At 40.6% G+C, this 144,179-nt stretch overlaps 1 protein-coding gene across 1 annotated transcript; it reads right to left on the bottom strand.

Moving 5' to 3' along the window:
- Nucleotides 1-24,247: 24,247 nt before the first annotated feature.
- Nucleotides 24,248-137,168, bottom strand: RGS7BP (regulator of G protein signaling 7 binding protein; the record flags this gene model as incomplete). The annotated part of the gene is made up of 6 exons (XM_080698744.1): nt 24,248-24,339; nt 35,037-35,107; nt 38,977-39,124; nt 55,344-55,474; nt 135,964-136,130; nt 137,004-137,168. 6 exons carry the CDS (start codon nt 137,166-137,168, stop codon nt 24,248-24,250), a joined length of 774 nt encoding a protein of 257 aa, XP_080554870.1.
- Nucleotides 137,169-144,179: the final 7,011 nt, after the last annotated feature.

Raw genomic sequence — 144,179 nt, 5'->3', positions numbered from 1 at the left:
AATAAAAATAAATTATAGAAGATTTTCTCCAAGTGCTCACAAGGCAGGCAAGCTTTAAACAAGAAGACTGTATCCTCTTTGTGTGAATTTTCACAGCGTCGGCTCAGCTTGCTTCGGGACCCTTCGTGTCATGTAACTTCCCCTGCCTCTTCCCTCCACGACATTTCCCTCCTTCTTCTCCTTTCCATTCTGCATTCTGGTCATGCCTGGCAGCATCCTGGAAAGACTGAGAACTGTATTTGGAGAGCCGCTCACACCAAATTTGTGCCTATTCATGCATGCGCCATTAGATTTCATGCTTATGCCAAAAGAGTGAAGCTGCAGGTGCTCATAGGAAAGCACGTGAATGTACTTCACAGCATTCTCAACTAGCACAACGTCGAAGTTGCTAAGGCTATCTAGAGTCAAAGTAAACATGAGGGAGTGGGGAGCCTCTCTTGCTGTTTTCTTACCAGTAGACTGAAACAGATCAATTCACCAAAAAGCAATTTATCAGAGACCGGTTTGCTGAGAAACCAGCTTGCTGAGCACCAGTTTGCCAAAAAGTGATTTATGGACTAGCAATTAGTGATTGAGCAATTTATCTTTAATAGATAAATAGATAAATAGATAATAGCTTTTGCTTTAGCAAAAGCTCTATTTGCTGAATCATCAACAACACTAAAAAATCTTTCTATTAACTATTACAGCCAAATGTCATGTATACCTATCAACTGAACATGCAAACACAATGTGGCTATTGATTTATTTGTTGTGGTACTAGGGATTGACCCAGGAACTTGCCACGCCTGAACTATACTCTCGGCCCTATTTTAGCTTTTATTTTGAAATAGGGTCTTGCTAAGTTGCTGCACATCTGGCTAAATTGCTGAGGCTGACTCCAAACCTGTGACCCTCCTGTCTCAGCCTCCCAGGTACTGAGGTTCTGGCATGTGCATCATGCCTGTCTTGCTATTTTTTCAATAATTAATGTAATCTTTCTATAAGCAGCCTTCTCCCCTCCTGCTTTATTGGGTGGTACAGGCCAGGGCAACTTCTAGTAAGGATTTATCATTATGAGTGTGTGTGTGTGTGTGTGTGTGTGTGTGTGTGTGTGTGTGTTGTGCGTGCATGTGTGTGTGTGTGTGTTTTAGACCCTGTCTTTTTGGTACATGTTCAGTGCTTTACAGATCTTTACCCTCCAGCTTTTTCCTGGAGAAGATGACTCTGGGGTCCCAGCCATCTTCTCCCCCATCTGGGGGAGAGAGAGGGCTCTGATACGTGAGTGAAACTTGTATTCCTTTTGGTTTCCAAGGAAGCAACATCTTCTGTCCATCTTGTCACTGTTCTCCCTGATGGCTCCTGTTGTTGACATCGCTGGAGGCATCAGGGTCTAGTTTTTTTTTTTTTTTTTTGAACGGTCTCATCTCTTGACTTAGATTCACTTGAGCTACTGGATTTTTCCCCCCTGAGATTTGCCTGTGAATGCCATTTGGCTCTCACCCTGGGTCACGGTCCTGTAGACATGGCTTCCACTGTAGAATGATCCAGAAAAACTTATCTGAGAGTGCCATCAACTGTTTTGTGTTCTGTTGCAGTCCATGGTAAGCAACTGTCCATGCCATCAGGGGCCGAGGAAGACTCAGCCACCCCCAGCACCATGGGATGCCGCGGCCCTTCCATCTGACTCTAAAGCCCAGGGGGTGGTTGTCATGGCTGCGCCACCTGGACCTGCACTTGAGTGAAGATTGCAGCCGTCTCTTCAGCCTCTCTGGCTTATTATGCTTTTCTGTGATCTCAGCCCAGAAATCTGAGGGCAGACTGCAAATGAATTCAAGTTTTATTTTCTCAAACTCTGTCCTCTTTCTTCCTCCATAATCTCCTAGAGGCTGAAAGGAACAGTTGCCACTTCTTCCTCCCCTCCTTCCTGAGGGGCCTTTCTCACTATCTCCTGTCTCTCCACCCTTCTTTGGGGCTATAATGACAGAATGACTTCCTGCCTGAGAACTTAATTTACTGGAAAGAAGAAAGAAAAAAATAACTGATCAGGTTGATATTTTCAAAATGTTATTCTCATTAAGTTTCTCTTTTTAATCTTCTCTCTCCTCACCTCTGTTGGATCTGTGGGGCTGACTGCCTGTTCCAAGGAGCAACCGGGAGTCACGGCTAGACTTTGGGAGATTACACTGGGGAAGAGCAGCCAGGAGAGAGGAACAGGAGCCCCAGTCAAGCGGAGGAGGATCCTAGGCAAATTCATTAGCCATGGGCTTCATGGGCTGAAGCAGCAGTGTGACAGGAGGAAGGAACCTGTGGGGGAGAGCAGAGCTGACAGGATATATCTGGAGGTGCCATCTTGGTAATGAGGCTGTGGAAGACATCTGAGAGGAGCTTTCTCCCGAAAGCTGGTGCCAAAAATAAATTGTTGGAACTAGAGAGATGAAGAAATGTCCGGGTGGGTGAAGATTAGAAAAATAAGTCATTTGAGTAAATTTGTGTAGCTACTTTAAAAGTTTATAGCAATCCGCTTCACACTATTCAATGTCTGGTGTGCTTTTTAGAATATCAATTCTCAAATATTTTTAATTTCAGGTACTGGATGGGTCATATACATCAGTGATTTTTTTTTTTTTTTAATGAGGGGGTTAGTTTCTTTATTTTGAAGTATTTTCCGCCCAGTCTCTTGGCTTTCGTAAGGCATTTAATGAATGTCTCTGCTTTCTGGAGTGAGACAAAATGAGGCAGAGTCTCAGTGGGGTGCACAGAATCACGTCTGGGGCCATTGTTCCATATTTGTGTGACACCATCTACTCCAGCATTGGTGCACGCACCCAGATCCCCTTCTAACTCAGCCCCTCAGAGGCTCCACTTGTTTTGCCGTTCCCAGGGGCATGTTAATCTTCATACCACTGAGGTAGTTTCCAGAGCAATCGAATGAGAGTTCGCTCTTCGTGTATCCTACTTTCAACACCGATGAAGTTCTTTAGTTGCTGAAATGTGAAGGAACTTGGTTTGCTTTGTGTCCTATTAGAAAACAGGTCCTTCCCTTCCACTCCCAATTTTTCATCTTCTGTACTTTGTTGACATCTCTCAAGAAACCGCCCCAGAGGAGAATATTAAAGCCAAGGAAGTTTGAAGCAAGCAAAGACAGCTGGGAAAATGAAGTTGAAGTGAGCTAAGTTGTTGGGTCTGGAATCAGCAAGGAATCCAAAGATTATATGTTATCTAGGAAACATCAGGAAAGACCTTTTCTGCCCCTTGAACAAAGCACAAAGCTGAGTTACAATTTCATAAATATTGATTGTATAGTATTGAGGTGAACGGTGGTGTGTTGGGCTGTACTTGGCAGAGTTTCTACAGAACTGTTGGACCACCCAGGAAACCAACGTACGGGTCTCTCATCACCAACTGTCTTGCTTAGCTTGGGCCAGGGGAGGGTTTCCCAGGACATGGGATTTTCAGGGCTAAACTGATTATGTTCCTGGCAAATCAGAATGAGTTGTTCACCCTACTTATCAGACAACCTCAACTCTATATTATATGATTTAAAAAAAATTTTAGCATGATACCTGGGATTAAATTTAGGGTGTCTCTACCACTGAACTACACCTCCCAGACCCCCCCCCCCTTTTCCATACTAGTGATGGAACCCAGGGGAATTCTACTTCCAAGCTACACCTCCAGCCCTAATATTTATTCTTTATTTTGAAACACGGTCTTACTAAGTTGTGGAGGGCCTCACTAAGTAGCTGAGGCTGTCTCCTGTCTCAGCCTCCCAAATACTGGGATTACAAGTGTGTGCCACCATGCTTGCATTCCCAGTCCTTTCATTTTATTTTTAAAATTATTATTATTATTGTTATTATTATTATTATTATTATTATTATTATTATTTTGCTGTACTGGGGATGGAACCCAGGGGCATTCTACCTCCAAGCTATACCCCCAGCCCTATTTTTTATTCTTTTATTTTGAGACAGGGTCTCAGTTGTAAAGGGCTTCCTTCACTAAGTAGCTGAGGCTGGCCACGAACCCAGATTCTCCTGTCTCAGCCTCCCAAATGCTGGGATTATAAGCGTGTATCACCACACTAGAAAAATTTTATTGTTTTGAACAGAGCCTTGCTAAGTTGCTGAGACTGGACTCAAACTTATGATTCTCTGTCTCAGCCTCAGAGAGGACAAGCACTGGTATTACAGGTACATACCATCACACCTGACTCGTATTTTATGATTTTAATCCCAAAACTTTGGTGGAGAATAATAATTTGTGGTATTTAAGGTAAATTATTGACCTGTAAATCTTTGCTTTTTTGCTATCAGAGCTGCGTGGGAAAGAATTTGGGCCTTTGGGAAACTGATTCTATGGATTTACTAGCTGAGTGGCCTTGAGTTAGCTATAATTAGCCTTTGAACCATCTAACATAAAATAAAAACAATCATCATACAGATTTGTTGTGAAGATTAAATGAAGTCATGTGAGTGATTTTTTTTCAGTACTGGAGACTGAACCCAGTACCAACATTTTATTGAACCTAGTATCTACATCCCCAACCCTCCTTTCTATTCTTTATTTTGAAATAGGGCCATACTAAGTTGTGAAGGGCATCACTAGGTAGCTGAGGCTGGCCATTAAACGGCCTATCTCAGCCTCTCAAGTGCTGAGATTACAAGCGTGGGCCACCTCACCCAGCCGAGTGATTTATTTTTTTAAAGTACTATGCTTTAGAGTACTTTGCAGAGATGAGATATTATTTCTTAGATATATTCCTGTAGTGATAAAAATAATAATAGAAAACAAAATTCACTTTTCAGTTTCTCATGATAAAGCTTTCTCTCAATATGTTTTTGTTTTATAATTTAGCAGAATTAAAAATAAATGAAGATACAATGGAGCACAAAATATTATTATACTGCCATCTTTGGGATATATTTTGAACTACACTTCTGTGTAGTTAAAATGTTTTATCAAAGGCAATGAGGTTATGTTTTAAATGTATCGGCACTGTTGATTACAGCTACTGCTATAAAGTCTGAAGTTCCACTAGAAGGCTCCTAGACCAATAATTCATAAGGACCAAGTCAACAGTGACACCTGTCTCAGAGTCTGGCTACAGATGAGGCTGGTTTCTGGAAGGATTAGCTGTTACACCTGGAAGGGACATTAGAAGTCACTTCTTGCAGCTGGCTTCCTGTCTGCTGCCTCTGAGGAGAATTCAACCTGGGGAATTAGCAACAGAAAGGGTAGCAGATTTCAGCTCTGGGAGCTGCCCAGGAAGAGAGGATAAGCAATCTGGCACAGAAGAGAGACAACAGATATCCAGGCTCTACGTGTATGTATCATCTGTGCCTCCTTATGTGAATGAGTGAGCAAATGAGTGAACAGATGAAACTCTTGTGTCAGGGTCCATTGCTTCCTGATCCTGGGGCTTTGTCAGGGTTGAAGAAAGAAATGTGCAAATCTGCCTAGAGTCTCCCAGCCTGGGAGGATGAGTGCCGGCCGGTATCCTCTACCCAATAATGTACAATGGCTGGAGTGGTGGTATTTAGAAGACTGTGCTGGAGAAACCCACTTTTAAACATTACCTGGCTTCCTTGGGCTGCAAAAGCTGTCGCTCCTGAGTAATCGAAGCGATTATCTTACTGAAGGAGTCAAGGAAGAGAATCAAAGCGGTACTGCGCTGGGAGTGTGTGGGCTGGGAAGGAGAAGAGGAAAGGCGAGACACAAAAGTCAAAAGTTGTGCTTTTGTTTAGCTACTTCATTCTTTTGTGCTGCTTCAGTGGCATTTAGAGCTTGTCAAAGACTTTTTGCTTGGCCAAACTTCTGAACTTTCTCCTAGGCCTATCTGTGAACATCCTTACAAAAATCTAGTTTATAGCAAAGAGTGCTGCTAAGCATGTCTAAGGAGAACCCGCCATCCCTGATATCTGATCACTCTCAATAATTTGATCAAGCTCTTCATCCTCTGTCCTGCCCTCCCTGCCCCCACATGTGTGATCACCTGGCCTATTGGTTTACTCAGACTTCTCCTTACCCCTAAGGTCTCCTCTTAGTTTTCTACCCACTGACCCCCACTCCACTACTTAGTTGAAAATTCCTACTTGATCTTTCTGTATGAGGGAGTGAGCCCAATCTCTTTGCCCCACTGAAAATATCCCATTGCAGAAGTCCTCACACTCATTTCAGTCATCCTGAATAGAGTCTGACCTATCATGCTTTAACAAATATCTTGGATTAATTAATTAATTAACTAATCACAGTGCTGGGGATTGAACCCAGGGGCATTCTACCTCTGAGCTATACCCCCAGCCCTATTTTTATTTTTTATTTAGAAACAGGGTCTCATTAATTTTTGGAGGGCCTCACTAAGTGTCTGAAGCTGGCCAAGAACCTGTGATCCCCCCATCTTAGTATCTTAAGTACAAAGATTAGAGGCATGTGCTACTACACCCAGCTACAATTTGTCCTTTAACAAAATATAGAGGATGTGGCTGCCCTTTCCTTCACACACACACACACACACACACACACACACACACACACACACACACACTTCCCCTTCTTCCCAACCCTTACACAGTTCTCTTCTTACTGCCACCTTTCTTCTGGATACACCAGTTTGGCCCACAGGACAAGGCCTCAGATTATCTTCTCTTCAAACTCTGATAAGATTATCTTATCTTTAAACTCTGCTTGCTTAGGCTTTGACTTTAGGTCCATGGCTGTGTTCCCTGCTCAGGGCTTGAATGTTCTGCAGGGGGAGGAGAATCACCATCCTGCCAAAGAGGGTCCAATCATAACTTTTTCAGAACACCAGTTTGCTCTGGGAACTTATTGCCAGATTTAGACATATTTCAAAGCTTTGGCTCTAAGAAGGAATGTGTATTTTTTTTTCTATCAATATAACTCGAACCCTATGACTATGTCTAGAGACACTTAAATTCATTTCTGGCCTGATTTACATTGCAAAGAATCTTCCTTCCACCTGGGGAATGCCTCTGACAATCTAAACAATACCTTTGCTTACAGGATAAACTACAGATCACCCTGTAAGCAAACCCCATTTTTCTCCCAAGAGAAAAAGCCCTTGAGTTATAATAAGCACTAGGTGGTTCCATTCTGTACTGCAGAAGAGGGCTCAGCAAGCCTTCAGGTATGACATTAAATCGCTGTGCTATGGCTTAATGCCATAGGTCCAGAGTAGACAGTTGCTTCCAAAAGTCTTCCTCGGGAATAGTTTTCTCTCAAATCTACTAAAATATTAATTGTCAGCCAAAAAAGACTGACAATGATTTCAAATATGTGGAGCAATAGAGATACTAATACATTGCTGTTTAGAGTGTAAGATGGTATAACTACTGGGTTAATCAAATGTACATCGAATTTACAGCCCAATGTTTCCACTTTTAGATATACAATCAAGAGAAGTGAGCACGTATGTCCACAAAAAGACTCCTACTTGAATGTTCACAATAAATTTTTTCATAAATGTAAACAGCTGGAAGCCAATATCAAATATCCATCAAGGGATAAACAAATCGTGATATATTTGTATAATGGATTTCTCAACATTAACAAAAGAACAAACTATTAATACAGCAAACAACATGGATCATTCTCAAAAACATTATACAAAGTAAAAAATATCACATTAAAGAGTTCAGACTGTATGACCCCCATTTACACAGAGCTAAACAGTAGGCAAAACTAATCTATGAACATAGAAATCACATTGGTTACCTTTCTGGGAGGAGATATTGACTTTAAAGGAACATGAGCATTATAGGGTGGCCACCAGAGAAGACCACTTAGACTTAGTTTAAGCCAAATTGAAAGTCTTTATTAGCCAGCCAGCAACTACACTGCAGGTGTTTAGTCCTGAGTGCAGCCCCAAGCCGTTTCTCAGGGATCTTTTTATATGTCAAAATCACAAGCTCAGGAGGGAAGAGTTTAGGTTCCCACAGAATGGACAATCATCAGGTTTTTTTTTTTCCATTGGGTGTGCAAGTCAAGTGGAAAGTATAAAAGCCAGGAACAGCATTGTGCAGGAGTCAACAAACCGTGTCTGTCCCTTCTATTGTCCACCTTTTGATCGTTTGAAGTACAGAAAGTTCCTAACAGCCTTTGTTGCTCTGCAGGCGTAAGCCAAGCAGGAGTTACAGAAGCCAAACAGGCAGTTATGCATGACTAGCAAGGTTCCTGGTGATAAACATTAGTGCCTTGGGGTTACCTATGGTAGCATCATGGTGTCACTGAAGCTAAGGCCTAGACTCACTTTATCACATAAAGAGAAATTTATAGGGTGCTATCAATGTGTTTTTATTTTCTTCTCGTGATGATCCCACTTTAATATACACAAATATTCAAAATTAGTAATACATAGAAGGGTTTCATATTTTTACTTCATGTAAATTATGGCTCAGGAAGGTACTATTAAAATCTCCTTTCCTCTACCTCCACCTTTCCAATTAGAATTCCTTTTGGGTTTACCAGCTCTTCTTATTATATCATCCCAGTGGGGTTAGGTTAACCTGGAGTATCTTAGCTTTAGGAAGCGGGCGGGAGGGAAGAAAAATCCAAAGGCAGCCGCCTCCACTTTGTAACTTTATTCAGGAGTCAAGTGGTGGCAACCGCTTCAAATGTCACAGAAGAACATCTCCACCTACTTCTTGCCTGTGCCCGGATGGATGTGGCTGGAGAAAAAAACACAGCTGTGCTAATTTAGTCTCACATTACATGCATTCCCACAAATCTCAAGTGGGCCCTCTGCGAGTCCTTGGGATTCTATTATGTTTCATGAGTAAATTTACTTTTCTACATCCTACATTTATTTCATAACTTAACCCTCTCTCTTTTCAATTCAGTAGCACCCTCTCAGCCCAGACATTGTTTCTTATTTCATTAAGAAAAGAGAGGAATACTGGCTCATCTTTCCACCATGCAGTTGAGCTGGCTACCTGCTTCACTGCTTGTACAATTGGCCTTTGCTCCTGTTTTAAAGCAACGGTGATTCTTGGCTCTGGATGTGCAGGTATAAAATTTCAAAAATGCTGATGCCCAAATCCCACCTCCAGAGGTTCTGAATTAATTAGTGTGGGTGGCACATCTTTTTCCCTTTATTTTTATTCATTTAAAAAAATTTATTTGAAAGGAATCTCATATGCAAGTGGAAGTGAGAACCAGGGATTTAGAATGTCTGAGCTTCTGAGGGCAATTCCCCACTTACAGAGAGGGTTCTGTTCCCTCTCACCTTCTCAAAACCTTGTTCCTTCAGTGATCGCTCCCTTCTTTCCTCCATCATCAAAATTTTTCTCATTACCAGGTAAGTCCTATCAGCATAAACATACTCTGATGTTTTCATAACACCCTTCCTTGACTCCACCTTTCCATTAGACTTTCTTCCTTACAGCTAAACTCCTTCAGTAGTCATCTGTACTGGCTGTCTCTATCCTATAACTTCCAATTACCTCATTAGCCTGCTTTTGTCTCTATCATTCAATGTTGAATTCATTAACATCCTACATGTTGGCAAACTCAAGGATTCTCTCTGAAGTTTTGACATATTCCACATCTCAGTCACATTTAACACACTTGGTTTTTTTTTTGAACACCCGATCACTAGGCTAGGACACCACTATCATCTTCCTTCCTTGCTAGTGCTTTTTCTCAGATTTCTTTGCTAACTTCTCTTTAAACTCCAGATGATCCCCTTGGCCCAGTCCCTGTTCCTAATCTTCCCCAAGCTACACTGTTCTCAGGGTAATCTCATATAGTTTTATATGTGTCTTGAACTTCTCTCTCTTTTCTAAGTGCTAGGTTTTATTCCATTGCAAAAGAAAGAGAGAGAGAGAAGAGGAAGAAGAAGAAGAAGAAGAAGAAGAAGAAGAAGAAGAAGAAGAAGAAGAAGAAGAAGAAGAAAAAGAAGAAGAAGAAGGAGGAGGAGGAGGAGGAGGAGGAGGAGGAGGAGAAGGAGGAGACGGAGAAGTAGAAGGAGAAGGAGGAGGAGGAGGAGGAGGAGGAAGAGGAGGAGAAGGAAAAGTAGAAGGAGAAGAAGAAGGAGGAGGAGGAGTAGGAAGAGGAGGAGGAGGAGGAGGAGGAGGAGAAAGGATCACATTCAAACAAATTCTTATCTTGGTTACTAGAATGTTCCTAGGAAGCTGACTCTAAGAACAGGATTATTCAGCAAACAGATGGCAGTGAGGTCGCCAGCCTTGACAGTTAAGTGGAACACTGAACCCTGACATACTGTAGTTGACCTTCTTTTTTTTTTTTTTTTTTTTTGAGGTACTGGGGGTGGAACCCAGAGGCTTTCTACCTTCAGGCTATGCTTCCAGACCTATTTTATATTTTTATTTGGAAACAGAGTTGCTGAGAGCCTCACTAAGTAGCTGAGGCTGGTTTTGAACCTGTACAATCCTCCTCTCTCAGTCTCCCAAACACAGGGATTACAAGTGTGTGCTGCCACGCCCGGCTAACCTTCTTCTTTGGTGAATTTGAACAGGATGTAAGGAAGGGGATACACTGGCTTTGGCATGGGAGGGAGGACTAACAATTAGGAAGTTTATGGAGTGAGATAGACATTGATGAAGGAAAATAACAGTTTCTTGGCAACCTATCAATAATTAAAAGCAAAGTGTGAGTCAGTGGGCCTCTAGGGAAGAACCTAAATAGAGCCCCATTTTCTGTAGCTGGAGGGCAGACATATATCTAAAGACTAGACTGCCAGAGTTTCAGGTCACACTGAATTCACAGTACCAGAGTTAGAGTCCCAGCACAGATAGAGATTTGGAAAGGGAACTTCTGAGTACTTTCACTTGAGCACCTTGAATCTCCAGATTCTCCTAAACCCTCTGGGCCTGCACACATGGTCCTCTCTATCTCAGGAAATATACAGCTTCTTATCCCCCTTTTGAAGGCAATATAGACACTTCAAATGAGATTGTGAGGAGGTAGAAAGGAAATAGGCAGATAGGGAAAAGGCCTCGGTAGAAAAAAGTTAATTTCCTGAGTTTCCTGAGGGGCGACAAATGCCTGAAACTCCAAAGGCTCAGAGATAAGAAGGCCAGAGCTTCACAAAGCCATCTGTTTACTAATCAACAAACCCACCGAGCAAGTCTGGCATTCCTGAAAGGAGACCCTTCAAAGGACTTGCAAAAACCCTATGCAAATTCTCCTTGGAATCCCAAAGTCACCCTAACCAAAAGTGGACTTGCAAGTGGTCAGGCAAGGCCTGACCGGATGACAATTTGGGGACTTTCCTGCTCGGGACCCCCCCCCGCCCCTTTTGGGGAGCTGTTCTCTCTCTCGCAGGTTGTGTTGGCCCTGAGAGAAGGCAGAGTGCATCTGAGGGAACGTGGCTTGGGCGACTCTCGTGTAGTGACCTGAAGGCCTCTGCTGGACATCGTTGCTGACCAGTCCCCTAGGGGTGACCTGCACCTCTTTTCTGGCAGGTTGCGTGGACTCTGGGAGAAAGTAGTTTGCAACTGATGGGCACTTGGCTCGGGCGACACTCGGGTAGTGACCAAGTTCCGACCGCCCCTATGGGGTGTTCGGCCACTTTTCTCTATTCCCTTCTGGCAGATTGCGTGGACTCCGGAAGAAAGCAGCCTGCACCAGAAGGCAATTCGGCTTGGGCTACTCTCAAGTATTGTCCTGAAGGCAGCTGCTGGACCCAGAGTTCCAGCCCCTTTGGGGGTGTTCAGCCACTCTTCCCCCATTCCCTGCTGCTTCCAATAAACCTTTTACTCCCCTTCCTGAGGTCTGCGGGTGTCATTCTTCGCTCACCATAGACAAGAACTCGCCGGGTTTCCTCTCCAGAAACCCCCGTTTCAATTGGAGACTTAGAAGAGAAGACTGGTCTTCCTCGGGGTGTGTCTCTATTTCCTTTATAGATGCCAGACCAATAACTAGGTTCAGATCTAAAATGAGCATCTACTAGGCTTATGGGAGGAGACGATGACTTTTACACCAAAGAGTTAACTCTTTGTACTAGCAGAAAACAGAAAAGCATGACCAGCAGTGGATACTACAAGGCATAAATCAAGGAGTAATGAAATATAAAGCTGAATATGGAAACACTCTTCCATGACACACAATTTAGCACTTTTACAAGGGTCCTTGAAGATGATTTTGATATGCTATGATTAGACATTTGGAAGCTTGAAAAATTGGCAGACCACTTTAAATACAGTTAGAATACCAGCTCTATAAGGGAGGAGAATAGAGGAAAGAATTAAAAGACTGGGAGAAATGAGCATGCTGGAAAGGCCCTATTATGTCATTGAAAAACCCATCCTAACTCTGTTTCTTGGGAGGACCCAGAGTGAGGAAGCAACAGCATCAGTAAGAAGCTCAGCAGTGTTTGTCCTCTGCAGTCCAGGGCTTATCGGGCTCCTAAGAGCAGTGGGGATGGTAGGATCCTGGTTGTTAGCACTGACCTGGTGGAGGTGCCTAAGCACTGGAAGCAAGGTGGGCATAATGACTACAATGGGTGGCACTATTACCACGGCAGCAGGGAGGCAGGTCTGCAGGATCTTTGGAGGTAGCTAATAATGGTTATTGTGCTATTCCCATTTATTTTTCAATGTTTAAATATATAGCCAGGATTAAAAAAAATATTTCGGCTGGGCATGGTAGTGCATGCTTGTAATCCCAGTACTTGGGAGGCTGAGACAGGAGGATCATACAGGTTCGAAGCCAGCCTAAGCTACTTAGTGAGGCTCTCAGTAACTTAGTGAGACCCTGTTTCCAAATAAAATAGAAAATAGGTCTGGGAGTGTAGCCCAAAGGTAGAAAGCCTCTGGGTTCCATCCGCAGCACCACACACACACACACACACACACACACACACACACGCGCGCACACACACACACGCACACATACACAAATATCTATATATCTATATATTAGCCGGGTGTGGTGGTGCATGCTTGTAATTCTGTGAGGCTGAGATTGGAGGATCACAGGTTCATGGCCAGACTCGGCTACTTAGTGAGGCCCTTTGCAACTTAGCAAGGCCCTGTTTCGAATAAAAAAAAAAAAATAGTGCTGGGGATGGTGCTCAAAGGTAGAATGCCCCTGGGTTTAGTCCCCAGTACCACAAAAATAAAACAACAACAACAACAACAACAACAAGAAAATGGATAAATGGAAGGCTGCCATCACAATCTCTTACCCAGTTTCCAGACCTGAGCCTGTTCCCAGACCCAGAACTTCTGCAATAAATGAGAAATAACATGGTCCCTGCTAGACTTAACAAGTTTGCATAGTAGTGATCTTCCCTACCCTCAAGTCCATTATCAAAGGGTCCTATGGCCATTTTTTTAGGCAACCATGCAGTGGAAAAAGAGGAATTCCTAGATCTTTTAAGGGCTTTGTTTATGGGGTCTAAATTGCAACTGATAATCCAGGGACTCAACAACTTAGAGGGAGAACATATAGAATCCTGTCTCAGAACTGACTCTCAGTGTCCAACATATCAGAGGAAGAACATAGAGAATCCTGGCCCAGAACTGACTCTCAGTGTGTCATCTGCATTTGTGAATCATCCTGGTAACTATTTCTCCACTTCCCACATATATAATTGGAATGAACATACTTAGAGGTAGGCAATACCAGCACACTGATTCTTGGCCTGTAGAGGAAGAGCTAGTATAGTAGAAAAGACTAAGTAGAAGTTCCTGAACCTTTCTATGCTCCTCACCAAGATAATAAAAATCATTATTACAAATCAGGGTTATGGAAGAGATGTAGAGGTAGCTGTTTCTTATCATATCCACACTTAAAATCTGGACAGATCATGGTAGATACCCCAATAGGGCTGCTATCCCAATGTGGTACCTACCAGAACAAGTTAACATACCTTCAGGTATATATGCATGTGGTGAGACTTTAACACAATTTCAAAATCTCTCCTAACTGTAATTATAATAAAAATACAAGAAGTTTGAAGAGGACCAGGATTCTAGAAATACTGTAGGTTCTCAATAAGAATTAATACCTTTGAGCTGGCGATGTAGCTCAGTGAGAGAGTGGTTACCTATCAGGTGCAAGGCCCTGGTTTCAGTACTCAACTATGCTAAAAAAAAAAGTAACTTTTATTTATTTATTTTTACCAACAACTCAAATGTCCATAAAAGTTTTCGGCAACTTATTTTCTGGAAGGAGGTAGGAAGAAGCCTCTAAAAGTTTAGGCAGAATTTTATCAACCAGGAAATGCACATGTTCTCTTCCAAATTATGACATGGTGCTATGGGCTTTATCTAGCAATGAGAACAGAACTCTAAGTTCCACTGTATAATTTTACTCAGCAGCTTCGTACCTGGATACAGTCTAACTCCATGTCCTCAGGTGACCTTTTGGAAACTCACTTCTGTAGTAGATTTTACATGTCTACGACACTCTGTGTTCTCATTGCATAATATTTTAAAAAATCATTGAGTGGTTGAGTGCCGGAGGTAAAGCATATAATTCTATATCCTCAGATGATCTTTTGGAACCAGGCTTCTCTACTTCTAGATAATTTCATCATGCCTCTTGGCAACATTGTTCCAGCCTACTGATCAGAGTCTGCCCTTCCTTCTTCCCTTCCTTCCGTCCTTTCTTCCTTCCTTCCCTTTACTGAGGATTAAACACAAGGGCATTCTACCACTAAGAGCTCTATTTTATTATTATTTTCATTTTGAAACAAGGTCTTGCTATGTTACTACACTCTGCCTTTGAGCCTGTGATCCTCCTGTGTCAGCCTCCCATGTACTGGGTTCACAAGTGAGTGCCACTGCCCCTGGCTTCAAGTATTCTTTCTAGAACATCATGTTTGTCTGCTAAGTCAATGGAATTACATTAACTGGATTTGGTGAGCATGAAGTGCACTGAATGGCTTGGTAAAATGCATGAACTCCAAAGGATGGGAGATAAACCTGGCAAAGATTAAGAAATCTGCTATAAGCCAGGCGTGGTGGCGCATGCTTGTAATCCCAGCATTCAGGAGGCTGAGACTGGAGGATCACGGTTCGTGGACAGTCTCAGCTACTTAGTGAGGCCCTCTGCAACTTGGTAAGACCCTGTTTCAAAATAAAGGATAAAAAATAGGGCAGAGGGTGTAGCTTGGAGGTCAAATGCCCCTGGGTTCCATCCCCAGACTCTCCCCCCAAAAAAAGAAATCTGCTATAAGTAAAGGTTTTAGGTACCTAGTGGTCTGTGGGAGGCTGGGAAATCCTCTCCAAAGTGAAAATAAGTTGGTGCCATTTGAACCTCTAATGAGTACGAAGGAAAGCTGAAGCTTGGCCAGGCTTTTCAGGTTGGGGGGGCAGCATTTCCCACAGAGCTCTCACCCATGTGTCAGGTGCTGTCAAGAGGGCAGGCTCTAGGTGGGTCCTGCAGTGAGAAGGGCCTCTGCAGCAGGCGTAGACTGCAGCATAAGCAGCTCTGTCCCTCGAGTCCTTCAGCTAGCACAGCCGTGGGATGAGAGGCATCTGAGTATTATATGATGCTTTGGAGACTGGTGAACTCCAAAAAGAGAGTCACTAGCAGCACATAGTCCTAATCTTTTTAAAGATATTTTATTGGTGCAGTGTAACTCTACATGATAGTGGGATTCATAGTGATATGTTTGTATATGCACATAAAATTATTTGGTTTGATTCCTTCCCCAGACCTCCCATTTCCTTTATCCTTTCATGTGTGGACAGATACCTAGGCTGGTTCCAAAACTTGGCGATTATGAATTGTGCTGCTATAAACATGGGTATGCGTGTAGCACTATAGTATTTTTATTTGAATTCTTTTGGAAAGATACCAGGGAGCGGTATAACTGGGTCACATTGTAGTTCCATTCCTAATCTTATAAGAAATCTCCATACTGATCTCCATAATCAGACTCTTAAGCTTCTAAAGCAAGACCATGTTATCTGTAACAAAGGATTAGATACCACTCCAAACTCAGCTCCTGTTAGAGATGAAGCTAGAGTGAACCAAAAAGCATTAGTTGTGGTCAATAGCATAACGATGCCCCAAAAAGGTTTAGATTCTGATCTTTGCAACCGTAAATATATTATTTTATATGGCAAAGTAACTTGCAAATAGGATTGTGCTAAGGATCACAAAATAGGGAATTATCCTGGATTATCTGGGTGAGTCTAAATTAACAACAAAGGTCCTTATAAGAGAGAGACAGAGGGTCAGAGTCAAGGAAAGAGAAATGATGATGGAATCAAGGAGAGGAGAGAGATAGAGAATATTAAATATTTGCTCTGCTGACTTGAAGATGGAAGAAGGGACTATGAATTAAGGCTTTTCGAAGCTGTAAAAGAAGGAAATAGACTCAGCTTTAGAGCCTCCAGAGGAACTCAGGCCTGCTGACCTCTTGATTTTAGACTACTAACACTGATTTCTTATCTCCAGAATGGTAAATTGAGAAATCAGTGTTGTTGTGTTGTTCTAAGCCACTGAAAATGTGGTAGTTTGTTACAGCACCTGTAGTAAATGCATGCAGGCTTTCCTCACCCAACTTGCTGAGTGTCTACCCTGTTGGCAAACAGATATCAGCACTGTGCTTTGATACATGGAGAACAACCTGCCACTTGGTGGCCACTTGATGAGGAAGAGCCTATGAATATGAAGTCATATCTGAATATGGCTTGCCTTTACTGTCTTCAGGGCTTCAGCCAACACCACCATCCAAAGTGTCTGATCTACTGACCTGGGATCCTGTATAGCATTGCCTTGGACAAGGGGCCCCACTTTAGAGCAGACAATAAAATGACTGTGTGAGGCGGGCGTGGTGGTGCACACCTTTAATCCCTGTGCTTGGGAGGTGGAGACAGGAGGATTGCGCTGGTTCGGAGCCAGCCTCGCTGGCTTAAGCGACCCTGTTTCCACATAAAAAAGTTAAAAAATAGGTCTGGGAGTATAGCCCGTGGGAGTGTATCCCGGAGGTAGAAGGGCTTCCAGGAATCCCAGTACCACCAAAAAATAAAATAAAATTAAATTAAAAAAAAGACTGATCTATTCTTCTGCCATATATTCAACCTGCAGAAGCCCCATCCTGAGGCCCTGACTGTAGTGAGCGCCATTCTTCAGGATCCACTCCTTAAATCAATTCTTACTCTATGGTTCTGTGGTTGTAACAGAGAGAATACATGGATCCCTAAACCAAGGGGTGAAAGTAGGAGAGGTCTTTTTTGATCTGTTGAGAAATCTGTGCTTCCTATTTTGACAATTGCAGAACCTATGGGTTTAAAGGTCCTGGGTCTTAGAGAGGAGAAAATGAGAGTGAGACCCAGTGAACTTTAAGCATAGCTTCTACCTGGCCATTTTAGATTCCTCAGGCCAGTAGACTAGTAGGCAAATAAAAGAGCTCCCATTACCCACAGGAGTAACTGGTCCTGATAATCATGAAGGGCTACTGCAGCTCTGCTGTTCTCCAACACAGTATCATTAGTGCGTTTTTTTCCCTTTTTTTAAAGAGTTTTAGTTCTAAGCAATTAATTAGACGTTTATTTGGTTGAACCTACCATGATGTTGGTATTATTATACTTTGCTTATTCTGAAGAAACTGAAGTTTGAGATGCTAATTAATTTAGTGAATCTTCTGTACAGAGATTCACCTTTCTCATGTCTTAAGCAACACAGAAGTGATGTGACCAAGTGATTGGTTTCCATAGGTAACACAAGGGATGGGTGGTCCAGGCCTGAAAAGATCTTCTGTTAGCCTCATGTGGTCCCATTTCTATGCCTATTGCTTCAGCTATCACATTATTGCTTTCATTGCAACTCAGAGGGGGAAAGGAAGAGCATGGATATAGTGGCACATGCCTGTAATCCTAGTCCTTGAGAGGCTGAGTGAGACAGGAGGGCTGTGGGTTTGAAGCCAACCTCAACAACTTAGTGAGACCCTGTTTCAAATTTCTAAAAAAGGGCAGGGGGGATTTTGGGGTCATAGCTTGTAGGTAGAATGCCTCTGTGTACAATCTTTGGTACCAAAAAAGCATGCTTCTTATTTAAAGGATGGTACCTGAAAGTTATTATTCATATCCTAAAGGTTAAAGTTCAGTTTTATAGCCATACTCACAGGGAGCCCAGGAAATGAAGTCTTTATTATTATTATTATTATTATTATTATTATTAGTAGTAGTAGTAGTAATAGTAGTAGTAGTAGTACTGGAGATGAAAACCAGGGCATTCTACTTTCAAGTTACACAGCCAGCCCTATTTTTTTATTCTTTATTTTGAAACAGGGTCTCACTAAGTTGCGGAGGGTCTCATTAAATAGCTGAGGCTGGCCGCGAACCCTGATCCTCCTGTCTCAGCCTCCCGAATGCTGGGATTACAAGTGTGCACCACCATGCCCGGCAGAAATTGAGTCTTTAAATGGCCAGTGCACTCCTGAAATTTGGGGTATCTCTTACTAGGGAAAAAAAGAGACAATGGATATTGGGACATCTGGCCACAGTCATGTGCTTGGTTGCAGTACATTTGAAATTCAGACTGTGTTCACTCCCAGCTGTGCACAGCACAGCACTTGACAGCCTGCTGAACCCAGTAGTTTGTGATTTGAAAAGATTCTTGGGACACAGTCCCATAAGAATTTAATTTCTGGATGTCTTTCCAGGAGTGTGTGTGTGTGTGTGTGTGTGTGTGTGTGTGTGTGTACATCCTTTATTAGAAAATACAATTACTTAACTCTTATGCATTTTGTTTACTTTCTGTAGCTCTCAGATGAGCTAAAATTAAAGGCATGCTATTATTAGTGGAAAATTTTCGAAGCCTTTTTTAAAGCCTCTATGGACTTCACTTAATAGTTTTCTTTTTTCTTTCATCCTTTCTCTTTCCTTCCTTTTTTCTTTTCCTCCCTGTCTTCCTGTCTCTTTTCTCTTCCAGCTTCAGAAGCCCTGGTGGCATCTGGCATTTCTTCTTATCCTGATGCTCAAACGTTAACAAGAGTTAAGCTAAGCAAGTGGGAGGAGGAGGACAAGGGATTAGTCACAATGTCAGCCACTTGTACATATTTTTAAAACTTTTATTATTAGTTTTTATTACACAAGTAATACATATTCGTTGTAGAAAAAATTAGAAAACACAGAAAAGCAAAAAGAAAAAAATAATCACCCATAATCCCACTACCCATTGATAACTGCTATTAACATTTTATTGTATGTCTTTCTAGCTTTCTTATGCATATATATGTACATACATAGATATATTATATATACTTTTCTTTTTTACAAATATTATATCATAGTATACATACTGTTTGATAACATGTTTTTCCTTTAATATTATATTGTGAACATCATTGTTTATTCCCTGAAAAATTATACAGATACTACATGCTCACTGTGGAAAAACTAGAAATTACAGATATGCAAAAAAGAAAATATAAATGCTCCAAATCTCACCTCCCAGAGATAAATACTATTTTCTATTTGGCAAGTATCCTTTCAGACTCAAGTGCACTAACATATATGTATGTTTTTCAAAATTGGGTCATATTCTAGATATTCTTCTATAACTTCCTATTTTTTCATTTAACAGTAAAGCTTGTACATTTCAATAAATACACATGGTGCTTATTAATTGGTGCACAGTATTTTATCGAAAAGACATACCACATTTAACTAACCATCTAATGCAGGCTTATTTACATTTTTCTGCTCTCTGAATAATGCTGCTATAAACATCCTTTCTTGCATAACTTTTTTGAATAATGAATAAATACATAGTACCTTATTTTATGAACTTTTAAAGGAGAATTTCCATAACATGGAATTACTGAGCATGCAGGAAAAATAATATAATGCCAAATATTTTCCAGAAAGTTTTGAATCAATTTATATTCCTGATGACTATAAGAGAATATTTATTTCCAAACTTCTTTGTTGTTCGTGGGAAGTTTAGTGATTTATACTCTCTGCCTTTTTGAGATATAAAATAGAGTTTATCATATGAATTTGCATTTTTATTACTAGTATACTCACATACTCTTATATTATTATTAGTGGTTTAGCTTAGGTTCATTGCCACTTTGTATCCTTAGTTTAGTTTTCTACCAGAAAGTTTGATTTTTTTGAGTCATAAAATATCATTTATGTCATTCCATCATCACTCACTCATTCAGTAAACATGCTTTCAGTATTTCCTTTGTGTCTAGCACTATGTAGGTGCTGAGGAAACAACAGTAAGAAAATAGACATGATGGCTGCCTTCTCTACTTATAGTTAACTGGATAATTAAAAACACAGGGTTTATAAATTATAACAATCACAGACAATTAAAAAACATTGGGGTCATATATCATGGAAATTTCCCCAGAGTAGTATATTTAAGCTCTTTACATATATTAGAGATATAGACTCCTTGTTGTATATATTACAGATATTATTTTCTCTTAATTTGGCTTATTTTTAAAATAAAGTTTGCATTTTAATTGGTCCAATCTATCCATCTTTTCTTTAGAGTTCCTTTGTTTAGCATTATGCTTAGAAAGTTTTATCATTCCCCCACATTAAAATTACATACTCATTCATATTTTCTGATACTCCTTTCATATATTTACTTATGTGACTTAACATTTAAAATCTTTATTTCATCTAGATTTTATTCTGGTGAAAATTATAAGGTATTGATCTAATATTCCCAATAGAACTTATTTAACAATTCAAAATTTTCTACATTTTGAAGTGTCATCTTTATAATGTTCTCATTTTTTATGTTCTTGGATCAACTATGAACTGTATATTTAATTCTAATTGATTTTGCTGAGGCCGATCCTACCTGAAAGTGGAGTGTGTTCCGTAGGTGATATTCTAGAACTCAAGGAGGGTTGAACATTGCTGACGTATGGGGTTGTGGGGTAGGATGATATTCTTCATTCTTTCAACATTGAGATTTTCAGAGCCTGAGATTCCAGACGGGATCATTGTTAACCTGGCACATTTGTTCACTTTCTAGAATAAATTACACTCCTTACTCGTTTTCCCTCTCGCTTGCTTTGAGGCTTAGTTTTCAGTAGGTGGCAGTATTGCCAAACACTAATTGTCTCAACCGCTTTCACTGGACCAGCAGTATGGTCAGGGAGGATTTTAGAATTTCCCCCATGGGCTTTATTTCATTAGAGGAGGCACCAGGCTGTGCTACTTGTAAAGCTTTCTTTGTCTCCCTGAATAATGGCACAATCACAAGTTTGCAGCAAGTCCACACCTACATGCACAGAAGACATTAGTGGACAGATTTTAAAGTGACAGTTTGGCCTTGTGGGCCGTTCACACATTTGATTCAAAGGTGCCTTTGGGCCCAGTCCCTGACTGATCAAAAGCCCAGGAATGAGGCTTTAAATAATATGATTTTGATGTAAGTCAGGTGATCTTTTTTTTTCATTATACTTGATGACATTTTTCAGGTTCTCACAAGAAACATGTATTACCTTTGTAACATGGGATTTTAAAAATAAGGTGATCAAATGAGTGTGTACCATAAAACATTGACATCCTTTTCTGTTTTGAGCATGTGGTACACATGAGTAAAAAGGTCCAATGTTCTATTCTTATCTCTAGATAAGCTCTGTGCTTCTGTCAATCTCTAAGCAAACTACTAGCAGGAAGCTGAGACAGTAGAACTTTTATCTCATGGGGCCACACCTGAGAAAGTCCTTTGGTAGGTGAGAGCAGAGAGGGGCAGCTCCTAGAGGATGTGCTGGCATATCTAATGGGAGACAGTGAACTACCTATTGCAGCTGTGAGCCAATGTAGGTTATCAGAGCTTTGAGTACTAAAGGTAATTTTAAGACTTGCTACTGAAAGAACATCTATAAATCTTGGAGTGTGTCTACGGGAACTATAAAACTGATCGAAGGCTGGAAAACAGGCACTATGAATAAAAGATAAGGTGGCTGAATATATTACCTTAGATATGGAAAGTCTGGCTAGGTAATCAGACAAATTCCCATCTCCATGAATAGCTACTACAGCCTTCCCAGACATGGAGGTGAGACCTGAATTTATTAACAGTCTTCAGTTGTACAAAGGACAATTGCACAGAAGGTTAAGTGTTGCTTTTACACGGAGACTAAGGCGAGAGTGAGCACAAATTAACCAAGCAGAAGTGATTCGGGTCAGGCATTTAGAAGAACGTGCTGAACACCAAGGCTGGGCTTGTCAGTAAATAACTGTGCATGGATTAGTAAGACCAAGGTTGAAGCTAAAGGTTCCGTATAGTCAAAGGGTGGGAGAGAGCAAAAACAGGAGCTGAGATCATGCCAATCTGGGCTACTTCATAATTTTGAAAACAATTTCTCTTAAATGAAATTACCTCAGAGGATGAAAACCAGGTTCAGAAAAGAATATTAAGCTTGAATGAACCTTGATTTATAAAAAAAAAAAACTCAAGATGGGCAGAACAAGTAAATCTGGGAGTGGTTTCTTGCTTTGTTAGGAAGTTTAGTCTTTAAATAACATAGCCCCACAACTGTTTTTCAAATATTTGATTTAAAAGTTTGTAATTTTTCTCATAGAACTTGTCAGTGGCACTTTTTTTTTGTGAAGCCTGACAGGCATATCTGCAACCCAGCATCAATTACCGGTCCATTGGAACACAACTCTGGATGCCAAAGATAAGGCCAGTAAATAGCTGGTGTGATCGAAATAGAGACCTGTGTGGCCTTTCAACCCTTTAATCCTCTCATTTTCAAGATAAGGAGCTAGAGGACAACTCCAAGTCCTACATAATTTACACATCAGATATTAGGTTGAACCAAATGAAACTACCATTTTTGTAGGTTTAAACAGTCAAATATCAGCAATTCCACTAAATTCAACCTAAAGTAATTGTTATTCACTCTTCATCTTCATGAAAGCTAAGGGCTTTAATATGTCTAGTTTCTAGGCCAAGATATTAGTGGGCATATAAATGCCTGAGCAGGGCAGGGATTAAAGACATGTCTTGAAGAGAGAAACTGGCCGGCCTCTAGCTCACCGTCCTTGTACTGGACACTGGTATCTCCTGTCCGACTTGATGATTTTTCAGACTATGTAAAACAGGAAAAAGAAGTGCAAAGACTTGATCTTTCAACACCTGGGAAATTCTGTCTGGGAAATGGGTCAAAGGAAGAACTGGGGACTATTTGTACACAATTTGTACCATGTTATAAGTTTAGTGGAGGAAGGTCACATCAAAGCTGTGAGCCGGAAAACAAAGCAAGTGGCTTCCTCCTTTCTAAAAATAGAGTATTGCTTCATGTGTCCTGCTTTCAAGGTTCTAAGCTTAAGACAAGACACCAAGTACACATTGGAAAAGTCATATCTGCATAGTCATCTAAAATGAGACAAGCTTAGCTTAACTAAAAAAGTTGTATTAATAATGTAAAATGTTAAATATTTTTATGATCTGAGCTAATTCCAGCATGCCCTATAAGATTTAATACTATGCGGATGTGCAGACACCATGCTTCAGATTTCGATTAGAAAAAAAATGTGATAATATTCAATTTTACATTTGAGGGTAATTGTATATGTTACTACACCATTTCCTAGCTGGATAACTTCATTCTCCAAGAAGCTGAAAAAGACACCATGGGATAGAAAGGAAATTAGGTGCCCATAAGCATTGTACGAAGATATCAGGATTAATATATATTTACAAAATGTTAAGTATTTTTCATATATGGTTTTTGTTGCATTATAAATTAAGATATTTTTATGTTGAAGCTTTTAAATTCTGACAGAATGGAAGACTAGATGTGAATGAGTGCAGAGAAAGCAATAGGTGAGGTGGTAAATGTTTAATTATAATATTACTTTTAATGATACTGATCGATTGGATTTTTGAACAGTTTTGTAGTTTTAAATAGATTTCTATGTTTAGAGCTTCTTTCATTTATGTTAAATTGTTAACATGAGATCAGCAAGAGTTATATATATATATTATTGTATGTGAAATAAATTTTCTCTGTATAATACATTTTAAAAACCTTTAAATAATTAAAAAAATCATAATTCTTGCATCTGTCATGGCATGGTTTAGAGCAGACATGCACAATGTCAGCTTAAAAAATCCTTTTAAAAACAGCCTGCTTTTTAAATCTGTTCTGTTTTTTCTTAAAGGCAGCTGCTTTCACGTGTAAAATCATTTAAAAGGGCAGGGAGAGGCGGAGAAAAGTAATCAGGAAGAATAGAAAACAGAGTTAAACACCAATCACTGTGGTTCAGCTGTCTGGAGGTCCTCAAGTTTGGTTGTTTTTCTCAGGTGTTCCCTGTGGTGAGCTTCCAGGAGGAACTGCCTAGCTCGAGACAAGACAACACAGCCCAAAGAACCTTCGCTTCCGTCTTCTGACCAGGGGATATGGAGTTAGATTCAGAAGGCTGCTGTCATCTGTGATGAGACAGAATGCACATAGCTGAGTGAGCTCTAGACAAAACAACCTGCTTTTTATAAAACGGCATTAAACACACACCATCCTTTTTATTGGTGGTGCCAGGGATTGAACCAGGGGTGTTCTACCAGTGAACTACATTCCCAGCCATTTGATTACTTTTTATTTTTGAAACAGGGTCCCCCTAAGTTACCGCGCACAATTCTTGAACCTGCAGTCTTCCTGTCTCAGCCTCCCAAGTACCGGGATTAGAGGCACACACCACCATGCCTGCATGGCCCCTCGGAGGGTTTTAATCTGCAAAGACTAGAAAGGGACTAGGCTGATTCATTTGAAGTGTTCAGTTACGATGTCTGTTTTCACTTTGGCTTGGACTTGCTGACTCAAGTACCATCTAAATAGACAAAACAGTGCACTGTTCCCAAGACCACTGTCAACTTCAGTGAGTGCTTCTCGTTTACATATGAATATGACAGGAGAGCTTTTGGGGGAGCAGAGGAAAAACCCGGGCAAGTGGATGACACAGTTTATGTAAGAGGACCAGAAAGCCAGTATTTATTTTTTATTGTTTATTTTTTGCGGGTCTGGGGATGGAACCCAGAGGCATTTGACCTCCAAGCTACACCGTCTACCCTATTTTTTTTTATTCTTTATTTTGAAACAGGGTCTCACTAAGTTATGGAGTGCCTCACTAAATAGCTGAGGCTGTCCGCGAATCACAATCCTCTGGTCTCAGCCTCCCAAATGCTGGAATTACAAGTTTGCGCCACCATGCCCGGCCAGGATTTATTTTTGTCCTTGACAGATTCCTAAGCATCTAGGCTCAGTAATCAAGAAAAACCCTCATCACCCAATTCTGTTGAGGTAAGGCCTGTCTTCATTATATTCAATGATGCGAGACCCTCAACAACTTAGAGAGACCCTGTTTCCAAATTTAAAAAGTAAAAAGGGCTGGGAGGTAGTCAGAGGTAGAATTCCCCTGATTCAATCCCCAGTACCAAAAAAAAAAAAAAAAAAAAAAAAAATCTCTCTCTTAGAACTCAGATTCTGTTAACATGGAGAATAACAGGACTATTCCTGTTCTTTCTACAATGAGAAATAATTTATACTGGACATCAACATTTTGAGAGCTAAAAATAGGACATCCTTTCTTCTATAGTTAACTTATCCCCAGAGAGTTAAGACATTGCAAGTGATGTCAGATACTATGCGTGAGCCTCATTTTTCAGGAGAATTCTCTCAGACATGGCCATGATATATTTGGAACAGGAAGAAATCATAACTCACTTTCTCAACATTTCTGGGACATTTACTTCTTTAACCACCCAATGATCAATGAATTTATCCTAACTGAATGTGGCAAGGATGTAGCCGACTGTGAAGGGTGATTACCTCCCTGAACCTCAAGTTGACTTGCAATTCAAAGTCTCCCTGGAACAGAGTTATCAAAACTTGGGAGATATTTATAAGGAAGAAAGGTTATTGTGTTTCTATTTTTTATATTTATTTATTTATTTGGGTACTGGGGGTTAAACCCAAGGACGTTCAACCTTCAAGTTACATTCCCAGCCCTTTTATTTTTTTGTTTTGAAGCAGGGTCTTGCTAGGTTGCCGAGAGTCTTGTTTAATTTTTGAGGCTGTCATTGTAGCTGTAATTCTCCTGTATCTGCCTCCTAAGTACTGGGATTTACAGCCATGTATCAGTGCATAGGACCATGTTTCTATTTTTTTTAATACTTGAAAGATCTATCTTCTAAGTTTCTATATCCTTTTGTTTTTTCTTAAATACTTAACAGATTTGAGGAGAGACTTAGTCTTTTTGTGTTATAAATTGCAATTCTGATGTGTACTATCACCATCCTATGAGGAAAGGCCTATACAGTGTTTACTCACAAATGAAAGCATGTGTGGATATAGTACTGTGGTCAAATGTTTAGTCTCTATTTCTTTTTATGTATTAAAAGCACACAGGTATTATGCGTAGGTATGAGATTTTTATAGACTGGATCTTAAATCTGTTCATTTATCACAGTGAATCCAAAAACCTTTCAGTAGCTTTTTATGGTATTGAAATTCTCCTTGCTTAGCTTTGGTTATAGATGTATATACATGTATTAGGCACACATACATAGACACATATACATATGTACACAAATATATACACATATACATATATGTACACAATGTATACACACATATACATATATACAGGATATATATGTTGCATATTTATCTCACAAGTTGACAGAAGTGTTTTAGTTTTAAATTTTGAAACAGAATTTTGCTAATTTACCAAGGACTCACTAAGTTGTTGAAGCCGGTTTCAAACCTCTGATCTTCCTGTCTCAGCCTCTCAAGTACATTTGTGACACCTTTGCCTAAACCAGAACTTGTCTAATCATCACCTAGAGCTGAGGTGAACAGAAGCTCAAACATTATTGGCAAAAACTTAGAAGAGCTTTCTACTCCGCAGGAAGCAGACACCTGCAGCAGATGCTGAAGTTCACCCAGTCTGGAATGGTCCACAGTGAACTCAGCTCCAGGGAAGACGTCCCCTAGACTGACTGAAGTCCTCTTTCTAAAGTGAAGAGCTGCCAAAAGAATATGAACAAATTGAACATTTCCCCACTTAGTCTCGTTTTCTGGGTGAATCCATGTGAGCTTGTTGGGAAATCTTTGTATTTTATTGCAAATGTTTGTTCAAATATGGCTTTAGCATCTTTTCACAGAAGTGTAGTCTCAGAAAACTATACTTTAAAGATAAAAATGAAAAGTGTAAAAGGAGAAGAAGGAAAGCATTTGAGAAAGTTAAAAAAGGTAGAGTAGGAAATTAAACCATCAGTAATTTAAAAACTTGCCCATTTGATGTTTAAATCTTAGATGCTACACAAGCCAGGACATGGAAACCATGACACCATGATACCAATTCTCTACTGCTCGAATTCCATTTGCCGATAAAAGACTTTCTATATAAATGTATGTTGAGAAAAGAAGGAAATGAAAATAACGTTTTAAAAAATAAGATGAAAGCCAGGCATGGTGGTGCATGCTTGTAATTCCAGTACCCGAGAAGTTGTGACAGGAGTATCGCAGGTTTGTGGTCAGCCTCAAACACTTAGCAGGACCCTCTCCAACTTAGTGAGACCCTGTTAAAAAAAATAATATATATGTACACACACACACACACACACACACACTCACACACACACACATATATATATATATATATATATATATATATATATATATATATATATATATATGGCTGGGGGTGTAGCTCAGAGGTAAAATGCCCCTGAGTTCATTTCGCAGTAACACACACACACACACACACACACACGCATGCATGCATACACACACGAGTTAAAAGTGTGTTTTCAGATATAATCAAGAGAAATACTTATAATAGAACTGCAAACTGCAGTTGCAAGTTTGTATTCCAGGAGAGGGAAAAGGAGAGAGAGGAGAGAGAGGGAGAGGAAGGGGGAGGGGGAGAGAGAGAGAGAGGAAGAGAGGGGGAGGAGGAGGAGCAGGAGGAGAAGGAGGAGGAGGAGGAGGAGGAGGAGGAGCAGGAGGAGGAGGAGCAGGAGGAGCAGGAGGAGCAGGAGGAGCAGGAGGAGCAGGAGGATAGGGATTACACTTCAGTGAAGTCAGCGGTTCTCAAACTTTAGCTATATCAGTATAATTTAAGGCTTATTACATCGTGGATTGTTGGCCCCGCCCCTAGAATTTCTGGACTAGAGGTCTAGAATAAAGCCAGAGCATCCGCATTTCTTATAAGTTCCAAGACATACTGATGCTGCCAGTCCTGGGACCGCACTTTGAGAAGCACTAAGTTAACTGAAGCGCAAGGTCTGGTGTCCTAACAGTCCCTGGTATTCTAAATTAACTGAAGCGCAAGGCCCTATATATTCCTGGCTTCAAGGATCTTTTCTTGAGTCACTATGAGGCTTCATTTAAAATGCCATAGAGAGATTCAAATGCAGTGCGGCAAGCATTTTCGAGGGAGAGGGCAAAGGGAAACTGTACCCATTTCAAGGAGAGAAAGGTCCCTGTAAGATTCCTAGAGGCCTTGGAGATCACTCTGCGCTGTAAGGGATGAGAACATGGATGCTCATGGACAAAGGGGTGCAGTTGATTAAAGGCAGCCTGATTAGGATCCAAGTAAACCGTCCAGTCGAGCTGGAACAAAAGGTTTAAGGAGGGGATGGTACAAAAACAGAACCACTTGGAATCCTGTAAGTATTCCCACACCTTCTCTTGCTCCCTGCCTTTATACATGCCGTTTTTTTTTTTCTTTTTCAGAAAAGTTCTACCTCCTTAAACGAATGGTAATTTCCCTTTCAAGATTAGCTTAGCCAGGTGTGGTGGCGCACGCTTGTAATCCCCGCGCTTGGGAGGTGGAGACAGGAGGATCGCGCAGGTTCGAAGCCAGCCCCGCGCGTGCGCTGGCTTAGGAGACCCTGTTTCCAAATAAAAATGTAAAAATAGGTCTGGGAGTGTAGCCCGGAGGTAGAAGGGCTTCCAGGAACCCCAGTACCACCACCAAAAAAAAAAAAAAAAAAAAAAAAAAAATTAGCTTAAACATTTTTTCTCTCCCACAAAGTCTTTTCTGACTGCTCCATGCTTCTGCATTTCCTACCCCCTCCACAAACAACTGCTCCACCCTTGGCACATTAGCTGTATCCAACCCTGTTTCTCCTCCACTCTGCAAGCAATTCCTCATGAAAGCCTTCATACATTTACCCTTGCTGCCCGGCTCCATCTCCCGCCCATTCCCCAGCCCTCCCTTCCACACTTCATGCCCCAAATTCCACATAAGCTACCTTTGCCAATGATACTAGTGATGGCTTGGACGCTCAGTCCATGGACACTTTCATTTCCCCTCTAGCTTAATCACCTTGCGCTCTGAGCCATCACTTCCTTGCTACCTTCTTTGATTTATTTCATAATGTTCTTCTGGTTTACTTCTCAAGTCCCTTAGTATACTCTTCTTCTCTTCTTTCTGACCTGGTTTGCCAAGGCTCTTTGCACAGTCCCAACGGGTGGTCTCTATTGTTTGCAAGGCTTCAGTTACCACCCTGCTGAAGATGCTTAGGTCTGTTTTCAGTCCTCCAAGATCATACATCTCAGCTCAGCACTACTAGCCACTGAGCATTGCTCTCAAAGGTTCTCCAGGTCCCTACTTCAATTGTTCTCTATCTCTACTGCTTCTCTTCTGTTCTAACTTGATGATGGACATGGACACCATCATTCACTCATTTTTGGAATCTGGGTTTAAACCTTGTGCCTGCCTTTTCGTGTACTACATCTTACCGATTATCTCCTCCTCTCAAATTCCCTGATTTAAGGTCAGATCGTAGGCATTTCTCTCATGAAATACTGTACCTATCTGCTAACTTCCAACAGCTCCAGAATAAAACCTAACCCTCTTAATGTAGCTTAAAGGGGTCTTAAAGATACAGCCCACCTACTTCTCTCACCTTTCTCTTAATCCGCCATCGAACCACTTTCCCAGCTACTGAAGTGCTGGAGTTTGTAGAAATGCCCTGCTCTTTCAGCTCTATTTATACCTGCACACATCCAGAATCATCTGCCAAGACTGTCTTTCCCCATCTTTTTCTTTGGGTAACTCCTACTCATCCCAAAAAATGTCAGCACAGATACCTTCCAAAAAGCAAGCTCGAATAAATCCCCCTATCAATGCAAATCTGAGCTGGTCAAGAATCCAACATGACTTTGTAATGACCCGTGTTTAATTATTATGGCATTATTATATTCTAAGTGCTAATCTCTGTTTTTACCATAATATATATGCTTGTGTTTGAGGTAGTTGTTTCCAGAATTCACATGCTTTTGCTGAAGGCTCTGTGAGTAGAAGCACATGTTATTTGGAAAAGATTCTCAGGTGATTCTCATCCAGCTCCACCCTGTTTGAGAACAGTCCTGCGGGAAGGACAACCTCCTACCCTAACCCTGGTCACTGCCAGGATAGAGGCTACATAGCTGCCCAGTGTTTTTTTAGCTGGTATCTGGGAACTCTTCTGTCTGACATGGCCAGTTGGTTCTGGGTATGGAGGACTGAATTGGAGTGGACTGAGGGGTGGGAGGTTATGAGTTAGGAAGAACTGTTCATAGTCTTCATAGTTCCAATTTAGCCTAAAGAGGCACTACCAGCAGGAGAGCATCCATTCTAGAACAGATTCAACCCCTGACTTACCTACTTTCAGACTGATTCTAATGCTGGGTATCAACAGTGGAATCCTATGTACAGAGTAAATATACTAGTGTATATGCATCCTACAGTATTCATTAAATCAGGATTTTAGGAAAGGTGACACTGTCTTTCAGGCTTAATTTGTTTCCATGGGTTTGCTTTGTTTCATAACAGCATGCATTTAGAAGGTGCTTGTCCTTCACTTTCCAGTCTCCTTTTAGCCTTTGTCAGTAACCTCATGGGCTCACCACAGGTGGTTCCATTTGTAATCCATTTGACACAGCAAGACCATCATAATTAATGAAGCTCCCTACTGCACTGCCAGTGACCCAGAATGTAGGACAGGCAGTGGGAAGAACTGCGGGCTGGGTGCCAGGAGACCCAGCTCTCGCCCGGAGCAGCCATGGTACTGCGGCAGAACAAGGGGTGGCTCATCTTCTTTTGTGTGCCTTTTTGTCTCCGGTCTTAAACTGGAAGGACACGGAAGAAAAGCCCTTGTCTCAAAAGAAGGCATCATCACTAACCACGAAAAGTCCTGTCCTTGGCCACCCTCCATTTTTCCACTGAAAATTCAATTAAAAGTAAATTTTTGTTGAGTCAAGTTTTGATTGTGTAGGAAGGGCCAAGATATGATTAAGTTTTTAAATGCCGAACCAAACAACAGGATCATTTCGGAATTGAGGACTAAGATGGAGCCTGGAGCAGAGGAGAGTCTGGCTGGCAGTTGTTCACATGGTCAGGTATATAGGTTGAGAAATGAGGATCGGGAATGGCATCTTCCCCCCATCCCCTCCACACTTCTCTTTTCCTGTTTCAAACAGATTTATAAATGGAATAAAAAAGAGAAAGCAAACAAGAAGCCAGAAAGAAAACAGATGGCTTTCTATAATGGTTTTTAACCAGTTAAAAATCATGTTTTGACAATAATGTTCTGCAGAACTGGAATCATTTTTCCATATTGTCCCCACCCCGCTTTCTGCACATACTGACCTCAACCTGCATAATAAGTTACTTGAATGGGGAAGCCTCTGTGACCTATCTTGGCCTATGCAGTAAGAGAGAAGAATCTGGATGATTTGTTCATTAAAATTGTATCATATACATCTCTCAAAAAATGTTTCCAGAGGGACCCCAAGATACTTGTTTTTCTGTTTTCAGGCCCTCTCTAGACCCTGCTCTCGCACCCGCTTCCCAGGTTGCCAGCTAACAGTGACAGTGTGCTCTGAGTCCCTGCTAAGCAGGTAGTGAGCTGAGCTCAATCTACACATTTCTTTCCCAAATGAAGACTAAAGTTCCAACAAGCCTGTACTGCAACTTTATAAATATATATTTAGAATGTTAGTGCAAGCCAGACATGGTGGTGCATGCTTATAATCCCAGTGGTTGGGAGGCTCAGACAGGAGGATCACAGGTTCAAAGCCAGCCTCGGCAATTTAACAAGACCCTCCACAACTTAGTGAGACCCCGTTTCCAAAAAAGAAATAAAATTGGCTTGGGGGTATAAGTTGGAGGTAGAATGCCTCTGAGTTCAATCCCCAGTACCAAAACAAAACCAAAACAACAACAACAAAATACCTTACGGCACCACTTTCTTTTCAACAGATCCTTTCCTCACCGAGCTTTGTCCTTTTCATTTTCCAGGTGGATCCAGGGTTCAGGTCCCAGTATCGTTTGTGTGGATGGGTATTCCTTTTCCACTTACTCTTTCACTCGCAATATTCATATCTATTGTTATTCTTATATTTTCAAAATGTGTTAAATTCTAATTATTTTTGTTGATAAAATTAATACAAATTTATAGAGACTAAACGCACTGTACTTTTTGTGATTATAAAAATAACCTAAGTCAAATAAAATTTCTGTTTTCTCCACGAATGCGCAGATCACAAATTGTTGGATGAGTTACTAGTATGTATGAAGGGAATGTTTAAGATGGTTTGATTAAAAATGTTGATTACTTGGCATACATGAAATTTAGACTGGGAGACCATGGGCGGTCTTCCTCCTGTACAACTGAAAGTGGAGTTCAGCAAGGAGGCCGGGTGCTGTTGAGGAAGGGGAACTGTCAAGACTATTAAGGCCCTAAGGAGAGTGGGGAGTAGTGAAACACACCTGTAATCACAGTGCTTGGGGGGTTGAGAGAGGAGGATTGAAGATGTAAAGTCAGTCACAGCAACTTAGTGAGACCCCGTTTCAAAATAAAAAATAAAATAGGTATTGGGTGTAGCTCACAGGTAGAACATCCCTGAGTTAAGTCCCCAGTACTGCAAGTGCTCTGACCTGCAGGCTGGAGTCCAGCCTCACGCAGACATGACACGTAGTCTCCTGCAGGTGAGTGGCAGGAGGGAGCAAAGCCGGGCGGGCTAGCTAGTAAGTGATATTAACGACACCGGTAACCACAACAGTCATTGCAGTCGAGCGTCTGTCTCGCTTTTGCTCCCTGTAAGCTCAGTTGTAGGCCTTGACGTGTTGCTTCACTTAATCTTCACCACAACCCTGATACTGTTGTCTGCTTTTTGGGGATGAGAACACTGAAATTTCCACAAGTATACTCTTGTTACAGGGGGGCAAAGTGAATAGGGGGCAGAGTCAGTCTTTGGGCCCTCGGTCAGTCTTAGCCCAGAGCTCTGGGTCCTAAACAGCACTTATTTCTAGCAACCATCTTCCATGTTGTGGTGGGAGTAATCTGTCACCACTACAGCACGTTGTCTACTTTCTTCAAATGCTCCAAAACACTCAACCTTGGTCTCGGTGGCCAGGCCCTTTAGCGTGCTTGGAGCCACCTGACGAGCTGCATCCCCTGCTCTGATTTGCTGACCCCACTGTCAGCTCAGGGCACGCCCCTCCTCAGTGCTCAGCCTCCTGTCTGCTGTTCTCTCCACCTCTCCACCTTCTGCTGAGCTCCGGGAGCCAAGAGGCGCTTCAGCTCAGCTGCCAAATCCTCCTCCTCCCTCCTCTTCGCTCACAGGCAAGCAGCACCCTGTCCTCCCTCCCACCCAGGCTTGGCTCAGTGGAAACGAGAGGGGTTTCTTTCTTGCCTGTAAAGAGCCTTTCCCCACCCTCTGCTGTACCACTCCCATGGCTGCTCTAGCTGCCCACATAGTGAAAGTGATTATGGTACATGCTTGGTACATGCTTGGGGCTGCAAAGTTGAGTGCAGACTTAACAAACATTCATTATTTGTGCCAACTATTATTCTACTGTGTCTCGGGCTCTAGACACAGGATACTTTCTCTAGATAGTGAGAGCATAGAGAGGCCCTTCCCTCATTCGGGTGAATATCCTCCTTCCATTTTTCTGTGTTCGGATGTGGGTTCCTAGAATAGCTCTGAAGAGGAACTGCCTGAGGTCCCCAGCCCAGGTTTCCTACTTACTGTCTGTGTGACTTTGGCCAAATTAATTAACTTGTGTCTCAGGTATTTGTTTGTTCAGTAATGGGGATTGAACCCATGGATATTCTACCTGTGAGCTACACCCCCAGCCGTATTTTTTATTCCTTATTTTGAAATTATTTATTTATTTTGAAACAGGATCTCACTAAGTTGCAGAGGGCTTCACTAAGTATCTAGGGCTGGTGTGAACCTGTGATCCTTCTGTCTCAGCCAAGCACTGAAATTACAAGTGTGTACCACCACGCCTGGCTGTGTCTGTTTTCCGTACATTGGAAAACAATAATGGCATTTCTTTCAAAATTGTTATTAGAACTAAATAAGGAGCCGGGGTTGTAGCTCAGTGGTAGAGCACTTGCCTGGTGTATACAAAGCACTGGGTTTGATCCCAGTGCCCCATCCACATAAAAGAATTAAATAGGTTAGTACAATTTTTTTTTTTAATGGTACTGGGGATGGAGCACAAGGGCTTTCTGCTTCCAGGCTTCTCCCAGACCTATCTTATATTTTATTTAGAAACAGGGTCTCACTAAGTTGCTGAGAGCCTCACTAAGTAGTTGAAGCTGGCTTTGAATCTGTGCAATCCTCCTGTCTCAGCCTCCCAAGTACAAGTGTGTGCCACTATGCCTGGCTTGTTAGTTTAGTATAATGAATACATGTAAAGTATTCAGGATGGTGGAACATTATAAGTTCCCAAATGTATGTTAACATATTAATTATTACTGTTGATTAAAAAACAGCAAGGGTCTTCCTATGGAGGTGTTCCTAGATCTCTTCCATGAGGCTGTAAACCTTTTGGAGGAGGGCCTGTTCTCAGTCCCTTCCTGCCTTCCGCAGCGTGCAACAGGTCCAGAGTGGAAGGAACTTGCTTCCAGGTCAAACACACCTCTGAAGGGCTCCCCAGAGAGCAAGGATCCCCGCAGAGCAATGCTGTGTTCGTTCTCCCAGATTCTCAAAGAAAGATAAATGTTTGCTCAATGCCTTCTACTGTTTGAGGAAAACACCTGCTTTAACTTCTTAAGAAACAAATCCCAGTCTTATTATGTTAAAAACATCCTCTGCCTCATTAAAGAGGAATGCCAAGACTCACCTTGATTTTTCAATGGTAAAGGCATAGTTTCCCTGAGTTTGCTTAAAAGGTTTTTCATTTCTCGCATGTCCCTGTAAAATTGATAGAAAGGAAGCATAATCAGCTGTAAATTTCCAAAATGAAATTTCAAACAGTCTGCTCTGTGAGACAACTGAAGGGCGAGAATCTGTGCCTAATTGTATCAGCTCTAAGCATCAGTAGGCAAATACCGCATTTATTTTGCTTTTATGAGGGAAAAAAAAGCAACCAAAACAACAACAACAACAACAACAACAACAACAACAACAAAAACTAGAAACCTTAAGATGGGTTGGCTCCTGAAGGAACAAGAACTATTCTGCCAAATATTCCCATGGAACAAACAGTTCCTGTAGGGGCCGTCATCTCTGCCTCCAGTGGCACCTGAATGAGGTCAGAGATGAGACTCTGGCACTGAGGATGGTACTTCAGGTTCACAGAGGGAGGCCAGAGATGCACATCTGGGGCATCTTGGGAGGGGGGGCTGGGGAAAGCAATGTTGGGGGGTGGTGCTGTCAAAGCTATGGCCAGAGGCTGTGGAGGCTGTGCAGGTGTCTTGTCTACTTGGATTTAAATTTAGCGTAACCAGGTGTTAAAGATTTATAAGGTCAGAGCTTACTACGATGAGTGATGGCAGAATATAGCAAATTCTAAAACATCCACAGAAGAGAGAGGGAGAGGGAGAGGGAGAGGGAGAGGGAGAAGGAGAAGAAGAAGAAGAAGAAGAAGAAGAAGAAGAAGAAGAAGAAGAAGAAGAAGAAGAGGAGGAGGAGGAGGAGGAGGAGGAGGAGGAGGAGGAGGAGGAGGAGGAGGAGGAGAAGGAGGAGGAGGAGGAGCAAGGGCAAGGGGAGAGAGAGAGAGAATGTGTGTGTGTGTGTGTGTGTGTGTGTGTGTGTGAGAGAGAGAGAGAGAGAGAGAGAGAGAGAGAGAGAGAGATAGAGAGAGAGAGAGAGAAAATATATCTGTGGATAGGTAGGCCTGACACCAGCCTGTCCTTTGGAGCTTGCTGGCTCCTCAGTTCACATATGCAGTGCCACCACACACTGCCTGTATCCTTCCTCATCTTAGAGGGCAAGTGATCACAAAATTTTAGAACTGCAGGACAGGCAGCCATCTCAGGGGTTTCTAGTCTAGGGCAGGGTGGGGAGTGGCCTTTCCAACCCATGGAGCAATGCTTCCCACACAGGACCAGGTGGTATGCAATGGAGACAGCACTCTTAAGAACATGTGGTTGGCTGATCTCACTTAACATACTAGCTAAGTTTGGATGGTAAGATAGGAGAGGAGGAAGGCCGATCTTGATTAATGAGGGTCTACACCTGAACATGTGTAAAATTATGAATAAGACATGGTTAACCTGGACAACCATTGGTGGGAGGGGGGAAGGGAAAATGGGGGCGGGGGGGAGAGGGCACCAAATATAGTGTAAATGTATACTATTTATGTTCAATAAAAAATTGTTTTAAAAAAAAGAACATGTGGTAATTTCATTTAAAATAGAAAAAATATAACTTGTGCCGGGCATGGTGGCGCACGCTTATATTCCCTGTGCTTGGAAGGCAGAGACAGGAGGATTGCTCTAATTCGAAGCCAGCCACGCTGGCTTAAGAGATCCTGTTTCCAAATAAAAATAGGTCTGGGAGTGTGGCCAGAGGTAGAAGGGCTCCCAGGAACCCCAGTACCAACAACAACAACAAAAAAAAAAAGAAAAAAAAGAAATGATATAACTTGTGCAAAACCCAGACACGGCTTTTAATGAACTCTAGATGAGGTGCATGTTAGCAGGTGCCACAGGTTTAAGAAAGTTTGGGGAGAAGACAGTTCTAAAGTTGAATCTCTTTTTCTTCTGGCAGCTGAGGAAAGAGAGCCATCATTTAGTTTTAGGTATGAAACCTGTCACTCCATTTCACAAGCACCCTATTCTGCTGAGCACAGTTTGAGGTCAATTGCCTTGGGGAAGGCCAGACACCCCAAAGGAGACCTCTCCTCAGGAGGATGGAGGAAGATAAGACATGGATCTCAGGTCTTAGAAAGTGCGGATTGTGAGGGAACTGAGGAGAAAGCAGCCTGTGGTCTGTAGAGACGCTTCAGCAAAATCATGAGGAATATTCTCCCACAGTGTGAGGAGCAGGGCGTGCCTGTGGGCACGGTGTGCAGATGAGGTACAAGGGGGAGGCAGGAGGCACAGAGGGAGGTGGAAGGCACAGGGGGAGGCGAGGCCCTCCCTACATAAGTACAAGGGGCACATCCTATTTCTCTGTGAGACTGCTGCTGCACGGGAGCCCACCTACACCTCTTGCCATGCTGAGAGACCCTGATCCTCCTGGCTTCTGGTGAGGTCCAGGCATCAATATTCTAATGTCATTATTATTATTGTTAGATGCTGGGCACTGAACCCAGAGACAGTCTACCTTTGAGCTCCATCACCAGCCCTTTTTATTTTGACACAGGGTCTAAGTTGCTAAGGCTGACATCGGACCTGTAGCCCTCCTGCCTCAGCCTCCCAAATCCTAGGATTGCAGGCAGGGGCCACCACACCCAGCTTCCCTCACTCTCCCCATCTCCTTTGACCAGAGTCTGGACTTCCAGGCTGACTGGAAACCCTGTCGATGCGGTGGGCTTCCTGCCTGTTCTTACTGCTTGCTTAGTCCATGGCTTGCTTTCTCAAAGCTTATCAGTGGAGACATAGTATAGCTGCTGTTCCAGGTGTCTGACAAGGAAAAGGCTTTGGTGATGGCCTTTGCTCTGACCTGAAATACATTTATTTCCTGAGAACAGAGCAAAAATCTTCTATTTTATGTTAAGATCAATTGCTACCTCATCATCTGTCTATAGCTCTATCAAACGGAGCCAAACAATTTCATTGTTTGAGTAGCTGGATGTCTAAGTTTATGCAAAATCCGAGTTTTATAAATAGCACATAATTATCACATGCTCCAATTTTCTATAAACACAGAAATTCAGTAATTAGCTTTAGAATTATATTACAATCTCAAAGTAGAACCACAATGGCTATACATGTCATTGTGAATTACATTTCTAAAAATAAGAAAATAAAATGTTCATTATGTTGTCAATGCCTCAGCCTTACACGCAGGCCACTCAGTGCAACCGCCTGGTAGTCATCCAGCTGTTGGCACCAGCTCTGTGGACCTGTGCAAAAGGCATGGGTATCAGCGTGAAGGCCGATCAACAAGGGCCTCGTCTCTTTACCTCACAGAATATCATTTTAGCATTAGACAGGTTAGATGTTTTTAGAATTTAGATATTTTCATTGCTTCCTTTTCCCAAATGAAATAGAGTCACTATAGAATCTCTTCTTCCCAAGAGAGAAACTCTAAGGAAGGATTGACTCAAGCCGTGACAGCGCATTAACTCACTCTGACCACTAGGGGGCCACCAGCTGTGTTCTGGGCCAGTAAGAGAAGGCGGCTCCCTGAGCCACCCTGGGCGAACTAGACCCCACCTAATGCTCAGCTGAGAAAGCCATTTCATGTACCCGAAACCCGAGGATTTATTAAAAGCATCTTTGCGTGGTTTTTTCTTCTTTTCCTTTAAAAATGGAAATTGAGGGTGAACTGTGACAGTAGGTAGATCCAAAAAGCTTTTTCCTTTGCAGGAGCTTTTCTCCATGGAGATGCAGTGCGCAGGAGAGGCACGAGCAGGGTTCGGGAGGCCCATGCCTACTTCAGGTCCTGCTGCTGTTCCCACGGAGAATCTGAACTACTCTCCCTTGCCCAGCTCAGTTTTCCATCTGCAGATGAGGCATTCGCCAGGGTCCCTGCCAACTGTGCTTCTCTGGCAGACCAAAAAGAGCTCTGTTTCTTCTCAACCTGAAATAGAAGACTCTCAACTCTCCGTGGCCCTTCAGAACATTAGCTGGAGGAGGATTGGAAGTCTATTCGGGTAACTTCCCACTTACCTTTCAGTGTTCTCAATGTCTGTGGAAACCTGCCAGGAATGTTGCTGATTATCCAAGGGGGATGCTGAGGAGTCCTCTAGAGCAGGTGTCTCAGCACTCTCCTCGATTTTGCAGTCCAAACTCTTTGTTCCCCCACCAGGCTCCTTTCCTAAGAGGGAGGGGTTGTTGACAAAGAGAAGGGGATAAGAATTCATGAATGCATGTTCTATGTCCAAGATGCCACTCTAATGGTTGGCTAGGCTTTGAGTCAAATACTACATTAACCCTAATAGCTTTCTGAGCAATAAAGTAATTATGTGTGTATATGATGCTTTCACAAAATTCTAGGAAAAATTGTTAAAGTCAATGCAACCTTAGGATCAAGATAAAAATCAAGGTCCTTGCTGGGGCCTGCGGCAAGTACCTGTAATCCCAGCTACTAGGGAGGCGGAGGCAGGAGGATTGCAAGTCCAGGCCAACCTGGGCTCTATAGTGAGACTCTGTCGCAAAATTAAATAAAAAGGCTAGGGGTCTAGCTCAATGTAGAACATTTGTCTAGCATGTGCCAAGCCCTGGATTCAATCCCTAGTATAGACAAAAAAAAGTTAAGTTTGTGTATGTATATGTAGCACTGGGAACTGAACCCACAGGTATTCTACCTTTGAGAACCTTCAGCCTCCTCCCCAACCCTTTTTAACTTTGAAACAAGGTCTCTCACTAAGTTATTGCACACTGATCTTTCTGTTTCAGCATCCCCCACCCCCCAGTACTGGGATTATAGGTATGTGCCTCTAAGGTCCCTGTCTTTTTTTTCTTTTTCTTTTTTGTACTGGGGATTGAACCCAAAGGCATTCTACCTCAGAGATATAACGCCAGCCTTATTTTATTTCTTATTTGAAAACAGAATCTTCCCAGGTTGCGGACAGCCTCATTAAGTTGCCAAGGCTGGCTTTGAACCTGTGATCCTCCTGTCTGAGCCTCCCAAGTAGTGGGATTACAGGTGTGCGCCAACATGGCCAGCATAGGCCCCTGTCTTGATGGAGTATTGGTGCCTTGTATCTCATTCTGAGTGAGTTAGATGTAGTTAGTTTGGGAGGGGGGATTTAGTGTGTGAAACCACCCTGTTTCCACAGGAGAGGGCCAGGAGCAGGTGACACCTACCAGAAGAACGAGAGCTCCTGCACTTCTCTCAGCCTGCAACAGGGATCATGGGCCTGCCTTCCAATCCCAGGGCTCTCCAACCTCCGTTCATGCATCCTTCTCCAAGCAGAGAGCCCACCCTTATGATCCAGCCTCACAGTGATAAGACACTGAGGTGCCACAACCCAAGTGTCATGTGGAGCTGTGGACCCAGTAGCTGTCCACAGCACTGCACTGTCAGTCCCTGAAGACTTGTATGTAACACGACTCATCTCACATGAATAAAGAATTTATGGAAACAAATAGTATAGATTTTAATATAAATTTCTACCTTGGTTCAGCCATAAATGCATATAAAATTATGTGGGAGATTGTAGTCTGTACTCTCAGTGGGTGTTAATGTTAATGTCTTGAAAATCTCTGTATCCACAGGGATAACCTGGTATCATGGGAATGGCCTACAAGGCCAGAGAACTAGGGGTGTGTGTGTGTGTGTGTGTGTGTGTGTGTGTTAGTAGTGGTTGAGTCCAGGAGTGTTCTACCTTTGAGCTATGCTCCCACCCTTTTTATTTTGAAACAAGGTCTAGCTAAGTTACTGCATGTTGGTCTTGAACCTGTGATCCTCCTGTCTCAGCCTCTCAAGTACTGGGGTGACAGGTGAGCACGACAGACCTGGGTGAGAACTAGGTTTTAAATCTGGCTCTGTCATTTATTTATTCATTTACAAATATTTATAGAATGTCAGCTAAGTACTAAGCACTGGGCTTCATGCTAGAAATAATAGAGGTCAAAGAAAGACATATAGAGCTCATGGAGTTTAAACTCCTGTAGACAATTTAACAGTTATACAATTACAAAGCTGCCATACAAAGTTATATAGTCAGAAATAAAGGGTAGCTAATTTACATCTTTTACTTTTTACCTAGCTTTATTTTTATTGTGTAGGCATAGCTCTAGACTAGTTAAGAAATTGTTGTTACAACTCAAACATTGAATATTCAGCAGAGCTACACTCATAACCTCTAGTTCAGTCTTTCTAATCCTGCTGAGGTTTTTTTTTTTTTTTTCATTTGAAAAACTCAAATGAACTTGTAAAGGTGATATCTGTTCATGGCAAAAATCAAATAGGAAGTTTTTTTCTCTTGGATTCCTGAACAAAAGGACCAAAGGAAACTAGCAAAAATCTTGTTTCTGTGATTGACCCATACGGTAGCAAACACAAGGAGAAAAGACAAGCGATTAAGTGGTAAGTGTACCTTTCTTTAAACCAGGAGAAATGGGCCTATAACATTTCAGCCAAAGCACAAACACAAGTTTACTGATGAGAAATTTTGATCCTTTGTTGTGTACTTTATACACATTAGTCCTGGGGGATGAAACTTGCCTGAGGAATTGTTTTTCCAATTTTATGGTAGGCTTTTGGGTGGAAATTAATTAAACACATAATTTAGCACATTATCATTTCACAGTTGGAGGGCAATGACCTCTTAAAAGCATCTACAGTTCACCTCCTGGTAGAGGGCAGCAAATGCTGTGAGTCCATTTGGCACCCACCTCTGGGCAGAGTTAGCCCCAGGATGTGACCCTGGGTAGGAGGAGCAGAGACCTGGGAGAGGGCCAGGATGGGCTCCCCCAGAACAGCCCCCTGCTTTGCAACTCTCTGAGGATAAGGCAATCTGAACAAGTGCGGAGCATCCTTAACTAATTATTTCAGAGCAGATTCATGGAATGCAAAATTGCTTAGTCTTTACATGGTGAAATGACATCTCTCTCTCCCTCTGTGCTCACACTCAAATTTCAACTGGCTGGGTATAGCAATCTATGTTCAAATGAAGTTTCTCTAAGAACTTGGATGAACTGTTCTCTTATCTTCTATTTATACCTAGGGATTCTTTGTATGTAGCCTATTTATAGCTCTCTGAAGACATTTCAGGATGTAATCTTTAAACTTTTGAATTCTACAAAGGCTCCAAAATATATCTGGGCATGAGTCCTTTTTATATTAATATTTCTTGGTATTTGCAATATTTTTCTCTAATTTTTATTTCTAAAAATACATTTTATATTTAAAATTATATATAAGCCAGACATGGTGGCACATGCATGTAAACCCAGTATCTGGGAGGCTGAGACAGGAGGATCGCAAGTTCAAGGACAGCCTCAGAAAGTAGTGAGACTCTCATCAACATAGTGGGACCTATTTTCAAACAAGAAATAAAAGAAATATCGGGCTGGGGGTGTAGCTTGAAGGTAGAATGTTTCTGGGTCCAGTCCCCAGTACTACATACAAAAATAAACAAACAAATAAATAAGATATAAAAATATAAAATAAAATTATAGAGTATTTTGTGATGAATCACTTAAGAAAAAGTTATAGATATTAATGATACTTTATCCTAAATATTTTAATATATACCTCCCAAAGAACAGGATGTCTTATTATAAAACCTCAAAATAACTATCAGAGCAATTTTTAAATTTTGATTACATCTGACTCAATACAATTTGATATATTGTTATTTAATATATAGTCTATTATCTAAATTTTCCAACTATTCCACAACTGTTCCAATAACATCCTTTATAACTTTTTTTTTTTAACTGAGGGGCTCAATTAAGGGCTATGCAAAGCATTTATTTGTCACGTTTTTTAATAGAATGTCTTCTGTTTGGATGTATGCGATTATTTTCACATGTCTAGATGGGCAAGAATATTACAGAAGTGCTATTGAATCCTTCTTAGTACATCACACCAGAAGTCAGTTTGTCCTACTATTAATGATACTAATGTGGTTAAGGTGGTGGTTTTTGCCAGGTCTTACTATCGAACATCCACCCTTTCCTTTTTATAGTTATTAATCTATGAGGCGACTCATTGAGATAGTATTTAATTTAAATATTTCCATCTTTAGGTCTGAAAACAGATTTTTCATTTTTATTATCTACTTTTCTTGGTCCTTTTGAGTTTCTATTTCATATTCAAGTAGTGTCTGGATCTACCTTCCACATTTCTTAACTCTCTCCTCCATGGTCCATATTTGTCTATTTGAACAAATTCTGGGAGAATACCTTGACTTGATCTTTCAGTTTGACATTTCTATGCTCTCAGTATTTCCATCATGCTAATTGTTAAGATATCTGAAGGGTTTGAGATTTTACTCCACTTGCAAGTTAGCCTGATTAAGTTTTCATGGATAGTAGAAGACAATGTGAGATTCCTTGTCCAGCGACAAAAATGGTTTATTACTCACAGAATAGTAATAGCCAGAACAACGGCGTTTAGGCTGGTTTCTTGAGTCCTAGTTCCCAGAGGGTGATGCAAAAAACCCAGATGATGCCCTCACACAGTGGACTGTGATGGGAGAGGAACTCTGAGCGTGCGTTTCCCCAGTCTTTTCTTAGCATTTCTGACGTTTACTCCAGGAGGAAATATTTCATTATACTGAGTATAAGGAGGCACATGCCTTGCTCTGGAGAGAGACCACTCTGTTTTCCAAGGCATTTTCTAAATAAATATCCTTGAAAAGACAGTGTAAAACAAAGGGCAATCAGTGGTTCACTTTGCAAGGCACATAAAAAAAAAAAAACAATAGGTCAATGGAGACTCATCTCCTAACACTAATTAACCTATATACAGAGTTTTTATTTGATTGATATTTTGCATTCCCCCAAAATCTTGCTGGTTCTTATGCATTGAGGACAATTATTTTATGCATACAACAGATGCACAAATCTCTTCTCATATATTGAATACATATATTTTACCTTTTTCGTCACCTTAATATCTGTTCTTCTAGTGTTAGTTGTTTGCTGCATTTGGTATCTCCATTTTATAGTGATAATTTTTAAAATCAGGTCTTTTCTGGCTGTCAATTCAGATATATCTTCGAGGATCTCTGTCTATCATTCTAATAGCAGTGTCCTGGGAATTGTGGAGAAGGGGCTGGACAATGTGTGTCTAATTCTTTTTCTGGGTGCAAGTGTTTCCCGTAGCCAGTGGTAAGTTTTCTGGGCAGCCTGCCAGTTCCTATGCCCCATGCCTGCACTGAGTGTCTGTCCTTGGTAGAATTCTTATTCCAGCAAGTTATACTGAGCAATTTAGCCTGGCAAAAGAGGACTGTAATCTTGAGCTCACTTCTTTTTCTTCCATTGCTCTTCTCTCGGAGGCCCAGGATTATTGCACACTCTATTCTGCTCTGCTTCCCACGACTGACATAGACACCAGGCGTCCTCCTGAGGAAGGAGGGGTAGTCTGCTGCTCAGTGTGGGGTAGCCCGGCGTTTCCCTATGCAGCTTCAAAACTCATTTCCCAGAAATCACTCCTTATGATTTGCATTTGCTGATTGAGTTTAAAGTATCTCTGGAATTGGTTTCATTTTTGCAGATATTTGTCTCCTGCTTTAATTTCTTCAATTTCTTCCATGCTATGGATTCCCTCTTTGTTTATTTCCACCCATCCAATTCCGATGCTTTCTAGCTTTGAGAAATTTCTCAACATTTCTGACTTGTTAAAGTTACCCTTCTTTGCTTTTCAGGATTGTGGGAGACTTTCTGTGTTTGCAGGCCTCTGTTTTCTTTTCCTTCTACAATTAGAAAGAGTCATGAGACAGAGTTAGGCCAATGAACTCTTTTTTTCTGGTACTAGAGGTGGAACCTATAAGCATTCTGCCTCCAGGCGACACCCCCAGCCCTTTTTACTTTTTTGTTTTGAAACAGAGTCCTCTTTGAGATTGCTGAGTCTTGCTACACTGCTAGAACTTGCTACACTGTCTTGAAACTTGTGATTCTCTTGTCTTAGTCCCTCAAACACTGGGATTATAGGCCTGTTCCTCCACAACTGGCCCAGCAGGAATGATGTATATCTTTTCCAGACAAGTCCCTAAACATCCTCCTTTAGGATATTCCATGATTTTTCCCCCTCCCTGACCATTGGATAGATGCAGAGAATGGAAGGAGCAGTACTGCTCTCCACCCCAGCTCTGGCGTGGACTATGACATGAGTGAATAACGTACGCTTATTGTTCTAATCTGTTGAGATTTGGTATCATCTCATACAGCAGCTACCCTATCCTGACAAATACAAGAACTAATATGGATTTATACTTTTCATTACATGCCCTTTTTTTTTGTTTCAGTGAATTTCTAGTAGAGAGGGAAATAAGCTCACGAGTTCAGTCCACCATCTCTGGATAACCTTTTCTTCTAATTACATTCCCTCCTTTTTTGACAATAGATGCAGAATGAAAGCAATTCATCCACTTACTCAATAACCATTAATTGAATCATTGCTCTGCTCCAGGCACTGTGCTGGATGCTGGGGATTCAACAGTGAGCACTCAAAGTGATCAAAATCTAGAGAACAACAGACAAGGAGCCAGGCAACCACTCCTCAAGGTAGCACGTGTCCTTGTCAGAGCTAGGGGAGTGCTTGGGGGACACGCTGGGTGGGCACTGGTCCAGCTTGGGAGCAACAGGAGAAGCAGGAAGTCTGTCAAAGTTACCATCCCAAAAAAGTACAGGGATGAGTCAGGTGGAAGGAGTAACGTAGGGTTGGGAAGGTGGGCCTTATGTCACAATCATGGGGACAAACTGCAAAGAACTTATAAGCTGAGGTTTCTCAAAGTAGTTCAAGATGACTTGAGTGTGGCAGAGCAGGTGTGGGGGCAGCTGGGGTGCATTGCTGGTAACACGTGAGGCTGGAGAAGTTAGCAGGGTCAGTTCACAGATGTTCTGGGCCACATAAGGAGTCAGCAGATGTGCCCACCAGAGGTCTGGATGGTGGCCAATTGGACAGTTTCTTCCCCAGCTCCCTTCCTTTGCTTGGATGGCTGCAGATAGCAGGTGGGCTCCCTGCCCTGCTCTGAGGAAGGTTCCATATGCTTCCCAGTGGCGACATCAAGGTTTGCTTTGCCCAAGAGAGTGAGTGTGTCCTTAAAATCACCTCTTATTATGAAATAAAAAATTCCATCCCCTGAAAAATCAATTTCAGGCCTCAGTGAACAAAGATTTGCTTGGGGAGGGGATGGAGGTAAGGGGGAAGGAGCTCGTAGAGCCCTTGAAACCACACTAAGTCTTCTGCGTCACCATTTAGAACTAGGACATCAAAACTTGGCCACTGTCCTTAGAGTCCTGCAAAATTCTTTGCCTTCAGCTCCTTGGAGATTTCCCTGTATTTTTAGTCTGTTTATGGAGACTCTAAGAGGAGTGTTTAAGGAAAAGTTAAGGGAAGCCACCCATGAAGCACATGGCAGATTGAAAGACTGACGTGAGAAATGGCCAGCCACTCAGGAGAAACAAAGCCGAGCCGGCTGTGAGCAGTCTCAAGAGGGCCACCAGGGGATCGGGCACTGGCACCAGTGGGGTCCCTCCCACACTCACTCCAGTGATTGTTTTCCTTCTTTCTTCTCTGTGAGTATTTTCCTCTATTCTTTTTCTTCTTTTCCCCTTTCCATTCTTCCTTTCTTTCATACCTGTCTTCAGCTTACCAGTGATTATTCAGGAACTACCATCACTAGTATCTCTTTGGAGGTCATTAGTTTGGTCTCTAGTGGCTGGCAGAGTCAATATTATGTGTTGGTACAATTATCCAAGTCAATTGAATCATTGAATAATTATCAATTATCCAAGTATTAAAACAAAACAAACTAGTCTTCTCTGAGCTAATACTATGTCCTTGATATTAGGGGCAAATTTTCTATATCCTTTGTGCTTTGGGCACATTATAGGTTGTTAGACTATGCACAGAGCAGGTGTTGGGGACAGCTTTCACATTGACTGAGGGACAAGGAACGAACACGGCTTCCAGCAGATGCATGGGTGCCTATCCAAATAACAAGTCTCACTCTCATGCATCTCCATAACTGGGAGGTGATTTTTAACTTCATGCATTGTGGAAAGGACTGGGAAAATGTAGCCATCTTTAAAAAAAACCAAACCACCTTTATCCTCTTGTGTTTCTAGGAAGTATGTAACTTAAATAGAATTAAGTTACAGTACTTCAGTTAGTTGTTTATCCATATTAAAAATAGTTTCAAAGATTTTGTCTACTATGGCAAGAATATATTCTTAGTGCCATAAAACACACTGCAGATTTTGTTTGAGGTGGCACATATAATCCTAATGACTCAAGAAGGAGAGAGAGAACTGAGAAAGTAAAGCCAACCTGGGCAACTCAGTAAGGTCCTGTTTCAAAGTAAAATTTAAAAAGGCCTAGAGATGTAGCTCAGTTGAGAGCTCTTGATTACCATACATGAGATCCTCAGCTTTATCTCCAGCACCATACACACAAAAAACTAAAACACACACACAACAGCAGAAAATAATCATAATTATGCTACACAAAGAGCTCCGTTCTTGCTCATGCAAAAGTAAATACTTTCAAGTCAGAAGAGGTACAGCGCTACCCCTTTGCCATTGCCTACATCTCCTCTGTCCTTTTTATGGCATAGTAATTCCACCACTTCTCCAAGGTGGCTGCCATCATGGTGGTACCATATAGCTGTGCAAGAAAGCAGTATAGAATTTACTTGGAACACAAAAGAAGACAATGGGAAACACATTCAAAGAAGATTCCTATGAGGCTTTGCTCCCTTTTCAGCCCCTAAAGTAGAGCAGGATTTATTTGCTACATACTTAATTAATTCCAACTTATCCATAGTGAATCATTCTCCCTTTGGATCCCACGAATGCTTCACTTTATTTATTTATTTGTTTTTACCACCTATAATGACTTCTTAGAATTAAACGTCTTTGCACAACATAAAATATTTTGTAAATCATTAAGTGATCTATGGGTTAACATTCCCTCCAACTCTAAAAGCAAGTCTTCAAATTTAGTGTTATTTTGGGAAGAAACTAATGCATGATGGATTTTAGCCATTAAATGTGGGTTTTGAAAAATACTTGTTCATTATTAAATAAGCCAAATTTATGGATAAAATCCAGCTAGCTCGGCTGCTATTTTTCACTTCTTCATTTGCTATGTTCTTCAGTACCTTCTCCAGTGTAGCTGTGTGGGAATGCAGTAGGGTGGTGAACCAACTACATCTTTATGGTAGGGCCAGAAGCTACGTGACCTTGGTTGGCTTACTTCATTGAGCCTCAGGCTCTTTATCTGTAAAGTGGAGAGCATACACTTGTGGATAAAGTGAGATATCATGCATAAGGCATCTGGCAAGCACAGACACACACTGAGTAGAAGCTGCTACTTTTGCTGTTATCCTATTCCTCAACTGACATCTAATTTAACAAAATAGTGTCTTACTCACTGGTGCAAGAAGACATGAGAGTAACAGAGGGGTTTAGGTTACTCTTGGATTGTGAACATTGGTTGTGTTTATAGTCTTGGTCCACCCAGTCATTTTCTATTATATTCTCTATTCTATTTCAGTTCTCTGAATTGATTTATTAATATTTAAGTTTAGACACACTTGCTACTTCTGTCCTTTCTTCCTTTCTCTGCCTTCCTTATTTCCTTCCCTCTCTCCCTCTCTTCCTTTTTTCCTTTACATGTTCCATAAGAACAGGAGCCTCTTCAGTCTTGGTCACTGCAGTCTCCCAGCACCTAGAACAATGACTTATATATGTTAGGTGCTCAACAAGTGTTTGTTAAAGAATGAATGCAGTCTGGCATGGGGGTGCACACCTGTAATCCCAGTACTTAGGAGGCTGAGGATAGTGGGTTCACAGCCAGCCTCAGCAACTTAATGAAGCCCTCCAAACTTAGTGAGACCCTGTTTCAAAATTAAAAAATAAATAGGGCTGGGGATTCAGTCAGAGGTAGAATGCACCTGGGTTCAATCCCCAATAAAGCACACACACACATATACCACACACACACACACACACACACACACACACACACACACACACACTGCATGGTTCCACTCGAAATTTTGAACCAAATCTCTATTTTAAGATTTATTCAGCTTTATTTCTTCTAACCCACCTATTCTATTTTAGTAACAATTGCCGCGTTACATAGAAAAATAAGGTATTATGGCTATTTTCTATTTCTGTCTTTATGTCGCTTCTTTCTTTTATTGGCATGGGTCATTTCCTTTGTATTTCTTAATATGAGGCTGAATACACTGGGGCCTTTACTGCCCAGATTTCATTCTCGTCTTGAGCTCATCCTGTATTTTTCTGGATAGCAGCTCATTAATTTCTCATTAGAGCATCTTGATCCTTCAGCTCCCAACAGGGTTTTAAAAAGATTTTTCAACATTGACTGTTTTCCTGTCCTTTCCCTTTTGTGATCCCATTTCCTCTGCATGTAAGTATCTGTATATATCATGGTGGCACATTCAGGGCAAGAACCCATCTTTCATAGGGAGAAGGGAGGACCATATCCTCGAAGAGCCTGGGGATCATTTCACTGAAGGTTGTAGCAGACAGAGAGATAAGGTGAATCAGAGAGGGAGATGAGAGCACTGCTGGGAAGAATGAGTTCTTATGTGCAGGCGACTCCTCACAGAATGGCAATGTGGTCATAAGTGATTGAACGGTGGAGAAAGTGGGAGGGACGCCATGGTCAAAATAGCAGGCTCATCTAATTCCCTTAGAAACCTGGCTCCACTTTCTGCCGACAAAGTGAATGAAATTTGTAATCTTATTTCATCCCGTGTGTGGCAGGAAACAGGCATTAACGGTCAATATGATACATAGACTCATTAATGGGGAAAGATTTCCTACCTAACTATGAAAAAGTGAGAACAACTATTTTTTCACTATAAACACAGAAATTAGACTTTGTCAAGTAGCGCCCTAACTACAACTCAGAGTGTTAAAATATGAAACTACAAAATGACTAAAATTATTCCCATCTGTCATCTTCTTATACACAGTTTTCTGGAATCACTCCTTACCTGATATAACCCAATAGCTTTTATTAAATGTGGGTTTTGCCTCACATCACTGTAATTTACTTTAATCGTGTTAGCCATGAAAAAGAAAAATCGCTTTAGTAATGTTATTCTTCATTCCTTTGGCAATAGCATGCTCTTGCAAAGTCTAAAAGATTTCCAAGTAAGATTGTACCATTCAAACTTATGAGACAGCAAAAGATGCAGAATCCTGGTGCCTGGAACCAGTGAGAAGATCTAATGAAGATATTGTTAAAGACGAAGAATACATGGAGTTTTCTTAACCCCTGAGGTGACCTTTCTCTTCAAATCGTAAAATAAAGTGAGATGCACAATATTATCTGGTCTTCTGGAGGCAGCAGAAAAACACACAGATATAAAAATAAATTTAATGTGCAGAACACTGTGAAACAATTTGGTTTCAGTGTCTAATCTCAACAAAAATTTGACCAGAGACTGTGATACAGAGACTAACTTAGTGACTCAGTTAACAATCCTCTTTCTTTTCTTGATTGGGAAAAAAAGAAAAGCCACAGAAGATAAAGATGGCCAACCTTTCACCACGCACACAGAGGGAAAAGAAATGAGCTTAGCTAAAGGTTATTAAAGTGTCACCTTTTGTCATAACATTAAAAGAAACAAACCAGACAGAGATGCCAAGCAGAAAGAGAGTTCTGAGAGTTACAAGTTGAAATTGGAGCCACTGTTCCTCAGAGATTCTCGAGACTATCTAATTTCTCAAAAGAACAGATGTAGGGAGGTCCTCTAGACAGGCCCACTCCCCAGCCCGCAGCCACATCAGAGGTACCACTGTTTGGAGAAAGAAAGAGTATATTATCTTGGAAAGCTAGTCTAGGACCTTAAAGTTCAGTAGATAAGTTGCCCTTTCCAGTAGTTAAGTTGGCCTTTTTTGTAAGATATGACATATGTACTAAATTACATAATTTAGTGTGTGTGTATAAATATCAGCCGTGGGAAAGGAGACTGACTTCTTGATCTATGCTTTTTCTTCCAGCCCACCTCTCCCATCTCGCCTGATATAGGTGATCTGCCATCACCTGTAATTCAGTTCCCACTCTGTGCTTATTTAGGGTAAACCTGTTTTTCCTTAGTCACACATCTTGACTCAATGCCTTAACTCTAGTGGTCTCAGGACAAAGGTGACAATCCCTAGGCCAGCTAGCTCTGGAATGTGCATTCTGGAAGCACAATCGTCCTGCCGGGAGTGTAAAAAGAGTAAATGAGTATGGTTTGATGATTATATATGTTCATCCAAAGGCTATCAATATAGTCAGTTGAAAACATGTCTCATAAATTGCTCTTTCAATGTTTGTTTTTTTTTTTTTTCCAGAAGCAATTTAGGGAAGTTTCTGATTTAGTGGGTCTGGGGTGAGACCAAGGGTTTTAATTTTAAGTGATTTCTATGCAGATGCTGCTAGTTCAGGGGCTGTGCTGTGAGAACTGCTGACTGTTCCAGTGGGTATGTCAATTGTTCATGGGGCAACAGAACCCAGCTCACCCTCACTAGAGGCACCTACCGCTTGGTATTTGTTTTTCCTCTGTGTGTTTGTGTGTGTGTGTGTGTGTATGTGTGTGTGTGTGTGTGTGTGTGTGGAGAGAGAGAGAGAGAGAGAGAGAGAGAGAGAGAGAGAGAGAGAGAAGGAGAAAGAGAGAAAGAGAATAAAATGTTGAAATCACACACTTAGGGGAGCAGAGTCACAAAATATGGCATTGTAAGGGCTTGGGAGTTTTTATGTTTATGGGGAAACTGGATGGTTATTGTTTGTTCCAAAGGGTAAAGCATTAGTCTCAGACCTAACTGTGTTTCAGAATCACCTAGAATGAACCCAGAAATTTGGATTCAGTAGGTCCTGGGACAGGATCCAGGAATCTGCATGTTTATCCAGCATCTTGGATAATTTCGTAGCACATTTTCAAAGGATTACACTTTGATAATAATTTTAGAAGAAAAAATAGAAACTCAAGTAGAGGCTTAATTCTGTATGTGGGAAAAATCAAAGATGCTATTATGAATTATCTATTCAAAGGTATACACAGATGGCTAGGGTCTTCATTTAATTAAGTGTGTGTGTGTGTGTGGTGTTTTGGATCACACTCAGCCCCCAGTGCATGCTAGGCAAATCCTCTATCACTGAGCTATACCCCTAGCCTTTAATTATTTTTAAAAGAAGAGGTAACTGAGGGACCAATAGGGTGAGATTGTCAGGATGAAATAAAGAAATTGAAAGGATTGATGCTAATGACTATCTTCACTATAGTGCTGATTTAGCAGGTGCATATATAAGTCAAAATTACAAGTTATACATTTGTAATATGTTAAGTGTTCCTTAATAGATCTATTTTTTAAGTTCAGTAGATTTCCTAATGTAAAACATTAAACTTAGACATACATTTGTTTCTTATGCTGGAAATATTTTTGACATAATTTTTAGAGAAAAAGAGCAACCATTACCATCTAAAAGCCTTTCTATGTAAAAAAGTACAAATGTTTAAAAAAATGAAGAGGTAGAGGCAGAGGCACAACAGAGTCTGTGATGCAGACAGGAGGCAATGGAGACCAAGGGCACTGACAAGTGAAGAGGTGGATGCTTTTTATTTGTGTGCTCAAGACCAAAAACAATAAGAAAAAGTCTGGATGCAGGCTAAGAGAAGAGCTTTTCTTTCAAAAGTAAATTGTGAAAAGACAAAAAATAGAAGTGGATTGCAGAAGGAGATCAGGTGGCAAAAAAAAAAAAAAAAAAAAGGAATCAGAGCAGAAGTGGAAATGGAAAAATAGAAGTCCCTGGTGTCAAGGACATGTCATCAGCCAGGAAGATTCGGTGACAACAAGGGCAGAAATTCTGCAGGTGTAGCCAATGCACACCTGGGAATCAAAACTACCTATTCTATTCAATCATTAAAAAGAGTAAAAATTCGCCAGGCGTGGTGGCGCATGCTTGTAATACCAGCATTCAGGAGGCTGAGACCCGAGGATCGCAGTTTGCAGGGAGCCTCAGCTACTTAGTGAGGCCCTCCGAAACTTAGTGAGACCCTGTTTTAAAATAAAGAATAAAAAGTAGAGCAGGGGGTGTGTAGCTTGGAGGTAGAATGCCCCTAGGTTACATTCCCAGTACCACAAAAAATATTAAAAATTCTGCTCTCTGTGTATGAATATGTACGTGTGTGTCAGAGAGAAAGGAGAGGAGAGAAGAAAGGACATCAGGCCAATGGCACCTGTTTCCATGTCATGAATGTGTCTAAGTATTCAATTTTCTGATCAGGCATTATAAGTGCCAAAAATCTAACCACTTCAAACACACTGTTTTGTATTAAGAACAGAAGATAGAAACCCTTAAAAGATCAGCTTTTGGAAGGAATAAGGAAAATAAATATTCAAGTACTGATAAAGCATTCCCCTGCATTGCAGTGATTGCAGCCCTGCTGTGCATGCACACACACACGCACACACATGCACACGTGTGTATGTGTATACAAGATTTGACTGTTGCAAGTAGTTTACGACATCGTGCTCATTTGCAATGCTCATTTGGTTTTAGATCTTTACCTGCTTCACTTGAGATGTCTTTTCTTTTCCTTCTCTACACTCATTGAACTTTTCTCTTTATATTTAAATCATAGGCAGGATTATCCTCTATATACCCCCTCAATTCTCCTGAGTTAAAGCACAGAACGTATGTATTCAAAAGGATCCATTAAATGACTGTTTAACGAACTGATAGAGAAAATATAGGCTGCATCCTCTGTCAATGAAAACTTTTGGCTTCCTCCCCACCGTCAATCCCATTCTGCCCTCTCCCATCATGTAATAGCAGTGGCTGGGTGAAACCGAATCCACCCCTGCCCTGTATGTAGTTTAGGCCTTGACAGCACAAACTAGCCAGTGGAAGTCGGCCCTCTCTCTACGGTTCAGGATGGAACTGGTCCAAGTGGACTGAAGCTCAGGACATTCACTGTGTAGCTGGGAGAGGTTCTCTTTCCTCATGGAGCATGTGGTGTGCAGATGTGATGACTGGAACCACTGCAGTTAATTTGCTAGTGTGGGAGAAGTCATCTGGAGAGGAAAGCCAACACCCAGGAGGCAGAGCATCATTCAGAAGCAGAGGCAGAAGTCTGATCAAACCTGGCTGCAGCCATTGCCCCGGCTGGAGGGTACAAACATGTGAGCCAATGTATGCCCTTTATGGTGTAAGACAGGGAATATGATTTTTCTATTATTCATATGCCTTCTTATTATTTATTGAGTTTTTTTTTCAGTCCTGGAAATTTAACCTAGGGGCATTCTATCTCTGAGCTATACCCCCAGTCCTATTTTTTTTGGTGGCACTGGGATTCCTGGAAACCCTTTTACCTCTGGGCTACACTCCCAGACCTAATATATATATACACATACATACATATGTGTGTGTATATATATATATATATATATATATATATATATATATATACACACACATATGTATGTATGTGTATATATATGTATATATATATATGGTCTCTTAAGCCAGCAAGGCGGCTTTGAACCAGCGCAATCCTCCTGTCTCCACCTCCTAAGCGCGGGGATTACAAGTGTGTGCCACCACGCCTGCCCCCAGCCCTATTTTTTATTCTTTATTTTAGAAACAGGATCTCACTAAGTTGCAAAGAGCCTCACTAAGTAGGTGAGGCTAACTGCTAACTGTGATCCTTCTGTCTCAGCCTCACAAGTACTGGGTTACAAGTGTGCACCACCATTCCCAGCAAGTTTTCCCGATTTTAAATCTTTGGGACACAATATGTAGATTGTTTTCTTGCATTTGTATTTATTTAGAGAAATGGCAGCACTCTTGGAGACCATTTAGTAAGATCATTATATTTTTTTCTGTTTATGCTGATTTTAACAAAAGTCATATTCTCATGTGATAAAATAATACATTTAAAAATGGTTTCTACCACAATTTCTGTTAAAAACAATTAGTGTTTCTATGCACTTAGAAGCGATATGGACTTTTTAAAAATTAATTCATATATTTCAAGCATTTAAATTCCTTCTAATTGTGGGTGGATGGGCACATAGTGTACACAGACACTTTGCAGAAGATTAGTTTTTTGGTTTTTTTTTTTCTTACTGGGGATTGAACCCAGGGGCATTCTACCTCCAAGATACCCCCTACCCCAAGCCCTATTTCTTATTCTTTTATTTGAAACAGGGTCTTACTATGTTGGAAGTCCTCACTAAATAGCTGAGGGTGACCAGGAACACTGCAATCCTCCTGTCTCAGCCTCCCAAGTACTGGAATCACAAGTGTGCGCCACCACATCTGGCTTGAAGACAAGCTTTTGTGTAGCATTCCTCAGTGTTTCTGACATTCTAGTAATTGTCGATACCTTTTCGATGAAACTGAAGAGACCCCAGCAGACAAATGGATTTTAGCATCTCTGTGGTGTACATTTCTAAGCAGCATTGCAGCTGGATATAAAGCCGGCAGATTTCTGGGTGTATCTCACCGTCTTCCGGGCTGTAACAAAGTGAAAGAAAAAAGCTGTGAACGGTCCCAAGATTTCTCACATCAGCCATTTGTCTCAGATCTGGTAGGGGAAAAATGCTCAATAAAGATTCCTTAAAGCCTTGAGTCTAAAGTGCAGGGTTCCTGCTTTCAAACCAGTAACCAGCGTGACAGTTCTTACATAAGTGTCTTTCTGACTAATCGCTCTTAATTTCCCCCTCCCTTCAGCAGCAGTCTTCAGCTGGGAGTTTTAAATAAAAAATGCTTTAAGTAATTGAGAATATCAGACATTTTCAATTTAGCTGTTGGAACAAATTTCCAAAATATTCTTAAGTCATAATAATCTCCTAGCCTTCAAAAAGAGATTAAAAACCCTGCTTTTGGAGAAACTAATGAGATCTATTCAATTAATGTCTGTAAGACAGCTCTTTAATATTATGGCCCCAGCACAATATGATTATAGAGCCAATTTATAAATTATTTTTATCAAGGTTCTTTGTCACAGACTAAAGAATTTCCTTCTACTGTTTGTTATGGCTAATTTATAAAAGGCCAAATGTTTTTAATAAGAAAACAAAACTTTTATGAAAAAGTAATCAAATTCTAGTAATCATGCTTAACAACCTCGTCTAAACAAACACTGAACTTATGTTCAAAAATTTATTCTAAAGTTCTTGAGTCTTCCCTAATAATGTCTGATAAAACATGGCGTGATTCCTTTTATTTTTGACAAAAAGGAGAGAAATTATTGATAAGAGAATACCTTTTATATTTTATGCAATTAAAATAGCATGTGCTAAATAATATAAATTAAATAAAAGAGCCAAAGTTTAAAAATAGATTTAAGATGGAAGAAAGCCTAGAAGTAAGCTCAGTCAAATGTCCTAATGAGTTATCTTTCCTTGGATCCCATTAATTTGAAATGCAGTGAAATTTGATTAAATAATGTAGCATTTGGACTTTGTCCTTTATAAAGTGGATTGGTGGTGAAATGTCAGTGGCAATAATCAGGAAGAAAACATAGCTTCATTTTTAAGTTCTGGAATCACAACAAAAAGAATTTGTATGTATACTGCACTTAACAATAAAAATTACTTTTCATTTTTGATGCTTTTTAGTAGATGGGCATGAGTTACCATGTGGCTTATGCAACTCAAGAATATGCAAAGCTCTTCCTCGGTATCTGTGATGCCTGCAGAGTCATTCCAGGTCTTTCCTGTGTCAGACAGAACAAAGCACCTCAAAGAGCGTGCATGCTAAATTTGGCTTTATCTGAAATTAAAAGACTACCTGACTTTTTCGTTTGTTTCTCATGGGTCCAGCCCAAGACCAACATTAGAAGCAAGTGAGTCTTGGGTGAAAGTTTCAGGCTTTTTTTTTTGAGCTTCCTCCCACAGGTACCTTCCACCTTCAAGCTCTCCACCCGCCACCAGGACTTTCCTCCACCCACTCAGGGGCATGTGCACATGTGTGTTTGCACACACACACACACACACACACACACACACACACACACGTATTTCATATCATCTTCAGCCTTTGGAAATGTCTCTGTGTCCCTTTCCCTAATGGTCCTGCTAGATTGTGAATGGTTAATGGGAATTAACAGTTCACATAATAAAAAGTGATCTTGACATATTAAGTGCTAATAGATTGCTTTTCACAGAAAAATCTAAAGACAGTGTCCTATTCCAAAAGGCATGCTAGAAGGAAAATATTTTAAGGCAGTCAGGTCTTTTCTGTGTTGCTTCATCATCCCAGTCGCAGCTGCCTGTTTTCACCTACGCATATCATTGGCCCTGGTGGCTCATATGCAAATTAAAGAAAAAAGAAACAAACCTCTATAATAAATCTGTTATATGTATTGCACATTTTATGAGAAGGACAATTAGCTAGCACAGTATCGTTCCAGTTCATGGGGTATTCTTATTTGCAGAGGTGCAAAATGTGTGCCTGGTGGCTTAGTTCCAAAATTATGCAAATTTCATATGTAGATAATATTTTATGTAATTTGAACAAATGACTGCTGTATTAACATATTTTAAGAGCCAGTATATTTTATTATTCTACAACTAGAGAGAAATAAAGTAGTGTATTAAGTGCTTCTGTAAAAAGGCAAGTCTTAGAACAAAGATTAAAACGTCTAATTCAAAACGTTTCTGTCGGTGCCATCTCCCCAATGCCTCTGTAACCCATGGAGATTTTAGAAACTATGGAACCATTCACCCCTCATAAGTGTTATGGAAGGAAATGAACAGATGACACCAGAAATATAATCTGCTGAACAAAAATGCTAAAATTACATTATAAATTTTCAGGTTAAAAATGTATAATATTCTCATACATTACCTACAATATACTAGAAAACTGAAGTATAAAGACAGGAATTTGTTAAAGAGCAGTAGAAAAAACTCAGATATCTTTGATGTTAGTGTTTCACAATGCCCAGAACAACTTCCATTAACCTCTCGATGTGTATGATTTATATCTCCCATTTTAGAGCTCACAAAGGCACCATTGTTACTGAGTCCTAAAAGGACATTAAAAGAAAAATTGTCCACTGGGTTATAATAGGTCTTGTGTTATAAGCAGTAAACCAAAATACATTTCTGAGAAGCATTAAGTGCATTTAGGTAATTTTCATAACAAACGAACAAGAGAAGGAGCATGTAAATGGGAGAAAAGCCCAAAAGTGGTAATTTAGATGCTTGGAACTTCCTAAGGAGAAATTACCAGACCTAAGGAGACATCTACATTAAAATAAAATTAGACCTGTGGACTCCCAGGGGCTGAAGGCACTTAACTGGAGGTAACTTTACCACACGTTACTTATGTTCGCTCTCAAATAATTCACTCTTATTAATCAGAGCGAAGGTCTGTGAGAGTCGCCCCTCAGGTGATGCTCATTTAATTCAGTAAGAGACTTTATGAGTTGGTGACTACGATGGGATTACTTCTTTATTCTCCTGTTGAGTCAGTGTCAAGAGCTAGCCTGATCATTTAGATTAATTTCAAAGCTTTAGTGTTTATAGAAACAACTCTAAATATTAGTTTCTACAAAATTCCAGAGCTCAAAGTTTAGAACTAAAGTTGAATCCAAGAACATTTAAAATAACCATCAAATTATGAATCTGTTTTCAATCAACTCCTTAGGATGAGAACCAGGATTTAATGACTTAGTTATACATCTTAAGATTCCTGAACTTCTATAGTAATAAAAGGATAAGAAAAACAGATACTGCCTAAATCACATTTTGAAAACACTCTCTCCATTGTGAATATTCTTAATTTATAGTTCTGAAATTAATATGATAAAGACCTGCCAGAATGGCTGAAAAATCAAGAAGACTGACAACCCCAAATGTTGGTGATGATATGGAACAAGAGAAACTCTCATTTAGTACTGGTGGGAGTTAAAATGGTACACAGCCCTTGAAGGAAAGTTGTGGAAGTTTCTTATAAAACTAAACATATACTTATCCTATGACCTGGCAGTTCTGTTTCTAAGCATTTGCCCAAGAGAAATGAAAACATTCACAAATAGATCTCTACAAGAGTGTTCATAGTACTTATTTAGAATAACCCAAAACAGGAAATGGCTTGGTGTCTATCAAGAGAAAAATGGTTAAAGAAATTAGTATATTCCAAGCCGGCCGTGGTGGCGCACGCTTGTAATCCCTGCGCTTGGGAGGCGGAGACAGGAGGATCGCGCAGGTTCGAAGCCAGCACGTAAGAAACCCTGTTTCAAAAATATAAAATAGGTCTGGGAGTGTAGCCCGGAGGAAGAAGGGCTTCCAGGAACCCCAGTACCACCAAAAAAAAAAAAAAAGAAATTAGTATATTCCTATAACAGAGTATAATACTCCTCAACGAAAAGGTGCTGATTCTTATATTCAAAACAACATGGATGAATCACAAAAAAACTTGAGTGAGAAAATCCTTGTACAACAGCAAAAAAAGAATGCATTTACCCAAAATTCTAGTATAGGTTAAAAAAAAAAACACTAATTGATGGTTAAAAAAAAAAAAAAAACCTTAATGGTGGGGAACTGGCTGAGAAAGGGTATAAGGAAAGTTTCTGAAGTAAGGTGAGGGTGATACTCCATGTCTAGATAAAGGTTTGAATGACAGGGGGTATACATTTAGCAGAACTTATTGAATGGTACATTAGAGATTTGTGTATTTGATATACATATTTTACTTTAATACTCAGCTGTAGTTAATGGCATGTATGCTGACTTGTTTAGGAGTCGAATTTATTGATGTCTGCAACTACAGAAAAGTTTTATGAATTGTTGGCTGGATTAACAGAAAGGTAGATATGTACATGTATAATAACATGTTAATTGAGGAGTCTAGGTGGTGGGTATTTACATAATCACCGAGGATTTACACTTCTACAGATAATCAGATGGCATAAATTGAGCAGAAGATCTGAGACGCCTGATGGCTGGTAAAATCAAGTTCAGGAGGTACACTGGGGATTTTAGTTACAAAGTGTCTTGGCTCTGCTCCAAGACTTCTCTTTTGCTAAGGTTGTCAGAGTTTGGTGGTATGTGCAGCAATTATTTTTGTGTCAATGTGGTACTGGGGATTGAAACCAGGGATGTCCTACCACAAAGCCACACTCCTGGCTGTCTCTATTATCTTTTATTTTGAAACAGGGTCTCACTACATTACCATGTGATGACCTCAAACCCCGAATCTTCCTGTCTCAGTCTCCCAAGTATTGGGATTTCAGGCATGGACCACCACGACAGGAAGGAAGTTGGTTGTTTTGATAGTCTGTCCCTGATGTCATGATTTGTATATTTAGCTGAAGGCGACAAGACGAAGACTTTGTCGCTTAGAATTGCGATCTTATGGAAGACCATTTTAACTTCTCAAAGACTTAGTTTCCTCCCCTGCGAAACAGGAATAACAGCTATGTAAAGTATTTCAAAGTTGCTGCAAGGATTAAATGACATGTTGTGTGGAAAAAACAAGGACTGTGAGGAGTTGGCTGCAATCCACCTGACATGCACGGTGTGTGGACTTAGCCTCATGCTTTCATCTCCCCTTCTGTAACATTCTCTTTTTGTATGTAGTTCCCAAATATGGACTTTGATTAAATAAACATGCTATTAGGCTGAGGAAAGAAGGTGGGGCCCCACTGACAGCTACTCAGCATTTCACAGATTTCAGTGATGACAGATAAACACGTGGGGTTTGTCAGCTTGCAGAGATGGAGACCAGAACTCCTGCTGCAACAAATATAGCCAGGTTTTCCTTTGTGCAGTAATTCTGTCATTGGGTATTAAGCAAAAAGTCAAGGAAAGACTTAAGAAACCCAATGAGATGAGAGGAGGTAGGTTTTTTGGGGTTTTGTTTTGTTTTTGTTTTGTTTTTGCGGTACTGGGGGTGGAACCCAGGGGCATTCTACCTCTGGGCTATACTCCCAGACCTATTTTATACTTTATTTGGAAACAGGGTCTCACTAAGTTGCTGAGAGCCTCACTAAGTAGCTGAGGCTGGCTTCGAACCTGCGAGATCCTCCTGTCTCAGCCTCCCAAGCACGGGGATTACAAGCGTGCGCCACCACACCCAGTGGAGGAGGTAGTATCTTTTGCTTTATTTTTCAAGAAGGAAAATCCTTATGGGTAGGAGAGAAAGGGTCACAAGATTTAACCAAGAAGAATGAGCTTCATCCTTCTCCACTGGTTTCTCTTAGATGGATTCCACTTACAAGGATATACCCTGATTATGTGTCAGCTTCAAAGTTTAGCTTCCATATGTGTTTTTGTTGGTTTTATTTATTTTTTTTGTGGTACTAGGGATTGACCCCAGGACCTCTGAGCTATACCCCAACCCAGTATTTTGTATGTTTGTTTGTTCGTTTTGAAACAGGGTCTCACTAAGTTGCTGAAGCTGGCTGTGAACCTGTGATCCTCCTGTCTCAGCCTCCCAAGTACTGGGATTAGAGGCGTGCAGCACCCCACCCAGCTGTCACATGGTTTTAGTGAAGGGGATTTTCTCAAGGCGGTCCCCTAAGTCTATGTAATGAACAGATAGTCAAGGCTCAGGAAGGGCACAAATGTGTGATCCAGTTATTAGTTTATGTTTCAAATTCTTAAAGGTAATTATAGAGTCTCTCCAAGTTCACAAACACAGAATGAATGCCGGCTATTTATGAAATGACAATACAGTTTTTATAAAAATAAGCGCCTTCATATAAAGAGAATCCCAGTTCATTGTGAGTATTGAAAAGAGGCTTTTTTTTTTTCAAGATACCTCTACATATAGCAGTTGAGCTCCCCATTGTCTCATTTTAATCATAATCTTCCTTCTGTGAGTTTTTATGAACCCTGTGCTGGGGATGGAAATTGCTTGTGTTTTCCTCATAGCGTCTTAGCCAGTTTGCTGCCCCCAGGAGCCTTTGAAAAAGTAATTGCAGTAATTCCCCTCCCTTCACAGCGTGCAGTTTCATGGGAGCATATGGCTGGCTCCATGACTTCCTCCCCACTGAACACAAGCAGGAAGCAAACTCTGCCCTGGAGCTGTATGGGTTCAGTCAGAAATGAGACTTGACTTTTAGAAGAAAAGGAAATCCGAAGTGCCACGGAATTATCTTTTGGCAGCTGCCATGGGTGCACTCATGCAAAGCAACTGGGCTCAGAGAGGCCAGCGCCTTTTAGGATCTCGGGTCGTGTTCTGGCCTCCGACTTCCTGTTGCTGTCTATTTGCCCTCTGCGGGGACCTTTGCCATTTTCTCCATGACCCATTGGGAGAGTTGATAAATAAATAATGGGTAGCATATTACCAAGAGTTTTGTTCATTTCTTCTATTTAAATAGAAAACTATATTTAACCACTTAAAAAAAAATCAATAGCCATCAGTTTTCTGACATTATGATACTTATAACGAAATTTAAAACTAAAAATGTTATTGAATTGTAAGTCATCTTTTATTTATCTTAAATGTTACTGATTAAGGTGACCCTGGGGAGAGGCGGGAGTTGCTGGTGACGTCTGCCGTGGGCCTGCGGAGGCTGAGGGGTGAGCGGCCTGCGCCCTCTGACTTCTGGCTCAGGACAGGAGCGCCTCTCCTGAAGACCTCGCATCCAAACCAGGGGAAGCTACAGCTTACAAGGCAGTGCTCTTCCATCTTCAAGATAGTGTCCCTCTTGTTCCATCTTGGCCTATGCTCCCACCCTCCTACCCTTTTTGACTTGAGAGTTTCTTGACCTCTCCATTTTTTTCCTTTGTTTTTCTTAATGTTTTCACTTCATAGTCTCTGTCTGGGAATCATATGGGGTCTGAAAATAGCTCGTTAGGTCCTGGTCTTACAAGCTCTTGTGGTTCTTAGAGCTAGCAGAGGCCTGGGGCTGATGGAGCCTGAGTTTTGGATGCTTGATTCTGTGCTGGGATGAGCATAACACCACTCATTACATGCCAAGAATGCAGCCTGTATCCACCAAATAGAGCTAAAATCAGTTTATTTTTAAAGATATATATGCTTATATATACATATATTTAAAAATATACACAGATATGCAGATCCAGATTATTAAAACATTATATATAATAAACAAATATATAAACATATACACATGTACACAAATGTGTACAAATTTGTATACATACAAGTACATAAATATATACATGTATGTGTATATATACTTTTGTGTTTATATTTATATATTTTAACATTTGAGTGGCTAAGATTAATTTATTTTTAAAGATATACATTGATATATATGATTTTGAAAGATATATATGCATATTTAAAGAACCATATATATATATATCCACATTTTAATCTGAAAAATATTTATTTTTGCATCTAAGATCAAGATTTTCAGCCTCTGAAAGTCGCTGTTTTTTGTTTTTTTTTTATACTAATGATTTTCAAAGGTCAATCACCACTCCATCATCATGTGTTATGCTAGAAAGAATTCGAATCAATTTTCACTATATCCAAAGTCTGGGTCACATTGCAGCATGTAGTTAATTTCTATTTTTATCCACTAGAGTTTTAGAGTTCAATATACTTTATGTGTGTGACACTGGGGATTGAACACGGGAGGGGAGTTCTATCTCTGAGCTATATCCCCAGAACTATTTTATTTTTTATTTTGAAACAGAGTCTCATTAAGTTTGAAGGGCGTCACCTAAATTGCTGAGGCTGGTTGTAAACTAGGATTATAAGCATGAGCCACCACACATGGTTAAGGGGGATTCTACTTCTGAGCTATACCCCTAGCCATTTTTACATTTTATTTTGAAGCAATGTCTCTCTAAATCACCTTGAACCTTGAACCTTGAACCTGGACTCAAATCTGCGATTCTCCTGTCTCAGCCTCTTAAGTACTAGGATTATAGTCATATATCAGTGCATCACGCCTCTTATCTAGCGTCTAATATTTTAAACTGTTAGTTTATCTAAATACTTTATTAGCCCTTTTTAAAATTATGTTACTAGGTAATACTGAATTCTCTTTGTTAGAGTTATAGGCTTCATCTCTATTGCCAAAACCAATATACATCTTTAAAACAACCTGAGATAACTGGGCTAACCAAATTTAACTGTTCAATTACTCAAAAAAGAGAATTTTAGAAAAATATTATTTCATCATCTCATTTAACTGTAATAGCACAAAATGTTGATCAGTACTTTAGTAATTAATTATGACCTATAAATTGTATAATTATAGAATAATCATCAAACCTCTTTTGATCACTGCTGCCAGTGCCTCTTTTTACATGTGAGAGACTTTATCAACAGTGATGGTCTAGAAAGTCATGAAAGACCAAAATATGACCATACAAGACTGTACCCTGTTTGCTAAACTCCCACAAACATTGAGCTAGAAAGACTCTTTGGGGAGGGCATAGGAAGAGGGTAGAAAGGTAGCTTCTGTTGATCATACCAATAATGACAACAGCAGCTACATATAGCCAGAGTTTTTGTGCCGTGGGCTTAGCTGTCTAGTTCATGCTTTCATTTTTAGAAAGAAAGTAGAGAAGAGTTTAGTTTGCAATTTATTTTTATTTTTTTTAGCACTTTGCAATCTTCTATTTCAGCTTCAGACTCCAACCCAACACTGGAGGTTCTGTAAATATTACACTTAATAAAGAGCCTGTGGTATTATTGTGTCTTTCTATTGGCACACAATGATAATTATTTCTGGGTTTTTGCATAACTGTCAAAAGATGACATTTTTATGCCAATATGGAAATGTGCATTTCTAGACAGATGTAGCTTTTTTTCTTTATAAAAAGGCAAATGTCTTATACAAATAGAATAGGCTAGTATCTATATACATTGAAAATATCATGTTCCACCATGAGTTTCTTCATTGGACTATAAAGCCTTTGAAGTCTGAAAGCTTAACTCACATATCTCTGTAATCCCCAGCACTCAACAGAATATCTCTGATACCTAATATTCTCTCTCTCTCTCTCTCTCTCTCTCTCTCTCTCTCTCTCTCGGTACTGGGGTTCCTGGAAACCCTTCTACCTCCGGGCTACGCTCTCAGACCTATTTTATATATTTTTATTTGGAAGCAGGGTCTCTTAAGCCAGTGAGACTGACTTCGAACCAGCGCGATTCTCTGCCTCCCAAGCGCGGGGATTACAAGCGTGCGCCACCACGCCCGGCCTTAGATTCTCTTTTTTAATTTAATTTTATATACATATTGGTGTATTATAGTCTAAGATCATAATACATTTCACAGTGATAGTTACATACATGCACACAGTATTTAGTAGTCTTTCCCCTACTCTCCCTGGCTCCCTACCCACTTCCCCTTTTTGTCTATGGTCCTGGAGCTTCAACTCAGAGGCATCCTACTTCCAATCTACACCCTCAGCCTTTTTTTTGTTTTTGTTTTTGAAGCAGGGTCTCTCGGTTGCTGAAAGTCTTGCTATATTTCAGAGGCTTGTCTTAAACCTGTGATTCTGCTGTCTTAGCCTCTCAAGTACTGGGATCACTAGTGTGCATGCCTGGCTTATAGCCCTCTTTTTAATTTTTTATTGGTGCATTATATTCATACATCATATTGAGGTAAAAAAAAAACTTGTGTAGACATACATGTACACATCACCCATTTAGCCCCTATCCAATTCCCACCCCATTCCCTCCCCTTCCCTCCTTCCCATGCTGGCTTAGTGGTTGACTTCCATATGTTTAAGTACTTTTGTGTTTTAGAGAATTTCCTTCTTCCTCCCTCCCATCCCCTCATTTAGGTTGTCTTTTTTGCTCCTCTATAGGATTTCATTTTTCATCTCAAGTTCCTCTTATGACCCATTTCTCCTTTGCTTTCACATATAGCCCTCTTAAAAAAATAAAAACAAAGCCGTGTGTAGAGTGCACACTTGTAATCCCAGTGTTTGGGAGGTTGAGACAGAAGGATCATAGGTTCGTGGATAGCCTGAGCTACTTAGTGAGGCCCTCTGCAACTTAATGAGACCCTGTTTCAAAAAATAAAGAATAAAAAATGTAGCTCAGAAGAATGCTCCTAAATTCAATTCCCAGTACCACAAAATAAATAAATACATAAAAAAATAAAAATAAACTCTTTAGGCTGGGGATATGCCTAGCATATATGAGGCCCAGATTTGATCCCTGGTACTATAAAAACAAAAAACAAAAAGCAAGCTGGTTATGGTGGCGCATGCTTGTAATCCCAGTACTTGGAAGGCTGAGACAGGAGGATCACAGCCAGCCTCAGCTACTTAGTGAGGGCAGTACTGCAAAAACAAAACAAAACAAAACAATCTTATAAAAGTAATACATATTATCAGACATTTTATACAGACAAAAAGAGAAATGATGACTTATGCTAGTATCAGAGGCAAACATCTTGGTATATTTACTGCTGGGAAAAAGTATAAATATACTAATATACACATACACAGGCACATATACATGGAGAGGAAGAGGGAACATAGTATATACATCATTTTGTGATCTACTTTGTCACCTAACAACATGTCACCTATTAGCTTAACTGCTGTAAGCTACTTAATCTCTCTGAGCCTTAGCTTCCTTATCTAGGAAATGGGCATCCCAGTGCCTACCTGACTGTGTTGTGTGACAAATGAATTATTCACAGGAGGCTCAGTACACAGAAACTCCCCAGTATAATCACACCACACGTAGAGAAAGATGAAGCATGCTGCTAGATGCCTGTCCACGTTTCTTCTCTACTTGTAGTAGTGGTGTCATACAAAGGTTGCACACCAGTGGCAAGTAGCCAAAGCTGCCCCAAAACTAAATGTGTTTGGCCTACACTGGACAACCTTCTCTGTCTGAGTCCACATAATGGTCTGAATTTCCTGCATCTTTTAGAGTGAGAAGATCTGAAGCCTCAGTTCTCCAGAGACACGCTTGGCCAGTCTGCTTTACACAGATCTCAGAGGTGTGGTTTAGAGCCCAGTGCATGGAAAGACAATCACTGCCTTGTAAAGGTTACACGTTTCTTGGACGTTAGGCTGGTGTGGAAGCAATATATATTTAGTAGGAGCTGTACTTCAAGTTTTGAAATTTGATCTTTTTCCAGGCTAAGCCATGCTGGGCAGCAATAACGAGTTGCAGCTTCCAGACAGCTATGAGGTTGGCAGGGTAAACAGCCAGCACCATGCGGCCAACTGTAATAAGCCAGGGCATTTGTAGATTAGGTGTATTCAGTGCAGTTTTGATATACAGTATTGCCAACTTAACAATCGGTTTATCAAGACATAACTCTATTGTGAGTTGAGGAGCATCTGTATATAATAAACACCCTATGAAGAAAGCTCACCAAATAACCACACTTTAGAAGGTAAGTTTACAGTTCCAAATGCTCACATTGGTCTACTGAGGTAACATTTCCCAGATATGAATGAAAGCTTACTTTGATGTAAAACAAAAAGTGGAGCTTTAAAAATGGTAGTTACTTAAGGATGTCTGAAATTTCACCAAGATCTGTGCTTCCTTCATAAATATAACTGGTAATATGACTCTGGAAATTCTTCCACAGTGGTAGTAATGAAACTACTGCAACATTTGTGGGTAGACTGAGGCAGAACATGACAAGTGGCAGGGTGGTGCGTGGGGCTGTATTAAGAGTGGGGTAGGGTCCTGGACTGGATGACAATATGAAGTTATTTTTAGCCTTCTCACTTTAACAACTTCAATTTGAGTGATCCTAATTCTCTATATTTAAAAAATTATTTTATTTATTTTATATTTTATTTTGTGGTGCTGAGGATTGAATCCAGGGGCATTCTGTCTTCAAGCTACACCCCAGCTCTATTTTGTTTTTTTCTTGTAACAGGATCTTGCTAAGTTACTGAGGCTGGCTTTGAACCTGTGATCCTCTTGTCTCAGCCTCCCAAGTATTGAGATTACAGCCATGTGATACCACTCCCTATAATTCTCCATTTTAAAGAAAGCTAACTTATTTGACTAGGGTGACGTGAACACTAAAGCAACACCAACATTGGTATTCTCACACCTTTTGGGTGGGTGAAGTCTGAAATCCAAGAATGGACTGTTCCTTGAAGGGGGAATGTAAATCAAACACAATCCCAAATAAAAGTAGGCCAGACATGTTTAGACCAAAGACACAGGCTGTGTGGTCCCGTAATCAAAGTCAATATCATCTTGAGGGATGTCAAAGGAGCACTGCAGACTTGTTTTTACCATTCCCCAAATCCTTTTATAGGTTCAAAATAAACACATTTGGAAGAAAGTAAAGGTAATCTATATTTCTTTTCTAGGGTGGTTGTAACTAATGGCTACCAATTAGGAGGTTTAAACCACAGAAATGTGTTTCCAAGATTGAGGTGTCCAGGTGTCAGCAGGGTTGATGTCTGATGAGAGCTGTGAAGAAGAAATAATCAGTCTCCTGACAATCATTGGAGTCCTCTGGCTTATAAGAGAATCACTCCAGTCTCTGTGTTTATCTACACAGACTTGTGTGCATGCCTGTGTGTGTGTGTGTGTGTGTGTGTGTGTGTGTGTGCGCGCGCACATGCATGGCACCTTTCCTTTGTTCATAAGGACATCAGTGACATTGGATTTGGGGCCCAGCCTACTCTAGGATGAACTCCTCTAAAGTAAATGCTTTCACAGTGACCTTGTTTCCATTAGGACTTCAATATAGGAGTTTGGGAGGGTACAATTCAATTCATAACATATTCTTACTAAAAAGCAGTCGATAAATTTAAGAAACTCTGCCAGATTGTCCAGGCTAAACGTATCAATGGGTTCCAAAGAGAGATTGAGATGAGCAATTTATATTTAATACAGTAGCAATGTGTTTGAGGAGCTTATCCCACTTCCCTTCCCATCCTCCACCACTTCAATGGAGGGATATATTGTTCAAGATTTGAAATCATGTGTGTGTTAGTGCAAGACTTCCAAAGCAACTTTTCATCTGATTCCAGGGAGAAGCCCACACAAAAGAGGGGGAGGAGATAAGAGGGAGCAAGATTCTGAGAAAACTTGTTTTCTGTTGGATACAAATGATGGACTTCAAAAATGAAAGAGCATCAAAAAAGAATCCACATTACAAGTTCAACATGAAAACCACCCACCACCAAGCCAAAGCTCTCAGAGCATCTGTGTCCCTTTCTGCAGTAGGTTACTGTGTCCCCACGAGCAAGAAATTTTATTCATTATAATTCCTGTTTCTCCAGCACCTAGCATATTGCCTGGCTGACTGTAGGCTTTTCATCCATGTTTGTTGAAGTAACCCAGGCAAGGCTGGAGGGGCAAGGCTGATGCTGTGGAAAATGGTCAACTCTCCTACTCCCCACCAACCCACCCAGTATTAATGATGGAACTGGCTGACTGGACCATGGATTTAAATTCATGTAGTGGTACAGATAGTGTCTTTCAAGGGGCAAGGTTAGTTGGTGAAAGTAAAAGTCATGGGACTCCAGGGAGAGGAGTTCATGTGGTAGTTCATGGTTTCTCCAAAGGAGGAAAGGCCATCTGCTCACCTCTACCTGAGGCATGATCTGGAGTCAAGCTGTCATGAGTTTATATATTGACTTTATTACACATAACTATATGACTTTGGACAAGTTTCTTAACTTCTTGGTACCTGAAACACTGAATCAGGTAAGCAATGCCTATTTCATAACATCACTGGAAAGGTTAAAGAGATAATATGTGGTGACTATGTGATAATATCAAATACAAATGAATGGGAACATATTCCAGGAAAGTATTGCTATAGATTATGTTTAGATACTCTTACACCTTCCTTACAGGCTTTCTTCCTCCTTAATTCTGATTCAAATCTTTTCATTGAGTTACTTCTATGTATAAAAGAGTGCATTGAGAGGGTAGATAAAAAAACTTTTCTAAAGTCCTTTTTAAAGAGTTCATGAAAACTCCCATTATTATCCTATAGTATTTTTATTTGATGATAACATAGTAAAGTTTCCTCTAAGACAAATTAGTTTTTATGAACAGTGATTGAAAACCTACAGTTCTTTATTTTTTCTTTGAAATGGTATCATTTTGCTACCAACAAGTTTTCAACAAAATGGCCCCACTGTGAAGCTGGACATATTATTTTCTCTTTCATTCTTAATGATAAAGTACAATGTGCCATGAGGTGAAACAGAAAGAAGGGCTCTGCTAATGGTTAGCTCCGGAACAGCAATAGCTTCTCAGCAGACAGGCATATGGGCAAGAGGAGATAGCGATTAGTAAGTGTTTAGGCCTCTCCAACAGAGAGGCATTACTTCTGATTTTCAAAACAGTATAAATTATGTAAGATCATTAGCCCTCGGCTAGGAAAATAAAATTTTTCAAAAGGCTGGTGAGCATCACTGTTGAGAGACTTAGAGTAGGCACATCCTTTTATTATTTCTTAGCATTTGATTCAGCATGAGCAAAATATAATTAATGTTTATTGGAAATTTACTAAATTACCAAATTTATTAAATTACTAAATTTACTAAATTAGCCACCGAGCTAAGCACTGGCATCCCTTTTAATTCTTAAAATGAGTCTGTAAGATAGTTGCTATCCTTAGCCTCAACTTACACGTTGAAGGAAATGAGGCTTAAGTGAGGTTATGGAATTTGTTGAAGGTCATACCAGTAGTAAACACAGTGACAAGACTCAGTCTCATATTTATGCTTTTATCTGTGATATAACATGTTAGCTGCACACAGTGCTAGGAAATGAACTATCTCTTCACGTTTGCTCATTCACCCTCTGTGCAGTTCCTGAGAGCATTACAGGGATCCCTCCATTTAATTGGAGCAGTGAGAAGGGGAAAGGATCAGGCAGGTCTGTGCTCTTTCTAGCTCTTTGTGCCCCTGGTGCCCACACAGATATTATCATTAAAATGGAAGTGGGAAGATACCAATACTGTTAGTTCATGGTTCATCGTTATTCTCTTTACCCCAAGGAGAGGAAGAGTCTAGGAAGCAACACACAGGCTCCTTATTGCTTTACTAGAAATGCAAAAATTCTCTGCACATGGGGTACTGCAAATTATTTGCAGAACCCTTTACAGGTGAGAAGTGAGATAAACACATTAATGCAAATACGTGACATTGTTCAGGGCTAATGGTTCAGTTGGATTTAGGGCAAAAGTGATTTAAGATGTTATACTTAGACAAGTGGTCTCCAAACTGTATGTCATGTATTCTTAAAAAATTAAAATATTAAGCCTGCATTCCTAGTATGCAATTTGGATTTACTTATATTTATTAGATATATTTTAATGCACAAAAACAGTAATTAAAAAGGAGAATACAAAATGCAGAGTTATAATATTTTCTCTCAGATCGTTTTGCGTACTCACTTTGAAGTCCACAGGCTTAGCTTGGAGGTTCTCAAATTTTACTGTGCATCAGAATCACCTGGAGGGTTTGTTAATCACAGAATGCTGGGCTCTATCCCCAGAGTTTCAAGTTCTGGGGATCTATTAAGTTCCTGCCTGAATCAGGAACCACACCTTGAGAATCACTGGGTTATTCTATTACCTAACTCTGGTGAACACATAAAAATAAATTTGTTTTAAAATACCAAATAGAGATTGGGTATAATATGCTTAAATTTTTATATTATAAAATAGAAATTTCATGGGTTTTGGTTATGTGCATGAAATAGCCAGCCTGACTTACATAGGGATTTATTTCATGGTGACTGTTCCTATATGACATGACGTAATTTGCATGGATTAGGATTCAAGTCCCTAGCCCGGCGTGGTGGCGCACGCTTGTAATCCTCGCGCTTGGGAGGCAGAGACAAGAGGATCGCGCAGGTTCGAAGCCAACCGCGCGCGCGCTGGCTTAGGAGACCCTGTTTCCAAATAAAAATGTAAAAAAAATAGGTCTGGGAGTGTAGCCCGGAGGTAGAAGGGCTTCCAGGAACCCCAGTACCACCAAAAAAAAAAAAAAAAAAAAAAGAAAAGAAAAGAAAGAATTCAAGTCCCTCAATGAATTCTGTTGGAAGCATGATTACTTTCAGCAGCACATCCTTAGTCCTTCAGTTCTCTAAAACGATGTCTCTCCCCACAAGTTTAAGGAAGGCATTTCATTACGTTTTCAGTTGACAAATTAATTTTTTAAAGATCCTATCTCTATGTTTGATTGAGTAAATGCCAAGTAAATGCACATGTAAGTCAGCAGAGCAACATCATGTCTAAATAAACTTTAAAGGTTAGAGGAAGACCAGCACCCGTCCAAATTACTGCATGGGTAAAGTTTGCTTTGCCTTCTTTTACCTCTTCCATTAGAGCTGTTCTCCCTCTTCTTTCTCGTTTTCTCACATTCTTCCTTACATTCTTTCCTCTAATTGCCTCCATGATCCCTATGTCTTTTTCTTGCTTCTATTTTGTATCCATTAACCACAGGTGAAGAGTTAGGCTGGAATATGATGTGTCCACAGAGATATTTACTTCATTCATTCATTCATTCATTCATTCATTCACTGCAGTACTGGGAATTGAATCCAGGGGCGTTCTACCTCCAACCAGCATCTCCAGCCTTATTTTTATTTTATTTTATTTATTTATTTATTTATTTATTTATTTATTTATTTATTTTGGGTGGTACTGGGGTTCCTGGAAGCCCTTCTACCTCTGGTCTACACTCCCAGACTTATTTTTATATTTTTTATTTGGAAACAGGGTCTCCTAAGCCAGCGCGCGCGGCTGGCTTCAAACCTGCGTGATCCTCCTGTCTCTGCCTCCCAAGCGCGGGGATTACAAGCGTGCGCCACCACGCCCGGCCCCAGCCTTATTTTTAAAATTATTTATTTTGAAACAGGGTCTCACTAAGTTGTGAAGGGCCTCACTAAGTAGCTGAGGCTGGCCGGGAACCTGTGATCCTCCTGTTTCAAAGCCTCCCAAGTACTGGGATTACAAGCGTGTGCCACCACGCCTGGCTAGATATTTATTTAAAAAGAAAATGCTGAAGATGGGAAGGCACTCAGCATGCCAGCACTGAGGGAAAGAAACAATCATGTTGGCATGTAAAGTTGATGCTTAAAGCATACACCATTCCCGCTCCAAATCATACATACCGCATAGCCGTAGAGCTCATTCCATTGTGCAAAAAAGGGCTTCAGTAAACATTCCAGCATATTCCAAGAGAACACATGGAGAGAAAAATGTTTTCAGTTGCCATTCAGGATACACATTAGAGAAATCACAGGAAGTAGATCCAAATCCACACCTTAGCTCAAACTTAAGCAGATGGAAGACCATGGGAGGCTCCAGGACCACAGTGATGTGGCATCCCACACGACAGGCGCCCCCTGAGCAGCTGAGCTTTGCTTGGCAGATCATTCTGCAAGGACTCCTGGAGAGTGTGCATTCAGGTTGCAATTCCTACTTGGTTTGCACTCCAGGTTTTTCTGGGCAAGCTTTTATCCTAATTTTTAAAATTTTTCATTTTGAAAGTGTTGCTTCATTTTGGCTTTCTTTAATTTCTTGTCCTTGAACTTGCATCACAATTATTTTAATAAGAACTGACATCATGTTGCAATCAAAAGCAATGCAGGAATACCTGCTTTATAAATTAGTGCATGCCTTCAGACAGAGCCCATGTGGAGAATTGACTGGGAAGTGGCAGTGGTCCAGCCAAGGGGGTAAGAACAATGGACTTAAAGGTTTTAGGTCACCTTCTCTAAACACGTTGCTTTCAGGGGTGTTTAATTGGAAGCAACTGAGGAAGGTATGAAGGCATGGTATTGCTGTCACTACTAAACTTCCAGAGACCCATGGTAGAAAGCCGATATGCCCACTGCAGAAGGATTGCTGGAAGGCTGTCAGGGGCAGCATCAGCTGGGCCTGCTGCTTCAGAGAAAGGTATAAAGACATCTCCTGCTTGTTTAGTTCAACATAAAAATCCTGACTGTGCCATCTGGACGTGCTACAAAGAGCACTTGTACTAGGGGTGAGAATCCTCATTCAGCAGAGAGTAGCAGGGAGTTTGGAAAAGTTAATCCAGGCAGGAAATTAAAGAACAATAGCAGAAGCCTGGCTGGCAACAAGTAGAGGACAAATCTCCTGGGATGTGTGTGGGGCTGGGGGCAGGGGCTTAAGGACATCGCCCAGAGCACACTGGCACATGCTGAGTGCTACTGCTGAGTGAAACATCATATAGAACACATCACATTCTTTTCCAAGAACTCAGAGGGCAGAAATTAATTTCTATTTATTTTTCTACTACAACCTCACTCCCCTTTTTAAACAGTACAATTCTACTTCTTAAGAATGTCTTTTCCAAGTTGACTAGTTGAAAGCCCAAGTACCAGTGACTTAAAACTCCATTTCTAAAACATGAACAAGTGAAATCTCTAGCAATGTGCACAAATTCATCTCTCTCTGGTATGAATTATGAAACTGACCCCTTTATGACTTAGATATGTTGTCTAATTAAACATACAAATCTTGAAATGTCTTTTTTTTTACTCTATCTTGCTTTTAAATACACACACGCACACACACACACACACACACACACACACACACACACACACAGATTTTTTTTTTTTAGATCAAGCACATAGTGTTCTACCAGAAGGGAGTAATGTCAAATAAAAATAATAGCAGGGATAAAGAAAAATAATCACTCAGTCTACATGGAGCCAATAGGAAGACTTAGAAAACAAAAAGTAAGAAGTTATAGGGCAGTTTTCCCAAACCTTAAGTAAAATTGTATTTGTTTTGCCCTTTGAAAATGAAAGAAAAGTAATATGGCAACAATAAAATAATTTTTAGGTGAAAAGTAAGTTACCCCAAATCCCATTAGTCTATGTATTTAAGTTAACTATCATGACGTTTTTCAAAACTTTAGCCATCTGGGCATTTTTTAAAATTAATTAAAAATTATTGTAGGGCAATTTGTAGGAAGGGGATGCTTAATAATTTGATCATTAACATTTTTCAATCTGAAGTAATATCAACATGGTAATGTGAGAAAAACATAAACAGTAGCCAGGCTTGGTGGCTTGCACATGTAATCCCAATATTTGGGGAGCTGAAATGGGAAGATGAAAGGTTCGAGGCCAGCCTCTGCAATTTAGTGAGGCCCTGAGCAACTTAGTGAGACCTCATTTTAAAAGAAAAAATAAATAAAAAGGACTGGGAGTATAGCTCAGAGGTAGAGCGCCCCTGGGTTCAACACCCAGTACTGTGGTGTGTGTGTGTGTGTGTGTGTGTGTGTGTGTGTGTGTGTGTGTTTGTATTATATATGCAGGAAACTTACAGAAAAGAAAATATGAGACTAGTAACATGTAAAAACAATCTCCCTAGTAATTAGGAAAATGCAAACTTAATTCAATGCGGTACATAATTTGATACTTATTAAGTTAGATAAATAAAAAAAATTGAAAGCAGTGAGGGTTTACTAGGAGATAGAGCAGTGTAGTGACCAAGGGGAGGATAGACTGACCCAGCCACTGGACAAAGGTACCAAGTAGAATGGAAGTTATGCCTTTTCATTAGCCCTTTGGTTCTACTCCTGTGTCTATCCTGGAGAGCAGCACCACTTAATAGAATTTCCTTCCGTGATGGGAATACCCTTCTGTGGTAAGGAAGATGGTAGTCACTGGTTTCATGAGGCTACTGAGCACTTAAAATGGGCAAGTATAATGGTATAAAGAATGACTTGTTTTAATGATATAAATTTAAATTTCACTGCTTCTAGCAATACAAGTGTATTAATTTGACCACAATATTGAATGTTTCAGTTTTTTGACATCTTGCAGCTTCACAATGTATAAAATTCTATTTCTTGCGTACCACATTTTTTCAACTATTAATAGAGTTGAATATTTTTTTGCTTGTAGTTTTTTAATGTCTATTCTTTTGTGGTCCATTTTTTAGCTAAGTCTTTGCTAAAATCTCAGCTAACCTTTTTCTTATTTTCTTTTTTCTTTCCTTTTGTCTTTCTTTCTTTTTCTCCCTCTTGTCCTTCTCCTTCTCCTTCTTCTTCTTCTTTTTGTCATGCTGCTGTGAGTACCTCTATTCCCTAAGAGATGAAAGGAAAATACCTGAATCCTGAAAGTGGAAAGATGTACAGCACAGGCCTCCTTGGGTAGAACAATGACCTACAGTTACAGAGCAAAGCAAGTTCCAAGGGACCTCAAAGAGTCGGCATGGTGGTGCACGCCTGTAATCCTAGTACTTGGGAGGATGAGATGGAAAGATGACAGGCTCAAGGCTAGCCCCAGAAACTTAGTAAGACACTGTTGGAAACACATAAAGTAAAAAGAGCTGGTAATATAGATAAGAGATAGAATCCTAGGGTTCTAAGGAAATAAATAAATAGATTATAATTAATAATCTATTAATAATTAATTAATTAAAAGGGACCTCATAGAAAGGGAGACAGAAGAATAAATGCACTATCTCTTTTTCTTCTTTTTTCCTCCATTCTTTCCAGGGTTCCCCATCAACTAAGCCCAACTGGAAACCAAAGGCCATGGGAGCTCAGGAACAGAGAGTGGAGAAGCTCAGAGAACAGATCTAGAGGGGAAAGAGTGGACACCAAGCAGATGGCTTTCAGTGAGTTCTTCAGTTCTAGTTCCTGTGGACAGTTGATGCTCTTACCATAAGACCATGAATAAGGCATCAGCAGAGTCCCTCCAGGAAGTCACAGATCAGCCCAGGATGCCTTCCACCCACCTCTTATACTCATTTCATTAAAAAAAAAATTTATTGGTGCATTGTAGTCATACATCTTAATGTTGTACAAGATGGTGGAGGCATACATGCACACATCACCCAATTATCCCTCACCCCGTTCCCTTCCCCTCACTCCTTCTCATGTTTGCTTAGTGATTGACCTTGATATGTTTGTTAATGAACATTATGTACATTAGAGAATTTCCCTCCTCCTCCCTCTCATCCCCTCAGTTAGGTCGCCTTATTTGCTCATCTATAGTATTTCCTTTGTCTAGAGTTCCTCCTATGACCCATTTTCTCCCTAGCTTCCGCATATTAGGAAAAGCATCCAATTTCTTATTTTTTTGTGACTGACCAATCTCACTTAGCATAATGTTCTCCAGTTATCTCCATTTCCTTGTAAATGATGTAATTGTGTTTTTCTTTATGGCTGAGTAGAAGTCCATTGTGTACATGTCCCAAAGTCTGATAGAGGACTAATATCTAGAATATGCAGAGAACTCAAGAAACGCAGCTCTAAGAAAACAAATAATCCAATAAAAAATGGACAAATGAACTAAATAGATACTTCATGAAGGAAGAAATTCAAATGTCCAATAAATGCATGAAAAAAATGTTCAACATCATTAGCAATCAGAGAGATGCAAATCAAAACTTACTCTGAGATTTCACCTAACTTCAACAAGAACGGCAATCATTCAAAACACAAACAACAAATGCTGTCAAGGATGTGGAGAAGTGGGAACTCTAATACATTGTTGGTGGGATTGCAAATTAGTGCAACCACTTTGGAAAACAGTATGGAGGATCCCCAGAAGAATGGGAATGAATTTACCATATAATCCATCAATACTACTTCTGGGTATTTACCCAAAAGAATGGAAACCAAACTACCAAACTATGTATAGATATGCATGCATATCTATATTTATAACTGAACAACATTCCATTGCCAAACTATGGAACCAGCCAATATGTCCATCAACAGATCAATGGATTACTCATTTCATTTTTAATCCAGGGGATTTATTTTATTTTTCTGTGAACCCACTTTCACATTTAAAAGAGTGTTTGTGTATATGATGTAACTTAACTGAGTGTCTCTTTTAGAGTTCTCTAATATAGTATATTGCCTGAAAAGAAGACACAAGCTATCTCATCTGGTCTTACACAGGCTCTATGATATAGATACTACTAGTGTTTTAAAGAGGAAGAGACTGAAAGCCGGGCGTGGTGGCGCACGCTTGTAATCCCCGCGCTTGGGAGGCAGAGACAGGAGGATCGCACAGGTTCAAAGCCAGCTGCGCGCGCCGGCTTAGGAGACCCTGTTTCTAAATAAAAAATATAAAATAGGTCTGGGAGTGTAGCCCGGAGGTAGAAGGGCTTCCAGGAACCCCGGTATCACACACACAAAAAACAAACAAACAAACAAAAAAGACTGAGACTGGGTTAATCCTCAGCAGTCATACACCTGGGTCTGGAACACTAAATTCAAGACCCAGGCTCTTTATACTACATTAAACATTGGATACAAGCTCCTAGCAGGAAAGGGTGGCTGCCAGTTTGCGAAAATGAAAGAAGGAAAGAAAAAAAAATTAGAAGAAAGGCTGATTCAAACTAAATCATCTGAAAGATTCACTGTAAAACTACAAAAATGATAGGCTAAAATAAGAACATGCACCCTAATGCACATGATGAACATTCATCAAACATGAGAAGGAGGGAGGGAGAGGGAATGGGGTGGGAATTGGGTTAGGGTTAATTGAGTGATGTGTGCATGTATGCCTCTGTACCTCATTCTGTACTTCATAATGATGTATGATTACCCCAGCCCTATTTTTTTATTCTTTATTTTGAAACAGGGTCTCACTGAGTTGCAAAGGGCCTCACTAAGTAGCTGAGGCCGCCTGCGAACTGTGATCTTCACGTGAACTGTGATCTTCCTGTCTCAGTCTTCCCTGCTGGGATTTGTCTGAGCATTTATAATGGTACCATGTTACTTTAAAACAGACTCGAGCTGAGCCAGGCATGGTGGTGCAGGCTTGTTTTTTTTTTTTCTATTATATGTATTTATTTTTTATTTTTAAAAAAATTTTTATGTGGAACATATTGAAAATGGCATACATTCAGACTGTGCTTGGTGCCCTCTCCCCTCCCCCTACTTTCCCATCCCCCCTCTCAAAAATGAGTGTCCAGGTTAACCATGCTATATTCATACTTTTATACATATTCTGATGAAGCCCCTCCATTAATCAACCTCAGCCTTCTTCCTCTCCTATCCTTCCATTCTAGCTTTGCTGAGGTTTCCCCTCCATTATCTGGAGTCCCTCTAGTATCCTATGTCCCTTTTCTTTCTTTGCTTGGCTGATCTCACTTAACATAATGTTCTCTGGGTCTTTCCATCTTGCGAATAACATAATTTTCTTTTTTTTTATAGCTGAGTAGAATTCCATTGTGTATATTTTCCATAATTTTGCAATTCATTCATTTGTTGATGGAGACCTAGGTTGGTTCCATATTTTGGCTATTATGAATTGTGCTGCTATGAACATGGATATGCAAATATTACTGTAGTTCTCTGATTTCAACCCCTTTGGACAAATACCCAGGAGTGGTATAGCCAGATCATATGGTGGATCTATTCCCAGTTTACTAAGGAATCTCCAAACTGATCTCCATAATGGGTGAACTAGTTTGCACTCCCACCAATAGTGTAAAAGAGTTCCTCTTTCCCCATATCCTCGCCAGCATTTGTTGTTATTTGACTTCTTTATGCTTGCCACTTTGATTGGGGTTAGATGGAATTTCAGCGTAGTTTTGATTTGCATCTCCCTGATGGCTAATGATGTTGAACATTTTTTCATGTATCTATTGGCCATTTGTATCTCTTCTTTTGTGAAGTGTCTATTTAGTTCAGTTGCCCATTTTTTGATTGGGTTATTTGTTTTGCTAGTGCAGAGTCTTTTGAGCTTTTTGTATATTCTGGATATTAGCCCTCTATCAGAGTGGTGGCTGGTAAAGATCTCCCATTCTGTAGGCTTTGGCCATTCTACCAAAAGTTATCTATAGATTCAATGCAATTCCTAATAAAATACCAACTGCATTCTTCATAAAGCTAGAAAATCAGTCATGAATTTTATATGGAGAAAGAAAATACTCAGAATAGCCAAAGCAATTCTCAGCAATAAGAAACATGCAGGAGGCATCACAATTCCAGACTTCAAGTTATATTATAGAGCAATAGTAGTAAAAACAACATGGTACTGACACAACAACAGGCATACTGACTAGTGGAACAGAAGATACAGAAACAAACCCACACACCTATAGTCAATTGATCTTTGACAAAGGGGCCAAACTTATATGCTGGAGAAAAGGCAGCCTCTTCAACAAATGGTGCTGGGAGAACCGGTTATCCATTTTTAGAAAGATGGAACTAAATCCTTACCTTTCACTGTGCACAGGAATCAACTTGAGATGGATCAAAGACTTAGAAATTAGACCAGAGACTGTGAAGTTATTAGAAGAGGGCATAGGCTCAACACTCCAACATATAGGCACAGGCAGTAACTTTCTCAACAAGACCTCCAAAGTGCAGGAAATTAAAGTAAGAATTAACAAGTGGGATGGCATCAAACTAAAAAGTTTCTTCTCATCAATGGTGCAGGCTTGTAATCCCAGCATTCAGGAGGCAGAGACAGGAGGATTGGTGTTCCCGGACAGCCTCAGCTACTTAGCAAGGCCCTGTGAAACTCAGTGAGACCCTGTTTCAAAAAATAAAAAAGACTAGAAAATAGGACCGAGAGTGTAGCTCAGAGGTAGAATGCCCCCGGGTTCTATCTCCAGTACCGCAAAAAACAAAGCAAGCAAACAAATAAAAAAACAGACTCAAAATCCCCTAATATGGATAAAAGAAAAAAAGAAGAAGAAAAAAACAGCCAACAGACACCACCATAGAAAGAAAATCAGCAACATTTCAGACTCCAGAAAACTATAATCTAAATTTAGATCCAGGTGCTAGGAGTTGATGACAATAGAGAAGAAATTCTTATTCTAGATTGTGTTATATCAAGTCAAACAATTGCTTCATGTAGAGAAGCCATTCAGAATGAAAATATGTTAGGTATTGTGGGTCAGTTGTTTTTTAAAATATTTGTCTCGCAAAAACAAATGAAAATCTTAGACTGTGGAGAAATTAGTTCAAAGACAAAAAAACGGAGAAAAAAGAAAACAATGCTACTGTAATGTAGTAAGAGAATATTCTACTTGAAGAAAATGTCAGAAGTAGGCAACATAGTCTAAAAACTGAATATATGTTGGGAAGCTCTTTAGGAAATATAACCAACTTTAGAAGAAATTGTCAGAAAATGGTAGAAGAAAAAGGAGTAACTATTTAAATAAGAAAAAAGGGTTTTCCTAATATATACATTTAAAATAACATTTTGAGAAGTATTATTTTGGGGATAAATTTTTCTAGACTCTTTATATTAAAAACATTAACATTTGTAATGATCAAAAAGTATTTCTAAAAGCAATTCATATTAGAATGTACCTTAAGAAAAATGGATTTTCTAGGTCAGAAATGAACGGATGCTTTAATTTAATCTTTCAAGGCTATTCAATAAAGACATATATATAGATTGTGTGTGTGTGTGTGTGTGTGTGTGTGTGTGTGTGTGTGTGTGCGGTACTGGGGATGGAACGCAGGAACATTGTACTTCCGAGCTACAAACTTGGTCCTATTTTTTAGGTTTTTTTGTTTTGTTTTGTTTTGTTTTTGTTTTGTTTTTGTTTTGAAACAGGGTCTCACTGAGTTGCGAAGGGCCTCTCTAAGTAGCTGAGACTGTCTGTGAACCGCAATCCTCCAGTCTCTGCCTCCCGAATGCTGGGATTACAAGTGTGGGCCACCACTATAGATTCTAATCCATATTCTAATCCATATTCTAATCAAGTTTTTAGGTATCAAACATGAAGTTAGTAAGCTAACATGGTTTTGTTTTTTATATACCAGTAAACTTAATCTGAGGATGTCAAGTGAGCAAATATATTTTTAGAAGAAATTATATAAATCAGATGATAATTGGAACAACTAAAAATAGTCTCAAAATTTAAAAAGTAAGCAATTTTAAGTTAAATAATGCCAGGCTTGGTGGTACATGCCAGTAATCCCAGTACTTGGACTCAGGAGGCAGAGACAGATGGTCACAGGTTAGAGACCAGTCTCGGCAACTTGCAAGGCCTTCCACCAGCAACTTAGTGAGACCTTGTTTCACAATAAAAAATAAAATGTGACTAGGGGTGTAGCTCAGAGGTAGAGCCACAAAATACAACAAAAATAACAGAATACTAGTATGTAATGAATTAAAATATTGATAACTGCTTAACACATAATGGAAGGAAAGAAAGATGCAGCATTTTAACAAAATGTAGAGAAAACTTATTATATTATGCTGACCTAAAATAAATAAAAAACTGCATCTAAAACTCCTTTGGGTCTGGGCGTGGTGGCGCACGCTTGTAGTCTCAGCGTTTGGGAGGCCGAGACAGGAGGATAACAGTTTATGGACAGCCTCAGCTACTTAGTGAAGCCCTCCACAACTCAGTGAGACTCTGTTTCAAAATAAAGAATTAAAAAATAGGACCAGGAGTGTAGCTCAGAGGTAAAATGCCCCTGGGTTCCAGTCCCAGTACTGCAAAAATAAAATCAAAACAAAAATTGTTTTTGTCTCGTTAATCAAGTGTGGATCTGAAATACTTTTGCTAAATACTTGATGTCTAGAAAGGAATCAAAGCACATCCCATGGTACTGGTAGACTGGCTTCCGTATAAATTCTAAGACACAGCACGTCTACAGAGAGTAATCTCTGTCTCTTTTAATACTGTGTTGGCAGAAGATGGCACATTATTCAAAAAGGGTGGTAAACAGAGAGCCTTTTACAGAGACTAGGTAGTAATGACTGGGGTTTCAATGAAATAGAATACTAGTTTAGTCAACATTCAATTTGAGAAATCAATGCTATGATTTTATTCCGGTATAAAAGCTTTTAAAAGTACTATTTTTATAATTTAGGCCACTTCAATTCTTTTCTTTCTTTCTTTCTTTCTTTCTTTCTTTCTTTCTTTCTTTCTTTCTTTCTTTCTTTCTTTTTTTTTTGTGGTACTGAAGGTTGAACTCAGGGACATTCTACCTCTGAGTTCCAGCCCCAAATATAACTTATTTTTTAGTTTGAAACAGGGTCTCACCAAGTTGCTGAATCTTGCCAAGTTGCTGAGGCTGGCCTCTCACCTGCCATCCTTGCATCTTAGCCTCTCAAGTACTGAGGTTACAGGCGTGTGCTATGCCCGGCTTCAACTCATTTTTCATGTATTTAAAAGTGCATTTGTTTTACACAGTGAGGAATGTTCTGTGAATGTTTGCATCCACCCACTCCCCCTAGTTCATCTGTTGAAGTCTTAACCTCCCACATGATGGTAGTTAGGCTTAGATGAGGGTTAAAGAGGTGAGGAGAGTGGGGTCTCGGTTTGAGGGGATCAGTGCCTTTTTAGGAGACACCAGAGAGCTTGTTCTCTCTCCACCATTGAGAAGCTGGCCATCTGCAATACAGAAAGGGAGCCCTCTTCACAATTCAGCCTTGCAGCTTCCTGATCTTGGGTTCCAGATTTCAGAACTGTGAGCATATAAACGTGTGTTGCTTAAGCACCCAGACTGTGGTGCTTTACGAGGGCACTGCACACAGACCCTGCCATTCTATTTAAAAGGGAAGGCTATATTCTTTTAAGATGTCATTGTCATAACAGAGAAAACCGTCTGGAGGAGAAACATCTCAGATTAATGAAAGATAAAAGGATTATGACAACAAAATATACTGCCCAGCCTAAGATACGGCCTGCACTGCAGAGGGGACCAATGCTATCGATAAATGCCAGGAGCAGGTCAACAGACAGAGACAGAAGATGGATAGTAGGTTGGATGATCATTATTTTAATGTACATTTATGAAGCTGGTAACTGTACGGTGGTTATGTAACAGAATGTCTCTATTCATAGGCAATAGAAACTGAAATATTTAGAAGGCCCACAATGTATGCAAATTACCCACAAGTGATTCAAAAAAATGAGCATAAACATAATGTACTGACATAAATTAATAGGGTACTATACTTATCCCACAACCCCTTTTGTAATATTTTATTCTGATACAGGATCTCACTAAGTTGCCAAGGCTGGCTTTGAACTTGCAATCCTCCTGTCTCAGTCTCCCAAGTAGTGGGTTTCTAGATGTGTGTGACCACATCAAGTGAGGGTAAAATATTTGTAAGTGAATATAATGTTAACAGTAAGTATACAGTAATCTTTGCACCATATTTCTGCAATATTTTTGCAAGTCTGAATGATTTTTTACAGGAATAAAACCTAATAAAAATTATTTTGTTTTAAAATTCACTTTAAAAAATCAATATTTAGCTAGGTGTGGTGACTCACACCTGTAATCCCAGCATTTGGGAGGTTGAGACAGGAGGATTGTGGTTCGCAGACAGCCTCAGCTACTTAGTGAGGTCCTTTGCAACTCAGTGAGACCCTGTTCCAAAATAAGAATAAAAAAATAGGGCTGGGGGTGTAGCTCAGAGGTAGAAGGCCCCTGGGTTCCATCCCCAGTACCACACACACAAAAAAATCAATTTTTAGGTTTGACACAGGGTCGTGTTCAGTAAAACAGTGCAGTCGTAGTGGCTTCCTTGAGAAATACAAAGCAATCAGTACTAGCCTTGTTAACATGATGAACTTCCTAGATACCTGCTTAGAAAAAATCTCCCTGAGGCCCATGGAAGAAGGCAGGCACCCCACTCACCACTGTTTTCCTGAGACAGGAGGAAAGGAGCCACCACATCCCTGTGGCCTTCTCTTTGTCTAATCAGAAAAGTAAGAGGTCAAACTCACTTCAAATGCCTTCATAGAGCCAGGCATGGTGGTGCACGCTTGTAATCCCAGCGCTTGGGAGGCTGAGCACACAGGATTGAAGCCAGCCTCAGCTACTTAGTGAGGCTCTCAGCAATTCAGTGAGATCCTGTTTCAAAATAAAGAATAAAAAATAGGTCTGGGGGTGTAGCCCAGAGGTAGAAGGCCCCTGGGTTCCATCTCCAGTACTACAAAGAAAAGAAAAAAAGCCTTCATAGGGTTTGTGGAGACAAATAAGCAGCAAAATACTTCATAGCTCTTGAAATTGAACCCAAGGGTATTCTACCTCAGGGCAACACCCCCAGCCCCTTTTATTTTTTATTTGGAAACAAATTCTTGCTAAGTTGCCCAGATGGCCTTGAACCTGCAACCCTCCTGTCTCAGCCTCCCCGGTACTAGGAATACAGGTGCACACCACCATGCCTGGCTCTTAAATCATTTTTCTTAATGTTTAAATTGCTAAATAAGTAACTATGTAAATTAATTAATATAAACAGTGATTATATAATCAGCAAAAATTCTTAATACTATTTAATATATTACCAAAATTTCTCAATGGTCCCTATATATTTGAGAAAATTTAAAAATAGAAATCAATCAAGTTCACATAAATTTGTGTATGCCATTTCAACTGTGTGTGTGTGTGTGTGTGTGTGTGTGTGTGTGTGTGTGTTTTACTGGGATTGAACTCAGGAGCATTCTACTGCCAAAGCTACATCCCTAGTTCCTTTTTATTTATTTATTTTTGTTTGGAAACAGGTTCTCACTAGGTTGCTGAGGGTCTTGCTTCATGGCTGAGGCTGTCCTTGAACCTGTGACCCTCCTGTCTCAGCCTCTCAATTACAGGCATGTCCCACCATGCCTGGCTCTGCTTTTAATTGATCATAGCTCCTTGCTTTTATTCCTCATGGCTTTAATTTTTCAAGAGGTGGGTTGTTTGATAAAATGTTTTAAATCCTGAATCTAGATCTCTGTGTGGTGTTCTTTAATTTTCTTACAGAAATTTAAATCATTTCCCAAGCAAATAAGTTAAACATTTTCTTCATGGTCATTGGTTTAGGTCTCAACTTTAGAAACGCCTTTTCTGCTCAGTTATATAAATGTATATCTCTATTATTTTCTAGTACTTCTACTACGTCAGGTTTTATATGTAAGTCTGCAACTTATATTATTTGATGAAATGAGTGAACAAGATTTCTAAATGTATTTACAATGGTATTTGTGAGAATCAAATAAATGGTTAGGTGATGATGTTGACTAGCCATGTTGTATATAATATACACATAAATAAATATTTATTTAATGTAATAATAGATTATACAGATAACATTACCTATATAGTCATATATCTGTATATATGAATATGTCATATATTTTGTCAGGTTTCAGATATTGCACCAAATATAAACTGCGTCAAAGAGAGATAAAGATTGTGAGTCAAAATGTAATGTGATCATATTCAATTTCATGTTAATAGTTTATTCTATCTCATTATTTCCCCAAAAAATCCACTAACGTTCTTTAAAATAGTCTATAATTCTGATCATAGTGAATAATGATTTCAAGCACAGCTCATTAAATTGAAAATGAGAAAAGAGTTTTTGTGTCTAAACTGTAATTTTAAATAGATGATTCAGTGAGGAATTCCCACCATCATAGAAGCAAACTTGCCTCTTAGTAATATATTAGATGGTAATATTTCCTACATATTCATAATTAGGAGTGAGATTCTTCCTGACAGGATTTTCCTGATCATTACATTATAATTTAGCCAACTGTAAAGGAGAATTAAACTCTCTCTTTCTCATAAAATATTTTGAAGTATATTTACATGTTTTTAATATTATATTTGATTTATTAAAGGGCAGGAAATGGCTAAGGATGGGAAATGTTTAAGGTAGAAAGCTTTTAAGTGTGTGTGTGTGTGTGTGTGTGTGTGTGTGTGTGTGTGTGTGTGTGTTTGGTGCTGAAGGTGGAACCTAGGGGCTTTTCTACCTCTGAACCATACTCCCAGACCTATTTTATATGTTATTTGTGTTTTTGTTTTGTTTTGTTTGGTGGCACTGGGAGTGGAACCTAGAGGCTTTTCTACCTCTAGGCTATACTCCCAGACCTATTTTATATTTTATCTGGAAACAGGGTCTCACTAAGTTGCTGAGAGCCTCACGAAGTAGCTGAGGCTGGCTTCGAACCTGTGCGATCCTCCTGTCTCAGCCTCCCAAGTGCGGGGATTACAAGCATGTGCCACCACGCCCGGCTTTTTATATGTTATTTGGAAACAGGGTCTCACTAAGTTGCTAAGAGCCTCACTAAGTAGCTGAGGCTGGCTTTGAACCTGTGTGATCCTCCTGTCTCAGCCTCCCAAGCGCGGGGATTACAAGCGTGTGCCACCACGCCCGCCAAGTTTTTAAATTTTTATAAGTTCCATCTGAGAAGCTGTGATTTACAATTTCAGAAGAAAATGATTTTCAAAATGCCTGTTCACCAGAAAGCTAAAGTTAAAAAGACAGGTAACAAATTTTAGCGAGAAAAATGTCCATATATTGCTACTGGGAGTGCAACTAACACCACTCCTTGAAAAACTTAGCTGTAGGTAGGTGTGGTGGTGCATGCTTTTAATCTCTCTACTTGGGAGGCTGAGACAGGAGGATTGCAGGTTCATGGCCAGTCTCAGCTACTTAGTGAGGCCCTCCACAACTTAGTGAGACCCTGTTTCAAAAAAGAGAATAAAAATTGGGTTGGGGGTGTAGCTCAGAAGTAGAATGCACCTGGGTTCAACCCCCAGTACTGCCAAAAATAAAATAAAATAAAAAAAAAACTTGCTTCATTTACTCAACCTAAATATATTCCTGTCCCAAAATCCAGTATTTTACTTCTAAACATTTACCTAAGAGAATTAAAAAACCTATGTCCACCAAAAGATATGTGCAAGAATATCCATATATTCACAATAGCACTGAACTAGAAACAACTGAAATGTTATTCAAAAGGAAAATAGAAAAAATATTGTACACTCACTCAATGAAATATTATACAGCAATTAAAAATAACTGCTACTTGTAACAAGGATAAATCTCACAGGTATATTGAATGATCTCATTTAGATGAAGTTTAAAAGCTGGGAAAATCTATGATTATGGAAATAAGAAGAGTGATTATTTACCTCTTGGGGGTTAGATGATCTGGGAAGATACATTAAAAAAAACACTTGTAAGTGCTAGAAGTTTATACAACTTGATCTGGGTTGTGGTTACACAGGTACACATGAAGGAATTGAATGAACTGTACACATGGATTAGTGCATTAACTTGCTTTCCTTTTTGTATATCCTATTTAATAAGAAAAAAATTCTGTTGTTGACGGTTTTAATTCATGACAACTGGAATACATATATTCATTTTTTTCCCATTTTAAGAAAGGATCCTTAGTCCCATATCCTTCTCCAGTATCTGCCTATCTCTGCCGTTCCCTTCAGGAAGTTCTTTCAGAAATGATCACTTTCTTTCTAGCCTCTCAGTCTTGCTTCAGCTGCTGTCCTCTTTCCTTCCCTGAAACAATTCACTCCAAGATCCTAATACACCTGCTATTAAATTTAATGGACAATCTTCGGTTATTTTACCACCATCTGGAGCACCCAACACTCTTGACCTCTTCCTTCCCCTTCGGAGTCTCTCCCTGCCTTGTTCCTGTGACACTGCTTTTCCTGGTTTCCCTGGTGCCTCTGAGGGAGCTGCTTCCGTTACTTCTTGATGCTCCGCAGGGCTCCCCCAGTGCTTGCCATCTCTCATTGAGCATTTACCCTGGCCCTTCTTGTCCATTCCTGTTATTTCCATCGTTTTTTGTTTTGTTTTGTTTTTGGTGGTACTGGGGGTGGAACCCAGGGGATTTTCTACCTCCAGGCTATACTCGCAGACCTATTTTATATTTAATTTGGAAACAGGGTCTCACTAAGTTGCTGAGAGCCTCACGAAGTAGCCGAGGCTGGCTTCAAACCTGCGCGATCCTCCTGCCTCAGCCTCCCAAGCGCTGGGATTACAAGCGTGCACCACCATGCCCGGCTCTTCCATAAATTCTTGCAACATTTACTTCCAGCCCAGTTCACTTTATAAAAGTACAGATCCATTTATCCAGCAAACTATCAGGCATCTCCACCTTGATTTCCCACATGCACCCCACATTCAATATTATCATCTCCCCCCAATCTCATGTGTGTCCTGCCTCAAAGAACAGCACCTCCATTCACTCGGAAGACCAAGCTAGAGTTCTATGGGTTCTCTTAAATGCTGTCTCCCCTTTCTCTCCTTGGACACCGTTAGCCACTGTGATTCTGCCTTCTGAATTGTACTCCATTTCCTCTGCTTCTTTCTCTTCTCACTATTCTAATGAAGTTCTGGTTAACAACATAAGTTATGCTAACATCCTCCTACATTTGTCCCCTTTTCTACTTACTTAACACAGAACTATATAGCCAGAGCAGACTTCCTAGGAGGCAAATTTGATCTTATTATTTCTTTGTTTAGAACTCTCCAATGGTACCCTAATGCCCTTGGGATAATAGCTGCCTCCTTAATAATATGTCTTACAGCATGGCTGCTGCTCACCTCCCCAGCCTCGTCTCTCGCTTCCGCTCACTGGCCACTCTGCCCCAGCCTTAGAGTAAAACTCATTTTGGTTCTAGAATATTCTATGATTTCTTGCCTCCTAGGGCCTTTGTATATTCATTTCCGGTGCTCACACTTTCCTCAACTCCTCTCTTCATCAACTCCTATACGCTCTTAAAGTCTCTTCTTAGATATTTACACGCTTTCTTTGGGAAATCCTCCCTCACATCCCTAGCCTACATTCCTACATACTATCCTTGTAAGACCCACCTCTTCTAAACCTATTCAAGGATGGCAAGTATACTAAATTACCACGTTTGCTTGCTTTCTCTCTCTTCCACGGCAGTCTAAGTTTGATGAATAAAACAAACAAACAAGCAAAAAATAGAGATAGCACAGTCACATTTGCCAGCAGAGGTCTTTCCTAGGATGCATCATGTGCTACACGTCTACATATTGATTCCTCCACAGTTTTTTCATAGTCGGAGGGCAACACCTGCCCTTAGTCAAGCCTTTAACATGATGATTACTTTCAATCTATCTTTTTCTGGTGAATGTTGACTCTTCTCACTAAAGTAGTAATTTTATACTAATGCTTCTTAGACATAGTGAATACAATGAGGAATCCTTTGCTAAACTTAGAGTTTAAAGTTTTTTTCTAGTATTTTTCACATTTAAGTGGACTCTATGTTGAAGATATGCTCTATATATGCTCTATATGAAGAGCTGTATATTTTCCTGCATTTATGATGTATACTGTAAGCACTGTCACTTAAATATGAAACATCAAGGCTGTATCACTTATAAAGTGGGAATATACCTCCTAGTATGGTTCTAAATACCACAAATATGGCATTATCGAGGTTATTCCTACATGGAAGAAAATATCTTGGGTGAGACAAAGGAGTTCTCTAATATTGACTTCATAGAGTTGTGTGTAGCCAAAAGGAGAAAGCATGTGCAGAAGAAGCAAGTATTACATGTTTAGTTAACTTAACTTTGTATTCATTTCTTCATTCTAGTCATGAAAATGTAATGCCATAAAATGGTGAGGAATTCTAAACGTAAAACTCGTATTACTCAGTCCACAGTGTTGGAAGTGATGAAAAACAAATACAAAAGAAAATCATGGATGTTTCCTTTTACTGGTAAATCAAGTGACTTTATTGGTAAATCAAGATTTCTGTAGGGGAACTATAATGGTAATTGGAACCCTGATACTCCCTTCTCCGTACTAGGGGAAAATAATGGGCCTCAACCATGCTAATGGTCTTTACTAGTGTAAAGATAGCAGAGAGTCCCTATCTAAAATAATGCTTTTTGGCAAAATAGACCTGGCCTGTCTAGACTCTGTATTGCAAGTAAACATGTAGCTTATGGGTTTATGAGTATGGCTGGCCAGAGATTGGGACGTAGTCATGGAAGCACTTTTTATCTAAGTAAAAAAAAGTATAAAACTGGGAACCTCAAAACCAAAATGGATGTTTTTTAGAACAACATGTTCACATGAATTGTTCAGAACTCAGCTGTTACTCTGAAACCAAAATATATTCTAATACAGGAAGGAGGAAGGGACAATTTTTGGGAATTGTGTCTGATAGATTCAGTCTCCTCCAGAAAGGAAAGCCTCATATGTGTTGGGATTTCGCCAGTACCCTTTGTGTCATTAGTCAACTCTAGTTGCATAAGATGCATAATATTCATGAATCTATTTTGAACTTTCAAGTCTTTGGTCAATGCAGCAAATATAGACAGAAAATAAGAAACTGATAAATGTGGCATATCAGAGCAAAGGGAGAAAACAGACTTTTTTAAATTGTTCTACAAAATTAAGATTAAGTAATAAAAGAATTTCTACCTTAGCCGGGCGTGGTGGCGCACGCTTGTAATCCCCGTGCTTGGGAGGCTGAGACAGGAGGATCGCACGGGTTCGAAGCCAGCCTCAGCTACTTAGTGAGGCTCTCAGCAACTTAGTGAGACCCTGTTTCCAAATAAAATATTTTTAAAAAGTCTGGGAGTATAACCCGGAGGTAGAAAGCCTCTAGGTTCTACCCCAAGTACCACCAAAAAAAAAAAAAGAATTTCTACCTTAGATTATTTATTAGAACAAAAAATAAAAAGAAAAAAATATTTAAAACTTAAAATAGAAAATGCATGAGCTAGGCTTGATTGTGCATGCCTCTAATTCTAGTACTTGGGAGACTGAGACAGGAAGGTCACAGGTTCAAGACCAGCCTCAGCAATTTTGCAAGGCCCCCAGCAGCTTAGCAATGCCCTGTTTCAAAATAAAAAAAAATAAAACATGGCTGAGGGTGTATTTTGGAGGTAGAATGCTCCTGGATTCAATACCCAGAATTGCAATAATAAATAAATACAAAAGAATAGAAATGTGTGAAACTATTTCTGATTTTTACTTAGGGAAAGAAAATTTCTATAAGCAAAAAGTAAACTAAAGTAGCCATCAAAGAATCAGTAGGGAAAGGACAGATAAGCAAAGAACAAACTGGGGAAACTTATTTGCAACACTTGACAGAGATGAACTTAGTATGTTAGGAGTAAAAGAATCACTGAAAAAAATTAATACCACCCTGGAAAGTGTAAAGGTGATAAGCAATTGACAAATGTAGAAATATAAAGTATCAATGAACATAATTGCAGCTATATTACTAATCAAAGTAACTCAAAATATTTTAAAAATGAGACATCACTTTCTGTGCATTCCATTGGCTGTGCTGGAGAACAAGAGAGCCCCGGGGCTGACCCCATTCCTGGTCCAGGGTCCAGGAATGCAGTCACTGTCAGACACACTGCTGGTGGGATGGGAACCTGTCAGTCACAGAAGAGAACCCGCAGCGAGGAGTATGGGGCTCATGGCCCTGCAGGCATTCATGTGATGCTAAGCTCTTCAGAGCTGCCATCAGTGGCTGAGCATGGTGGGGTGGGGGCATGAAAACTGGCCCCTTCCACAGGACTCTTCCAGTGGGTCATCTTGCACAGGGGCTCCCCATGGACTTGGCTGCAGCAATGGTTTGGGGGCTGCACTGCTGTTTGGGGCTCTTTGTCCCCATCCCTCCTTTCTTCTCCCTCTTCTTTCACAAGCAGTCCTGTTGAAAACATATACTGCCTCTCCTTTTAAGTCTTCACAAGTGTCCCCCAATAAATATCTTGCATCTCCAGTTTCATCTAGTGCCTGCTTCTCAGAGTATCCAAAATTAAGACAATAAATTAGTATGATCTTTTTGTAGGTCAATCGAGTAATATTCATTCTGTATATTTCTATCATCTATCTATCATCTTCTATTTATCTATCTATCTATCTATCATCTATCTATCTATCTATCATTTATCTGTACCAGGGTTGAGCTCAGGGGCTTTCTACCTCTGACCTACCTTCCACCCACGGCCCTTTTTTTATTTTGAAATAAGGTTTAGCTAAATTACTCTACGCTGGGCTTTAACCTGCAGCAGGATCCTCATGTTTCAGTCTCCCAAGTACTGGGATTACATGTATGACACCATGCCCAGCTAGCATAGGGGGCTTTGTTTGTTTGTTTGGTGTGTATATGGTACTAGGGATTGAACTTGGAGCATTCTACCTCCAAGCTACACCCTCAGCCGCTTTTTTATTTTAATACTCCTTATTTTGAAGTATGGACTCACTAAGTCACAGAGGTCCTTACTAAGTAGCTGAGGCTGGCTGTGAACCTGGGATCCTACTATCTCAGCCTCCCAAGTACTGGGATTACAAGCATGCGCCACCATCCTGGCTCTAGCATGGGAGTTTTAACCTGCTCTGTTCCTGACCTGGGCTGGAACAATATAGGGGTCTCCTGCTCCTGGGAAGACATTGTATCAACACCAAACTTAGTATGCACACCAAAGGCGTAGCACACTACAGCTCAGAGCTGGGCTCAAGATTTCCTCCTGCCTTAGGCTCCAGTAGATAGGACTCCAGGGATGCACTACACTCCCAGCAAAGCTGTACAACTTTAAAAGAAAGCTGGGCATTTCTCTCTCTCTCTCTCACACACACACACACACACACACACACACACACACACACACACACACACCTGTAATACTAGTACCAAAAAAGAAAGCCTTTGTAAGATTTGGCTGGATAAAGAGATCTTAAGACACAAAAAGCATGATTCAAAATACATTTAAGAAATAACAAATTGGAGTTTATAAACATTTTTAATTTTTTTTTCTATATGAAAAACACTGTTAAGGAAGTTAAAATACAAATACCAGACTGGAAAAAGTATTTGTAAATTACAAGAACTCATATCCAGGATGTATAAAGAACTCTTAAAACCCAACAACGAGACAACAACTTCGTAAGAAATAAGCAAAAGCCTTATGCACTTCACCAAAGTAGATCTATGGATGGTGAACAGGTATGTAAAACAGATACCTGACATCACTAGTCCTTAGGAACATTTGAGTTAAAAACACGAGTTAAAACAAATAATTGTTGTAAATGGTTAAACAAAAGCTAGTAATACTAAGTACTGGTGAGGATGTGGAGAAACTAATTCTTGAACATTGCTGTTGAAATCTAAAATGTTACAGTTTTGGAAAATAGTTTGACAGTTCCTTATAAAGTTAAATATATAATTGCTATATGACAGGGCAATTCCACTCCTAACAATTTACCCAATATAAATAAAAACGTGTTCATTCAAAAACCTATATGTGAGTGCTTGCAGTAAATTTATTCATAATCACACAAACTGAAAACAACACAACTGTATTTCATTTGGTGACTGGGCTAAAAACCGTGGCAACTGCTCACAGCAGGAGTGAGTGGACCCCTTATAGAGCCCCAAGTGCATTGGACTCTGTGAAAGGAGCCAGGTACAAAAGGCTGCACGCTGTAGGGTTCCACTTAGATACCATCATGACAAAGGCAAAAGCCATAGAGACAAAGAGCAGACAGATGGGCATTTGCCAGAAGGTGGGATGGGGAAGGACTGACTATGAAGGGGCAGCACAATAGGGCTTTAGGGATGATGGAAGTCTCCTTTTCTTCCTCCCTCCCTCCCTCCCTCCCTCCCTCCCTCCCTCCCTCCCTCCCTCCCTCCCTCCCTTTTCTTGTCTTTTCTTTTTTCTTTTCTTCTTTTGGGGGGGGGTACTAGGAATTGAACCTAGCAGCATTCTGCCTCTGAGCTACACTCCCAGCCCTACTTTATTCTTTATTTGGAAATAGGATCTGGCTAAGTTGCTGAGAACCTCACTAAGTTGCTGAGACTGGCTTCAAACCTGTGCTCCTCCTGTCTCAGCCTCCCAAGCACTGGGATTACAGGTGTGAGCCACCATACCTGATGTTGGCAGTGGCCATGCAGCTCCATGCATTTGTTAACTCATAGAAATGTTGCCAAAAACGAATTTTACTGTGAGTTAAATTTTACAGAATTAAAAAATAGAGAAATTAAAAAAAAAACATTTGGGAAATGTTGATTGTTGAACTTGAAAAAATTAAACTTTTATAAAGGCATTCAAAACCTTTATAGTAATATTAATTAAAGTTAGCTATATAGGGCTGGTGATATGGCTTGGTGTTAAAATGCTTACCTGGCATGCACACGCCCTAAGTTTGATCCCTAGAACTACACACAATAAAACATTAGGCTAAGTGGATAAAAATGCTTATTTTATACACTGTATAAAATGCATATGTAATTTTATCCAATGCATTGTTTAAAAATGCATATATATGGTTTAGGCTAAGAGAATAAAAATGCATATTTTATGCAGTGGATAAAAATGCAAGTTTATCAACTTTCAAAACCCATAAATCCACAAGAAAATAAGTTGAAGCAGAGGGGGAAAAGGGCTTTATATTTAATTAGTTAAGACATTAATGTCAGCTCTAGGGTTATGACTTCTCGTTTCTGTCTTCCCCACTCCTTCAGTGCAGCACTGTGGCTACCCACAGGCATTTAACATTGAGAGAAGTTTATCATGTGGTGCTTCACGTACCAGGCTTTGAATAGCATAATGGAAAGCTGAGATAGCAAATTAAAAAAGAAGGCAGGAATGTTCTTCATATGACAATTTCTCATAGAATTTAGTAAAAGTCAGGAGACAATGCTAAGATCACATTTCTGTGAAGGAATTTCCTTCAGGATCTACAGCTAAATGGCCAGTGGTGTAGCATTCTGGAGCTTTGTCTTGATCCAGAGATATAACTTAGAGAAACTCATGTTCCTAGGCTATCTCTCTTGAATATCAATTGTTTTTTCCAACCTCTTAGAAAAAGGTAAAGCTTGAAGTTTCCAAAAAGAATTTCTTAGCAGGTACAGGAGAAACTTTCTTACTGTCATTGAGACCAGTATTTGGGTGGTTAACAAGTTAATTTTACATCTTAAACTGCTATTTTAAACTGGTATTCATGATCATACATTAATCTACCACCCTTCTGGTAATAGGCTGAGGTTTTCTGAATATAGATCCATTGATTGGGGCAAAAACCACAATCATATTATATCATCTCCAATTTCCAGTCTCAATTTCTTTTAAATTACGAAAGCTTCAAGATATTGTGGTGCACACCAGTGCAGAATATTTCCAAACTTTTATGTTTATTTTATGACCTTTATAATTATCCTGTCCTTACCAAATTTGTTATATTTTGTTATTTCTAGCTCTTCACAGATAATACTAACAGCTAAACAGCCAGCTCTACTAACAGTTCTTTTTGTCCTTCTATTTCACTAGATTACTTAATCAAAATAATATCATACAAATTTGGAACCCAATATAACTAACTCACACTAAGTGTACTACTCAAATGGTAAGGCAGAAGTCCATAGCTGGCTTAGAAGTAGTCATGAGTTAATAGATTTGCAGAGGGAATAGAAAGTGTTTTTTAATCCAGTGCCTAAGGTAAGTGAACGTCAGTTTAAAAAAATATCAATCGTAGTTTCAAGATGACAGATTTGAGGTACCCAGTATGGCTGGCTTCTCTAGGAGATAGCATCAAAACTGCAAAGCACCTGTGTATTGAGGTGGGTGACTGTGGGTGAATGCTGAGATTCAATGGTGGGCATAAAAAGACTTGGAGGAACCCAGAGATGTTGTGTAGTGGAACAGAGCCTCCAGCATGGATCTCACAGCAAAGCAGCAGACAGAGGTGGTAGAAGTGAAAGGAGAGGCTTAATGAGTACCACAAGCACAGAAATCAGCGCCTCACAGAAAAACAATCTAAACAGACAACAGACCTGGGATCATCATAACTAATAGGCTGTGGAAATTTTCTTTGCACTTGCCAGTATATATCACAGTGCTATAACAGGGAGTCATAGTAAGAAGGTCTTGTTTGACCCTTACTGCTCTGACAGTCGAGATCCCTACATCCTCCTGTCTCCGGGACCCCCATGGTAACAATACCACACTGCTTAAGCATGTCTTGACAGTTGGTTTGACTTTGGAGAGGAGAGGAGGCCCTCACACAAACCCACTAAGACCTATGCAGTGGGGAAACAAGACTGCCTCCATTATAAGGCAATGGAGGACTTTCCCCTTAAAACAAGTGTTCCAAGCCAGGGATGGTGGTGTACACCTATAATGGCCATACTTGGGAGACTGAGAGAGGAGGATCTCAGGTTTAAGGCTAGCCTCAGTAACTTAATGATAACTTGTTTCAAAATAAATATAAAAAGGACTGGGGGTATAGCTCAGGAGCAGGATGTCTATGGCTTCAATCTCTGATATCAACCAACCAACCAACCAACCAAGCAACTGTGGTACAGGAAGCCAACTATAAGTCTTAGAGAATGAGCAACTGTGTGTGATTGTGTAAGGGAGCTGAGTGTGTTTCTGAACACCAGGGTTGTGGGCATAGATTGTGCAAGGCCCACACCATCCTTCCCCTCCAACACACATAGTTGCTACTTCATGGCCTCCTACCACCCTAAAAGTACATAGGATAAAAGGGGCCAGAGTCCTTGACATGCTGTAGCACACGATGACATCCCTGCTCTTGGAATTGCACAGGGCACCAGAGGGAACCTGTGCTGGAGGAGTTTCAAACTCAGTGGATGCTACTTTGGTGACATGCTTCAATGTCAGTGTTTCTCACTGTTGGAGTGCACAGCCCAAGTAACTCGAGAATAAATCTTTGCCTGGGTAGCTCTGAGTTCTGTCCTAGCTTATTTTGGTAAATAGGGCTGCTGAGAGGTATTCCAACTGCTTCCATAAACCACAGCTGCTAGCCACCTATCAAAGACAACAAAGAAAAGAAGGGAATAAAAAAAAAATAAAACCACAAGTAAAAATCTTTTGCTCTCTTCAAAGGGTACACAGCTGAAGAAGTCATAGAAAGAAACTCTGATCAGCACAGGTTGTTATTCAGTCTTGCTTATACAAATGAGCATCCCTGCTGAGAGAAAATTTTTATCTTTTATTAATATTTTTCATTTATTATTGTTTTATTTGTATATGTTTATTTTTTCTTTTCTGCTTTTAATATTTTTTCTTTTTCATTTTTTAGGTTTCTCTGTTTTTTATATTTTTAATTTTTTTCAATTTTCCTCATCTTAAAAGTTTTTAATTAATTAATTAATTTATTTATTTATTTATTTATTTATTTTGTGGGTCTGGGGATGGAACCCAGGGGCATTCGACCTCTGAGCTACAGCCCCTGCCCTATTTTTTATTCTTTATTTTGAAACCGGGTCTCACTGAGTTGCAGAGGGCCTCACTAAGTAGCTGAGGCTGTCCACGAACCGCAATCCTCCAGGTCTCAACTTCCTGAATTCTGGGATTACAAGCGTGCACCACCACGTCCGGCTATTTTTATTATTTTTTTAACTTTTTAGTTTATTCTGTTATTTTCCCCTTTCATGTTGTTGTTTTTATGTGGTACTAGAGGTTGAACTCAGGGGCATTCTACCTCTGAGCTATATCCCAAGCCCTATTTTATTTTTAATTTGGAAACAGGGTCTTGCTAAGTTGCTAAGGGCCTCACTACATTGCTGAGGCTGTCCTTGAACCTGAAATCCTTTTGTCTCAGGGTCCCAAGTACTGAGATTACAGGTGTGTGTCACCATGCCTGGATTGTTGTTTTTATTTGGTTTTTACTTTATTTCTTTACCTGACTTGGGTTTCTTTTTGTTATTACTCTTTGTTTGCTTCTTTCTATGTGGTGATGTGAGTATCAAGCCCTACACTTGAAGCATGTTGGATGGATGTTCTCCTTAGTTATATGCCAAGCCCAACTCAGAGAAATTACATCTTACCCTGGCTATAACTTACCCTGCTCAAACCCGGGTGAATGCTTCAACATAAAGAATAGGGGAGATAAAAGCCCCCACCATTGACCTATTCTCAATAGACATGTCTGGGGATAGGGTGGGGGAGACTGGAGTCCTGATCCTGTATGTTCACCCCTATACCGACAGCAGAGAGAAATAATACACCAGTAGTAGATGGTACATTTGCAAGGGGCCCCATGCAAACGCATAGGTCATCCCATGCCATATCAGAGCTCACATTGCTAAGACGATTGGAAGAGTAACCACAGAGAGTTAGCCTCACACATTCTGTTGTCTACACCACACCTGCCTGAACTACCAGAAGAACCTACTTTGGTAAGATTTACAGAAAAATTAACACAATATGTGTTGTGTCAAAACCCTCTAATCACAAGCCAAAGAAGACACAGGAAAACTACACAAAGAAGTCCAACTAGAATTAGTTCACCATTTTAGAAACAAATACCACACGGCACAGAGTCAACAGAAGTTTGCTTATTAAGAAGGTCTTCACATATAAGCAGAAGAGACAGCCATCTCAACAAATGTATAAATCTCAACATAGAAACACATACAAAAAAAGATAAAAACAAGGCAACATGACACCTCCCAAAATTCATAACTCTACAGTAGCTGATTCTGAAGATATCAAAGTGGGTAAAATGCCAAACAAAAAACTCAAAAGAATAATCTTTATAAAGTTCAATAAATTCCAAAAATACAAATAAGCAGCAGAATAAATTGAAGAAGACAATGATGAATGAATTAATTAAAAAATATAGAAATTTTGAAAGAGAACCAAACATGAATTTTGAAAATGAAAAGCTTCAAGTAGTCAGATTAAGAACTCAGTTGAAAGCCTCACCCAGAAACTAGATCAAGTAGAAGAAAGAAAGAAGGAAAGAAAGTGAGAGAGTGAGACAGAGAAAGAGAAAGAGAGAGAACGAATAGCAGAACTCAAGACAAGGTTGAGGAATTGTCGCAGTCAGACAGCCAATTTTTGTTCTCAAGATTACCAACTCAAAGAGTAGCTGTTTGCCTTTTTCAAAACAGATATTAAGCTCTTCCTGTACCTGATCAAACATGTACAGTAGCTTCTTGAGGTTATACTCTAAAAGGTGCTGGCAAATAGTTTAACCTCCATAAAGAAAGATGTATTTCTTTTATGTGCTTTGAAGGAAAGTGAAGATCTAGTTCAGCTAAAAGCCACATAAATTTATTCAAATATTAAGTTAAAATTAATAGGAGAATGTAAGAAAGACTCATTTCTCATTTCAAGCTATTTAAAATTGAAGCTCTAACCAGGTATGGTGGTGCATGCTTCTCATTTCAGTACATGGAAGGTTGAGACAGGAGGATTGCACTCAACAACTAAGTGAGGTCCTCAGCAATTTAGTGACACCCTGTTTCAAAATAAAAAATAAAATTGGGCATTTTGCTGGGAGTGTAGCTGAGAGGCAGAATGCCCCTCTGCTTAATCCCCAGTACCACCAAAATAAAAAACAAAAATAATTGAAGCTTTATGTTGAAAAGCCTTTCCTGACGATTAACAATCAACTGTTTTTTATTTCTAGCCACTGTAAAGTGGCCATATATTTTTCTCTTTGATTACAATGGTTAGCTGGAAAGGTGGAGCCAGAAGGAAGCATTTTCCAGCAGTTATCCTTGCATGGGGTGGGAGCAGAGCCAAGCCTATCCCAAGTATTCATTCAGCTTTCTGGTGGCTGTTAAGCTACCCAGCAGATGCACCAAATATATGACATTCAAGCGAATGAACCTACTTGTGCTCTGAGAAGAAAGATGTGCACATTGTGATAGAGCTGTCTGTTAGAGGTCTAAATCAGGATGGGCAAGAAGTGCATGCTTCTGGAAATAGCAAAAGCTCTTGGTAGGCATGTCATTATCCTCGGTCTCCATTTCCTCACCTGTCACTGTCTCTTCAACCTGCACTGTCCCCAGTGTCCCACTGGCTGCTCATGTCAAGGTCACCAAGAACCTCTCTAAGGAACCTTGCTCCTCCCTCTGTCTCATTTTATTTGACATTTGACAGCTTTTGGAATGACTGTCACACCTTCCACCTTGGTTCACTTCTTCCTTTGACTTCCAAGCACGATGACGCCACATCCCTGGCCCCTCTCCAGGCTCCTTTATAGGTTCTTTCTCTTCTTTCTAAACTTTAAGAACATCTCCATTTTTCTTTCTTTTAGCAGTATTAGAATCTGAGCTATGCCCCCCAGCCCTATTTATCTTTTTATTTTGAAATAGAGCCTCACTAAATTGCTGGAGCCTTACTATGTTAGCTGAGGTTACTCCTCCGATCTCAGCTCATCAAGTACTGGGATTACAGGCGTGCACCGTGGCACCCAGCTTTTCTTCCGTTTTCTATCTACATTATCTTCCTAAATGAACTCATCTAGTCCCAAAGGTTTAAATACCACCTCCATGCCAATGTCTTCCAAATTTAAATTTATAGACCTGACCTTTCCTCTGAGCTCCAGAATTGTGCTAATGGACATTAGCTTCTAATGGATATTAATGGATGCCTAAAGGAATCGCTGTTATTATATTCAAGCAGAGCTTTTGATTTCTGCTCTCTCATCCCCTGAAGTGTGCTTCACCTAGACCTCCCTGTTTCACTACATGGCACCCCCATTGAGTCAGTTGCTAAGGCCAAATCAAAGGATTTGTTTTTAATTCTTCCCTTTCCCTCATCCCTCTCACTCTCTTCCAACCCCCAGTCCATCTGGAAGCCCTGCTGGCCTTATCTCTAAAACAATACCTCTAAAATAAGCCTGTGTTACCCAAGTGACAGATTCCTCTCTTGCCCTGTATGATCATTTTCTACACATTAAAAAATATATATATCATCCTCTGATGGCATTCTGCTCATTTCAAATCAAAGCTACTCTTCCCCATGACCTAACCTGACTCTGCCTGCCTGGCTGGTTCCTAGTTCCCTCCCCACCCTGTCTTGTCCTGCTTTTCACCTTGAATTGCTCCACGCTGCCAGGTCCTGAAACATGCCAAGTTTGTTCCTGCCTCGGGGTCTTTGCACTTGTTCCTTCTTCTGCCTTGCATGCTCTGTCCCAGATCTTTGCACGGCTAGTTCCCTTTACCGTGTAGGTCTCACCTCAAATGTCACTCGCTCACAGAAGACCTTCCCGATCAGCTGCCCTCTCTCTGCCTTTGGGGTGTAGCATATTTGCCCTCATAGTTTCCTTTTATATTATTGTCTTTCTACACATAACCCCTTTATAAGTATCTTGTTAATTTGTTTTTTTATTTATTGTGGGTCTTCTCTAGCAGATATAAATTGAATCAGAGAAAATGCTACTTAGGAGTACTCAATAAGTCTTTGTTGAAGGAATAATTGTAGCTCAAAAATAATTGTGTTAAGAGACTGAAGCAAACCCCAGACTTGTGATTTTTACTTCAAAGTGTCTAAATACAAAAAGGCATAAAGCTTTAAATGTATAAAATTATTCCTAAAATCCAGATCTCTTAAGAGTTTATAAGTTTATCTGTAAAAGAAAAAATATCAGGTGATGATTTTTTTTTTTTTTTTTGGTGGTACTGGGGTTCCTGGAAACCCTTCTACTTCCGGACTACACTCCCAGACCTATTTTCTTATATTTTATTTGGAAACAGGGTCTCTTAAGCCAGTGCGGCTGGCTTCGAACCTGCGTGATCCTCCTGTCTCTGCCTCCCAAGTGCTGGGATTATTAGTGTGCGCCCGGCAGGTGATGATTTTTATGTTAAACTCTTACTCTGCCTTTTTTTTTTTTTTTTTGCAGGTTTAGGGATGGAACCCAGGGGCATTTGACCTCCGAGCTACACCCCCTGCCCCATTTTTTATTCTTTTAGTTTGAAACAGGGTCTCACTAAGTTGCAGAGGGCCTCACTAAGTAGCTTAGGCTATCCGCGAACCGCGTTCCTCAGGTCTCAGCCTCCCGAATGCTGGGATTACAAGTGTGCACCACCATGCCTGGCTATACTCTGTCATTTTTTTGAGCAGTGGTTCTCCATGTTGGTTGACAATTGGAATTGCTTGCGGAGCTTGGGCTCTATCCCCAGAGTTGCTGAAGTCATTGATGAGGGTTGCATCCTTAGCATCAGAAGATTTTTGCTTTTGTTTTGTGGTAGTGGGGATTAAATCCAGGAACAGATCATCTCTGAGATAGTCTGTCCTTTTTACTTTTTATTTGAAACCAGCCCTTCTTACTTTTTATTTGAAAACAAAGTCTCCCTAGGTTGCTAAGAGTTTTGCTAAGTTGCTGAAGCTGATTTTGATATGTGATCTTTCTGTCTCAGCCTCCCAATTACTGGGATTGCAGGTGTGCCCCAGACATATCAGAAGTTTTAAAAGCTTTCTGGGGATTCTGACATAAAGTTCTTAAATTGTTTATTTTTATTTCCCTCCAGACTCCTCTAGCAGATATAAATTGCATGAGGGTGAATCACATCTGCATGATTTCCTGGGGTACCCTCAGCACCTGTTCTAGGGGATATTTCTGGACCTCATCAAATACATTTTTCAAATCCCATGAAACCTGGAAAATAGAGTTGTTTGTCTGAAAATTATGTATTACAGGTTTCTGTAGCTGCTTATTATTAGTATAGCTGGGGTTAAAAAGTCTTAACTCATCCTAGTCAAGTTTTAATGTCACCACCTACATCAACTCCTCCAAAGTGGAGAAGGCTTGGAGGAGCCAGGCAACAAAAGGGGCCAAAGATATTTCAGAAGCAATGATAAGAGTGCTGAATGCAGGGGCATGATGGCAGTCCATCCAAGAGCAGAGAAATGAAGGAGTCTCTATATTATTCAACTGAGAAACTGCTATGATCATCCCCTATGCTACATCTATAGATGGAAGAAGAGGGGCCTGGTGGCACCTATCTGTAATCTCAGTACTTGGGAGGCTGAGACAGAAGGATTGAAGGTTCCAGGCCAGTCTCAGCAACTTGGTGAGACCCTATTTCAGAATAAAAGTAGACTAGGTCTGGGAGTGTAGCTTGAATTAAATGACCCTGGATTCAACCCCCAGAATAATAATAAAAAAAAAAGATGGAAAGGTTCTCAGGGATGGTGTCTGGAGGATGGTGGGGCAGGAGAGGAGATTAACTGGTAACAACAGCCTTGTGTGTAGAGGCATAAAAGGGAATTCAGATTTCAATCTGTGTGTATGTAGATGGATGGATCTTTGAACTGAGCAAGCCAGAGATATGAAAGCCAAGAACAATACTGGAGGGGGCAGGCTAGTGACAGCTGGGCTTCAAGCTGAAACTTGGGCTGACAGCAGTGAATGTGGGACAAGGCTCCTGCTACCTGAGTACTCTCAAGAAGAATGCCCTGGCAAGGGGAGGGTTAGGTGTGGGGGACACTGGACTTCCCAAAAAATGAAGGATAAGTTCTCAAGCTCTTTTTCTTGGGCACTAAATATAAGGTGGCTTCCAGGGACTTGGGTTGTAACTCAATGGTAGAGTTTGTTCTGACCATGTACTGAAGCCCTGAGTTCAATCCCTAGCATGCCCCTCAAAAAAAATAAAAGAGTAGCCCCCAGAAATGGAAAAAATTTAGAGCAACTCTGTTAATTACTTATAAGGGCATTTGAGCAATGGATGCTTTTACTTTCTCTATGAAGTAGGAGACTAGATTACCATTCATTTTATTTGTTTTTAAACAGGAAGGGCCTTCCAAATCCCTAAAAAAATCCCAAAGATAGATGCTCCTAGGTTCAACTCCCAGAAACAAAAGGTTATTATTTTGACACTTGGAAAGGTATTTACACAAATTCTCCTAAGGAGGTGGCATGATGCTGGCAAAGCAAGGCCTACAGTTGAAAATGTGGTCATCATTTTGGATGATGTAATGCAATGGTTTCTAGGCAGCTGATGTAACTTCCCACTCTGAGAACATCCTTTGAAGAAAGGGGAAGGGGAACAGCTTTTTTGGGGGGGAGCTGTGCTTGCTCATATGGATCCTTGGTCTGTATCACTGATTCTCAACATATTAATAATGTGGGGATATTTTTTTAAAAAGCTGGAGCTCAGGCCATGTCCAAGGTGAATTAAATCAGAATCCCTGAGCATGGGACCAAAGCATGACATTTTCGAAGTTTCTCAGGTAATTCCACTGGACATCAGAAGTTTGGGAAGAGATGTGTGTGTTGTTCTTGTAACCTATTCATTCTGGTAAAGCCTGTGAATGGAAACCAGCAGTAACTGAGATTTGCTTTCCCTCATTCCTCCATCTAGTCCTGCTTCTCTTGAAATCTGAGCCTGGCAACAAAGTCTAGATAAACTCATCAGTCAGGCCTGGTAGAGTACCTGGGGGGCCGAGAAAGAAAGATCACAGGTTCAGGGCCAGACTAAGTAACTTATTGAGACCCTGTTTCAAAATAAAAAATAAAATAAAAAGGCCTGGGAGTATAGCTTAGTGGTAAAATGCCCCTGGGTTCAATCTCTAATACAAAAAAAAAAAAAATCCTATTATGTGCATATACTATGTTTGAAAGCAGTTTTAAAGGTCTGGTCATTTTTATAACAGAAAAATACTTGCCTTAAACCCCAAATCATTTTCCAGTGTAGTAGTCTTGTTGGTGGTTCATCATTTCTCTAAGGCATTCTTTCTAAAATGAAATACTCTATTCTTGGTGTCAGACCCCGGAGGAATTATTTTTGAACACTTGAAATAATCCTTTTTGTAAAGCACTGAAATGGCAAAAAAAAAAAACTCCACTTTTTTTTCTAATCAAAATACAATCTCCCAAACTATTTTTATCATCTTATATACAATTCTCTTTTTCTGGATTACAATGACAGTGTTAACAATGCCTCAAGTACTTTTGGCTAAGGAATATTGGAACAATAATAATAGCTGTCACTTATCAAACACATATTATATGTTCCATGTTTTGCTGAGCCATCATTTGATTCTTATGGCAACCCAGTGAAGTGGGTGCTATTTTTATCCTCAATGTTTCAGGGGTAGAAAGAAACTAATGCTTGCAGAGGGTAATTGTGCGAGGTCACACATTTGTTTGTTTAGTAGCTGTTATGTCATTTGCCTCATGGAGGCGTGCGTGAGTGAGCAGAAATTTATTGGGCAATTGTGCGCCAAATGCGCCCCAATCTCTTTCAGTGATGTCTCTCGTTTTATCTTCACAACCACCAACACACCAGGCAAAAAAAATGACAGGACATTCTAGGGAAGGAAAACAGATCAAGAACCTTCTCTCCTGACTCTCTAACCTCCTGGTTTTCTTACTCCTGCCTCTTCTCTCATTATTCTCTCCAATGAAACAAGGGCTTACCCCAACCCAGCGTCCAGAGCAAGTACTGTAGCCCCAACACTGCACCCACCTAAAAATAAAGTGGATCTAAAACTCCATCTATATAAACATAATATGTTTTAAACTTTCTACAACTCTATTCAATTCTGATATTCAAAGCTTGATATGTGAGATGTTTTCCCCTTAATATTTAATATAGACTATATAAAAACCCAGATATGTAAAAAGAAGAAAATACAAGTTACTCACCCAGAAAGAAAAAAGCTAAATATTTTAATGTATACTCAAATACACTGTTATTATATATATAATTTTTTCATTTAAAAATGAGGTCATAGAATAAAACTTCTGTATAATCAGTTGTTTCACTTAAGATTATTTGTTTATTTATTGTGGTACTAGAAATGGGATCCAGGGGCATTGTACCTTTGAGCTACACCCCTAGACCTATTTTTATTCTTTATTTTGAAAAAGGGTCTCATTAAGTTATGGAGGGTCTCACTAAGTAGCTAAAGCTGGCTGTGAATCTGTGATCTTCCTGTCTCAGCCTCTCAAGTACTGGGATTACAAGCGTTCTCTTCCACGCTGGAATACTTACTGTCATTTAAAATGTTAGCACAGTATTTGAGCACATAGGCATATCCTTATGTAACACTGTTGAATTTTTAAATCGTTCCTTATTTTTTATGGTTATAAACAAAACTGTAATGTACCTAAGAATTTTTGAAGCTTAAAAGAAATTTAGAAATTATATGAAAACTATAGCTCAGAGTTATCAGTGAACTGAAAAAAATTACTCATTTGGAAAGCTTGATAGAAACTCTAAGTGGCAATCTTCTGATGATATCAGTCAGGGCCATTTATTTTCCTATCAGTGGTTCTCAATTCCTACTGCAGGTTCTCAAATCATTTGCAGAGGCAGTATCACCCCCCTCCAATATCTTTCCCTTAGCCTCACCCCCAGACATTCTGATTTAATTGATTTGGGTGGAGCCCAGCTATCATTTTTAAAAACTCCCCTGAGGACTGTAATGTGCAACAGGGTTAAGAGCCAATGCTCAACACCAGGCGGCTGCTGGAATCAAGACCTTTCAGAGAGCTGTCCTGGGAGTCTCTCAGCATTAGCGTCTGCACGTTAAAGAGGGAACCAGATAATAGAGCCTCTCAAAACATCCTACAATTACTCTTTCTTGAGCTAACAGCACCTCAGTCTAGCACTCTGGTGATTTTTTAGTCAATTTTCACATTGTGTTTGGTCTTAAAAGCTAGAGGAGAAGTGTGTATTCTCATTACTGTTCAGGTTTTGGAGGGCTCTGAATGTTTGCTTTAGAGCTGGTAGGAGGGAGGGCCGGAGGGCAAATGAGGGGCTGCAATGCCAGAGAAATCTGTGTCTCAGGATTTTCCCTCTTGTACTTACAGCTCAAAGGCTTTAGCATTAGCCCTCAGATCTCAGTGGCTCTGAGCTCCCACATGCTTGGCTACAGCCATTCTCTCCAGGCATTTCCAGGAACCCCAGGGCTGCATTTCTGTAAGATACTGGTAGGTGTCTAAACAGTCCTATTAGTGGCTTACTACTACAGTAAGGTGGCCTAAGCATCTGTAGCCTCAGACCCCAACTGTCCCATGGAGATGAGAACTGGATTAGAATTTGGCCATCACTGCCACTGCCTCTTTCTGGCTGCAGTGGAGTTGAAAATGGAGTTGGTTCTGAGACCGGGGGGAGTGGAACTCATCACCACTTTCCCAGGTCAGAGATCACATGCTAGAATAAGAAGGCTTGCCATGTCTTCCATTTATTTGGAGAAGTGTCTGGAGGCAAGGTTAATTGGCCCTCAAAATTTGCTCAAGATTTGCTCCAGGGGACTTCCTGCTGTCCTTCCTGTGATCAAAAGTCTTTAGATCTGTATCATACATCAGAACAACAAATGAAGAAATAAAAATGGAGGAGATAGGCATTCGAAAAAGATGAAAGAATCTATTTTGTCTCAGCTTGGACATTTTTTAAAGAGAAATACTAAGATGACCAGAGAGGGGCCTTGTAGGATGAGATTAAGGCATGGGTTGGTCTTGCATTCCAACTCTCATTCCAAATTCCCAGGCTATGTGGTTAAAGGCAAGTCACTTCACCTCTCAGAGCTTCGGTTTTCTCATATGTAAAGTGGGTACAATGGTTCCCAGCTCATAAAAGTATATAAAAAATTAAGTGAGTTAATGTTGTGGAATCACTTTGCCCTGGTAAACCAGTAGGACATGCATAGTGAGAGTGGGTTCTAGTTGTTCAGTAAAGAGTAAGTGCGCTTGTCTAGGCTTTTAAGGCTCCAAGAAATAAGAGACATTACATAGCACACACTTTAGCTCTGAAGTTTAGGCCCAAGCAACCCCTGCAATGGTAAGAAGGGTAAAGGGATTCCATGGGATGCCTGGGAAGGAACACAAGCCCCAGCAGATATTCCTTTCCACTGTTCACTTGACTGAGCTGGCTAGAATAGGGTAGAGATGCGCCCGGATCAGAAACCTCCTCCCTTATCTCTGGCTCTTTTGCTATCCTCATATCTACCTCCATTTCTAGCAGTTGCAACTGTGGATAAACCTGGAGTCACCTCATTTGTGTCTGGAGGGGAGGCGATGAAGTAGATTTGTGCGAAAAGTAGACTAGAAGGAACAGCACTATTGGAAGTGGTATCTTTACCACCTGAACCCTTGAATGAACTCAACCTTGGTGGTGAGATGCAGTAGAAGCAGAAGCTTCAATATATACATCAACATTTTACAGGAAGAGCCTTTTCAAGCCCCAACTCTGCAGCAGAGAGATGGAGTGGAGGCTATTCTCCCACTTAAGGATGGACCCCAGCACCATTCTGCCACCCAGTGCTTTCAGTACACCCTAAGACCACACCCTCACCTGGAGTTGTCAGGATGATGGCAGGGAAGTGTACTAAGGAACTGTATGGGTGCTGGGCAGGAACCAGCGAAGCTGAAGAAGACCAGGGAAAGCAGGGCTAAAAGTTGCTGCATGGTGCCTGAGGTTGCAGACTGATTAGTGGCCTCAGGTGCACTGTTTCTTTGGGCTCTAACAATCAAAAATAATGAAAAAAATTGAAAGAACTGTGAAAGTTTAGAAGTTGGGTATCTTCCTGATCTCAAAGCCAGAAGGTACAGTTATATTACTAATATGCCGGTGTTTAAAATACTGATGTTGAATCACAAAGATAGATGTAAATATATAACTAGGAGAAAGTATCAAGACAAAGTTAAGTTATAGAATTCAAAGATCTTAGTGTTTTCATGAACTTATAGGTTGGTCACTTAATCCTGCTTTCTCTTTGAAGTGCACAAATTTCTTCATTGCCGTCTTCTTCTCCTTCTCCTTCTCCTTCTCCTTCTCCTTCTCCTCCTCCTTCTCCTCCTCCTCCTCCTCCTCCTCCTCCTCCTCCTCCTCCTCCTCCTCCTCCTCCTCCTCCTCCTTCTTTTTCTCTCTTCTTTTGTGGTACTGGGGATTCAACTCATGGACTTTCTACCTTTGAGCTACAAGCTCAGTTCTATTTCATTTTTTATTTTGAAATAGGATCTCACTAAATTACTCTTCTTGTCCTTGAACTTCAATCCTACTGATGCCTTTCCTTTTTTTTTTATTTTGTGGGTCTGGGGATGGAACCCAGGGGCATTCTGCCTCCGAGCTACACCCCCTGCCCTATTTTTTTATTCTTTATTTTGAAACCGGGTCTCACTGAGTTGCAGAGGTCCTCACTAAGTAGCTGAGGCTGTCCGCGAACCGCGATCCTCCAGGTCTCAGCCTCCCAAATGCTGGGATTACAAGCGTGCGCCACCACGCCCGGCTCCTACTGATATATTTCTATTCCTACTTCCCTGCCCTATAATCTCATTTCACCTGATTTCTTTGTTTGGAGGAGGGAGGGGAAAGCAGGGGGAAGGGCAGGAGAAAAATTGGATGATCCTCAGGCTACATTCAATTTTGAATCTTAGGATAGAGACTAATTGAATATAGAAAAGGTAACATTTGATGGTTTTGGCTTGTGAAAAAAAAACATGCATCATAGAATAAATATTCTGCTGGGAATTGAGAAATTATGTAGAAATGGTCATAACTCTTACATAAAATGAAATTTGTCAGCACAGTACTCTTTGAGCTAAATCCTACCAGCTCTTAAATCATATAAATAACAAGAAGTCAGGTTATTTTTCCTTTAGGACCTCATTTAGATAAATAAAATATGCATGCCCAATATTTGGCATGTGTATGGACCTCAGACTCTCACACACCTGACAGGACATTTGTCTTCATCTTGGTCATACTAAGATTAATGACTCCTGTTTGTTGCAAGAAAATAATACGTGAGCTATATGATCATTTAAATAACTGGCTTCTTGGCAAAAGAGAGTTTCATTCAAGCAATTTGACTTTAGGACAAATGTGCAAGCCTCATTTCTTTCTTTAGGTTCAATTTAAGAAATGTTTAGCAAGTTCTTAATGCTTGTTAAATACGTTTGGCTTTCATTAGTTAGTAACTCAAAGCTAAAATACATTTCATTTTTTCCATATTTAGTAGGGTTTTTGTTTTGAGAGGGGTGTGTGTGTGTGTGTGTGTGTGTGTGTTTTAGTGAGGATTGAACCCAGGGGCACTCTACCACTGAGTTACACCCTTAGTTCTTTTTATTTTTTATTTTGAAACAGAGTCTCGCTAAGTTACCACACACTGGCCTGGAAATCTGCAATCCTTCTGTCTCAGTCTCCCAAGAACTGGAATTATAGGCATGTGCCACCTTGCCCATATGGGTTTTTCTTAAATGAGGTTACAGGTGGTAACACATTTTAACAGTCTACAATGTGCCACTGTAAAAGGAATGAATAAATTAAGAAGGTGATACAGGTCATAGGGACTAAAACAAACACAAATTCATAAAACACCCAGGCACTTGCACTTGTCTAACAATTCACACCCAACAGCCTGCAAATATTCTGAGCAAACAAGCAGGAGACTTGCAGCAGAGGCAGACACTGGGGGCTGAGGCGCCTTAGTGAGAAGACATTTGGTGTTGGCCAACCTGGAAAAATCGTGATGTTGCACACATGAATGCAAATTTATGGAGTCTCTTAAGAAAAGCAAGTCACTGGAAACAACACATGCAGCCTATATTTCCACCTGAAATATGAAACCTGCTGGCCCCTGCCTGCTCGGGATGCTCTGGCAGGTGAGCTCCCACTCACCACGACTCCTCGCCTAGCTGGGCCCTGATGGACCTGAGTTTAGAGACCTGGAATAGCCCACTGCCCCCAGTGCCTCAGCCACAGACCGGAGTGTCACTTTTACTTCCCTGCAACGTCATTCCTCCATCCCTTGGCAGTACCAACTCCTTAGTCAGCAGAGTTCCCAGAGAACTAATTCGGCCCTCCTTCCCTATTTTCTTTCGTCTTTGCCAGCTGAATCATTCTCCTTCCCTGCTTTGCTCCCCCTCACATCCCACAGAATTTCCTTCCCAGAAGCTGGAGAAAGGTTTGATAGTGCTGACGCGTGAAGCGAGACTTTCCCGGAATGAACTGCGATTACCACTTTGGAAAGATGACACCTAAATGGGTACATCAAGTGGCCTTCCGTTTCACAGGACAGCGACTGTGGTGTGGGCCTAATATGAAGATTCAGATAACACTTTAAAGCCACCTCGAGTCTCAATGGATCTGGCAGCTTAAAACATATTTTATTCCCAGAAAACAAAAGATTGAATCTAAAAGATAAAAGCCGCTGACAGGGCCTGTCTTGTGGAAGGAACATTTGCGAGTGATGTTTGTACCATGATAGATGCTGTGGCCCAAAATAATCTGAACAGTTTTTGTCTTATTCAGGGATGGCACAGGACTTGAACAGACGCTGCCGCTCCAGCTCAAACTTCCCATAGTGAGAAAAAATGTGACATGCAGTAAAACAGTCCTGGGAGCTTCCCAGTTTGGGAGAAACAGCAATATCTGTCGAATCCTGTTGTTCCCCATGGAGTCACTGTTAACAGTGTCCTGACTCTCATGCGCTGTCTGGCCAGGACTGCCTCAACACTCCACTCCAGTTGTGCATGCAGAGAAGGTGTCCCATCAGCCTCAGGTGACCTTCCCACAGCTACACTCTGAGAATTATAAATTTGGGGGCTTTCGGCCATTTGCTGCGGTCAAGGAACTGACCAAAAAGAGAGACCCTCCACTTGCCCGCCAGTGGGGTGAGCATCTCTCTCTTCCATGGAGGGGACAGCTGCCCTCACCCAAAATATATATTACCAAATCAGAGTCCCAAAGACATCCTGCCACTTATATCTGCCTCGTCTGGTTCTTAGAGATGTAGATTGTCATGGTCATCACAGGAAGGTCTCCTACTCTGGACATTATGGCAATGCTAAAGCAAGTAGTAACAGGAACAACTATTTAGATGACTGATTGATCCTTGACTTGCTTGACTTGCTTTCTGGTTACTGAGCTATTACTATATTAAAAATATGCATTTTCTTCTGGTTTTTTTTTTTTGTACAACAGGATAGGATTGGTGAGAATAGGTTACTTCATTTTTAGATATTTCATTTGTTATTTATCTTTGTGGGGGAGAGAGAAATGAGAGATAGAGAGAGAAGAAAAGAGAGGAGAGAAAGGGGGAAAGAAAGGAGAGGGGAGAAAGGAGAGAGAGAGAAAAAGGGACACAAGAAACGGGAGAGAAGAGCAAAGTGGGAGAGAGAAAGGAGGGAATTGAGAACGAATACTTAACTTTTAACAGAAATGATGCCACAAACCTAAAATGTCTGAGGTTTATAATTCAGAAAAGGTTATGTGCGTAGTATACATTGGGGACCATTTGAGGAATTAATTTCTATTTCTACTTAAAATTTTCCAAGCCATGTGTGGTGGTACACACTTGTAATCCCCAGTACTTAGGAGTCTGAGACAGAGGGGTTGCAGGTTCACGGCCAACCTCAGCTACTTAATGAGGCCCTTTGCGACTCGGTTAGACCCTGTTCCCAAATAGAAAAAAAAAAAAATAGGGCTGGTGGTGTAGGTTGGAGGTAGAATGCCCCTGGGTTCCATCTGTACTGAAAAAAAAAAAAATCTTAGCTAAGATATATTGTGATAAGGATAAGGGGAGATGGTTTGTCCTTTGGTATAAGACAAGAAGGAATATCCAAGGAGATGGAAAAACAGGAATATGATGCTGAAAGTGGAAATGAGAAGCTATCTGTTTACTGGTAAAGAATATCTGAAAGAGAAAAAAGAATCAGCTCCACACATTCACTCCGCTCAGCAAGCAGAAGGGAAGGATGGAAATGCTGCTTTTTGACAGAGCTCCTGTCACCCAGTGGGACTGTCTCTCCCGTGAGCCCCTCCGCCACTTGGTGCCCTTCCTCCCCTGCACCTCCCTGTCTCTTTCTCTCCTGTGCTCGGTGGCCTGGGCAGGAGTTGGGTGGCCGCTGACACTGTGCTGATGAGATGTCCTGCTCCTGCTCAAATGCCCTCTAATGGGAAGAAGCAAGTTGGCTCTTGAAACACCCCGAATCCAGCCCACCCCAGACCTGGCAGAGTCTGATCCCACAGCACCATTCTAGAACATATATAGTTAACCCCGAAAGAGTGTCCCTGAGGATGAGCAACTGGGGTAAATGCAGTCATGAGGGAAGAAAGTCTGAAAAATCTGGGTCCAAAGAAAAGTGCTGAGTCCTTCAGAATGCAGAGCCAAGATCCGTTCACACCCCACCAGCAGCCTCGTTCAGGAAGCCATAATTTTGTTATTTTCCTGCCTGCCTGTTTTCCTCTTCTTTATAGCTGAGGGAACCTTAAAAACCCTCAAATCGGCTGTGTGCCTGCTCAAGAGATCCTTGTTTTGAAGTGTGTCCAGGGGAGGAGAGAGATTGAGTGGAAATAGTGGCTGGTTGCAGCAGAAGTCAACAAAAGAGATCCTGGGACAGTCCAGGAAAGAGGGGTCTGATGGGGAAGTAAAGGCAAGAATAAAAGGCTCTGACGCCTGGGAGACCACTGTTCAAACCCCAGCCCCATCAAGCAGTTTGACCAAAGAGCTCAGCTTTTCAGAACCCAGTTTACTACAAAATGGAGATTTAAAAGAAATACCTAAGCCAGGTATGGTGGTGTTCACACCTGTAATCCCAGTACTTGGGAGACTGAGATAAGAGGATCAGAGATTCAAGACAGCCTCAGCAACTTAACAAGATGCTGTTTCAGAACAGAACATAAAATGGGGCTGAGGTATAGCTCAGAAGAATGCCCCTTGGGTTCAATCCCTAGTACAAAAACAAACACAAACCTAAAAACCTAACTTTTGGGATGCTCCGAAAAGCACATGTGCCTCATTAGAATCCAGAGATGGCCTTGAAAACACATTTGCTCTGAGTAGGACCACCATCTTAGAACCATAGGGAAAAGTCAACAGAGTCACAGGACCAGTTCTGAACTGGTGAAATAACCACAGATCTCAGCCAATGACCCAGTCGCCTCTATTATAAGGTCACTCTTTGAACAGGCTGGTTGGTTTCTCATACAAGTAAATGCACCTCCCTGGCAACAGGCCCCCTTTAAAAATACTATCCCACTGGGTTGTAGGTAAATATGATTTCACATGAACTTCTTTAACGGTGAAGCAATATACGCAAAGAGCATATCACATAGTAGGTTCTTAGCACATTTACACTCCTATTTCTGGCCAGGTGTGGTGGCACACTCCTAGAGTTCCAACTACTCAGGAGGCTGAGGCAGTAGGATCACTTGAGCTTCAGAGTTTGAGGTCAGTCTGGATAACATAGCTGGATCCTGTCTCTAAAAATAAATAAATAAGTAGTCTCTATTTCTGTTTCTTCTTGGTCAAAATAGATAAAGAGTGTCTCCTGGAGTTTACTCAGGGCAGGAAGCCCAAAACCACACAAATTAAAAAAAAAAAAAAAAAAACACCACTGCTATTTGCTCTTCAAAGCTCAGCCCCGGAGGCCAGAGGCATCGTCCTGTCTGAAGCCCCTCCCTGGCTGCACCACGAAGCAGGTCTGACCACTGTCTCCTCTACACTCCTCTGGTACCCTCTGGATATTCTGAATGCTTCAGCCATCACCTCGTGAGGCAAAGATTTGTTTACATGTCTATCTCTGTACGGATGTTAGACGACCAGCTTCTCAAGGGCGAGGACCATGTTTTATTCATCTTCTGGAGCCCAGCACAATGTCTGGTCCATAATAGGTGTTCAATGTTTAATGAATAAAAGTAGGAATGAACAAGCTGAGAAGGAAATGGGCAGGAAGAAGCCAAGGCTGGGAGACTTTCTGCTTTCTCCCCACCCCACACCCCTTCCCTCACTTCTCACATCCAAGCTCCCTACTTTTTCTTTCTCCCCTGTTTTGCTCAATATTCTGTCCTGGGCTTTCAGAGGCTCTATAGATCCTGTCCTTGGGTATACAAGGACAATGAAACTTGCAGTTAGGGACCCTATACAATACAGTCCTGGCCAAGGACATGTTCATGGAGGTTGCTGTGTGAGTCGTCTGAGGAAGTCCTTTAGAAAGGGACACCCTTTTTTCCAAAATGGCGACTGAGGGACACAGCACCTCTCAGTAGCTGAAGTAAATAAAGTTTAAATACTGAGAAAGCAGTGTCTAAATCAACAAAACAAATACATACCAGGAACCAAAACACATCCTGGTACCTCGGCGGAACCCTGAACTTGAACAAGAAGAACAAAGATCGGACACGGGACCTGCTGCAGATACAATCTGACCGCGGACCAGAACGCTGAGCCGCGGGCTGCTTTGGCAGCTGTCCAAGGAGCTGCCTGCCCGATATTTCCACGGCAAGATAATCCGGGAATAAAAACGGACTTAGGACCGCATCCTAAGCAGCGAGCAGCACCCACCAGAACTCTGTCTGCCCACCAGCGACCGGATCACATCGGCACAGAGACTCACACGGATTCCTGCACCAAGACAGGTACCTGAGGGCGCCCTAGTAACTGGGGTCCTAGCGTGTGCGCAGTCGCAGTCTCAACCCCCCACCACGGGCTCAAGCCTCAGAGCACTCTCCTCGCGCATCCTGCCTGTCCCCTACTAGTAATCAGTGCCTGTACACTGCCCTCCTAAATTGGAGCCTGCTTCTGTGGCTAACCCCTGCCACCTTGCCAGAGCCTACCCTCCAGGCTGCAAAAGCACTGGGAGACCCGGAAATCTCCTTGGGGCACCCCCAGCCTCTACGTCCCGCGGGACGCAGAGACCATTGCTGGACACCGCACACTGGACCCTTGAGCACCTACCCTGCACCCCTGGCCCACCGCGGGGTATTCCCAACCTCCTGGTAGCCAGATGCTTAGTTCTAAGTGAGAACACAGCTCAATACACCTTGGAAGAACATACCAGCAGCAATAGACAGCTGCACCCACTCTCACTAGGGTCCAGTATTAACAGTGCATCCAGCCTACACTCTTGGAATAGGCAGAGCTCTGGCAGTAAGTGTGGCCACCCAGGAACCAGCATTCATTTGCCCAGGGCACATCTTGGGACCACACCGGCTAGCCCAGCTGGAACTTCCAGAGACACAAGAAAATCCATCGGGCCACAAAATCTGCTCAGGACCTCAGGGGGAAGTTCCAATTACACTTTAGTCACTCTCCACCCCTGCTGTAGGGAAGCACAGGCTGGAGGCGAGGGTGGTGAGTGCAGATGTGCTGACCACAGGTTAGAATTTCGCAGAATCTGTGAACTGTACAGAATCAAATAACAGTGAAACCAGACACCCGGACACATAAACCTAAAGCAGCTAAAGGAGAAAAAGGTGTCCAAACACCCAGAGTGACTTAAGAAGATAAAAATAGAGTACAAAGAAAACTAAGAGACATTGGACGGTATCCTGAAAGCTACCAAGCAATCAGATACGCACATATTATATGGACCTGACCCCATATGCGTAAATAAGGAGGACTGTTTGTTTTACTTTTAATGTGGATGTTATGTTTTCTTTTGCTTTTAAAGTGCTTTTGTTTTAGTATGGTTATTGCTGATTTCTTTTTTTTTTTTTTTTCTTTCTTCTTTTAATCCAAACTTCTCTTACTTTAACTTGTTGTTTTATATATATATACATTGGATAGTTTGCCTTATTTTTTTATTTCACACGGCTGCTAGTTCCTTTTATTTTATCCCTCTTCCTTTTTCCTCTCTCTTCCCTTTTCCTTCCTTTTCTTTCATTCTCCTCCTTTGATTGGTTTACCTTCCTTTTTCTTGGATTACATAATAGTCTTGGTATCTTGAGGGGATTCTTTTTTTTTTTTTTTTTTTTATGTCTGTCTGCTCCTACCAGCATCCCTATTTACAAACCTTCCCACACTAACCTACATACATTTCCCCCCCAAAACTTTTCCCCATAATATACCTCATGGTTTAAAACTCAAAGTATTTTTTATATCCATAACTACTCTACTAACAACAAGAGTCCTAGTAGTTAACTCTCTCTCATTCATAGCAAGTTATTACTTTATCATACTTAAAGTCCTTCTCAACCTAACATATCCTCCACCTAATCTGACTCCTTTACCCATCACCCCAGCTCCTCCCACATCACCCACTTTCAACACTGGAAAGGCTCAGCTGACTGGCCGATACTCCTAAACTCCTAATATTAAGATTTGACTAAACACATTACTCACGAACGATGGGTAGAAATCAGAAAAACAGGACAGAGAACACTATAAATATGAGAACCAGGAGTTATGAAGAGACAGCAGAAATCACGAATACTGACCTACTAGAAATGCAAGAAGGGGAGTTCAGAATCTTGTTGTTCAATATGATGAAAGGTTTTAAAACAAGTATAGAGGAGGTTAAAGATGAAATAGAAACACTAAAAAAGAATCAGAAAGAGGTCTGGAATGAAATGAAAGAGGCAATAAGTGAAATGAAGACAGCAATAGAAAGAAACTCTGGAAGATTAGATGAAATGGAAAACAGAATATCAATATTAGAAGACAGTACATCCCAAACCGAAAACACAGTCAGCGATATACAGAAATCTTTACAGCAACAAAACCTAAACATCCAGCAATTATGGGATAATATGAAGCGCCCTAATTTACGGATAATAGGCATTGAGGAAGGGATAGAGGTACAGACCAAGGGCATATGTAATATCTTCAAGGAAATAATCTCAGAGAATTTTCCAAATATGGAAAGAGACTTGAATCTTCAAGTACAGGAGGCATACAGAACTCCACTGAGACAGGACCAAAGAAAAACCACTCCACGCCACATAATAACCAAATTGACCAGCATAGAGGCCAAGGAAGGAATCTTAAAAGCAGTGAGAACAAAAGGACAGGTGACATATAGAGGCAAAACAATAAGAATCACCCCAGACTATACAACCCAGGTCAGGAATGCTAGGAGAGACTGGTACGACGTGATTCAGACCCTGGAAGAACATAACTTCCAGCCCAAATTAATCTATCCAGCAAAACTACTATTCAAGATCAATGGGGAAGTCAAAGTCTTTCAGGATAAACAGAATCTCAAAAAATTCATGAATTCAAAGCCAACACTAGAGAAAATTCTTAAAGAAATAAATCATAAGGAAGAAAAAAGAAGCAGACTCCAGAATCAGAGAAGAGAGGAAGTTAATAAGTGGGCCATTTAAGTAAAGAAGAAAGATCACAACACCCAAGAGTAGACAGAACACAAAATGGCAGAAAACAAAAAGCATATTTCAATAATATCACTTAATGTCAAAGGACTTAACTCACCAATCAAAAGACATAGACTGGCAATGTGGATTAGGAAACATAATCCAAACATATGCTGTCTGCAAGAAACTCACCTCACAGCCAAAGACATTCACAGGTTGAAGGTGAAAGGATGGAAAAAGATATACCATGCCACCAGTGACCGAAAAAGAGCAGGGGTAGCAACCCTGATATCCAACAAAACAGACTTTAAAATAAAACACATCAAAAGAGACAAATCAGGGCACTTCCTTTTATTAAAAGGAACAATACACCAAGAAGATATAATGATAGTAAATATTTATGCCCCAAATGTGGGTGCAACCACATTCGTAAAACAAACCCTTCTGGACATAAGATCCCAAGTAGACCCAAATACAATAATTCTGGGAGACTTTAATACGCCTCTCACACCACTGGATCGATCTTCGAGGCAAAAGATGAGTAAAGATGCTTTAGAACTAAAGGAAACCATAAACCAAATGGACCTAATAGACGTTTTCAGAGTATTTCAACCAGGAACTACAGAATACACTTTCTTCTCAGCAGCCCATGGAACCTTCTCCAAAATAGATCACATCCTGGGACACAAAGAAAATACCAGCAAATTCAAAAAATGTAATATAATCCCATGCATCTTTTCAGACCACAATGGAATAAAAGTAGAAATCAACAACAGGAAACTCGAAAGAAAGTATTCAAATTCATGGAGAATGAATGATACACTACTAAATGACGAATGGGTAAGAGCAGAAATTAGGGAAGAAATAAAGAAATTTATGGAAACAAACGAAAACAGAGACACAACCCACCAAAACCTATGGGACACCATGAAGGCAGTACTAAGAGGAAAGTTTATCGCATTGAGTGCCCACATAAAAAGGATGGAGAACCACCAAGTAAAGAACCTAATGAAACAACTCAAGGATCTAGAAATTCTGCAACAATCCATTCCCAAAGCCAGCAGAAGACGAGAAATCATCAAAATTAGAGCAGAAATAAATGAAATAGAGAACAAAAAAACAATTCAAAGAATCAATAAAACAAAAAGTTGGTTCTTTGAAAAGATTAATAGAATTGATAAACCCCTGGCCAACCTAACCAAAAGAAAAAGAGAATCAACTCAAATTACCAAAATTAGAAATGAAAAAGGAGATATCACCACTGATAGTGAAGAAATTCAAAACATTATCAGAAACTACTTTAAAAATTTATACTCCAATAGATTTGAAAACCTGGATGAAATTGACAGATTTCTAAACACAGTTAACCTTCCTACACTCAACCAAGAGGACATAGCAAGCCTAAACCAACCAATAACAACCAAAGAAATAGAAACGGCAATAAAAATTCTTCCACCAAAGAAAAGCCCAGGCCCAGATGGGTTCCCAGCTGAATTCTACAAAACCTTCAGTGAACAACTAATACCAATACTTCATAACACGTTCCGGGAAATTGAAAGAGATGGAACTCTTCCAAATTCCTTCTATGAGGCCAGTATCACATTAATCCCCAAACCAAATAAAGATACCTCAAGAAAGGAAAACTACAGACCAATATCCTTAATGAACATAGATGCAAAAATTCTAAACAAAATACTAGCTATACGCATTCAAAACTATATCAAGAGAATAATTCATCACGACCAAGTCGGTTTCATCCCAGAAAAACAAGGCTGGTTCAACATACGCAAATCAATACATGTTATTCACCACATAAATAGAACCAAGAACAAAAACCACATCATCATAGCAATAGATGCTGAAAAAGCATTCGACAAAATCCAACACCCATTTATGTTAAAAACACTGCAAAAAATTGGGATAGAAGGAAAGTACTTCAACATCATCAAGGCAATATACTGCAAACCCAAAGCCAACATTATATTGAATGGGGAAAAACTGCAAGAATTTCCGCTACAGTCAGGAACAAGACAAGGATGCCCACTTTCACCTCTCCTTTTCAATATAGTCCTTGAGACTCTTGCTGCAGCAATCAGACAAGAGAAGGAAATCAAAGGAATCCACATAGGAAGAGAGGAAGTGAAATTATCCTTATTCGCAGATGACATGATCCTTTACCTGGAAGACCCAAAGAACTCAACCAAAAGACTTCTGGAGCTGATCGACAAATTCGGCAAAGTCGCAGGTTACAAAATCAACCTAAAGAAATCAGTGGCCTTTCTTTATGCCAACAACGAATCCACAATGAAGGAAACAAAAACAACAATTCCATTCACTATAACCTCAAAACCAATAAAATACCTAGGAATAAACCTAACCCAAGATGTAAAAGACCTCTACAACAAAAACTATAAAACATTAAAGAAAGAAATAGAAGAAGACCTTGGAAGATGGAAAGATCTCCCGTGCTCATGGATAGGCAGAATAAATATCATCAAAATGGCCATTCTGCCAAAACTGATCTATAGGTTCAATGCAATTCCCATTAAAATACCAGTGACATTCTTCAGAGACCTAGAAAAATCAATCATGAACTTCATATGGAGAAAGAAAAGACCTAGAATAGCCAAAGCAATTCTCAATAACAAGAAACACGCAGGAGGCATTACAATCCCAGACTTCAAACTATACTATAGAGCAATAGTAGTAAAAACAGCATGGTACTGGCACAAAAACAGATATACTGACCAGTGGATTAGAATAGAAGATACAGAAACAAACCCACACATCTTTAGTCAATTAATCTTTGACAAAGGGGCCAAACACATACGCTGGAGAAAAGACAGCCTTTTCAACAAGTGGTGCTGGGAGAACTGGCTAGCCATTTGTAAAAAGATGAATCTAAACCCCTATATCTCACCTAACACAGGAATCAACTCAAGATGGATCAAAGACTTAGAAATTAGACCTGAGACGGTGAAGTTAGTAGAGGAGAACATAGGTTCAACACTACAACATATTGGCACAGGCAGTAACTTTCTCAACAAAACCTCCAAAGCTCAGGAAATTAAAGCAAGAATAAACAAGTGGGATAACATTAAACTAAAAAGTTTCTTCTCATCAAAGGAAACTATCAATAACCTAAAGAGGAAGCCTACAGAATGGGAAAGGATCTTTACCAGCCACCATTCTGATAGGGGGCTAATATCCAGAGTATACAAAGAGCTCAAAAGGCTCTACACCAACAAAACAAACAACCCAATCAAGAAATGGGCAAATGAACTAAATAGACACTTCACAAAAGAAGAGATACAAAGGGCTAATAGATACATGAAAAGATGTTCTTCATCACTGGCCATCAGGGAGATGCAAATCAAAACTACACTGAGATTCCATCTAACCCCAGTGAGAGTAGCAAGCATAAAGAAATCAAACAACAACAAATGCTGGCGAGGATGTGGGGAAAGAGGAACTCTTTTACACTGTTGGTGGGAGTGCAAACTAGTTCAGCCACTATGGAGATCTGTGTGGAGATTCCTAAGAAAGGTGGGAATAGATCCACCATATGATCCAGCTATACCACTCCTGGGTATCTTTCCAAAAGGGTTGAATTCAGAGAAATACAGCAACATATGCATACCTATGTTCATAGCAGCACAATTTGTAATAGCCAAAATATGGATCCAACCCAGATCACCATCAACAGATGAATGGATAGCAAAACTGTGGGAAATACACACAATGGAATTCTATTCAGCCATAAAGAAGAACAAAATTTTATCATTTGCAAGAAGATGGAAAGCCCTGGAAAGCATCATGTTAAGTGAGATCAGCCAAGCACAGAAGGAGAAGATACACATGTTTCCTCTAATATGCCCAAACTAGAAAACACAAAGGATACCAGTAGGACCCCAGATATTAGAGGGGAAATACTAGCTAAGTTTTAATGGAAAGATAGGAGAGGAGAAAGGCCGATCTTGATTAAGGAGCATCTTCACCTGAACATGTGTAAAATTATGAATAAGACATGGTTAACCTGGCCAACCATTGGTGGGGGGGGGGAGAAAACGGGGGCGGGGGGAGAGGGCACCAAATATAGTGTAAATGTATACTATTTATGTTCAATAAAAAAAATTGTTAAAAAAAAAAAAAAAAAAAAAAAAAAGAAAAATTAAATGGAAAAGTACAAACTAGGAAAAGTCCCTGGGGATTGTTAAATATTTATTAATTGACATATTTTCAATGCATCTAGTAAACCCAATAGGAATATTCTGTTTATATACTAGTTTAATTGTGCTCTTGAGAAAATCACTCCTTTTGTTTCTAAAAGTCACTAAGTAAAAAAATAAATTTGCAACGATTAAGACAAAAAAAAAAAATAAAAAAAAAAATAAAAAGCAAAAAAAAAAAAAAAAAATAAATATAGGCAATAACCAGTCATAGTATTAGCAACAAATATGTCTTTGTATTTATAGTAATCACAGATGGTATCATTTCATGTTATAGTTGTTGCTAATATCTAAAAATGTTATTTACATGTTCACTTACCTTAAGAAACAGTAGACCTGCCACTATTTCCTTTATTTAATGTATTAGTAGATAAATTCATATATTTATACAGCACACATTTTAAAACATTCTGATACTTAGTATTTTTTTACATTTTATTTTACTTATTGAAAGATCTTATTCTGAGAAGGGTCTCTAGGCTTCACCCTCTGGAAATGGTTCCGAACCCAGAGTTCATGGTTCATCTGTTTCAAAATATGTTTCCCCCCTTTGTCATGTGAATGAAGCATTTGAAAATAAAAACTGTGAGCTATTTTCACTGAAAAAAAAAAAAAAAAAAAAAAAAAAAAAAAAAAAAAAAAAAAGAAAGGGACACCCTTGTTTGAATTTTGTCTTTGTTCTCTGCCTTTTCTAGTTTCCTAGGCCATGTACAGAACTCCTAGGGGTGCAGCACCAATCTGCGGATCTTAAAGAAAAGACAAGGAGTATCAGTCCTGTATGCCTGAAGCATGATTCAACGCTTTGACCTCCCACCCCTGGGATTTTAATTATGTAAGAAAACTAAGTCCTCGTGTGTTTAAGTCACGGATAGCTGACTTGTTACTTACAGCTGAAGGCAATTCTGAGCTAATAATCTAGTCTTTTCTTCAGATCCGTTAAAGTAGGTTCATTTTTAGGACTGTTCTCCACGCTGTTCCCTCTGTCTAAACTGCTTTTCTCGCAGCTTATCATATGACTGGTCCTTCTTCAGAGTCAGGTATCAAGGCATAATGTCACCTCAGAAGGGCCTTTCTGACCACCCTATCTGAAAATAGCTACTCACATTGCACCCATAGTTCTTCCATAATATCATTGTTTGATTTTTGTCACTCCATCACTATCTGAAACACTCTCCCTCACCTATCTTTTCTTGAGTATGCATGTGAGAACATTCTCTGTTTTATTCAGGGCATTGTATCTATAGTACCTTGAAGAACACATGGCATATGGTAGCATCTGGTGGATACTCCATGAATAGATTCCCAGATAGAAAGATGACTACTGGAGTTGGCCATAAATATATTTTCCCATAGAAAATACTATAATGTAGCTGAGTGTGGTGGTGCATATCTTTAATTGCTGTATTTGGGAGGCTAAAGACAAGAGGATCACAGGTTTGAGGCCAGCCTCAGTAAATTATCGAGGGTCTCAGAAACATAGTAAGAATCTGCTTCCAAATAAAAAAAAAAAGAATAGGTATGTAGCTCAGAGGTAAAATTCCCTTAGGTGCAATCCAAGAGAGAGAGGAAGGGAGGGAGGGAGGGAGGGAGGAAGGGAAGAAGGAAGGAAGGAGAGAGAGAAAGGGAAGGAAGGAGGGAGGGAAGGAGAGAGAAAGGTAAGGAAGGATGGGAACATTTTGAGTAAGTGTGTAGTTTAGGGAATTATTGGTTAAATATAATTTATGACCTAATTACACAGCACAGTTTATATGAGATACTGAGCTTCAAGTTTAATTTCCCTTAATAAACTCATTATAACCTTGACCACAGATCATCGTGCACTTTCTCCCCCTACCCAGAAAACCCTCCCTGCCTTCTTGAGTTGTGTAGATGCCTCCCTACCTTTAATTCCCAACAGTAGATCAGCTTTTAACCCCTTGATGAAGTCTTCTTGATTTGTAAAAGGAGGTATTAATTTTTTTCATTCCTCGAAATGTCAGGTAAGCTTTTAAAAACTGATTTCTTGAATGCCGCTACCCATACTCCTTCCAGTTCTTATCTCATTTCACGTCCTGTCTTGTGAAAATTATACTCACATCCTTTCAAAGGCACCTTGCCTAACTTCCTGCTCTCCCAAGTAGTTTCTGAACCTTTTTCATGCTTAAAAGCAGCACCATCTTCTTAAACTTCTTGGGACTCTTCTATCTGTTCTGGGTTTTAGTGTGAAGACCACTGCAGACCATAATGAGGCTACAAGTAAGACCACGACAGTCAGGAGTGTGAATTATTTCTAGGTTTGCTGTTGTTTGTTTAGCTAAAAAATAATACCTTTACATATGGAAACCATATATTTAGACTAATAAGATAGAAATCCTGTTACATATACTTAAACAAAGACTAATCCGAAGAAGTGGAGAGCTTAAAAGTTAAGTGGCAGCCAGGCATCGTGGTGCATGCTTGTAATCCCAGTACTTGGGAGGCAGAGACAGGAGTATCACAGGTTCACCACCAGCTTTAGCAACTTAGGGAGGCGCTGTTTCAAAATAAAAGAATAAAATAGGGCTGGGGGTATAGCTCACAGGTAGAATTCCCATTTATGCAAACATAAATGTTAAGTAGCAAAAGGTAAGTCCAGGAATACAGGTTGGGTACTACGACAAAGGTCATTGGTCAGTTCCTGATCTTCATTCTGTTCCTATTTCTTAGTGATTACATCCTCATTTTGTTTAAGGTGGCAATGAGAAAAGAATGCACGGCCCAGGTAGGTGAGGGTGTGCAGTAGGTGTGAGGATGTGATCCATTGATGGAAGACGTTCTGTTTGGAACTGCTTAAAGAGAGGAGAGCCCACTAGAAAGTGTGGCCTCTCGCCGTTCCTCTTTTCTTCTTTCTTGTCTGGAACGGGGCTGCTGCAGTAATCGTGCATCATAAAGTGCTGGTAGCTATTGAAACCAAGGTTCTGTCACCCATTCGTAGTTCATGGGCCGCAGAGCCTTGGTTTCATGAGCTACCACACCCAGATCTGAACTGCCCAGTCTAAAGCTTCCCTAGGAGAGAATAAGCCCTGGTTTCTTTAAGCAGATGCTGCTTTGAATTTTTGATTAAATGTAGCCAACTGTAATCATTTCTGATACAGATGTTCATGTAGGAAGCTTTTAAAAAAATATCCCAAATGCCCAGGCTGTGTCAATGACCAATTAAATCAGAAATTCGGTGAAGGGAAAACGGGGGCGGGGGGGGGGGGAGAGGGCACCAAGTATAGTTTAAATGTATACCATTTATGTTCAATATAAATTTGTATTAAAAAATGAATCAGAAATTCTAGGGATGGAACTGGGGTATCACCAAGTGTTAACACTGCCCAGTGATTTCCCCGTGCAGTGTAGGTTGAGAATCACTGACTTCGGTTGACAAGTCTCATATGTAGCATGTTCCAGGTTCTCCTGGGGGATGCAGCGATGCTTGTTAACAATTCAAGTTTTCAGGTCTCATGCCCAGCGGTTTTAGCTCCTTAGGTCTGAGGACTAGGTGATACAGAAATCTAGGGATCATGTCTGCAGATACACTGCTTTTGGAAGTGGAGAATCTTTGGAAGTGTTTAAAGCAAAGAAGTAACAAGATCAGAGGAGTGTTTTGGGAGGATTAGACTGAATGTGGTGAATAAATTCAAGAGAAGAGGAGAGGCTGCAGGCAAGGAGAGTGGCGGGGAGGCACTCTGGTAGTTGATGGCCTGAGGGGATGGATAGCTGTGGAAATGAGCAAACAAGGAGCCAATTGACACCGAAAAGGAGAAAACACTACAGGATTTGTTCACATTTGGGGGGCTGTAGAGTGGGGGAACTTCCAGATATTCTTAGTGACTGAACAGTCTATAGGGGTGTGGGTCCTTCTGGGTGAGTATGTATGTATCCCTCTTTTGCTTAAAATCAGTTAAATTGGTTTAGATTATTAGTTTACTATGTATCTACAGCTGCAAAAATTAATCTTTTTAAACAGATTATGTCTGGCTTCTCTCACTAGGTTGGAATATTTATTAGCTAAATCAGCTTATGTAAAAGATGCTTTATCCTACAAGAGTCATTTTACAAATAAGTTGTGTGTGTTTATGTATATAAGTAAAAGTTAAAGATTTTTTTTTTTTAAAAAAATGTCTTACAAAGCAAAGAAAATAAATGAAGAAGCAATCTAGTTACTGATCTGGCATCCAGTCACATCTAGATGTCTCTGAGATACAACACAACGGAACTCTCAAGGGCTAAAAGTTTAAAGAACAATTCTAAAAGACATGAGTGATTATTTAGCTATTTAATATAAAGCCACCAAGCAGAGAGGTATTATGATGATATTTTGAAAAATAACCTAGATTAAACATAATTACTGTCTGAGTAATTCTAAAAGAACACAATGATCACTGGTTTGTAATAACAACGAAGGCTTATGCCTCAGAAATTGATCTTGGGTATGCTCTTCAAGTCCCCTATTATTTAAAAATAAACAGATTGCTTTTAGAGTTATAAAATAGAAATAATAGTAGAAATGTCATAAAATATGAACTAAATTAATCTCTCAGTTAATTTTTCTTCTTTTTTTTTTTCTTCATACTGGGGATGGAACTCAAGTCATTGCCCCTCTGAGCTACAAACCCAGCCCTATTTTATGCTTTATTTTCAAACGAGGTCTTGCTAAATTACTGAGGGTCTCACTAAGTTGCTTAGGCTAGCCTTGAACCTGCAATCTTCCTGTGTCAACCTCTCAAATAATGGAATTACAGGTGTGTACAACCATACTTGGCAATTAATCTCTCAATTCTTACTGAAGTCTGTTTCAAGAACAGTTTCTTTTTTTATATATTTATTTATTTTGCAGTACTGATGATGGAATCCAGGGGCATTCTATCGCCAAGCAACACTCCCAGCCCTATTTTTTATTCTTTATTTTGAAACAAGGTCTCACTAAGTTGCAGAGGGCCTCACTAAGTAGCTGAGGCTGTCCTAGAACCTGCGGTCCTCTTGTCTCAGCCTCCTGAGTACTGGGATTACAAGTGCGCACCACCACACCCTCCTTATACCATTTCTTTTAAGAATAGACTTTGAAATAATAACTAAACTGAAGGAACAAACAAGACACACATACTGCCACCGAGCATGCCACCTGGGCGCAGAAAGGAATTAAACACTGTAAAGCCCTGCTCTTACACTTCCTAGTATAAATAATAAGTTGATGGTGAGTTTTCCTAATGTTTGTTTTAAATTCAATTTTTCTCTCTAATTGAAACATCTATTAAGAAAGCTCTAACAAGGTGAAAGACATTAAGGCTGTTCAAAACATTAAAAGATCTAACTTCACAGGCAATGGGAGAGCACTTTCCTAGAAGAAATACCACACCCAGTTTCACGGCTATTAATAACTCTCTTTCCTAGTCTGGTGTGAGTTGAGACCCTCTCACGTGCTTCAGACTATGTTCATAGTCCTTAACTAAAACCGAGCGACCACCACCTGCTTGGTCCTCCCCGCACGCCAGGGAAAGTGGGCATCCGACCCATGGGTCAGCACAGGCGTCATCTCTCTCTCCAGTATCTTCTATTGCAGTTGGATTTTTGTTCCATCTTCAGATGTCAGTAATTATATTGGTTAGAGTGAAGGGCTAGCCATAGTGGAGATATATTTGTGAACATATATCCATTTTATATAGAAATAATTCTATTCTGTGGTCAAAAACTCTACCCCTAAGATAAAAAGTCACTATTTTACAAATATGAAACATTAGGTCCTAGAACCTCTCTGTGAAAGTGAAGGGAGAGTATGTTGATGGTCCTGGAAAAATCCCACCTCTATTTTAGGCCAAAGAACTCGAAGTGTGTGTTCCACTGCAGATAAATCAAAGGATTTTTGTTATGGGAGGAATTATGTCCTCCCCAGATTTACATTTGAGGGTGTTTTTTTTTTTTTTTTTTTTTGGTGGTACTGGGGTTCCTGGTGGAAGCCTTTCTACCTCCGGGCTACACTCCCAGACCTGTTTTATATTTTTAATTTGGAAACAGGGTCTCTTAAGCCAGCAAGGCTGGCTCCGAACCAGCGCCATCCTCCTGTCTCCACCTCTCAAGCGCGGGGATTACAAGCGTGTGCCACCACGCCCGGCTAGATTTAAGGTTTTAACCTCCGGCATCTCAGCATGTCACCTCCCTTCCTTTTTGTAAGTAGAGTCACTATAGGTACAAATAGTTCAGTTAGAATGAGGTCATACTGGAACATGACCTAATCCAATATGGCTTGTGTCCTTGTAAAAAGGGGGAATTTGGACAGAGACACACTGAAAGGAAATGCAATGCCCCATAAGGTTGAAGCCAGAGATGCTGTGACCAGCCAAGGAACACCAAGATGGCCAGTAAATCACCAGGGGGTACTGAGGTCGGAACCTAAGGGCATTCTACTTCTGAGCAACACTGCCAGCACTTTTTATTTTTTATCTTGAGACAGGGTCTTGCTAGGTTACTGAGAGTCCTGCTAAATTCCCGAGGCTGTCCTTGAATCTATGATCCTCCTGTCTCAGCCTCAAGTACTGAGATTATAGGTATATGCTGCCACACCTTGCAATCATTATCTTAATGGACAGTATATTCTTTTGGTATAGACATAATTTGCCTTTCACTATTTGACCAGCAAGAGTTAAAATGACTGAAATAAAGCACTTGTCATAGGAAGGGAAAATTAAGGACAGAGTCAGTGGCCTGGCATGCCGGCTAACAGAAGAGGCTACCATAGCCCACTGAAGGCCTCCTCTGTCTCCTTCATTGTCTGGATGAAAGAAAACCGAGGCTCTGCCTCCAGGCCACCAAGCTCTTCTTCCACACTCTCCCACCCCATGGAGTCACTGCTGTCTTGGACCCAGCATTGAGAAGGTCTTTACTAGGCTGCAGTTCTTTATCTTCCCTCTTTTTATTCTCTCACCTCCCAATTTACTAACAAATGGAGCAAGGGAATGGACCAGAATCCAGCTAGAAATGGAACTAGAAAAAAATGGAGCAGAAAATTTAAACAGAAAACAAAACTAAAATAGACAATGGGCAGGTAGGGAGAGGGTGCAATGGAAATACAGGCCTGGCTGGTCAGGAAATCATTGCTGGAGGGGAAATCTGAAATCTGTAGTTATGAGTCCCTAGGATAATTCATTACATTGCTTGAGAAAGTTATCAGGAAATTAAGATTCTTCTTGTAAATGTAGTTATATGTTCAGATCCCAAAATGCCGTGATTGGGATTTAATCACCAAAAGCTCTGTGTGCTGCTTATTACTTCTCAGCTCAGTTCTGTAAACAAAATCTATGTGATTCTACATCAATTAATGTAGAATACTGCGTGATGCAGCCAGGAGACTGAGAGTGCAGTTTGACCCTCTCCTGTAGAGGTACAAGGGACTTCATAGACTTGTCCAATGTCACACAGAACTAGATAAAATATATTTTAAGTATCATGTGATTTATGAGATATCCAGGCTGTTGTATCCAAAGAAAGCATTTCTAAACCCAAAGATTTCTCCATATTATTTGTAATGTAATGTTCAAGAACAGGACTTTGGATGGCAGTCTTGGAAACTTCATCATAGAAAATTCCTCAGAACATAATATAAGAAATAGAGGCAAATAAGACTGTATTTCAGCCAAAATATTTATTGAAAAAATATTTGGTGGATTAATATAAATTTTTATGCAAATATATATCTTGACTATCTGAATTTTGTCTTTTGTGGTGGGTATGGAGGATTAAACAAGGGAGTGCTACCTCTGAACCAGACCCAATCCCTTTTGTATTTTTGAGACAGGGTCTCTCTTAAGTTGCTGAAGCTAACCTCAAACCTGGGATCCTCCTCTATCAGTTTTGAAGTACTGGAATTACAATTGTACATAATCATACCCGGCCTGAATTTTGTCTTAATAATGATACTAATGCCAACCTATACTTAATAATAATAGCAACTTCCTATATGATAGACAGCCTTCTAAGTACTTGATCCTTAGAATGCTGTACACGCTGGTCCCATTATTTACCAACCCATTTTGCTGATTAGGAAAATGAAGCAGAGAAAGACCTTGATCCAAGGTCACACCACTTGTCAATGGCAGCACTATACCAGTCTGGCCCAGAGTTTTTACACACTTGGGCACTGTACCCGATAGCCCATGCCACTCCGTGAAGCAGATTGCATATTAACTTGAAAACATATCTTCAGTGAGTGGTAAAGCCAGGATTTTATCCAGATCTAATCTGATTTAGAGTCAGTGCTTTTCTCCACGACACTATCTTGCCTCTTATACCTTTCTTTCTTTTCTTTCTTTCTTTCTTTCTTTCTTTCTTTCTTTCCTTTCTTTCTTTCCTTTCTTTCTTGTCTTTATTTTTTTTTCTCTTGGTATTAGAGCTATTTTTTTTTATTTTGAAACAGGTTCTCACCAAGTTGCAGATGGCCTCTTTATGTTGCTGAGGCTGGCCATGAACCTGTGATCTTCCTATCTTAGCCTCTCAAGTATTGGGATTGCAAGCCTGCATTACAACACCCAGGTTAAGCCTTTTTCTTAAGATCTAGTATATGCCCTTCTACATATCAACTCTCCTCAGCAGCCATTAACAGAAAATATTGGTGTGAGGAAGATTTGGTCCAACACAGATACAGAAATAGCATCAGAAAAGGAATCCAACCCAGCAGCCCACCGGCCACAGCACCAGCTCCCCTGGTCCTCTGCACCCTTTCCTCATCATTCTCAGGAGGTGGTGGGGTCAGTGGAATAGGCACTAGAACAGGGAGCAGGAGACCAGATTCCAATCTCAGGCAGCCTCTGCCTGTCACTGCATTAGACGGGCTGGTTACGTGGTTCCTGCTCTGGATACTCAGCCACTATGTCCTCTCAGTTCCCATAAGCAAGCATGGCAACTAGTTCAGATGAAGGAATTGGTAGAGCATTAATTCCTTCAAGGTCATAAAAGACAGTATTCATCTCAGGTCTGTCTGGCTCCAAAATCTCCATGTGTACTTTGCTGAGATGCCTCTAAAGACATTTTAATCTGAATCTCAGATTCCTCAAATATAAACTGCCCTGGAGCCCTAGGGATTCTTTGAAGGTATCTTGGAAGTCACTTTCGGAAGGAAGTCCAAGGAGACAGGGAGGGTCTGAGCTGCTGCCTGCCCAGACACCCAGACGTGCTCACAGACCTATGCATATCCCCCCCCCATCCTCCCTCCTCCTCTCTTTCTCTTCTTTCTCTCCTCTATCCCTTCCTCCCTCACTCTCTCTCCTTTCTCTCTCAATAACGTGTGTGTGCGTGTGTGTGTGTGTGTGTGTGTGTGTGTGTGTGTGTGTGTGTTTTGCTGAGTTCATTCAACCTCCAAGCTATACCCCTAGTCCTTTTTATTTTTTGTTTTGAAATAGGGTCTCTCTAGGTTGCTGAGAGTTTTACTAAGTTGCCGAGGCTGGTCTCAAACCTGTAAGCCTCCTGTCTTACCCTCCCAAGTACTGGTATTACAGGCATGCACCATCATGCCCAGCTTGACCTGCCTTACAAATTTAACCTTCCATATTTAGATTAAAGGGGGGATTTGCTGCTGAGAAAAAGTTTGTGTACCACTCTTGCAAGTGATCCATAAAGCTTCTCCCAGTCTTAATATCTAGGACAGGATCTGGGTTGTAAAGATATAATAAACTTGGTAAATCTCACCAGGCACAGGAGACTCCTGATTTACGTGGCTGGGTCTGGGGAAGACACTTGATGCCTTTGAAAGCAAAGGCCATGCTCAGACAGCTGTGGATCCAAACACCATTTGAGAACGTGATTGTGTTGGCAAAATGGCCTTCTTATGCAGGGTTAGAGAGTGAGAAATAGGCTGCATTTTCTCCTTTGTGGCTGCTAGCGATTTCTTGAGGGTTTCAATTGTTCAGGGATAAAAGGGATATACCTTTGTGGCTTACTTCTAACTCATTATTTTTCTTCCTGTTTTGCCTTATTTGCTTTTTACACTATCTACATTCAATCCTATCTCTTATCTCTGTCCCTCAAATTCAGCTAGTAAACAAAAAAGAGATGATCTGTATCGGTAAGAAATGAACAAATTCTCTTCTTCAAGTCCTGCCCTCGCCGGAGCATTGAAGCTTAGATGATGAGCTTAGATGTAGCAGGCATTTTTATGAAAGTATGGATAGACAAGTTTTACTTTTTCTTTCATCCCTACAAGCTACATCTGCAGAAAAGAAAAAAAAAAGCTAACAAAATACCACCCGTTAGTTATGGTGGTGGTGATAACACCTTTAAAAAAAAACATTTATAGAGATATTCTCTTCATACCATAAAATTAACTCATGCTTAGTGGTCAATCTAATTGATTTTAGTAAATACTCAGAGTTGTACAACTATCACCTAAGTCCAATTTTGGAATATTTCCATAACCCTAGAGAGATTCCTTGAGACCATCTTCAGTCACTATCTGCTCCCACCTCCAGTTCCAGGCAATCAGTAACCTGCTTACTGTCCCTATAGATTTTTTCTTTCTGGGCATTTCATAAAAGTGAAATCCTATAATATGCAGTATTTTGTGAGTTGCTCCTTTTAGTTGGTCTGGTTTTTGTTGTTGTTATTGTTTGTTTGTTTGTTGTGGTACCAGGGATGGATCCTAGGGTCATTCTACCACTGAGATACACCCCTAGCTATGTTTGATTCTGTGTGTGTGTGTGTGTGTGTGTGTGTGTGTGTGTGTGTGTGTGTGTTACTGTAAATTGAACGCAGGGGCATTCTACCTTGAAGATACACCCTCAGATCTTTTTACTTTGTTATTTGGAAACCTAGTTTACTAAGTTGCCAAGGTTGGCTTCAAATCTGTGATCCTCCTGTTTCAGCCTCTCAAGAACTAGGATTACAAGTGTGAATTACAAGCCTGGCTTCTATCTTATTCTTTTATTTTGAAATAGGGTTTAAATTCCAGAAGGCCTCACTAAGTTGCTGAGGCTGGTTGTGAACCTGTAATCCTTCAGTCTCAGTCTCCTAAGTACTGGGATTAAAAGTGTACACTACCACATTGGGCTAAGTCTGATTTTTTTTTTAAACTTATCCATTTGGGGCATTCTTAGCACTCTGAGTCTCTTTACCAGTACTTTGTGCCTCTTTGAATGGCCTCATCATATAGGGTAAAGACTATGAACTTAAGAAGGAAATTCAGGGTTGAATTAGAGTTGCTACACTTCTCAGCTGAGTCCTTGGTCAAATTTCCTAATCTCTCTGAGGCTTATTTGTAGGATAAGGATAATATTCTTCCCTTGGGTGACTATTTTACAAAAAGCTTGACTTGACACAAATAAGGGGCACTCAAGAAACCCAGTCTTTCTCTTGACTTTCCCCTAAGAACTTTCACTTTTTCACCCTTCCCCTTCAAATTGTCAACTGAATCTTACAGCCCTCACATCAAGCTTACGACAAGAACGCACACCATAAGCAGTATCAGAAACAGAATTCTGCCAAAGGGAATCCCATCCTTCATCAATGGAGCCCGGATGGTGAGGAACTAAAGGGATTGCCTACAAGTATATTGCTGTCATTTTTATAAAGAACATGAAACTGCATTTCATTATTTATTCTTTTTTCAGGGAGAAAGTGTGTCAACTTCTCTCCTAGACCATTTCCCCCCTCACCCCCAGGCCATTTTCTGAAGTTGGCCTCACCTTTACAAGAATCTAATAACACCTTGTTTTCTCACTAATTCTACATGAATCTTACCCCCCATTAATACAAACCTTCAGTGCATAGGAGGCAAATGGCAATGGGCTGCAGAGACCAAAGTAAATACAATCCACCAAAATCTCCTAAACTCAACTTTTAGCCAACAGTTGGAATTCCCTTTTTTTCTAAACCTTTAGAAGAACCCAGTTTCATTTTGCAAAGCAAAATAAACCGAATTCCTCATTCATCTCCCTAGGCCACCTTTTCCGATTAGATTATGTTCTCATTGTCAGCTTCAGCCTATGGAGATTTTGAATATAACCCCTTTCTACACTCTTAGACACCACAGTTACAGAGACACTACCCCTCGATGACAGTGCAGAAAGATTCCTCGTCCTAACCTGCTGGACTTCCGAGTCACTGTGTCTTTACTAACATCACTACTCATCTCCATGCTTCTCGTAGTTTATTTCTTCCCTGGTCTGAGATTTATCCCAGCCGCATTTCTTGAAATACTTCCTTCCCCTTTATTTCCAGAGACTCACTTCCTGTTAGGTACATTGAAACTGGAAAAAGACAAAGTTTTTCAATGTTCCTACTAAATAAGTTTGTAACATGTTTTGTTCATCCCTCATTTCAAGGAAATTAGAGATATTTATCTTTTTTCTTGATATAAAACGCTCATTGTCAAGAGTAAACTAGTTATTAAGAGAAGAAAATTATGGTTTTCTAATCTTCATAAACTGTAATAGTCACCATGCATATTATCGGCATTAAAAATTACAAAGGAGAAGATTCAATATAATTCCTTCAAGTGTTCAAACTGCAACATTATCAAGTGGGTCTGTCTAGTTTGAACTTCTATTATGATAAAGCTATCTTTATGCAGATAAACAAAGTCCACGAATGGTCCAAGCACTCATATTGGTGCATCTATACAAGGATTTCTGTGTTTCCTTGCTGTAAATACTTGAAAATAGCAACTGTCAACAAACTCCTAGCTAACTTTTCTCCCAATATGGAAACCAAGGAGTAGATGGAGTCCCAGGAGAAAAGTTTTCATTAACTCTATTATCACTTCACATGGACTTGGGAATTCATAAATACGATTTTAAAAAATCAATAAAACTTGCAGGGGGAACAAAAATAGCTTAAATTTACTTAGATTTGTATATTTCTCTAATATGTTAACATCTTTACTTATGTTAAAACTTCTCTTTCAGTATCACTACAGTGAAGAGAGAAATTCATATCCAAGACTTTATTTTTAGGAATTTTATTTTAAGTGGAATTATAGGAATTTATCACATGGTATAAATAGTAAATCTGGGATTTAGCAAAGATTTTCTCTCTACAGCGCAGCCCTTTTGTTTGGCAACAGATGACAAAATAAGCTTGAGGCATGATGATTTAACTTTACTTTCATGTTTAACACCCTCCATCTTAACCCCCAAATTCGAGTATGCAGCCAGCATATTGAAAGTTAATTTTTTAAGGATCACTTAATGATCCAAATCATAAACGTATACCAAAATCATACTGCCTTCAGATTCTGGTTCAGCTTTAGTTTGTTTACAGCTCTCTAAAGAATTCCATCACAGGGTGATTGTTACAATACCATATTTGCAGAAATCCCTTCTGGGCCTTGGTCACCATACCATTCTGTCAGTATTTACACTCGGAGTGTATGAAGTACCAGATAGAGCCAAGAGTCTCCTACCCTGAGATGGCAGCCAGTTTTTGGTGTGCCTGACGGGCCATTTCACAGCCTTTGGTTCTTGTCTTGTGCATTTCTGCTCGGAGGGAGGGACAGCTGACAGAGACATCCCCAATAGAAATGACCAACTCTCGGTACAGGGCCACTTGTGTGTTGAACTCTTGCACAAGCTGGAAAAAAGAATACTCATTATCAGAAAGTTTCCAATCTGGGTATCCATCAATGGGGGACTTCACTGACCTCTGAGCCAGCTCCCCAGTCTCCAGCTAGAGTCTATGAACTGTGTAAAGCTTAAGGTACAGACCTGGCAAGCCTCTTTGTGTCCAAAGCCAGTGTTTCTTCTCCGTAAGCGAGGCTGGCCATGGAGCTCTATGGGCAGACCCACTTACCCCCACCCTTTCAGATTCAGTTTGGGTCTGAAAGAGCAGATTTGGAGAGCTGTCATGCCATCCCCAGGTCACCAGAGAACGAGGCTGGGGGGACTCGCACATGGCCCCGTTCTGCTACAGCTAGATTTGAGTGTCAAGGGGCTGGGGAGACCAGAAGTGATTTAATAGGTGAACCATTCGCCTCCTGCCGCCACCGACCCCCTGGCTCTGGAGCCTGCCGGGAAGACTGGCCACAGCCTCTGGGAGAGCCTTCGTCCCCTCCGCAGCGCCCCGTGCGCTCTGCTTGGGTTTGTTTGCTACTGTCTGGCCACGAAGCTTGCACCCCCACCTCGCAACCCCTCCTTCCCGGTGAGCGATCCAGTTCACCCAGCCTTCCGCACCCACCCTCCTACCACGCACAACCTATAGCCTCTGACCCCGATCCTGGCACCCCTCTCCGAGGGGCCCTAACGACCCGGGTGTCACCCCCGACTCTGGGGGACTGCAGATTTAAAAATAGTCCCAGGCACGTGATCGGCTTGGAAGAGCTGAGGGTGGGGAGTGGCTCGCACTCGAGCGAACAAGATTAAGATACACGACTCCCCCCGCCCGAGAGAGAGAGAGAGAGAGAGAGAGAGAGAGAGAGAGAGAGAGAGAGAGGCAGTTTTTACCCACCATCTTGCAGTCGTCCAGGGCTCGTTGGGTTTTGTGGGCGCTTTCGGAGCCGCTGCCCCTGCGCTCCCAATCCGCGCTCTGCAGCGGGGGCTTGCTGATCTGGAAGATCGAGGAGCGGGCGGACCGGCTGGGGCGCTTTTTGCGCCCATTCGGTGCAGAACTCATGCATACACATCCACCAAGCCGAAGCCGCTGGTGCAGTGCGCCCCGGCGCGGGCGGCCCGGTGGTTGCCCTGCACGCCGCCGCCAGGCAGCCGGAGCCGGGACCGAGGCGCGCAGCTCACGAGGTCGGAGCCGGCTGCGCGGGTGGGTAACCTTCAGCCTGAAGGAGAGCCGGGGCAGCGCCGGCCGCGCCGTGCAGCATCGCTTCCCCTAGCAGCGAGGAAGGGGCGCGATCAAGTTCTGCTCAGCAGCAGCATTGCCCGCGCGGTCCCGGGAGCTGGGCGCTGGCGTGGGCTCGCACCGCCTTCCTCTCGGCATGGATCGCCAGGCTGAGCGAGGAGGAACGCGCTGCCCCGCGGTTGCGAGTTTCCATTCAGATGGGGAGGCAGCTTTCAAAGCCTGCGCTGCGAGGTGGGGGGCGGGAGGGGGTGTCGCTCCAGCTCCGGTGTCTTCCTGCAGCGGCGCTCGGTTCTCTCTCCCCTCCCTCCGCAGTCGCAGGCCTGGCAGGGCTGGCCGTGCCCGCAGCAGGCAATTGGCTCGAATGGACTGCCTGGATCCCCCGTCTCTACGGGCTGGTCCAAGGATCCCAAATGAATCCGTGGCGGGACTGGCAGACGCAGGGAATCGGTCTGGCTGACGTTGGTCGCGGCCCCTTACATTGATAGGACAGGAATACTAATGTGATCCGTCCATACGACCCTCTTCTCCCTCCACAGTTTATGCGTTTATCCAATCAAATCCCCTGGAACATCAATTGCGATATTACTTCATCTGGTCTATTATTAGAAACGAAAAGTGTCATCAGCGTGGAGCACATTGCCACACGCTGGTTCATAAACACGGGATTTTAAATAAACCAATGTGGGCTGAAGGCCCTCATCCTCTGAGACAGACTGTCTGGGGCCACAGGAGGGAGGAGGCTTTTGCTTCAAAGGGAAGATCTCTTGATAACATAAAAGAAAAGCTTGTTTTCCCCAGTTGTTTTTTGATTTGCTTTTTGTTGGAGGGGGGTGGCAATGAGGCAGGCGGCTTATGTGATACACATTGGTCCAATCCCCATCCCACCTCAATAGGGAAGCTCTTGATTTTGCATCTCAGAGTCCGAGGACACAGTGCAAAGAGTTTCCCAGTAGAGACCTGAAAAAGAGCCAGACGTCCTTGGACCCTCTAAAATGGTCTTTTCTACTCTGTGGGACACCAGCAACCCAAAGGACACTGAAGTGGCCTTAGAAAGAGGAGGCAAAGCTTGCATGTAAGGGGGGGAGGGTGTCTTCGGCCACTTAGGTTCACCCTTACCACCGACTTCCTAAGATCCTTCTGGGAGAAAAGGGAGTGGTGTGGTACTCCACAGAATGCTCTGAGAAGGCTTGACAACACCGCAAAATAGGTGAGTCTAGGTTTTTGGTTTTTTTTAAACAGGACAGGTAAACATTGAGGTGGTGTGGCATAAGAGAGATATTTGTTTTTTGTCCCTACTTCCTGACACAGAGCTCCTAAAACCTTGGAAATTACAGGGGTAATAGGGTGACAGAAGCTTTTTTCTTTTTTGACACTGGGGATTGAACCTGGGGCATTCTACCTCCAAGCTATACTCCAGCCCTATTTTTTTTTTTTTTTTCCCCAGTGCTGGGGATGATGAAACTCATCGGGATTCTACCCCGGAGCTATACACCCTTCCCCCCTTTTCTATTCTTTATTTTGAAACAGGGCCTCACTAAGTTCCAGAAGGCCTCACTAAGTAGCTGAGGCTATCTGAGAAATGAGAACCCCATCCTCCTGTCTCATTTTTTATTTTATTTTATTTTTTGTGGTACTGGTGGCGGGGGTGGGGGTTGGAATCCAGGGGCTTTCTATCTCTGGACTACACCACCAGCCCTATTTTATAATTTATTTGGAAAGAGGGTCTCACTAAGTTGCTGAGAGCCTCACTAGTAGCTGAGGCTGGCTTCAAACCTGTGCAATCCTCCTGTCTCAGCCTCCGAAGCGCTGGGATTACAAGCCTGTGCCACCATGCCCGGCTTTCATTTTTTATTTTGAAACAAGGTCTCACTAAGTTGCAGAGGGCCTAAGTATCTGAGGCTGGCTTTGAACTTGAGATCTTTCTGTCTTAGCCTCCCATGTACTGGAATTACAAGTTTGCCCACCACACCTGGCTGAGAGGAGCTTTTTGTCTGTGTGTGGTACTGAGGATTGAACCCAGAGGCATTTTATCTCTGAGTTGCACCCTCAGCCCTATTTTTTGTTTTGAAACAGGGTCTCACTAAGATGCTGAGAGCCCTGCTAAGTTGCTGAGGCTAACATTGAACCTTTGATCCTCCTGTCTTAGCCTCCCAAGTACTAGGATTCCAGGCATGGGTCACTATGCCCAACTTGACAGGAGCTTCTTGTTACCAGAGACAACTTTCAGCCTCACTCCTAACCTCTGGGTAAGAGAGAAGGGATAAGTGATTGAATCAACAATGCCCAATTATTTAATCAAGCATGTCTGTGTTCAGAAACCTTCATAGCAATTCCCTAAAAGACAATAAATTTGGGGGGGTCTCCAGGTTGGGGAAGACATGTGGGTGCTGCAGGGTGTAAACTCTGTGCGCCCACTCCCACATCGTGCCCTCTCTTTGGCTGTTCCTGAGTTGAACCCTTTGTAATAAACCAGTAATAATCAGCAAAATGCTTCCGCGAGTTCTGTGAGTCATTCCAGCACATTGTTGAACCTGAAAAGGAGGTTTGTGGGAATACCTGATTTTATAGCCAAGTTGAACAGAAGCATGGGTAGCCCAGAGGCAGACACTTTTGATCAGCCTCTGAAGTGAAGGCAGTCTTGTGGGACTGAGCCCTTCAACCTTGATAGTATCAGGGTTGGAATGGTACTGGAAAGATATCGTGGATTTGGTTGGATAGGAAAACTGAAGCCTAACAGGTGGCTGTCTGAATGAATATTGAACTGCAATTGCATATGTATATGACTTTACAAAAGACAGTGCCATTTTTCTTTATCAGAGATGAGGGGAGGGAGACATTAGCCCCCTCAGGCCTCTGTGAGCTGCTGTCCTCTAGGTGTTTATATGGCCCAGAAACCAATGTGAAAGAGCTCTTCTCTTGGCCAAATCTCTCAGAATCAGAAAAGATCAAAGATGTTTACCCTTAGCCAGATTCCTGGTTGTTCCTTTTCCCTTGGGTCTCAAATTTGCTCCCTATTCCATGTAGAAGGGGAGCAAGGAGGGGTTAAGGAATACGTAGGTTGGGTGCCTGGGCTTTGGCACGTGAGTAGGAGAAAGACATAGAGTGGAGAATAAAATAGACTGGATAAGAGGCTTTGAAGAAAGATGGATGATATTCACTTGCAAACCCTTCAAGTCCTGTAATACAAATCCCTTTCACTATCATTAACTTATGTCCCTGCCTGCCCCTCCCTCCAACCTCCAAGATGTCTGCAGTAGCCCACAGTTGATTGGGTTTTGGAGAATGTGAGGAATCAGAGTTGCTTTTAACTTGTGTGTGGCCTAGGATGGAGAGAAGAGACTGGAGGTCAAGCCACTGGAAATCTTTCCCCACTATTCTCTTATTTTATCTCTTCTCATGCCAACAAAATAGCAACTTTCACCAGATTTGAGCATCTCAAAGCTCCTCAGTAGTAGGTTGCTACTCTACCTATAACCATCTGGCTCCTACCCCACCCCCAAACCCTTCTTCTGCCTTGAGAAGGTTTCAACAAATTAAAAACAAAAACAAACTAAAAGGCAACAAATTGCACTGTCCTGTTCTCATGCCTTTTTTATTGCAGGAGGCGGAAGAAGGGAGAAAACTAAGGACAAATGGGTCAAACCCAGTGCCACATCTAAAGGAATATAGACTTGGATACCTGCTGGGACACTGAAGGGAAATTATCATTTCCAAGTAGCCCCAAGGCCTTCTCTGATATGCAACCCAAGCCATTTTTCTGAGAGGGTAGAAAAATAGCATCGATTCTGGAGCTGTCTCTCCCAGTAACAAATGCCATAATCAGAATAGCAGCAGGCAGGTTTAGTTCCCGCACCTTCCCCCACACTCAAAACGGTATGAATTTACATTCCCGGGGCTGCCTGACTGCCAAGAAGAAGGGTAAAGTGCTGTTGGAAATCTTGATAACAAGGACACATTTTCCAGTTGCCCAGACCTGATTTTGGCATTACTCTGATGATGGGTGCCTTGTAGGTATATAGCTTTGACAAGGGTTACATTCTAGTCTTTCATATGTAGAAGCTAGAGAGAAAGAAAACATAAGGGACTTCAGACAGTAGACTAGTGGGGATTGGAGAAGGGTCGTGAGGAGGGAGAAAAAGAGGACTGAGGAGGGGAACAGTTCAAATAATGCTATGTCCACAGATGAAGGTACCAGTCTCATTAACATGGATGAGGAGGGAGGGGAGGGGAGCAGGGTGGAATGTGGACAGAAATACACCAAGTTCTGTGTACAAGTGTGAATGAGCCACTTTGAACCTCACTGTGATGTGTAATTACACAGCACCAGTAAAATTATGTAGAAATAGATTCACTCCAACATAAAATGTACATTATATTTCACGTTTTGCCAATGGTAGTTTGAAAATTCTTTTTGATTTGAACTTTTAAGAGAATATCAGATTAGATATTGATGAGGAACAGGTACATTTCTTCAGATTGGTGCTATAAGGAACTAAATTAGAACCCAGAGATGAACACCTCAAACTGGTCTGGCCTCTTAGGAAAGGAGGCACTGAGAGGCAGGGTTCATCTAGAAGTATCATTCAAGGAAGTGAAAAAATGAAAAGTGCTTTGTTTGAGTGAGTCTGGGACAGAGGCAGAGAAAAATACTTTAAGATGCTGGGTTCTACAGATGGGGGGATCTGAAGGGAATGATCTTTCGAAAGATAATATATTATTGTAATATATTATTGTGGAGAATTTAGTGAATAAACTGTCAAACAAATGGTTAATAGTCACTAAAAACAAAAGAGAGCACACTATGTTTGGGACATTTATTTGTTAATTCCACAAATATTTTAAATGTTTTAAAGGAATAGATCCAGTTGTTTTTTGTACCTGAAGCTTATGCTATTTGGGAGTCTCTCTTTAAGAAAAAGAATTTAAAAAGTAAGAAGAAAGTTAGACACATAGCCTTAGAAGAGCTCATGCAGAATGGTTCCCTGAAGCTGGCTGTACTAGCTTCAAGTAAATGTCTACCTTGGTCTTTGTCATATGCATAGACATTTGGTGTTTTGCTTGCTCTGTTTTTATTTTCCCTTTTCTGATGATGGTACCTTGAATTTCCTTTGAGGAATATCACATTTTTTTGCCCATATCTGTGAGTGGGCATATGACTCAGGCTTGGCCAATTAGGAATCTGCATGCCAGTGGCCACAGTGATTAGTTTAATGGTGGACATGAAATCTGAAGTGGGCCAGTGAAGATTGGCCTTGAGACCTTTTCTTCCACCATTAGGTTGAAACATGAAATTGCCATCATGCAGCAATGTTTGACCTATACAAGTGGCAATTTTATGTGTTTCGACCTAATATTCAGTTATTTTCCTTTCAATTGTATACAGGTAATATGAAAGCCTGGAGTTTCTGGTGGCTGCCTTAACCACTCCTGGTCAACAGACTGCCTGAAACTGAACCCGAAGGATCAGGAAGAAGAGATGGAGAAAGATTGGTTCTTAGTAGTATTGTCTGAGTATGTAGATCCAGCTCTGCCTTCAATCAAACTAAACTTACACTTTCCATTAGGTGAAACAAAACATTCCTTTCTAAATTAAGTCAATTTGATTTGAGATACTACACTACCATGTGGAACCAAAAGAGTACTGATTAATATAATATGTAAAGAATCATTGTTCACAGATATGGGATACATCAAATTAGCCCATTATCTAATACTTACTGAATATTCACTGTGAGCAAAGTACTGTGTTAGAGACTAGAGAGGATGTAATAAGAGTAAAAGCAGGATTCTTCTTTCTAAGGTACTTACACTTGGGAGATGGAAACATAAATACATGAAACCATGAAGAACAACAAAACATGCATCAGTGTTCTGTTGTATAGAAGAAATGCTGCAGCAATTTTAGACATGGGATCAACCTCTGTAGGCTGAAGTTATTAGAAAAGGCTCAGTGATACAGACGGCATTGACAGGTATTGAAGTACAGGCAGGTAGTAAAGGTATTGACATAGGTATTGAGGTATAGGTAGGGCCTGGACAGAGGGAGGAGTGTGGGAGAAATTTTTTGGAGGTGGACTAATTAATAGCAGGAGCAAAGGCACAAGAGGGGAAGGCATGAAGAGTCCGACCCAAATCGCCAATCAGAAAGAGAGGCTCATGTGAATGCACTGTGGGCGAGATCAAGGAAGTAGGTAAGTGGTCTCGTTTTTTTTGGTTTAGGAAAGAAAGAAAAATAGATCTGAGCAACAGAAGAAAAAAAAACTATTTTCTTTGGTTGACAAAAATGTGCATGATTAGAGGCCACACCAGAAAACAAAAAAAATACTGCTATCTTCCATGCTCTTCCTATAGTTTGTAGAGGTAGATGTTAAGGCTGAAAGCCAGTGCTCTCAGGAATCAGTGATGTAACATGGGTAGGTTAGGAGTTAATTGGCTAAGAATGGCATAGGTCACATGACCTACAATTGATAGATAAAACAGATTCGGTCCTGACACTGTGTCAGGAGAAATCATGGGCAAAAGAAGACTATTGACATCTCTTGATTAAATAAATTAATAAGAGACAAATGATGTTTTAAGAAAATTGATTTGGCAGTGATATATTGTGTGGATTGGAATAAACAAATAGTGAAGCCATTTATTAAGCTATTATAATAGTCTACATGGAAACCTGACTGTGCTTGTAAGAACCAGGGAGAAATCTAAAAGGGATTTTAGGTCACAACTGGCTAGAAAAAAATAATCAGAATTACCCAAGGTAAAAAGCAGCAAGTATTTCAATACTGCACAGAAATAGAACTCACATCATCTCTGACAATTGCATCTAGCCCTGGT

Source organism: Muscardinus avellanarius, assembly GCF_963383645.1.
Source record: "Muscardinus avellanarius genome assembly, chromosome: 1".
Taxonomy (NCBI): Eukaryota; Metazoa; Chordata; class Mammalia; order Rodentia; family Gliridae; genus Muscardinus; species Muscardinus avellanarius.
The sequence above is the reverse complement of the archived record's forward strand: the minus strand, read 5'-3'. Positions and strand labels throughout refer to the sequence as shown.